The 144179-nt window shown below is 46.8% G+C and overlaps 2 protein-coding genes across 2 annotated transcripts; one reads left to right on the forward strand and one right to left on the reverse strand.

Annotated features, from left to right (window-relative positions):
• The first annotated feature begins 26186 nt into the window (after positions 1-26186).
• On the forward strand, positions 26187-88703 carry spire1a (spire-type actin nucleation factor 1a). Its single transcript, XM_064979064.1, has 18 exons — positions 26187-26203; positions 26592-26920; positions 37460-37491; positions 41374-41601; positions 46210-46335; positions 48571-48639; positions 49153-49317; positions 54313-54396; positions 54886-55015; positions 59231-59341; positions 60039-60184; positions 61335-61416; positions 68874-69018; positions 73499-73661; positions 78956-79026; positions 81090-81117; positions 83345-83499; positions 84949-88703. The coding sequence occupies exons 1-18, from the start codon at positions 26187-26189 to the stop codon at positions 85193-85195; spliced, it is 2328 nt and encodes a 775-aa protein (XP_064835136.1). The 3' UTR covers positions 85196-88703.
• Positions 88704-108498: 19795 nt separating this feature from the next.
• klhl38a (kelch-like family member 38a) lies at positions 108499-135201 on the reverse strand. Its single transcript, XM_064979065.1, has 8 exons — positions 134945-135201; positions 127274-127465; positions 115381-115585; positions 114932-115132; positions 114015-114521; positions 113560-113823; positions 109586-109691; positions 108499-109289 (listed from the first exon to the last, which is right to left on the reverse strand). The coding sequence occupies exons 1-8, from the start codon at positions 135199-135201 to the stop codon at positions 109000-109002; spliced, it is 2022 nt and encodes a 673-aa protein (XP_064835137.1). The 3' UTR covers positions 108499-108999.
• Between the last annotated feature and the right edge of the window lie 8978 nt (positions 135202-144179).

Genomic DNA, 144179 nt, shown 5'->3' on the forward strand with positions numbered 1-144179 from the left:
TCTCTCCCTGGCATGCCATCAGTTTACTATCTGTATCTGTCTCACTCTCTCCCTGACATGCCATCAGTTTACTATCTGTATCTGTCTCACTCTCTCCCTGGCATGCCATCAGTTTACTATCTGTATCGGTCTCACTCTCTCCCTGGCATGCCATCAGTTTACTATCTGTATCTGTCTCACTCTCTCCCTGGCATGCCATCAGTTTACTATCTGTATCTGTCTCACTCTCTCCCTGGCATGCCATCAGTTTACTATCTGTATCTGTCTCACTCTCTCCCTGACATGCCATCAGTTTACTATCTGTCTCACTCTCTCCCTGACATGCCATCAGTTTACCAGCTGTATCTGTCTCACTCTCTCCCTCCCTGACATGCCATCAGTTTACTATCTGTCTCACTCTCTCCCTGGCATGCCATCAGTTTACTATCTGTATCTGTCTCACTCTCTCCCTGACATGCCATCAGTTTACTATCTGTATCTGTCTCACTCTCTCCCTGACATGCCATCAGTTTACTATCTGTATCTGTCTCACTCTCTCCCTGACATGCCATCAGTTTACTATCTGTATCTGTCTCACTCTCTCCCTGACATGCCATCAGTTTACCAGCTGTATCTGTCTCACTCTCTCCCTCCCTGACATGCCATCAGTTTACTATCTGTCTCACTCTCTCCCTGGCATGCCATCAGTTTACTATCTGTATCTGTCTCACTCTCTCCCTGACATGCCATAAGTTTACCAGCTGTATCTGTCTCACTCTCTCCCTCCCTGACATGCCATCAGTTTACTATCTGTCTCACTCTCTCCCTGGCATGCCATCAGTTTACTATCTGTATCTGTCTCACTCTCTCCCTGACATGCCATCAGTTTAATATCTGTATCTGTCTCACTCTCTCCCTCCCTGACATGCCATCAGTTTACTATCTGTCTCACTCTCTCCCTGGCATGCCATCAGTTTACTATCTGTCTCACTCTCTCCCTGACATGCCATCAGTTTACTATCTGTATCTGTCTCACTCTCTCCCTGGCATGCCATCAGTTTACTATCTGTATCTGTCTCACTCTCTCCCTTACATGCCATCAGTTTACCAGCTGTATCTGTCTCACTCTCTCCCTCCCTGACATGCCATCAGTTTACTATCTGTCTCACTCTCTCCCTGGCATGCCATCAGTTTACTATCTGTCTCACTCTCTCCCTGGCATGCCATCAGTTTACTATCTGTCTCACTCTCTCCCTGGCATGCCATCAGTTTACTATCTGTATCTGTCTCACTCTCTCCCTGACATGCCATCAGTTTACCAGCTGTATCTGTCTCACTCTCTCCCTCCCTGACATGCCATCAGTTTACTATCTGTCTCACTCTCTCCCTGGCATGCCATCAGTTTACTATCTGTATCTGTCTCACTCTCTCCCTGACATGCCATCAGTTTACCAGCTGTATCTGTCTCACTCTCTCCCTCCCTGACATGCCATCAGTTTACTATCTGTCTCACTCTCTCCCTGGCATGCCATCAGTTTACTATCTGTATCTGTCTCACTCTCTCCCTGACATGCCATCAGTTTACTATCTGTATCTGTCTCACTCTCTCCCTCCCTGACATGCCATCAGTTTACTATCTGTCTCACTCTCTCCCTGGCATGCCATCAGTTTACTATCTGTATCTGTCTCACTCTCTCCCTTACATGCCATCAGTTTACCAGCTGTATCTGTCTCACTCTCTCCCTCCCTGACATGCCATCAGTTTACTATCTGTCTCACTCTCTCTCCCTGGCATGCCATCAGTTTACTATCTGTCTCACTCTCTCCCTGACATGCCATCAGTTTACTATCTGTATCTGTCTCACTCTCTCCCTGACATGCCATCAGTTTACCAGCTGTATCTGTCTCACTCTCTCCCTCCCTGACATGCCATCAGTTTACTATCTGTCTCACTCTCTCCCTGGCATGCCATCAGTTTACTATCTGTATCTGTCTCACTCTCTCCCTGACATGCCATCAGTTTACCAGCTGTATCTGTCTCACTCTCTCCCTCCCTGACATGCCATCAGTTTACTATCTGTCTCACTCTCTCCCTGGCATGCCATCAGTTTACTATCTGTATCTGTCTCACTCTCTCCCTGACATGCCATCAGTTTACCAGCTGTATCTGTCTCACTCTCTCCCTCCCTGACATGCCATCAGTTTACTATCTGTCTCACTCTCTCCCTGGCATGCCATCAGTTTACTATCTGTATCTGTCTCACTCTCTCCCTCCCTGACATGCCATCAGTTTACTATCTGTATCTGTCTCACTCTCTCCCTGACATGCCATCAGTTTACCAGCTGTATCTGTCTCACTCTCTCCCTGACATGCCATCAGTTTACTATCTGTATCTGTCTCACTCTCTCCCTGGCATGCCATCAGTTTACTATCTGTATCTGTCTCACTCTCTCCCTCCCTGACATGCCATCAGTTTACCAGCTGTATCTGTCTCACTCTCTCCCTGGCATGCCATCAGTTTACTATCTGTATCTGTCTCACTCTCTCCCTGACATGCCATCAGTTTACCAGCTGTATCTGTCTCACTCTCTCCCTCCCTGGCATGCCATCAGTTTACTATCTGTATCTGTCTCATTCTCTCCCTGGCATGCCATCAGTTTACTATCTGTATCTGTTTCACTCTCTCCCTGACATGCCATCAGTTACCAGCTGTATCTGTCTCACTCTCTCCCTGACATGCCATCAGTTTACCAGCTGTATCTGTCTCACTCTCTCCCTCCCTGACATGCCATCAGTTTACTATCTGTCTCACTCTCTCCCTGGCATGCCATCAGTTTACTATCTGTATCTGTCTCACTCTCTCCCTGACATGCCATCAGTTTACCAGCTGTATCTGTCTCACTCTCTCCCTCCCTGACATGCCATCAGTTTACTATCTGTCTCACTCTCTCCCTGGCATGCCATCAGTTTACTATCTGTATCTGTCTCACTCTCTCCCTGACATGCCATCAGTTTACCAGCTGTATCTGTCTCACTCTCTCCCTCCCTGACATGCCATCAGTTTACTATCTGTCTCACTCTCTCCCTGGCATGCCATCAGTTTACTATCTGTATCTGTCTCACTCTCTCCCTGACATGCCATCAGTTTACCAGCTGTATCTGTCTCACTCTCTCCCTCCCTGACATGCCATCAGTTTACCAGCTGTATCTGTCTCACTCTCTCCCTCCCTGACATGCCATCAGTTTACTATCTGTCTCATTCTCTCCCTGGCATGCCATCAGTTTACTATCTGTATCTGTTTCACTCTCTCCCTCCCTGACATGCCATCAGTTTACCAGCTGTATCTGTCTCACTCTCTCCCTCCCTGACATGCCATCAGTTTACTATCTGTCTCACTCTCTCCCTGGCATGCCATCAGTTTACTATCTGTATCTGTCTCACTCTCTCCCTGACATGCCATCAGTTTACCAGCTGTATCTGTCTCACTCTCTCCCTCCCTGACATGCCATCAGTTTACTATCTGTCTCACTCTCTCCCTGGCATGCCATCAGTTTACTATCTGTATCTGTCTCACTCTCTCCCTGACATGCCATCAGTTTACCAGCTGTATCTGTCTCACTCTCTCCCTCCCTGACATGCCATCAGTTTACTATCTGTCTCATTCTCTCCCTGACATGCCATCAGTTTACTATCTGTATCTGTCTCACTCTCTCCCTGACATGCCATCAGTTTACTATCTGTCTCACTCTCTCCCTGACATGCCATCAGTTTACTATCTGTATCTGTTTCACTCTCTCCCTCCCTGACATGCCATCAGTTTACCAGCTGTATCTGTCTCACTCTCTCCCTCCCTGACATGCCATCAGTTTACTATCTGTCTCACTCTCTCCCTGGCATGCCATCAGTTTACTATCTGTATCTGTCTCACTCTCTCCCTGACATGACATCAGTTTACCAGCTGTATCTGTCTCACTCTCTCCCTCCCTGACATGCCATCAGTTTACTATCTGTCTCACTCTCTCCCTGGCATGCCATCAGTTTACTATCTGTATCTGTCTCACTCTCTCCCTGACATGACATCAGTTTACCAGCTGTATCTGTCTCACTCTCTCCCTCCCTGACATGCCATCAGTTTACTATCTGTCTCACTCTCTCCCTGGCATGCCATCAGTTTACTATCTGTATCTGTCTCACTCTCTCCCTGACATGCCATAAGTTTACCAGCTGTATCTGTCTCACTCTCTCCCTGGCATGCCATCAGTTTACTATCTGTCTCACTCTCTCCCTGACATGCCATCAGTTTACCAGCTGTATCTGTCTCACTCTCTCCCTGACATGACATCAGTTTACCAGCTGTATCTGTCTCACTCTCTCCCTCCCTGGCATGCCATCAGTTTACTATCTGTCTCATTCTCTCCCTGACATGCCATCAGTTTACTATCTGTCTCACTCTCTCCCTGGCATGCCATCAGTTTACTATCTGTATCTGTCTCACTCTCTCCCTGACATGACATCAGTTTACCAGCTGTATCTGTCTCACTCTCTCCCTCCCTGACATGCCATCAGTTTACTATCTGTCTCACTCTCTCCCTGGCATGCCATCAGTTTACTATCTGTATCTGTCTCACTCTCTCCCTGACATGCCATAAGTTTAACAGCTGTATCTGTCTCACTCTCTCCCTCCCTGACATGCCATCAGTTTACTATCTGTCTCACTCTCTCCCTGACATGCCATCAGTTTACCAGCTGTATCTGTCTCACTCTCTCCCTCCCTGACATGCCATCAGTTTACTATCTGTCTCACTCTCTCCCTGGCATGCCATCAGTTTACTATCTGTATCTGTCTCACTCTCTCCCTGACATGCCATCAGTTTACTATCTGTCTCACTCTCTCCCTGACATGCCATCAGTTTACTATCTGTATCTGTCTCACTCTCTCTCTCTCTGACAGCAGTATACTAGTTATAGCTGTATCTGTCTCACTCTCTCTCTGACAGCAGTATACGAGTTATAGCTGTATCTGTCTCACTCTCTCTCTGACAGCAGTATACTAGTTGTAGCTGTATCTGTCTCACTTTCTCTCTCTCTCTCTGACAGCAGTATACTAGTTATAGCTGTATCTGTCTCACTCTCTCTCTGACAGCAGTATACTAGTTGTAGCTGTATCTGTCTCACTTTCTCTCTCTCTCTCTGACAGCAGTATACTAGTTATAACTGTGGGTGCTCTGCCTGAAGCCTGGCCTCTATTTCTATGTTTAGACAGACAGTGGGTGCTCTGCCTGAAGCCTGGCCTCTATTTCTATGTTTAGACAGACAGTGGGTGCTCTGCCTGAAGTCTGTCCTCTATTTCTATGTTTAGACAGACAGTGGGTGCTCTAACTGAAGCCTGGCCTCTATTTCTATGTTTAGACAGAAAGTGGGTGCTCTGCCTGAAGCCTGGCCTCTATTTCTATGTTTAGACAGACAGTGGGTGCTCTGCCTGAAGCCTGGCCTCTATTTCTATGTTTAGACAGACAGTGGGTGCTCTAACTGAAGCCTGGCCTCTATTTCTATGTTTAGACAGACAGTGGGTGCTCTGCCTGACGCCTGGCCTCTATTTATATGTTTAGACAGACAGTGGGTGCTCTGCCTGAAGCCTGGCCTCTATTTCTATGTTTAGACAGACAGTGGGTGCTCTGCCTGACGCCTGGCCTCTATTTCTATGTTTAGACAGACAGTGGGTGCTCTAACTGAGCTGTTTTGGACTGTTCAGTCATGTGATTTCAGTTCACAGTGATTTCTCAACCCACCACATGTTTCTGTAAGAAAATAACCCATGATTTATAATATGACATAAATCACATCAATGATACTTTGTATTAGTTTGGAATATGGGATTGAGTTATCCTACTTTTGTGGCAGTGTCACTTGAGGTAAGGCTGCTTCACTTCAACTGGGCTAGAAGAGAACAGAGTGTATACTGTCGTTGATGTGCTCTCGTGCCCTCTGGAGGCGTGGGATGGCTTTACCAAATATGGTTCAGTACATGCCACAGAAGTCATTGGTACAGGTCCGCTGGCCCCGTTACAGTAATACTTGAAAAGGGCATCATGCTTTTCCCCCTTCCTTGAAAGAGTCACATTCATATAAGTTCAGTTGTTGTCATCATAGACTGTATTTGGTTCATATTCTGATATATTCGAAAGAAGGGATATTCCTCTGCTGTGTGTACAATGACCCATGTCAGTTTCCCATGTCGTAGCGTCTCCCTTTCACAAGAGGTCAGTAATGAGAGCTGTGACTGACCAAAACAAAAGAGCTGTGTAAGTAGGCCGAGGACAATAGAGAGTGATAGGAATAATGTGTTTCAGTAAGGTTGGCTCCTTAGCGTTCATAGAGAGTGATAGGAATAATGTGTTTCAGTAAGGTTGGCTCCTTAGCGTTCATAGAGAGTGATAGGAATAACGTGTTTCAGTGAGGTTGGCTCCTTAGCGTTCATAGAGAGTGATAGGAATAACGTGTTTCAGTGAGGTTGGCTCCTTAGCGTTCATAGAGAGTGATAGGAATAACGTGTTTCAGTAAGGTTGGCTCCTTAGCGTTCATAGAGAGTGATAGGAATAACGTGTTTCAGTAAGGTTGGCTCCTTAGCGTTCATAGAGAGTGATAGGAATAACGTGTTTCAGTAAGGTTGGCTCCTTAGCGTTCATAGAGAGTGATAGGAATAACGTGTTTCAGTAAGGTCGGCTCCTTAGCGTTCATAGAGAGTGATAGGAATAACGTGTTTCAGTAAGGTTGGCTCCTTAGCGTTCATAGAGAGTGATAGGAATAACGTGTTTCAGTGAGGTTGACTCCTTAGCGTTCATAGAGAGTGATAGGATTAACATGTTTCAGTGAGGTCGGCTCCTTAGCGTTCATAGAGAGTGATAGGAATAATGTGTTTCAGTGAGGTTGACTCCTTAGCGTTCATAGAGAGTGATAGGAATAACGTGTTTCAGTGAGGTTGACTCCTTAGCGTTCATAGAGAGTGATAGGATTAACATGTTTCAGTGAGGTCGGCTCCTTAGCGTTCATAGAGAGTGATAGGAATAATGTGTTTCAGTGAGGTTGACTCCTTAGCGTTCATAGAGAGTGATAGGATTAACATGTTTCAGTGAGGTCGGCTCCTTAGCGTTCATAGAGAGTGATAGGAATAATGTGTTTCAGTGAGGTTGACTCCTTAGCGTTCATAGAGAGTGATAGGAATAATGTGTTTCAGTGAGGTTGGCTCCTTAGCGTTCATAGAGAGTGATAGGAATAACGTGTTTCAGTAAGGTCGGCTCCTTAGCGTTCATAGAGAGTGATAGGAATAATGTGTTTCAGTGAGGTTGACTCCTTAGCGTTCATAGAGAGTGATAGGAATAACGTGTTTCAGTAAGGTTGGCTCCTTAGCGTTCATAGCCATGGTTACCAACTGTAATGGAATCAGAATAGATGTGTTGGCAGCTGATGAAAAGTACTAGGGTTACGAGATTGGACTGCAGAAGAGTTACAAGGTGTTTTGAACGAGAACATGTCGGCCTGGTGTAGGATCAGATCGGGTCAAGTAGAGGAATAGTGGTGAGATTTGAATAGGTGTAGGGTTAGTTGGTATAGTGGGGAGGTTTTAATGGGTATAGGGTTAGTTGGTATAGTGGGGAGGTTTTAATGGGTATAGGGTTAGTTGGTATAGTGGGGAGGTTTTAATGGGTATAGGGTTAGTTGGTATAGTGGGGAGGTTTTAATGGGTGTAGGGTTAGTTGGTATAGCGGTGAGGTTTTAATGGGTGTAGGGTTAGTTGGTATAGCGGGAGGTTTTAATGGGTGTAGGGTTAGGTGGTATAGTGGGGAGGTTTTAATGGGTGTAGGGTTAGGTGGTATAGTGGGGAGGTTTTAATGGGTGTAGGGTTAGGTGGTATAGCGGTGAGGTTTTAATGGGTGTAGGGTTAGTTGGTATAGCGGGAGGTTTTAATGGGTGTAGGGTTAGGTGGTATAGTGGGGAGGTTTTAATGGGTGTAGGGTTAGGTGGTATAGTGGGGAGGTTTTAATGGGTGTAGGGTTAGGTGGTATAGCGGGGAGGTTTTAATGGGTGTAGGGTTAGGTGGTATAGCGGTGAGGTTTTAATGGGTGTAGGGTTAGGTGGTATAGCGGTGAGGTTTTAATGGGTGTAGGGTTAGGTGGTATAGCGGTGAGGTTTTAATGGGTGTAGGGTTAGGTGGTATAGTGGGGAGGTTTTAGTGGGTGTAGGGTTAGTTGGTTTAGTTGGGAGGTTTTAATGGGTGTAGGGTTAGTTGGTTTAGTTGGGAGGTTTTAATGGGTGTAGGGTTAGGTGGTATAGCGGTGAGGTTTTAATGGGTGTAGGGTTAGTTGGTTTAGTTGGGAGGTTTTAATGGGTGTAGGGTTAGGTGGTATAGCGGTGAGGTTTTAATGGGTGTTGGTATAGTTGGGAGGTTTTAATGGGTGTAGGGTTAGGTGGTATAGTGGGGAGGTTTTAATGGGTGTAGGGTTAGGTGGTATAGTGGGGAGGTTTTAATGGGTGTAGGGTTAGGTGGTATAGTGGGGAGGTTTTAATGGGTGTAGGGTTAGGTGGTATAGTGGGGAGGTTTTAATGGGTGTAGGGTTAGGTGGTATAGTGGGGAGGTTTTAATGGGTGTAGGGTTAGTTGGTATAGCGGTGAGGTTTTAATTGGTGTTGGTATAGTTGGGAGGTTTTAATGGGTGTAGGGTTAGGTGGTATAGTGGGGAGGTTTTAATGGGTGTAGGGTTAGGTGGTATAGTGGGGAGGTTTTAATGGGTGTAGGGTTAGGTGGTATAGTGGGGAGGTTTTAATGGGTGTAGGGTTAGGTGGTATAGTGGGGAGGTTTTAATGGGTGTAGGGTTAGGTGGTATAGTGGGGAGGTTTTAATGGGTGTAGGGTTAGGTGGTATAGTGGGGAGGTTTTAATGGGTGTAGGGTTAGGTGGTATAGTGGGGAGGTTTTAATGGGTGTAGGGTTAGGTGGTATAGCGGTGAGGTTTTAATGGGTGTAGGGTTAGGTGGTATAGCGGTGAGGTTTTAATGGGTGTAGGGTTAGGTGGTATAGCGGTGAGGTTTTAATGGGTGTAGGGTTAGGTGGTATAGTGGGGAGGTTTTAGTGGGTGTAGGGTTAGTTGGTTTAGTTGGGAGGTTTTAATGGGTGTAGGGTTAGGTAGTATAGCGGTGAGGTTTTAATGGGTGTAGGGTTAGGTGGTATAGTGGGGAGGTTTTAATGGGTGTAGGGTTAGTTGGTTTAGTTGGGAGGTTTTAATGGGTGTAGGGTTAGGTGGTATAGCGGTGAGGTTTTAATGGGTGTAGGGTTAGTTGGTTTAGTTGGGAGGTTTTAATGGGTGTAGGGTTAGGTGGTATAGCGGTGAGGTTTTAATGGGTGTTGGTATAGTTGGGAGGTTTTAATGGGTTTAGGGTTAGGTGGTGTAGTGGGGAGGTTTTAATGGGTGTAGGGTTAGGTGGTGTAGTGGGGAGGTTTTAATGGGTGTAGGGTTAGGTGGTATAGTGGGGAGGTTTTAATGGGTGTAGGGTTAGTTGGTATAGTGGGGAGGTTTTAATGGGTGTAGGGTTAGTTGGTATAGTGGGGAGGTTTTAATGGGTGTAGGGTTAGTTGGTATAGTGGGGAGGTTTTAATGGGTGTAGGGTTAGGTGGTATAGTGGGGAGGTTTTAATGGGTGTAGGGTTAGTTGGTATAGTGGGGAGGTTTTAATGGGTGTAGGGTTAGTTGGTATAGTGGGAGGTTTTAATGGGTGTAGGGTTAGTTGGTATAGTGGGAGGTTTTAATGGGTGTAGGGTTAGTTGGTGGCTCGAGACTGAGTTTCCACGGAGATGGAAGTCATGTCGGAGGACTGGACAAGGAAGAGGGCGGATGATGAGAAGAAGCGAGGCAGGAAGAGGGGCGCAAGTGTAAACCCAAACCCGAGACTGGTACTTTCTCCTTTTGGGTCAAGTACAGGAAAGAAAAATGCATGTTATGCTCCTGAAGAGCCCGAGCAGTCGACAGATAGGGAACTTGATCCTGACAATAGTGAGGAGGAAAAACCTGCATGGTGAGGTGAGCCAGACTCACCCCAATGATCAGGAAAATGCCTGAGATGACTCTGGCCCAATGAGAGTACGATTCTTGTAGAAAGTGGATCCATGTTCTTCTGGCTGATCCTCTCTGTGGTGTCAGACTGGTGAAGGAGTTGATCCTCTCTGTGGAATCACTGGGTGAAGGAGTTGTTGATCCTCTCTGTGGTATCACTGGGTGAAGGAGTTGATCCTCTCTGTGGTATCAGGCTGGTGAAGGAGATGATCCTCTCTGTGGTATCACTGAGTGAAGGAGTTGATCCTCTCTGTGGTATCACTGGGTGAAGGAGTTGTTGATCCTCTCTGTGGTATGACTAGGTGAAGAAGAAGTTGATCCTCTCTGTGGTATCAGGCTGGTGAAGAAGGAGTTGATCCTCTCTGTGGTATCAGGCTGGGTGAAGAAGGAGTTGATCCTCTCTGTGGTATCAGGCTGGGTGAAGAAGGAGTTGATCCTCTCTGTGGTATCAGGCTGGTGAAGAAGGAGTTGATCCTCTCTGTGGTATCACTGGGTGAAGAAGGAGTTGATCCTCTCTGTGGTATCACTGGGTGAAGAAGGAGTTGATCCTCTCTGTGGTATCACTGGGTGAAGAAGGAGTTGATCCTCTCTGTGGTATCACTGGGTGAAGAAGGAGTTGATCCTCTCTGTGGTATCACTGGGTGAAGAAGGAGTTGATCCTCTCTGTGGTATCAGGCTGGGTGAAGGAGTTGATCCTCTCTGTGGTATCACTGGGTGAAGAAGGAGTTGATCCTCTCTGTGGTATCACTGGGTGAAGAAGGAGTTGATCCTCTCTGTGGTATCACTGGGTGAAGAAGGAGTTGATCCTCTCTGTGGTATCAGGCTGGGTGAAGAAGGAGTTGATCCTCTCTGTGGTATCAGGCTGGGTGAAGAAGGAGTTGATCCTCTCTGTGGTATCAGGCTGGGTGAAGGAGTTGATCCTCTCTGTGGTATCACTGGGTGAAGAAGGAGTTGATCCTCTCTGTGGTATCAGGCTGGTGAAGAAGGAGTTGATCCTCTCTGTGGTATCACTGGGTGAAGGAGTTGATCCTCTCTGTGGTATCACTGGGTGAAGAAGGAGTTGATCCTCTCTGTGGTATCAGGCTGGGTGAAGAAGGAGTTGATCCTCTCTGTGGTATCAGGCTGGTGAAGAAGGAGTTGATCCTCTCTGTGGTATCACTGAGTGAAGGAGTTGATCCTCTCTGTGGTATCACTGAGTGAAGGAGTTGATCCTCTCTGTGGTATCAGGCTGGTGAAGAAGGAGTTGGGTTTTTGTAAATTTGGTCAAAGCATCCAGAGGTTGTCTTTTTTTTGTCTGCTGACCAGAGTGTGCTGTGCATTTCCAGATTTAAAATAAAGTAAAATGTTATTTGTCACATGTGTCGAATACAACAGATGTAGACCGTACAGTGAAATGCTTATAAGCCCTTAATGTTACATCTATGGGGGCGCTATTTCATTATTGTATAAAAAAACATGCCCGTTTTAAGCGCAATATTTTGTCACAAAAAGATGCTCGACTATGCATATAATTGACAGCTTTGGAAAGAGAACACTCTGACGTTTCCAAAACTGCAAAGATATTGTCTGTGAGTGCCCCAGAACTGATGCTACAGGCGAAACCAAGATGAAACTTCAAACAGGAAATTAGCAGGATTTTTGAGGCTCTGTTTTTCATTGTCTCCTTATATGGCTGTGAATGCGCAAGGAATTTGCCTGCCAGATCTATCGTTTCCCCAAGGTGTCTAGAGCATTGTGACGTATTTGTAGGCATATCATTGGAACATTGACCATAAGAGACTACATTTGCCAGGTGTCCGCCCGGTGTCCTCCGTCGAAATTGGTGCGTCATCTTCAACTGCACGTCTTTTTCCAAGTGATTCACAGGAGAAAGTAGACATCCACGAACAATATATCAATGAAGAGATATGTGAAAAACACCTTGAGGATTGATTCTAAACAGCATTTGCCGCGTTTCAGTCAATATTATGGAGTTAATTTGGAAAACAGTTCGCCGTTTTGATGACTGAATTTTTGTTTTTTTTTGGTACCCAAACGTGATGTACAAAACGGAGCGATTTCTCCTACACGAAGAATCTTTCAGGAAAAACTGAACATTTGCTATGTAACTGAGAGTCTCCTCATTGAAAACATCCGAAGTTCTTCAAAGGTAAATGATTTTATTTGAATCCTTTTCTGGTTTTTGTGCAAATGTTGCCCGCTAAATGCTACGCTAAATGCTACGCTAGCTATCAATACTCTTACACAAATGCTTGTTTTGCTATGGTTCAAAAGCATATTTTGAAAATCTGAGATGACAGTGTTGTTAAGAAAAGGCTAAGCTTGAGAGCTAGCACATTTCATTTCATTTAATTTGCGATTTTCAGAAATAGTTAACGTTACGTTATGCTAATGAGCTTGAGACTATAAATGGATACAGGTTTTTTTCATAGCCAAACGTAAACAAAACGGAGCGATTTGTCCTACACAAATAATATTTTTTGAAAAACTGAACATTTGCTATCTAACTGAGAGTCTCCTCATTGAAAACATCTGAAGTTCTTCAAAGGTAAATTATTTTATTTGAATGATTTTCTTGTTTTTGTGAAAATGTTGCTGGCTGAATTCTAGGCTTATAGCTATGCTAGCTATCAATACTCTTACACAAATGCTTGTTTAGCTATGGTTGAAAAGCATATTTTGAAAATCTGAGATGACTGTGTTGTTAACAAAAGTCTAAGCTTGAGAGCAAATATATTTATTTCATTTCATTTGCGATTTTCATGAATAGTTAACGTTGCTTTATGCTAATGAGCTTGAGGCTATAAATAGGATCCCGAACCCTGGATTGCTCGACGCAAGAAGTTAACCAACAATGCAGTTTTAAGAAAATAAAAAAATACATAGAAAATAAAGTGATAAGTGACCCCCTGTATAAAGTGATAAAATAGATAAGTAAAAGTAGAATATAAAAGTAACATAATTAAACAGTAGCAGCAGTAAAAAACAAGTGAGGCTATATACAGGTGGTACCGGTGCAGAGTCAATGTGCGGGGGTACAGGTTAGTTGAGGTAATTGAGGTAATATGTACATGTAGGTAGAGTTAAAGTGACTATGCATAGATAATAAACAGAGAGTAGTACCAGCGTAAAAGAGAGGGGGGGGTGTCAATGCAAATAGTCTGGGTAGCCATTTGATGAACTGTTCAGCAGTCCTATGGCTTGGGGGTACAAGCTGTTAAGGAGTCTGTTGGTCCAAGACTTGGCACTCCGGTACCGCTAGCTGTGTGGTAGCAGAGAGAACCGTGTATGACTTAGGTCTTTGACAATTTTTTGGGCCTTCCTCTGACAAGCCTAGGTCCTGGATGGCAGGAAGCTTGGCCCCAGTGATGTACTGGGCCGTACTCACTACTCTCTGTAGTGCCTTTTAAATTGTTTTTTTAACCTTTCATTTAACTAGGCAAGTCAGTTAAAGAAGAAATTCTTATTTTCAATGATGGCCTAGGAACCGTAACTGCCTTGTTCAGGGGCAGAATGACAGATCTGAACTTGCAACCTTTCGGTTACGAGCCCAATGCTCTAACCACTAGGCTACCCTGCCGCCTTACGGTCAGATACCAGGCGGCGATGCAACCAGTGCAGCTGTAGAACCTTTTGAGGATCTGGGGACCATTGCCAAATCTTTTCAGTCTCTTGAGGGGGAAAAGGTGTTGTCGTGCCCCCCCTTTGTTTTTATACTGTTGCTACTTCCTGTTTATTATCTATGCATAGTCACTTTACCCCTACCTACATGTTCAAATTACCTTGATTATCCTGTACCCCCTGTATATAGCCTCGTTACTAACCTGTACCCCTGCACACTGACTCGGTACCCCCTGTATATAGCCTCGTTACTAATTTGTACCCCTATATATAGTCTCATTACTAACCTGTACCCACTGTATACTGCCTCAATACTAACCTGTACCCCCAACACACTGACTCGGTACTCCCTGGATATAGCCTCAATTTTTGTGTGCAATTTATTTAGATTTGCCTTGCTAATGTAACAGTATTACTTTAAACCATCCCCTCTCCCATATCCGGTCGCGAACCAGGGACCCTCTGCACACATCAACAACAGTCACCCACAAAGCATTGTTACCCATCTCTCCACAAAAGCTGCGGGGGGAACCACTACTTCAAGGTATCAGAGCAAGTGACGTCACCGATTGAAACGCTATTTAGTGCGCACCACCGCTAACTAGCTAGCCGTTTCACATCCGTTACACTAACTTCAGTAGCAAGTAGCAGTAGCTACCAGCTCGAGTGTGCCATTTTTAGCCGCCAACACTACCGCAAAATTTGCTGACATTTTGTTGAAGACCCCTTTCATTCTCTGGGGTACACGGAAAATGTGCGAATTAAAAGCGAGGGTCGACCTCTGCCTGAGATCAGTTTCATGAAGAAGGATGAAAAGGGCATTTGTTAAAGGAATATAACAATTCCTATATGTGTTCATTAACCAATTCATTTTAAATCACTCTGTCTGATTCTATGAATTTGTAAGATCCTTATTTGCACAAAATGGACAGAGACCAGTCTACCAAGATTAGCCAATAGCATTTATTCTCGAGAGCGCTGCTCATAATAGCATGTACATTAGTTTATATACCTCACACTTCGACATAAATGTCTCTCCTCCTCTCAGATACAATGGCAATATAGTTCACAAGCCGTCCCACATTGTTTAACAGGTGGCAGACAATCTACTACTTGCCCAAGGTCTCTCGCCTCCCTGGGTGGGGACAGAATGTCCTGTAAGGAACACAGTATTCCAGCCGGTCTGACGACAGCTCCATTCGTTTCTAACAAGGAACAGAAAGTCCTTGTTCTAATTATTGACTAACACTACACATTTATATTCAGTATTATGATTATAATAAGATTCATACATCCATACAGTAACATAGTAGTATTCTGTTTAGTTACAGTTCTAAGTTAAATGTATACATAATTTAGTCATTATTCATAAAAATCCCATAACAACATTCAATACCAATTGGTATAAAAAGTATAGCTGGTTAACAGGGAGCCTTTCATCAAGTCGCCTTTATTGCTGGCCTTGCCTGCTTTTTGGAATTGGCGAAAGGGGGGTGGGGGGGGGGGTACAGTGACCTGAAGAACATGGATCGTTCAGCTAAACGGCAAAACACAAACAGGGAGCATATAAATGCCCACATCAGATTCAAGCTTCAGGGAAAAAGCCGCATCGATCATGACAAAGGTCTACGTATTCAAACAAAGTAAGAAGAAACGGAGATAAACCTTTTCTACTGTCTTTTCTGGGATGTCGAAATCAATTCAGAATGATTTGATAGCTTGCATCGCATCATCCATTAAAAGGTACATAAAACAGATGAGGTTGATGCGTAATTTAGTGAAGATGATAACACACACTATTACTCTGGACAGACACAAGTAAAACCATAATCCATAAACGTTGCTTCACCTAAACATTAGAGATCTGACCCCCTGTATGGGAAATGAGACCCTTCTTCAGTCTGATCAACTGTAGGCTACTACTTAGAGCAGCTGCATACAGCCTATGTGTGCTCTCCATTTGGTCCAGGGTAACTAATTAGTAACGTTATGTATTTATAGTTCATCTGTGTTTCAAATTTGGTTAATATTAAACAATTGGGCTGGCTAGGCTGCCTATACGTTTCCATTCCAACATTGGAATGAATCAATAAACATTATAGTGATGACAGATGTGTTTTTATAAGGCCTACAGTTGCATAGGCCTGCATGATGAAAACATGCGTAAAATTAGCACAGCCCTGTGAGTTCTATTGTCTAAAAATCCCCTCCTGATCTCGTCTAAATATAATTTGTATGAACACCCCCCCCGGAGCCAGGAGTTTCTTTCCGTTTTTTACAACCATGTGACCTGATTAGTAAAAACTGGTCCCATCATAACCCTTTTATAACCTTTTTACAACTGATGAATCACTGTCATACCATATAGGGTCCAGAGTTTTCCTGGTTATGTTAACATGATCTCTTCCAAACACTATGCAAGAAGCCCTCTCATTCCCATTCCACATAATATTGTACTATAAATATCTTTATTAAATGCTTTAGTTTAAAATAATTCGTATTTTACTTTTTTTTTAAACACACTTTGTCGTCTCTGTGCATTCTGCACCTATACTGTGGATCTCTAATCCTCCTAAAGTTTTCACGTCACCAGCCTCCACTGGACTACAGACGGTATCTTGATGCATGTAAGGATAAATCGACCAAAAACAGTGTGACCCCCCCAGCCAGCTGAAGTAATGGCATTCACTACGGCCCTGTCCTACACCACCTCAAGCTGAACCTCGGCAAGACGGAGCTGCTCTTCCTCCCGGGGAAGGACTGCCCGTTCCATGATCTCGCCATCACGGTTGACAACTCCATTGTTTCCTCCCAGAGCGCTAAGAACCTTGGCGTGATCCTGGACAACACCCTGTCGTTCTCAACTAACATCAAGGCGGTGGCCCGTTCCTGTAGGTTCATGCTCTACAACATCCGCAGAGTACGCCCCTGCCTCACACAGGAAGCGGCGCAGGTCCTAATCCAGGCACTTGTCATCTCCCGTCTGGATTACTGCAACTCGCTGTTGGCTGGGCTCCCTGCCTGTGCCATTAAACCCCTACAACTCATCCAGAACGCCGCAGCCCGTCTGGTGTTCAAGCTTCCCAAGTTCTCTCACGTCACCCCGCTCCTCCGCTCTCTCCACTGGCTTCCAGTTGAAGCTCGCATCCGCTACAAGACCATGGTGCTTGCCTACGGAGCTGTGAGGGGAACGGCACCGCAGTACCTCCAGGCTCTGATCAGGCCCTACACCCAAACAAGGGCACTGCGTTCATCCACCTCTGGCCTGCTCGCCTCCCTACCACTGAGGAAGTACAGTTCCCGCTCAGCCCAGTCAAAACTGTTCGCTGCTCTGGCCCCCCAATGGTGGAACAAACTCCCTCACGACGCCAGGACAGCGGAGTCAATCACCACCTTCCGGAGACACCTGAAACCCCACCTCTTCAAGGAATACCTAGGATAGGATAAAGCAATCCTTCTCACCCCCCCTTAAATGATTTAGATGCACTATTGTAAAGTGGCTGTTCCACTGATGTCAGAAGGTGAATTCACCAATTTGTAAGTCGCTCTGGATAAGAGCGTCTGCTAAATGACTTAAATGTAATGTAAATGTTCTACTGTGAGACCTGTACACAGCATCCAGGCGACGCTATCAACTGCCTTTTCTCTCATGAGTGTGACATGAGTCCATGTGGAGTGAGCATGGAGAGAGATCCCGTCCAAACCTCTCTCATGCGGTCTCATGTGTCCTGGGAAGAAAATGGACAAGACATAATGGACTGTAAAGGACAGTGGAGGCTCAGGTGACAGACATTATCAAGGGCCATCCACTTTGAACATGTGCTATTGGGAGGACGAACTGAAACACTATCTGAAGCAGAACATGAAGAAACGCCAGAAGAAGAAGGAGGGTGGCTGTCAACTGTGCCTGTAAATGGTTTATTCCACGTGTAACTCTGTGCTGTTGTTTGTGTCGCACTGCTTTGCTTTATATTGGCCAGCTCACAGTTGTAAATGAGAACTTGTTTTCGACAAGCTTACCTGGTTAAATAAAACATTTATTTAGTGTTGAGAAACTGTTTATTTGGGCTATCGTGTTGATTTTTGAAGTCTACACACTGAGAAGCTTATTGTAATGTAGATAAAAATGAATTGGGATGCCGATCTGTCATTAACATGCCACTCGCAACAGTGTAAGACGGGGACAAACAGTAATGAGAACAGTTAATACTGGTAATATAAGTAGTACATACTGTCTATATATGGTTCCCTGTTTGTAAATGTACATTCTAACTGTGTCTGTGTGTGCTAAGTTGAGGGTCTTGAATTTGAGTGATAGACCCAAAGTGGGGCACTGGAGACTGACATTATACATTTGGGTTGTATAACATTGATAGTAGGGTGCTAACGTGTCATGGGTAGATGGAAGGATATATGTGCAAATGTATTTGTAGCCGGAGGCTAAGTATATACGGGGCATATGTTTGCATAAGGGTGTTAGTTGCAGAGATAGTTCTGTCATTTCTATTGTCAACGTTCAGTGAGGGATCCCTGTAAACAGGAGGCCACCTCACCAGAAGGGAAGTTGGCTGTAGTAGTAGTAGCATCACATCTCCTGCAGAGGGGGCCAAACTATAGGTGACCACTGCTGTACATTCATACCCCAGGGTGACTACTGTAGTGGAGCATCTGAAAGAGCTCAGCGGTGATCTCGCAAACGAACACCAACCAGACAACGATTGGAATCCGTTTGGATGGGTTCAGTCATTGTTTGGTGTTAGGGGGGCTACACAATTTGATTGGTTGATTGGTTGATTACATGTCTGATAAAGATGATAATCCTGATCACAGAAAACACTGAATAATGGTGCAGCATGTCCATAGGCTCATGGCGTTCTGTAAACGGTGCTCCCAAGGTAGTGTTAAGGGCCTACCGTCATGGTGACCCGTGGCAATGTGGACAGTGTCAACGAAGTGATTGCCTTGTGTGTGGTGATAAAGAATGTACTGATGTTTAATATTCATATGTTCCTTTCCCCCTTCTGAGAATGAATTGCACTATGTGAAGTTTTGAAACTCAATGACAACCAAGGTCATTTACAATTGTAATGTACTAAGTGTAAGAAAGTATTTCATTTTTCCTCTTTCCAAACCATGTTAGTGCTTGTTTGATGAAAATGTTTGTAAGTCATTTTCCATTGAGTTGAGACTTGGTCTCAAAAGGGAGGAATTGTGGGAAAATGTTTTACTCCTTAGAGAATTGTCTCTTGTTATATCTTTTTTTTTCTAACCTGATACAAACTTTGTGTGACTTAGTGGGAAAAGGGCGTATAGCTAAGATCCGTTTGGGTGCGACCAAAGCATGTGATACATTGCATGTTTTTACTTTCTGCAAGAAGTCAGCTGTATAGAAATTTGCAGAAAGGAGAACATTACTGTGTGAGCTATGATAAATGCAGTTAGACGGTTGAGCCCTCGTGTTATCTTAATCTGCACAGACTAACCAATTGCCTTGTACACACTATGTTTCCGCCCCTGTTTCCACACATCTTCTCAACTGCCACGAAGACAAAAATGTTGTACTTTCTATAAAAGCGGAGAGCCAACTCTGTTCGTTGGGCTTTTAACACTGCACTATTGAGGGATTGTTGATTGCTCTGTTTTTGCAAATCTTATAATAAAATTGCTGTTTGAGGAATCTACAGTCTCTCTATTCATTTGGTTAGAATTTCCACCACACTTCCAAATTGGGCTACTTTGAAAATGATGTCTCAGGTGAAAATGTATTTGTCGAAAGTAGCAGGTTTTTGGGGTACTTCTGGATTGCATCACGGCCTCCATGGCATTTATCTTATAAATATGTATTTCACTGTGGGCTGCTGCTGCTGACTATCAGGCAGTGAGCAGGCTGTTACTGAGTGAGTGAATGGTGGGGAGGGCCAGAGGGGTGTGTGTACATTGCGAGCACTGGTTGAGAGAGTGCTGCAGCAGAGGCAACCGAGTCACGGAGACAGAGCAGCATGCCCACAGGTCATGACAACGTTTTACTCATTGTAGGTAGGCTATTGAAATGGGTCATTATGGAAACACCCTTTTTCCATAAAACATAGTAACGCCCTAGAACTGATATAATGGCGACAAAGCATTAGAAAAGGATCAGTTCTTGGGTCTCGAACGCTGCATGGCTGGAAATTTGAAATGGAAGTTATGGAACTCCCTCACATGCTTCTGTTATGAGATAAAGTCGACAATAAAAATGACATTAAATGTGGAGAATGATGGGCTACATTTTCATCTGTTGGCCTTCAATTAAGCTATTCATTTCTATAACATTGTAGGCTAATGTAGCCTACCATTTGATACAGTACAATAAATATGCTGAAATGATGATATCACTGGAGTCATTGCAAATCAATTTGTGCCAATTGAGCTGAAGCTGGCAAACTGATTCAACAAATAGACTAGAACTCAGTTTGTTGTTCTGTCCTGGTGTTAATATGCAATTGTGATCAAGGCCACAGCTCTATCGCAATGTATCAATCTGCACATTTAATGTCAGTTTCCCTGTGGGCTTTTCCCTGCAATGTGATGCAGTCCTTTCAGGGGCTGGAGGCTACCTGCATCTAGTTCAGCAAACCATGGCAAAGTTGAATTGCAATTATAAACCCAGATTTTTGTCAGTAGTCTAAGCCTTTTGAAATATGTCAATCTCGCAAATAGGCCATTTATAATGGTTTGTAGTCATTAAAAAGGACATAGATATTATTTCTTAAATCGCTTGATAACGTTATGGAAAAAGGCTTTTATTAATATGAGGCAACTCCTCTGTTGCTGCGAAAAAACATCTCATTTGGGGTAGTTTTCAGGCCTCGTGGGCGGGTTTTCAGAGGTCATTGTTCTAGAAATGTTTGATAGATCAGGCAACCCTGCCGCCTGCCAAATATCCGCCCTAACCTACATTAACTTTAACTGCTGGAAAATGGTGCCTGACAGGCGGGGACGAAGGACAATGTCTACATTTACAGAAACGTTTGGTGATCAACTAGGAATGCCTTGGGGCTCGACCGGCTGGTGACCACGGTTTGGCTCTATTCACTGACAGCCACAACTCAATCAGCTAGACTACCCAAATCGCAGGCTTCCCAAACACACTGATGATATGAAACAATCCACAGCAAAACATTTGTAAAGAAGCTAATGATCATTTGTGGTTAAGTCGTGCTCCCTGGTGAAATATTTGGTATTATTTTATTTAGACAGGAGTAATTATATAATTTGGCCGAAACATCAATTCAGCATCCAAACGGTGTACTGTGCACCCGCCAACTTTCCTTTCCAATGTTCAGGGAGCTGAAACCAGAGATCTGTATATAATGACGAGATGCTCATGTTTTTGCCCTAACAATGGGAGTCTTTGTCCTAAAGGCGGGAAGACAGGCGACAAGCTCAAAATCTGGAAATGATTCCTATAGAAACACATTGGGTTTATCCTGGACAGAATTTGGCGAGTGAGCCCTCTCGCCTCTCTTCCTCCCTGCTGAAACTATATCACCGAAGAAAGCATCAGAGCGTAACAGATCACCGACCACCACACGGGCTACTTCGGCACTGGATTCCCCCACATGCTCTTCAGACCAGCACCAAAACAGAAAAGTTGGAGGGAAAGAAAGTCCATGGATATTATTGGATTTGACTATTTCCTTTTGTGATGATGGGATTTGACGCAACTTTTTCCTTTTATTACCCCATTTTGCCCCGATGATGAACTCTCGCCACGTTCAGTTCTGTTCTGTCTTTGGCACGGTTTGGTAAAGGGTCGTGGTAGACCACCATCACTGGTTGAATATCAATGCCTGCTCTACCCCCATATGCATGGACACTGGCTGGCTCTCACGGAGACTGCTTGGTTGATGATAAGGACAAAATCTGTTGGAGGTTCCGGTCTGTGAAATGTCGGCGGACGCTCTGGACTGGGTACTGTGGCCGGACGCTCTGGACTGGGTACTGTTTCCGGACGCTCTGGACTGGGTACTGTGGCCGGACGCTCTGGACTGGGTACTGTCGCCGGACGCTCTGGACTGGGTACTGTGGCCGGACGCTCTGGACTGCGTACTGTCGCCGGACGCTCTGGACTGGGTACTGTCGCCGGACGCTCTGGACTGGGTACTGTGGCCGGACGCTCTGGACTGGGTACTGTTGCCGGATGCTCTGGACTGGGTACTGTGGCCGGACGCTCTGGACTGGGTACTGTGGCCGGACGCTCTGGACTGGGTACTGTGGCCGGACGCTCTGGACTGGTTACTGTGGCTGGACGCTCTGGACTGGGTGCTGTCGCCGGACGCTCTGGACTGGGTACTGTGGCCGGACGCTCTGGACTGGGTACTGTGGCCGGATGCTCTGGATTGGGTACTGTTTCCGGATGCTCTGGACTGGGTACTGTGGCCGGACGCTCTGGACTGGGTACTGTCACCGGACGCTCTGGACTGGGTACTGTTTCCGGACGCTCTGGACTGGGTACTGTCGCCGGACGCTCTGGACTGGGTACTGTGGCCGGGCGCTCTGGACTGGGTACTGTCGGCGGACGCTCTGAGGGGCTGGTGCGTGGTGCCGGCACTGGTGGTACCGGGCTGGGGGGACGCACCTCAGGGTGAGTGCGAGAAGGAGGCACAGGATACACTGGACCATGGAGACGCATTGGAGATCCAGAACATAGAGCTGGCTCAATACGTCCTGGCTGGATGCCCATTCTAGCCCGGCAAATGCGAGGAGCTGGAGTAGAGCGCACCGGGCTAGAATAGCGCACTGGAGACACCGTGCTCTCCACCTGACCAGTAACACACTCCCCACAGTAAGCACGAGGAGTTGGCTCAGGTCTCCTACCTGACTCAGCCAATCTCCTCGTGTGCCTCCCCCCCCAAAAATCTTGGGGCTAACTCTCGGGCTTCCGTGCTAGCCGTGTACCTTCATATCGTCACCGTTCCTCTATTCTCCCGTATTTTTCCTTGTGGTATAGCTGTTCCATTTTCGCTACCTCTATCTCCTCCTTAGGACGGCGATACTCCCCCGGCTGTTTCCAGGGTCCTGCTCCATCTCCTCCCAGGTCCATTTCCCCATTAAGCGCTGTTCCTCCTTTTCACGCTGCTTGGTCCTGGTTTGGTGGGTTATTCTGTCATGTTCGTCATAACGAGGAGACCAAGGCACAGCGTAATATGAATACATACTTCTTTTAATAAAGAAAGACAAACACTAAAAAAACGACCGTGACGCTATATAAACCGAGTGCTGACAGGCAAACACACATAGACAATAACCCACAAAACCAAAATGGAAAATGGCAACTTAAATAGGATCCCCAATCGGAGACAACGATAAACATCTGCCTCAGGCCACCATAGACCTACCTACATTACCTAGACATGCAAAAAAATCCATAGATATACAAAAAACCCTAGACAAGACAAAAAGTACACATACCACCCTCGTCATACCCTGACCTAACCAAAATAATAAAGAAAACAAAGATAACGAAGGTCCGGGCGTGACAATGTCAGCTCTGTCACATGTTGCAACAGGACACATCTCTCTCCACAACTGCATTGACTAGACTGGTGTCCCTCCACACATTATAGTATAATTATTAAACTATAGTGACAGAAAATCTGCTTCTATTTGGGGCGACGGTTTTTGTTTGTGACGTAGTTTCATGACCCATGACCCTGCACATGTACGTCTTCAGTCCTTGTGGTAAAAAGCAGAAGGCAGTTGAAGTCGGAAGTTTACATACACCTTAGCCAAATACATTTAAACTCAGTTTTTCACAATTCCTAAGGTTTAATCCTAGTAAAAATGGTCTTAGGTCAGTTAGGATCACCACTTTATTTTAAGAATGTGAAATGTCAGAATAATAGTAGAGAATTATTTATTTCAGCTTTTATTTCTTTCATCACATTACCAGTGGGTCAGAAGTTTACATACACTCAATTAGTATTTGGTACCATTGCCTTTGAATAGTTAAACTTGGGTCAAATGTTTCGGGTAGCCTTCCACAAGCTTCCCACAATAAGTTGGGTGAATTTTGGCCAATTCCTCCTGACAGAGCTGGTGTAACTGAGTCAGGTTTGTTGGCCTCCTTGCTCGCACACGCTTTTTCAGTTCTGCCCACAATTTTTCTATAGGATTGAGGTCGGGGCTTTGTGATGGCCACTCCAATACCTTGACTTTGTTGTCCTTAAGCCATTTTTCCACAACTTTGGAAGGATGCTTGAGGTCATTGTTCATTTGGAAGACCCATTTGTGACCAAGCTTTAACTTCCTGACTGATGTCTTGAGACGTTGCGTCAATATATCCACATCATTTTCCTTCCTCATGATGCCATGTATTTTGTGAAGTGCACCAGTCCCTCCTTCAACAAAGCCCCCCCACAACATGATGCTGCCACCGCCGTGCTTCACGGTTGGGATGGTGTTCTTCGGCTTGCGAGCTTCCCACTTTTTCCTCCAAACATACCGATGGTCATTATGACCAAACAGCGGTATGACGGCTGCGTGGTCCCATGGTGTTTATACTTGCGTACTATTGTTTGTACAGATGAACGTAGTACGTTCAGGCGGTTGGAAATTGCTCCCAAGGACGAACCAGACTTGAAGAGGTCTACAATTATTTTTCTGAGGACTTGGCTGATTTCTTTAGATTTTCCCATGATGTCAAGCAAAGAGACACTGAGTTTGAAGGTTGGCCTTGAAATACATCCACAGGTACACCTCCAATTGACTCAAATGATGTCAATTAGCCTATCAGAATCTTCTAAATCCATGACATCATTTTCTGGAATTTTCCAAGCTGTTTATTAAACGCACAGTCAACTTCGTGTATGTAAACTTCTGACCCACTGGAATTGTGATACAGTGAATTATAAGTGAAATAATCTGTCTGTAAACAAATGTTGGAAAATGCACAAAGTAGATGTCCTAACCGACTTAGTTTGTTAACAAGAAATTTGTGGTGGTTGAAAAACGCGTTTTAATGACTCCAACCTAAGTGTATGTAAACTTCAGGCTTCAACTGTAGCTGTGCTAGGGTGACCAGTGTAACCGATGTGAAATGGCTAGCTGAGTTAGCGGTGGTGCGCGCTTAAAGCATTTCAATTGGTGACATCACTCACTCTGAGACCTTGAAGTAGTGGTTTCCCTTGGCTTTTGTGGAGCGATGGGTAACGATGCTTCGTGGGTGTTGATGTGTGCAGAGGGTCCCTGGTTCGAGCCCGGGTCGGGCGAGGGGACGGAAGCTATACTGTTACATTGGTTGTCAGAGAGTTGGGACAGAATCATTGAATGCATGTCCAGTTTTGCGGCATCTGTTGACATGTGGTTTCTGATTTATTTGAAATTTACCAGGTTGCATTTTGCTGTTCCATATACTTAAAAAAAAAAATCCTCTGTCCCTTTACAGTTACCCCAGGCGGATGGTGGCTCCTGAGTGGCACAGCAGTCTAATGCACTGCATCTCAGAGTTAGAGGTGTCACTGCATACCCTGGTTCAATTCTGGGCTGTATCACAATCGGCTGTGACCTGGAGTTCAATAGAGGGTTGCACAATTGGCCCAGTGTCATCTGGGTTAGGGGAGACCGGGGTAGGTTGTCATTGTAAATAAGAATTTGTTCTTAACTGACTTGCCTAGTTAAATAAAAGATGCGTCTCACTTGCCTTCACTCATTGTGTGCTCTCTTGATTGTGTCTGCAAGTACAGTAGCTAGCAAGCTAGTCAACTTTAACCTGTTAGCTTGGCTGCCATTGTGAGATCAGAATGCTCGGATCAACAAGTGCGCTCTCTGAACAGAGCGAGAACGCACTGCATTTATGAACTGACAAGGCTCTGAATTTATGAACTGACAAGGCTCTGAATTTATGAACTGACAAGGCTCTGAATTTATGAACTGACAAGGCTCTGAATTTATGAACTGACAAGGCTCTGAATTTATGAACTGACAAGGCTCTGAATTTATAAACTGACAAGGCTCTGAATATATGAACTGACAAGGCTCTGAATTTATGAACTGACAAGGCTCTGAATTTATAAACTGACAAGGCTCTGAATTTATGAACTGACAAGGCTCTGAATTTATAAACTGACAAGGCTCTGAATTTATGAACTGACAAGGCTCTGAATTGATGAACTGACAAGGCTCTGAATTTATAAACTGACAAGGCTCTGAATTTATGAACTGACAAGGCTCTGAATTGATGAACTGACAAGGCTCTGAATTTATAAACTGACAAGGCTCTGAATTTATGAACTGACAAGGCTCTGAATTGATGAACTACCCAGATCATACTCTGGCACTCCAGACTGAATTTACAAAGGCGCCATATGATTGGCGGTAAAGATGGTTTATTATATTGACAAGATACCCGAGTGACCGCCCAAACAATGGAAATGCATGTCCTCAATGAGTGAAGAAAAGTGAGATCAGGTGGGACCATTCTAGCCAATGAGAGGGCAGATATGTTTGTGAACAACAGGTAAGTCGTTTTTCTCAAAGTTGCCGGAATGACACGTCTCCACTTATATCATTTGTAAAAAGCTAAACATTACGAAACGTATATTCAATAAAATAAGCCGAATGTAATTCGATACAGTATAATAGCACTCCATACAAAAAAAGGCTTATCTCACGCGGACAGATTTTGGGCAGAGTAAATCCTCTCGCTTCTCCTCTTCCTCTCTGCTGGCGGCCATAATAAATTGCTGTAGGTGGACTCAGTGGACGAGACAGTTGAGGAATACGGACATCACAACGTGGTTCGACGTTTATTGAGTTCTGTAGCAATACCTGTTTCGTACGCCTAAATACATATTTTTTCTGTCGAAGACTGCCATTATTTACGTGGCTATAATAATGGTGTGAAGGTGGATAAACGGCCGGGGACCAACGCTTCTCCAAGATTTCGGCGTTAATCAGTATCTGAGCGCCGGTGCCGTGAACATGGATATCGCCGATGGAGCGGAGGAGCTTTCCTTGGAGGAAATCTTATCGTTGTACAGCCAGCCGATCAATGAAGAGCAGGGATGGGCTGTTTGTTACCAATGTTGCAGAACTTTGGTTCAGAAACACCGGAGGATTCATTCCAAGACCTCCAGCGCTTCAGTTGGGGATTTGCCGAGAAGGATTGAAGGACCTGGCGATGTACGGATTCTGAGAGATGGAACAGTTCAATTGCACCACCAAGACAGCACAGGTAAACAACACAATGTCTGTCAAAATCGGACCTACTTTGAAGCCTATCTAGGCTCCCCTATGTGCATGGTTAACTGAAGTGAACATAACTAATGGGTTAGGAGACACATGTATAGACGCCATGCTTCTCAGAGATTGGATCGGATTTCCACATCTTTACTGTGGCAGAGGCCTAAACCAATTACCTTGTCAATTCACTAATATTACACATGGAGCTTGAATATACAGTATTTAGGCCTACATATTTGTATCGTTCAGCGAAACAGGCTTAGTAATGCCTGTTAATTATGAATGTAATTATTTGTTCATGATTAATCACTATCAATCATTTTTGATTGCAATATGCCTAGTAATCAAATCATATATGTTTGTAAACAAGGCCTTTGGCCAGGATTCATCACTCACAGACCTGATGCTCAACAGGCCAGAGGTCGGCTGCATCCCAATCTCTCCTTTCACCTGTAGAGTTGACTTGTTCACTTCCTTTCATTGATTTGAAAGGAAATGACTGGTATCTGGAAACTTCCTGTAGGCTAGCTGATGCCTACACCATGCATTTACATGTGTGGGGAGTAGTGAACGAGTGCACACTTCGGGAGGAAATCAAATCAAATTTTATTTGTCACATACACATGGTGAGCAGATGTTAATGCGAGTGTAGCGAAATGCTTGTGCTTCTAGTTCTGACAATGCAGTAATAACCAACAAGTAATCTAACTAACAATTCCAAAACTACTGTCTTGTACACAGTGTAAGGGGATAAAGAATATGTACATAAGGATATATGAATGAGTGATGGTACAGAGCAGCATAGGCAAGATACAGTAGATGGTATCGAGTACAGTATATACATATGAGATGAGTATTTAAACAAAGTGGCATAGTTAAAGTGGCTATTATGTATTACATAAAGTTGCAGTAGATGATATAGAGTACAGTATATACGTATACATATGAGATGAATAATGTAGGGTATGTAAACATTATATTAGGTAGCATTGTTTAAAGTGGCTAGTGATATATTTTACATTTCCCATCAATTCCCATTATTAAAGTGGCTGGAGTTGAGTCAGTGTGTTGGCAGCAGCCACTCAATGTTAGTGGTTGCTGTTTAACAGTCTGATGGCATTGAGATAGAAGCTGTTTTTCAGTCTCTCGGTCCCAGCTTTGATGCACCTGTACTGACCTCGCCTTATGGATGATAGCGGGGTGAACAGGCAGTGGCTCGGGTGGTTGTTGTCATTGATGATCTTTATGGCCTTCCTGTAACATTGGGTGGTGTAGGTGTCCTGGAGGGCAGGTAGTTTGCCCCCGGTGATGCGTTGTGCAGACCTCACTACCCTCTGGAGAGCCTTACGGTTGTGGGCGGAGCAGTTGCCGTACCAGGCGGTGATACAGCCCGCCAGGATGCTCTCAATTGTGCATCTAGAAGTTTGTGAGCGCTTGTGATGACAAGCTGAATTTCTTCAGCCTCCTGAGGTTGAAGAGGCGCTACTGCGCCTTCTTCACGATGCTGTCTGTGTGGGTGGACCAATTCAGTTTGTCTGTGATGTGTACGCCGAGGAACTTAAAACTTCCTACCCTCTCCACTACTGTTCCATCGATGTGGATAGGGGGGTGTTCCATCTGCTGTTTCCTGAAGTCCACAATCATCTCCTTAGTTTTGACATTGAGTGAGGTTAATTTCCTGACACCACACTCCGAGGGCCTTCACCTCCTCCCTGTAGGCCGTCTCGTCGTTGTTGGTAATGAAGCCTACCACTGTTGTGTCGTCCGCAAACTTGATGATTGAGTTGGTGGCGTGCGTGGCCACGCAGTCGTGGGTGAACAGGGAGTACAGGAGAGGGCTCAGAACGCACCCTTGTGGGGCCCCAGTGTTGAGGATCAGCGGGGAGGAGATGTTGTTGCCTACCCTCACCACCTGGGGGCGGCCCGTCAGTAAGTCCAGTACCCAGTTGCACAGGGCGGGGTCGAGACCCAGGGTCTCGAGCTTGATGACGAGCTTGGAGGGTACTATGGTGTTAAATGCCGAGCTGTAGTCGATGAACAGCATTCTCAAATAGGTATTCCTCTTGTCCAGATGGGTTAGGGCAGTGTGCAGTGTGGTTGAGATTGCATCGTCTGTGGACCTATTTGGGCGGTAAGCAAATTGGAGTGGGTCTAGGGTGTCAGGTAGGGTGGAGGTGATATGGTCCTTGACTAGTCTCTCAAAGCACTTCATGATGACGGAAGTGAGTGCTACGGGGCGGTAGTCGTTTAGCTCAGTTACCTTAGCTTTCTTGGGAACAGGAACAATGGTGGCCCTCTTGAAGCATGTGGGAACAGCAGACTGAGATAGGGATTGATTGAATATGTCCGTAAACACACCAGCCAGCTGGTCTGCGCATGCTCTGAGGGCGCGGCTGGGGATGCCGTCTGGGCCTGCAGCCTTGCGAGGGTTAACACGTTTAAATATTTTACTCACCTCGGCTGCAGTGAAGGAGAGTCCTCATTTGTTTTCGTTGCAGGCCGTGTCAGTGGCACTGTATTGTCCTCAAAGCAGGCAAAAAAGTTATTTAGTCTGCCTGGGAGCAAGACATCCTGGTCCGTGACTGGGCTGGTTTTCTTTTTGTAGTCCGTGATTGACTGTAGACCCTGCCACATACCTCTTGTGTCTGAGCCGTTGAATTGAGATTCTACTTTGTCTCTATACTGATGCTTAGCTTGTTTGATAGCGTTGCGGAGGGAATAGCTGCACTGTTTGTATTCGGTCATGTTTCCAGTCACCTTGCCCTGATTTAAAAGCAGTGGTTCGCGCTTTCAGTTTCACGCGAATGCTGCCATCAATCCACGGTTTCTGGTTTGGGAATGTTTTAATCGTTGCTATGGGAACGACATCTTCAACGCACGTTCTAATGAACTCGCACACCGAATCAGCGTATTCGTCAATGTTGTTGTCTGATGCAACACGAAACAGATCCCAGTCCACGTGATGGAAGCAGTCTTGGAGTGTGGAATCAGCTTGGTCGGACCAGCGTTGGACAGACCTCAGCGTGGGAGCTTCTTGTTTTAGTTTCTGTCTGTAGGCAGGGATCAACAAAATGGAGTCGTGGTCAGCTTTTCCGAAAGGGGGGCGGGGCAGGGCCTTATATGCGTCGCGGAAGTTAGAATAACAATGGTCCAAGGTTTTGCCAGCCCTGGTTGCGCAATCGATATGCTGATACAATTTAGGGAGTCTTGTTTTCAGATTAGCCTTGTTAAAATCCCCAGCTACAATGAATGTAGCCTCAGGATGTATGGATTCCAGTTTGCAAAGAGTCAAATAAAGTTCGTTCAGAGCCATCGATATGTCTGCTTGGGGGGGAATATATACGTCTGTGATAATAATCGAAGAGAATTCTCTTGGTAGATAATGCGGTCAACATTTGATTGTGAGGAATTCTAAATTGGGTGAACAGAAGGATTTGAGTTCCTGTATGTTTCTGTGAACACACCACGTCTCGTTAGCCATAAGGCATACGCCCCCGCCCCTCTTCTTACCAGAAAGGTGTTTGTTTCTGTCGGCGCGATGCGTGGAGAAACCCGCTGGCTGCACCGCCTCCGATAGCGTCTCTCCAGTGAGCCATGTTTCCGTGAAGCAAAGAACTTTAGTCTCTGATGTCCCTCTGGAATGCTATCCTTGCTCGGATCTCATCAACCTTGTTGTCAAGAGACTGGACATTGGTGAGAAGAATGCTAGGGAGTGGTGCACGATGTGCCCGTCTCCGGAGTCTGACCAGAAGACCGCCTCGTTTCCCTCTTTTACGGAGTCATTTTTTTTGGGTCGCCGGCTGGGATCCATTCTGTTGTCCTGGGTGGAACACAGGATCCGCTTCGCGAAAGCCATATTCTTGGTCGTACTGATGGTGAGTTGACGCTGCTCTTATATTCAGTAGTTCTTCTCGACTGTATGTAATGAAACCTAAGATGACCTGGGGTACCAATGTAAGAAATAACACGTAAAAAAACAGCATAGTTTCCTTGGAACGCGCAGCGACGCGGCCATCTCTGTCGGCGCCGAACCTGGGAGAGATTATTGGGACTCAACCGTGGAGCTAGAGCGGCTGCTTACCTGTGTAGTGTTGGTGAGCCTGTGGCAGAAAGCTGTAGTCTGTCTAGCATGTGGTTTAATGTCTGAGTAGGGAAGTGGAAGGAGTTGACACCACAGCTGCTGGCACTGGGTTTGATTTCCGTTTCACACTGTTGTGTTTCTTATATCCCTCTGCCACACACACCCAACCTCCACTCTCTCTCACTGTCGGAGGCCATTAGATGGTGATAAGTAATGGGCCCCTGGCTGGGATCGGTTGTGTTCTGGTTTGGTTTGTCAAAGCTGTGTAACGTCACATCCTGAGCACAGTCTCTGTGATAGACACATTAACATCAGAAAATGCAAAAATAACCCTCCTGTTTGACTGAATCAGAACTTGTGGTTGGGTCCTGCAGATTTATAAGGGGAGGTATTTTGGGAAGGAAGGTCTGCCTCTCCTGCCTCTGATTATGGCAGGATGGCAAACACGTGAGGTCTATTAGGCTGATGCCTAGTGTTGGCTCGCTCAGGAGCTGACCACCGGAGGGGAGTGTTGGCTCGCTCAGGAGCTGACCACCGGAGCGGTGTGTTATGCTTAGGTACTGGACCTTAGACCTATCTGACCAATGACATACTCACTGACTGTCACCGCAAAGGCCTGTCTTTCAGACAGAATGAGGCAGTGTTTGCATTCGGATTCAGGCCAGCGGGAACTGGACCAATCAGCCTTGCAGTTTCTTCCAGTACTATGGCAGTATGTAGTGATGTAATGAATGTGCTCTGTAGCTCAGTCTGGATAATAGCTCTCTACTACCAACCAAGCCGCTCCAGCTGGAGACGTTATTAATGGAGACTTTATTTCATTAAGAAATACATTGAGGATCTGATGAACACAAGGCAAGGTGTTGTCTTTGGCATCATTTAAAGTGAAGACTGTTATTTTATCAAATCAATTCTCTGTCATTATTATTACTTGATTAAACTAATAATGTAAATGTAATTAACTAGGAAGTAGTAAATATTCAGATTACAAAGTTATAATTTTCCTTATCTAACTTTCAGTTATTTTAATACCTGATCAATTAGTCTTCTAACTAATTAATTATTCTTTACCTCTCGTTAGTCTCATTCCAAATGTTGGTTATCTGCACGAACCCAGCCTTTTACTATGAATAATCCATACATGAATTGTCTCTCATTTATTTACTAACTAAATAATCACAAATGCATAGACAAACAGTAGATGTATGGTTACAAGGAAATGGTAGGGGAGGTTCCCTAGTGTGCTAAACCGATATGACAGTTTGGTGGACAAAGGGAAGTGGGTGTGGACAAAGGGAAGTGGGTGTGGACAAAGGGAAGTGGGTGTGGACAAAGGGAAGTGGGTGTGGACAAAGGGAAGTGGGTGTGGACAAAGGGAAGTGGGTGTGGACAAAGGGAAGTGGGTGTGGACAAAGGGAAGTGGGTGTGGACAAAGGGAAGTGGGTGTGGACAAATGGATCACTACACACAGTTGATTATATGAATTGAAATGCTAAACCTTTGCATATGAATGCTCACTCATTCGGGAATAATTGCAATCGATATGTATATTTACGCCCAGGTGTTGTGATCTCCTCTGTTGGAATCCGGTCTGCTGGCGAGTTCATCAGTGCCCCTCTCTGTTTCCCTGAAATGTTTTGTTGTTATACTGGATACTTCAGAGTACCATTCAGAAATATTCTCATAGAAAGATGTTTTGTCTGTATTCCCGTCTCAGGTTGACATTTCTAGCTGCGGACTAGTAATTAGTATCTAAGATTTGCTCTTATTCTGCAGGGATCGATAGTCTCAGTTGAACCATTTCCAGCCGTGTAGCCAATGCTCCACGTGGTATGGTTTTCTAGTCTTGGTACTCAACTATTCACAATCACAGCTCACGCTGTGGGTTTGCTCAGGCTCTGTACTGAACTGTGGTCTGAAGAGGATTTCCTCAGGAGGGGGTTTTATTCGTAACAGTAGAAAAGGGCTGTTGTGACGCCAGATCATGTCTGTGCTCACGGGGCAGACCAATTACTTAAACTATATTGAAAGAGAATTGTATTCCCTGTAAAGGTTTAACATCACCGTACATCATTTCACAAATAGTTTCATCTTTACTCATTCATTTGATAAAATAATTAGATGCAAACCCCATAATTGAGAAATGTACACATTCATACAGTGAAATGCTTACTTACAGGCTCAGTCCTCCTTTTCCTGTAGTCCACAATAATCTCCTTAGTCTTGGTTACATTGAGGGATAGGTTGTTATTCTGGCACCACCCGGCCAGGTCTCTGACCCTCGTCCCTATAGGCTGTCTTGTTGGTGATCAGACCTACCACTGTTGTGTCGTCAGCCAACTTAATGATGGTGTTGGCGTCGTGCCTGGCCATGCAGTCGTGGGTGAACAGGAGGGGACTGAGCACGCATCCCTGGGGCGCTCCAGCGTTGAGGATCAGCGTGGCAGATGTGTTGCTACATACCCTCACCACCTGGGGGCGGCCCGCCAGGGAGTCCAGGATCCAGTTGCAGAGGGAGGTGTTTAGTTCCAGGTTCCTTCGCTTAGTGATGAGCTTTGAGGGTACTATGGTGTTGAATGCTGAGCTGAAGTCAATTACTAGCATTCTCACATGGGTGTTCTTTTGTGAGAGAGGGGGAAGCCACTAGCTCTACCCAGAAAGGGCCACTTCATGACCGTAGTATTCATATCATCTATGTTAAAGCCACAGTGATATGGTCTCAGCAACACAACTGCGAGATGGCTGGATTGCACAGCAGGTGTAAGAAATGGGGTGTGGGAGGAGGCAGGTTATGCCGATTGGTCTGATCTCTTTTTAACACCAATGGCCGGGCCTGGAGGGACCTCCTCCTTCAAGATAATGTCATTCTGACTGCCCTTGTTCTGAACACCTCCAAAACAAAGGTCATGTGGTTTGGTAAGATCGCTCCTCTTTCACCCCAGCTGCCAAACAGGTGTGATTACTACCTCTGAGGGTTTAGAGCTTGAGGTAGTCACCTCATACAAGTACCACCTAAAACTTCTCAACTGGGAATACTGAACCACCAGCTGATTTCAGATGACCATCCATACTAGATTACGGCGACGTAGTGCTTATAGGACACATCACTGCACTCTATACTCATCTGTAAACAGGTCATTCCCGTCGAAGACCAACTGGTTGACACTTATTTATAAAACCCTCTTAGGCCTCACTCCTCCTTATCTGAGATCTACTGCAGCCCTCATCCTCCACATACAACACCTGTTCTGCAATCTGTCCCTCATACATACAGTCACCTAATCATCCCCAACAATTTGGTTCATTCACCTCCCATGTAACTACTCCCCAGGTTGTTGCTATAAATGAGAATGTCAGTCAACTTGCCTGGTAAAATAAACAATTTTAGCTGTTCTTGCCATAATAGGGACTTGGTCTTTTATCAAATAGGGCTATCTTCTGTATACCACCCCTACCTTGTCACAACACAACTGATTGGCTCCAATGCATTAAGAAGGAAAAAAATTCCGCAAATTCACTTTTAACAAGGCACACCCGTAAATTGAAATGCATTCCAGGTGACTACCTCATGAAGCTGGTTGAGAGAATGCCAAGAGTGTGCAAAACATGTTATTTATTTTTATATTTCTTTCTCTGTATGGACTCGGCTCTTGACCTTCACCTCTGCGTGTGTCCTCTGAAACACAACCCAACCAAGCCGCACTGCTTCTAGACACAATGCCCACTTAACCCGGAAGCCAGCTGCACCAATGCGTCGGAGAAAACGCTGTACACCTGGCGACCGTGTCGGCGTGCACGGCCCCTGGCCCGCCACAGGAGTTGCTCGTGTGCGGGAAAAGGAAATCCCTTCCGACCAAACCTGGATGACGCTGGGTCAATTGTGCGCTGCCCCATGCGTCTCCCGGTCGCGGCTGTCTGCGACAGAGCCTGGGCTCGAACCCAGAATATCTAGTAGCGATGCAGTGCCTTAGACCACTGCGCCACTTGGGAGGTCCCTTCTTATTTCTTAGTTTTGATGTCTTCACTATTATTCTACAATGTAGAAATAAAGAAAAACCCTTGAATGAGTAGGTGTGTCCAAACATTTGACTGGTACTGTATGTAGTGATGCTGCAGTGCTAGGGTCTACAGTTGAAGTCAAGTTGACATACACTTAGGTTGGAGTCATTAAAACTAGTTTTTCAACCACTCCACACATTTCTTGTTAACAAACTATAGTTTTGGCAAGTCGGTTAGGATATCTACTTTGCATGACACAAGTCATTTTTCTAACAATTGGTTAGACTGATTATTTCACTTATAATTCACTATCACAATTCCGGTGGGTCAGAAGTTTACATACACAAAGTTGACTTTGCCTTTTAAACAGCTTGGGAAATTCCAGAAAATGATGTCATGGATTTAGACGATTCTGATAGGCTAATTGACATAATTTGAGTCAATTGGAGGTCTACCTGTGGATGTATTTCAAGGCCTACCTTCAAACTCAGTGCCTTGACATCATGGGAAAATCAGCCAAGACATCAGAAAAATAATTGTTGATCTCCAAGTCTGGTTCATCCTTGGGAGCAATTTCCAAATGCCTGAAGGTACCACGTTCATCTGTACACACAATAGTACGCAAGTATAAACACCATGGGACCACGCAGCCATCATACCACTCAGGAAGGAGACTCGTTCTGTCTCCTAGAGATGAACGTACTCTGGTGCGAAAAGTACAAATCAATCCCAGAACAACAGCAAAAGACCTTGTGAAGATGCTGGAGGAAACAGGTACAGAAGTATCTATATCCACAGTAAAACCAGTCCTAAATCGACATAACCTGAAAGGTCGCCTAGCAAGGAAGAAGCCACTGCTCCAAAACCGCCATTAAAAAAGCCAGACAACTGTTTGCAACTGCACATGGGGACAAAGATCATACTTTTTGGAGAAATGTCTTCTGGTTTGATGAAACAAAAATATAATTGTTATGTTTGGAGGAAAAAGGGAGATGCTTGCAAGCTGAAGAACACCATCCCAACCATGAAGCATGGGGGTGGCAGCATCATGTTGTGAGGGTGCTTTGCTGCAGGAGGGACTGGTGCACTTCATAATAGATGGCATCATGAGGGAGGAAAATTATGTGGATATATTGAAGCAACAGCTCTATATGTATGTCGTGGTGGTGGTCTGTGTTGGAGGTCGATGGATTATGATTTTTCAACGCCGATACCGACCCCAAAAAAGCCGATACTGATTTGGCTTTTTTTATTTCATTATTTTTACCATTTTTTTTCTGTTTTAATTTAACATTTTTAAATATTTTTTTTAATGAGAAGTACAACAATACTGAATGAACAATGAACCCACTTATTTGAACTTAATATAATACATAGTAAAATCTATTTAGTTGCAACTAAATAATGAAACATGTTCAATTTGGATAAAATAAATGTTGGAGAAGAAAGTAAAACTGCAATATGTGCCATGTAAAATAGCTAACATTTAAGTCCCTTCCTCCGAACATGAGAACATACGAAAGCTGGTGATTCAATATTCCCAGTTAAGAAGTTTTAGGTTGTAGTTATTATAGGCATTATGACGTTTTGACTATTGGATGTTCTTATAGGCACTTTAATTATATTAAACGCCCAGAAATATGAGCTTTTGATCATTAATATGGTTAAATCCGGAAAATATAATTTTGAAAACAAAATGTTTATTCTTTCAGTGAATAAACGGAACCGTTCTGTATTTTTTTCGAACAGGTGGCAACCCAAAGTCTAATTATTGCTGTTACATTGCACAACCTTCAATATTATGTGAAATTCTGGCAAACTAATGAATGTCTTTGTTAGGAAGAAACACAGTTCGCAATGAGCCCGGCAGCCAAACTGTTGCAGATTCCCTGTCTGCTGCACCGAGCGCAAGAGAAGTGACACAATTTTCCTAGTTAATATTGCCTGCTAACATGCATTTATTTTAACATAATATGCAGGTTTAAAAAAATATACTTCTGTGTATTGATTTTATGAAAGGCATTGATGGTTAGGTGTAACAAATGTGCTTTTTTTTCCCGCAAATGAGTTTTTGGTAAATCATCAGCCGTTTGGCAAAGTTGAAGTAGGCTGTGATTCGGTGATAAATTAACAGGCACCTCATTGATTACATGCAACGCAGGAAAAGCTAGATTAACTAGTTATTATGTGAAGATTGTTTAAAAAAAAAAAGGTTTAATGCTAGCTAGCAACGTACCTTGGCTCATTACAGCCACACGGTCCTTTTGGAAAGGCACTCGTCTAACAGGTGGTCAGCCTGCCATGCAGTCTCCTCATGGATTGCAATGTAATTGGCGTCCAAAAAGGCAGATTACCGATTTGTTATGAGAACTTGAAATCGGACCTGATTAATCGGTTGGCCTCTAGTGTATATTTGACTAACTTTTTTTTTTTTCTATTTTTTTTTTCTAGATAAACCCAGACCTCCCAACACTTCCTTAGAGGTGAGTTACACCCTGCTTCCAGAACTGGGCCTTGTATTCTGCTTTTACAGTAAGACTGTGGTGTGTAACATTTAGCCAGGTGTGTTTCATGGAATGAGAAGCAACCCAATTAGAGCCCAGTGCCCACCATGAGAACCATTATAAGCCATTTGTACCAGCCGAGCATGACCCAGTGGTGTTTGTACCAGCCTAGCATGACCCAGTGGGGTTTGTACCAGCCTAGCGTGACATGAATGGTCCGTTGTGAAGCCCAGCAGTAAAGACCGCTTGGTGCTGAGCAGGGGTTTCTTTCTCATTCTTTATCACTTCCAGACGTTTGACTGACCCACTAAAATGGAAGGAAGACCGACGCTTTTCCCATCCTATGAAAACACTGAAAAAAGTTAACAGACTTAAACGTACATTGAATTTCACTGAAATAAAGAATAACCTTTGTCTTTATTGGTGTGATAATAGAAGCACAAGGCTGTGGAAATGCTCCCAGACTTTGATTTAACACATTATTTGGTTGTTGGTTACTACATGATTCAATACATGTTATTTCATAGTTTTAATGTCTTCACTATTCTACAATGTAGAAATAAAGGAACCTTTTGAATGACTAGGTGTGTCAACCTTTGACTGGTACTGTGTGTGATACGGGGAGGGACGGGACACTGTGTATGTGATCTCCATGGGTGAACTGCTCTGAGTGGTGTGATTGTTTACCCAGAGATCAGTTCTCTTGCTGTTCTGATCTGTATGGTCTTGGATCATTTGATCTCTGTGTGGGGCGGACAGCGTGTTTCACAGGATTGGCCTTGAAGGTTCTGTGCAGAACTGGCTACAGGAATGGCCCAGTTTTATGATATAACGGTTAGTTGTCAGTCAGCAGTCCCCGCGGCATGGGCCCGGCAGTCCCCTGCTGACATGAACTGTCATCATATTCCTCTTTTATGACATTTTAGAACTTGTTTTCAAATAATTCAGATTCTTGATGTTCACAATCGCTCTGTGCGATCGACTGCTCCACCTAAATAATAACCCGATAGTGTTGCCTCTCTCTCTGTGATTCAGCTGGTCAGTCTCTACTCTAAACACTTTTCCCTCTGGGTCTAATCTATCTCTCACTTTGTGTGGATCCTTGACCCACTTTCACAGTCACCTCCTCTAAGGGGAGGTTAGAACATGAAAACAGGAAATTGGTCAAACTATTCCTGAGCGACTAACCAACATTTCGTTTTTTTTTTTTTTTTAAACTAATTCACCGTTTGTTCAATTATTTGAATTCCATTACGTTTATTAGTTTCTGTAGAGTTAATTTAGAAATTTGAACTGTGTGATGTTGTAGTTTCCAACAGGCCAATATTCTAAGAAGTTCTGCGCATAAAATGTGGCAAATAACTACAATGACCATAATCCATTGCATGCCTGCTGAGACTTGTCTGTTCTGTGATGGAGAGGGATAGAAAGCAGTTGCTTACATGACCGAAGTGATTGATAGTTGGTATTCAGCAGTCATAAAAGTAGGACTTATTTACTTTTAAGGACTACTAAATTGTGATTTGTCAAACGGCGTAGGCAGAAGCTGTGTAGAGATGTGCGTGAGTAACGTGAATAAATTATGGATAATCAGTAATGTGCTGTCATTACCGCCAGGAGACTTATTCAATTCATTGTTGTTGCTAGGGGTGTCAACGTTAGATACGGTGGTGTTGCTAGGGGTGTCGACGTTAGATACGGTGGTGTTGCTAGGGGTGTCGACGTTAGATACGGTGGTGGTGCTAGGGGTGTCGACGTTAGATACGGCGGTGGTGCTAGGGGGGTCGACGTTAGATACGGCGGTGGTGCTAGGGGTGTCGACGTTAGATACGGCGGTGGTGCTAGGGGTGTCGACGTTAGATACGGCGGTGGTGCTAGGGGGTCGACGTTAGATACGGCGGTGGTGCTAGGGGGTCGACGTTAGATACGGCGGTGGTGCTAGGGGGGTCGACGTTAGATACGGCGGTGGTGCTAGGGGGTCGACGTTAGATGCGGTGGTGCTAGGGGGTCGACGTTAGATACGGCGGTGGTGCTAGGGGGTCGACGTTAGATACGGCGGTGGTGCTAGGGGGTCGACGTTAGATACGGCGGTGGTGCTAGGGGGGTCGACGTTAGATACGGCGGTGGTGTTGTGCTACTGTGGTGACTGTGTGAGGCATGGAAGAAAGTTAAGACATTGCAAGATGCAGTTTACCAAGACGTGCAGGGCGCTGTCTCTCTGTGTGGTAGACAGACGTGCAGGGCGCTGTCTCTCTGTGTGGTAGACAGACGTGCAGGGCGCTGTGTCTCTGTGTGGTAGACAGACGTGCAGGGCGCTGTGTCTCTGTGTGGTAGACAGACGTGCAGGGCGCTGTGTCTGTGTGTGGTAGACAGACGTGCAGGGTGCTGTCTCTGTGGTAGACAGACGTGCAGGGCGCTGTCTCTCTGTGTGGTATTTCAATATCTTTAAAACCATATGAGAATCATTAGCTTTTATAACCTTCAGTCTGTTTCCTTTTATCACATTTTGGACCAGAATGAAGCTCTTGCGCCGCTACCTATTGTTTCTGCGGTGAGGATTCAACATCTTCATCAAATGTTTTCAGAATTTATCTGCAGGTAACTGCTGAAAAACAGTAAGGGCCTACCAGTATGCAAATTAGGGAGCCCAATGTCTCTCACCAATGCAATTCAGTTCTAGACGATTTGTCCAGAAAGAGCCGTTTGTTCGTGGATAACCCATCACTAGGCTACACGGACGAGTCACTAGTGATCACTGGCAAGTCTCGACATGGGCTTGGAATCCAAGGAAAATACAAACAAGCTCTTTGGTTTACTTGCTGAGATACCATGGACATATGCATTCAGAGGATTAAAACCCCTTGATTTCATGTTGGTCTGGATTACAGCCTGAATTCACCATGGATTAAATAGATTCATTCTCTCAGACATCTACATATAATGCCCAAGTGAAAACAACATGTTTCTAGACATTTTTGCAATTTTATTGAAAATATAAATGCAGAACTGCTTCTCATTTCCATAAGTAGTCACACCTCAGGTAGGCAGCATCATGCTGGGGGGGGGGGGTTTTTGGAGGAAGTCTAGTGGTCAAAGTACTTCCTGAATGGGGGGGGGGGGGTTAGTAAATAAACACACACAGGACTCTGACATTGCTTGTCCCAATATTTATTTCTATATTAATTCCTTTATTTGATGTTTTTTAGATGTGTGTTAGGTGCTGCTCTTGGAGATGGGAACACAAGCACCTGCATTAACGTCTGCTAAATGTGTGTATGTGATCAATAAAATGTGATTTGATATCGTTAATTCTAGTGGGAGAAGGCTATACAGACTTATCTGACTAGTGAATGTAAACCTCTTTTTAAATGAAAAGAAGCCTAGTTCATTTATGAAGTGGGGAAAAAGTACTGTAGCTGTCTGACAATGAGTCTGTCATCAGATGTTTTAACCTGGCCTGTGCTGCCTGTCGATCACGCTCCACATGCCCACCCTGGTGCCCAGAGAGACGCGGATTAGGTTACATAATACTAAAACACTTCTGATTTATTTTAGTCCCCACATAGACAGATTTGTTATTTGGGTTCAGGAACTATTTTTGTCATGGTTTCTCTTGGGCCTGAGGTCATGGAACGTTACTTTGTGTGTCAGTTATTGAGGAGTTGGTTATCACCCTGATCTGATCTTGGATGGACAATCTGATACACTCAGTGTTTGTCTGGACTGGTCTTCATATTGTGTCTTTGGGGAATCCTAATGGTAGTAGGAGTTGGGAGCAGCGTCTGTAAGAGTTGGTTAGTGTCTACTGGCTCCGTATGTGGTGAATAACGGCCTGTTTTATTTTATTTTTTTGTCCTGTAGGTGATTGAATCTCTGGGAATCATGATCTACAAGGCGTTGGACTACAGTCTGAAGGAGAGCGAGGAGAGAGAGCTCAGTCCGCCTCTGGAGCAACTCATCGACATGATGACCAACATGGCAGAGAAAGACAGTGACCCCTGCCCTGATGAAGGTTACGAGGCCACCGAGGATGAGGAAGACCCAAACACTGTCTGTAATAATATTAAAAGATTCAGAGACGTCCTCACGGTACGTCCTGTCTGACTGTCCCGACGACATAGTTACCTGTAACATGTTATAATGGTACTGGTCTGACTGTCTCGACTACATAGTTACCTGTAACATGTTATAATGGTACTGGTCTGACTGTCTCGACTACATAGTTACCTGTAACATGTTAGAATGGTACTGGTCTGACTGTCTCGACGACATAGTTACCTGTAACATGTTATAACGGTACTGGTCTGACTGTCTCGACTACATAGTTACCTGTAACATGTTAGAATGGTACTGGTCTGACTGTCTCGACTACATAGTTACCTGTAACATGTTAGAATGGTACTGGTCTGACTGTCTCGACTACATAGTTACCTGTAACATGTTATAATGGTACTGGTCTGACTGTCTCGACTACATAGTTACCTGTAACATGTTAGAATGGTACTGGTCTGACTGTCTCGACTACATAGTTACCTGTAACATGTTATAATGGTACTGGTCTCATTGTCCCGACTACATAGTTACCTGTAACATGTTAGACTGGTACTGGTCTGACTGTCTCGACGACATAGTTACCTGTAACATGTTATAACGGTACTGGTCTAATTACTAGCCTGAGTGCCAGTCCTTTGTGCTGTCATGCCAAACTGTTTGTTTGGGTTTACAATGAGCAATTGAGTAGGCAAGATCTGGGACCAGGCTATAGGAGGAGACTACAGATCTGGGACCAGGCTATAGGAGACAACAGATCTGGGACCAGGCTATAGGAGACAACAGATCTGGGACCAGGCTATAGGAGGAGACCACAGATCTGGGACCAGGCTATAGGAGGAGACTTCAGATCTGGGACCAGGCTATAGGAGGAGATAACAGATCTGGGACCAGGCTATAGGAGGAGACTACAGATCTGGGACCAGGCTATAGGAGGAGACTACAGATCTGGGACCAGGCTATAGGAGGAGACAACAGATCTGGGACCAGGCTATAGGAGGAGACAACAGATCTGGGACCAGGCTATAGGAGGAGACAACAGATCTGGGACCAGGCTATAGGAGGAGACAACAGATCTGGGACCAGGCTATAGAAGGAGACAACAGATCTGGGACCAGGCTATAGGAGGAGACTACAGATCTGGGACCAGGCTATAGGAGGAGACTACAGATCTGGGACCAGGCTATAGGATACAACAGATCTGGGACCAGGCTATAGGAGGAGACTACAGATCTGGGACCAGGCTATAGGAGGAGGTAACAGATCTGGGACCAGGCTATAGGAGGAGACTACAGATCTGGGACCAGGTTATAGGATACAACAGATCTGGGACCAGGCTATAGGAGGAGACTACAGATCTGGGACCAGGCTATAGGAGGAGATAACAGATCTGGGACCAGGCTATAGGAGGAGACTTCAGATCTGGGACCAGGCTATAGGAGGAGACTACAGATCTGGGACCAGGCTATAGGATACAACAGATCTGGGACCAGGCTATAGGAGGAGACTACAGATCTGGGACCAGGCTATAGCAGGAGACTACAGATCTGGGACCAGGCTATAGCAGGAGACTACAGATCTGGGACCAGGCTATAGCAGGAGACTACAGATCTGGGACCAGGCTATAGCAGGAGACTACAGATCTGGGACCAGGCTATAGCAGGAGACTACAGATCTGGGACCAGGCTATAGCAGGAGACTACAGATCTGGGACCAGGCTATAGCAGGAGACTACAGATCTGGGACCAGGCTATAGCAGGAGACTACAGATCTGGGACCAGGCTGTAGCAGGAGACTACAGATCTGGGACCAGGCTGTAGCAGGAGACTAAAGATCTGGGACCAGGCTGTAGCAGGAGACTACAGATCTGGGACCAGGCTGTAGCAGGAGACTACAGATCTGGGACCAGGCTATAGCAGGAGACTACAGATCTGGGACCAGGCTATAGGAGGAGACTACAGATATGGGACCAGGCTATAGCAGGAGATTACAGATCTGGGACCAGGCTATAGGAGGAGACTACAGATCTGGGACCAGGCTATAGGAGGAGACTACAGATCTGGGACCAGGCTATAGGAGACAACAGATCTGGGACCAGGCTATAGCAGGAGATTACAGATCTGGGACCAGGCTATAGCAGGAGACTACAGATCTGGGACCAGGCTGTAGCAGGAGACTACAGATCTGGGACCAGGCTATAGCAGGAGACTACAGATCTGGGACCAGGCTGTAGCAGGAGACTACAGATCTGGGACCAGGCTATAGCAGGAGACTACAGATCTGGGACCAGGCTATAGGAGGAGACAACAGATCTGGGACCAGGCTATAGGAGGAGACTACAGATCTGGGACCAGGCTATAGGAGGAGACTACAGATCTGGGACCAGGCTATAGGAGGAGACTACAGATCTGGGACCAGGCTATAGCAGGAGACTACAGATCTGGGACCAGGCTATAGCAGGAGACTACAGATCTGGGACCAGGCTATAGCAGGAGACTACAGATCTGGGACCAGGCTATAGCAGGAGACTACAGATCTGGGACCAGGCTATAGGAGGAGACTACAGATCTGGGACCAGGCTATAGGAGGAGACTACAGATCTGGGACCAGGCTATAGGAGGAGACTACAGATATGGGACCAGGCTATAGGAGGAGACTACAGATCTGGGACCAGGCTATAGCAGGAGACTAGAGATCTGGGACCAGGCTATAGCAGGAGACTAGAGATCTGGGACCAGGCTATAGGAGGAGACTACAGATATGGGACCAGGCTATAGCAGGAGACTACAGATCTGGGACCAGGCTATAGCAGGAGACTACAGATCTGGGACCAGGCTATAGGAGGAGACTAGTAGGGCTGTGTCTCTTTCTCTCCAGCCTTCCCTCCTGCTCCTCTTGTGGGGCATCAGTATGTATAGGACTGTGGCGGCCTTCCCTCCTGCTCCTCTTGTGGGGCATCAGTATGTATAGGACTGTGGCGGCCTTCCCTCCTGCTCCTCTTGTGGGGTATCAGTATGTATAGGACTGTGGCGGCCTTCCCTCCTGCTCCTCTTGTGGGGCATCAGTATGTATAGGACTGTGGCGGCCTTCCCTCCTGCTCCTCTTGTGGGGCATCAGTATGTATAGGACTGTGGCGGCCTTCCCTCCTGCTCCTCTTGTGGGGTATCAGTATGTATAGGACTGTGGCGGCCTTCCCTCCTGCTCCTCTTGTGGGGCATCAGTATGTATAGGACTGTGGCGGCCTTCCCTCCTGCTCCTCTTGTGGGGCATCAGTATGTATAGGACTGTGGCGGTCATGACATTTCTTCAGCCGGTGATTGTGAAGCAAATAACTGCCTGTCTCACGGTAATTCACCAGTAGTTACCATGGACGATCTACGATTAAGACTATCCAACGGGACATTAAACTGTAATATCTCATGTTGTTGCGAGACGTGGCTGAATGATGACACTGGTCCATTTGACTGGGTTTTCCTTGCATCGGCAGGACAGAACAGCTACGTCTGGTAGGAGGGGTTGTGTAGAGTACCTCAAGCTGTAGACCACACTATCTACCAAGAGTTCTCATCTGTATTATTGCAGCTGTCTATTTACCACCACAGACCGATGCTTGCACTAAGACCGCACTCAACGAGCTGTAGCAGGCCATAAGCAAACAAGACCATGCTCATCCAGAAGCGATGCTCCTAGTGGCCGCGGATTATAATGCAGGCAAATTTAAATCCATTTTACCTCATTTCTACCAGCATGTTAAATGTGCAACCAGAGAAAATAACTCTAGACCACCTTTACTCCACACACAGAGACACGTACAAAGTTCTCCCTCGCCCTCCATTTGGTAAATAATAACCATAATTCTATCCTCCTGATTCCTGCTTACAAGCACAAACTAAAGCAGGAAGTACCAGTGACTCTCAATACAGAAGTGGTCAGATGACGCGGATTCAACACTACAGGACTGTTTTGTTGGCACAGACTGGAATATGTTCCTGGATTCATCCAATGGCATTGAGGAGTACGCCACTTTCGTCATCGCCTTCATCAATAAGTGCATCGATGAGTCATCCCCACAGTGACTGTACGTACATACAGTGCCTTGCGAAAGAATTCGGCCCCCTTGAACTTTGCGACCTTTTGCCACATTTCAGGCTTCAAACATAAAGATATAAAACTGTATTTTTTTGTGAAGAATCAACAACAAGTGGGACACAATCATGAAGTGGAACGAGCCCCCTGTAGAATAGCCTCGTTACTAACCTGTGCCCCCTGTATAATAGCCTCGTTATTGTTTTGTAAATTGCTTTTTTTTTTAAATAAAATTTTTAATCAACTCTTTTTCTTGAACTACATTGTTGGTTGAGAGCTTGGTAAGTAAACATTTCAGTCAGATTGTATTCAGCGCATGTGACATACAATTTGGGGTCTGAATACTTTACTAATGTATTGCATTTTTTATGTGTGTTCTAACTGATATTGTCCTGATAATGGATTACTTACTAGAGCCCGTTGCTAGGGAACATCATCCATCAACAACCTCTCTCTGTCACACTGTTCTGAGCTGTCATCTCAAGCTCCTTCCTCTAATGATCTGTGTATACATTAAATTATCAGTATGACTTTGTCTGCCGTCCCTCCTCCTTCTCCCAGCTGTGTACGTCCCACCTGCCCAGCCCCTCTGATGCCCCTAACCACTACCAGGCTGTGTGTCGGGCGCTCTACGCCGAGACCAGAGAGCTACGCAGCTTCCTGGAGAAGATCAGGAGTGCCAAAGAGGTGAGAACCGCCCCTGACACGTTTATTCACCCAATCCCTCACTCACTGTAGAGGTGAGAACCGCCCCTGACACGTTTATTCACCCAATCCCTCACTCACTGTAGAGGTGAGAACCGCCCCTGACACGTTTATTCACCCAATCCCTCACTCACTGAAGAGGTGAGAACCGCCCCTGACACGTTTATTCACCCAATCCCTCACTCACTGAAGAGGTGAGAACCGCCCCTGACACGTTTATTCACCCAATCCCTCACTCACTGAAGAGGTGAGAACCGCCCCTGACACGTTTATTCACCCAATCCCTCACTCACTGAAGAGGTGAGAACCGCCCCTGACACGTTTATTCACCCAATCCCTCACTCACTGAAGAGGTGAGAACCGCCCCTGACACGTTTATTCACCCAATCCCTCACTCACTGAAGAGGTGAGAACCGCCCCTGACACGTTTATTCACCCAATCCCTCACTCACTGAAGAGGTGAGAACCGCCCCTGACACGTTTATTCACCCAATCCCTCACTCACTGAAGAGGTGAGAACCGCCCCTGACACGTTTATTCACCCAATCCCTCACTCACTGAAGAGGTGAGAACCGCCCCTGACACGTTTATTCACCCAATCCCTCACTCACTGTAGAGGTGAGAACCGCCCCTGACACGTTTATTCACCCAATCCCTCACTCACTGAAGAGGTGAGAACCGCCCCTGACACGTTTATTCACCCAATCCCTCACTCACTGAAGAGGTGAGAACCGCCCCTGACACGTTTATTCACCCAATCCCTCACTCACTGTAGAGGTGAGAACCGCCCCTGACACGTTTATTCACCCAATCCCTCACTCACTGTAGAGGTGAGAACCGCCCCCTGACACGTTTATTCACCCAATCCCTCACTCACTGAAGAGGTGAGAACCGCCCCTGACACGTTTATTCACCCAATCCCTCACTCACTGAAGAGGTGAGAACCGCCCCTGACACGTTTATTCACCCAATCCCTCACTCACTGTAGAGGTGAGAACCGCCCCTGACACGTTTATTCACCCAATCCCTCACTCACTGTAGAGGTGAGAACCGCCCCTGACACGTTTATTCACCCAATCCCTCACTCACTGAAGAGGTGAGAACCGCCCCTGACACGTTTATTCACCCAATCCCTCACTCACTGAAGAGGTGAGAACCGCCCCTGACACGTTTATTCACCCAATCCCTCACTCACTGAAGAGGTGAGAACCGCCCCTGACACGTTTATTCACCCAATCCCTCACTCACTGAAGAGGTGAGAACCGCCCCTGACACGTTTATTCACCCAATCCCTCACTCACTGTAGAGGTGAGAACCGCCCCTGACACGTTTATTCACCCAATCCCTCACTCACTGAAGAGGTGAGAACCGCCCCTGACACGTTTATTCACCCAATCCCTCACTCACTGAAGAGGTGAGAACCGCCCCTGACACGTTTATTCACCCAATCCCTCACTCACTGTAGAGGTGAGAACCGCCCCTGACACGTTTATTCACCCAATCCCTCACTCACTGAAGAGGTGAGAACCGCCCCTGACACGTTTATTCACCCAATCCCTCACTCACTGAAGAGGTGAGAACCGCCCCTGACACGTTTATTCACCCAATCCCTCACTCACTGAAGAGGTGAGAACCGCCCCTGACACGTTTATTCACCCAATCCCTCACTCACTGAAGAGGTGAGAACCGCCCCTGACACGTTTATTCACCCAATCCCTCACTCACTGAAGAGGTGAGGTACCTGACTCTGCAGCAGCTGATCAGTTTGACATAATCTGTGTTGGAGAGGCCTGGAGTCTGATCAACAGCTCTAACAGTGGAAGTGTTTAAATGATCAATTAGCTGGAATGATCCCATATTCTGCAGACCATCAGTCTCTGATGTATCTAAATAGTCTACAGTGGCTTCCTCTCCTTCCCTACACCATGTGTCACCTGGCTGCTGTGTGTCACCTGGCTGCTGTGTGTCACCTGGCTGCTGTGTGTCACTGTGTGCCACCTGGCTGCTGTGTGTCACCTGGCTGCTGTGTGTCACTGTGTGTCACCTGGCTGCTGTGTGTCACTGTGTGTCACCTGGCTGCTGTGTGTCACTGTGTATCACCTGGCTGCTCTGACTGCAGTCGGATTAACTACTTTATCCTCCTTTACCTTACTTCTCTCGCTCTCCCCTCTCGCTCTTCTCTCTCGCTCCCTTTCTGTCTCCCCCTGTACCTTGTAGAACCTGCGGCGGATGGAGCGAGACACTGGAGAGGAACCAATCAGAGACGAGCTACAGAACGCTGACTGGGTAAGTGTAGTGTCCCCGCATCACTTTTTCAGGGGAAACGGAAGTTAGCTTGACTACTGTATCCCTGACAACCGGACTGTATCCCTGACAACCGGACTGTATCCCTGACAACCGGACTGTATCCCTGACAACCGGACTGTATCCCTGACAACCGGACTGTATCCCTGACAACCGGACTGTATCCCTGACAACCGGACTGTATCCCTGACAACCGGACTGTACTGTATCCCTGAGAACCAGAAGAATCCGCTGCGGACGATGTGGTAAGAAAGACCATAATTCTCTTATCGCTCAACACAGGAACAGTTGTGATACTTGACACCTAGATACTGTACAGCTCTAAATGTTGATACTATTGTCTGTGGTTGGGGTCAATTTCAATTCAGGAAGTACACTGAAAGTTGCATTCCAATTCTGGAAAATTAGGAAAATGTAGAATTGAAATTTGGTTTACTTTCTGAATTGAATTAGAAATGAAATGAACCCCAACCCTGCTATCATCCTGTCCCTCAGGCTAGGTTCTGGATGCAGGTGATGGGTGACCTGCGTAACGGGGTCAAGCTGAAGAAGGTCCAGGAGAGACAGTACAGCCCTCTACCTGTAGAGTTCCAGCTCACACCTTATGAGATGCTGATGGATGACATCCGCTTCAAACGATACAAACTACGGAACGTCATGGTGAGGGACTTAAACATGAAGAACATCACCTTAGAAAAACATGGTCCGTCATTCCTCTAAGTCATCGATACAAACTACGGAACGTCATGGTGAGGGACTTAAACATGAAGAATATCACCTTAGAAAAACATGGTCCATCATTCCTCTAAGGTGATATTCTTCATGTTTAAGTCCCTCAACATGATGTTCCGTAGTTTGTATCGATGACTTAGAGGAATGATGGACCATGTTTTTCTAAGTCATCGATACAAACTACGGAACGTCATGGTGAGGGACTTAAACATGAAGAACATCATCTTGGACCATGTTTTTCTCTCATTCCTCTAAGTCATCGTGAAGGGAGGGTCTCATCTGTTAGCCCGGTTCCACATCGCTGAGCTCATATTCATGAAACGTTGCAGAGTCCTGCTCTCTGATTTAGCTTTGCCTTTCAGGTCATAATGAATAAGATTGGCTGAACTGGAGGAGCTCATGCTATTTTCATGTAACTGTTAGTCTACACCTGTTGTTTACGAAGCGTGTGACATCTGATTGGATCCTGGATCAGCGTTTCTACTCTTCAGATGCTTTCTGGGTCCTGCTGTTTTTCATACATTCGGAAAGTATTCTGACCCCTTTCCCTTTTCCAAATGTTGTCACGTGTCAGCCTTGTTCTAAAAATGGATTTAAATAATTGTTTTTCAATCTACACACGATACGTTACCACTTGTTCAAGTCCAACACTGTCCGTCTCACACACACACACACACACACACAGTGTGAGAACAGTAATAATACCAGAGCTGCGGTTCAGATCTTGAGGGGTGCTGATGCTTTTGTCTGCTCCTATAGGAGGGAACAGCTTCAATATGGTCCTGTCATCATCATCATCATCATCATCATCCCTGTTTCTCCCTAAAAAAAAAAAAGTTAATCAAATCGACACACACTACCCCATAATGAAAAAGAGAGAACAGGTATTTAGAAATGTTTGCAAATGTATTAAAAATAAATATTTACGTAAGCATTCACACCCTTTGCTAAGGTCCCACAGTGGACAGTGCATGTCAGAGCAAAAACCAAGCCATAAGGTCGAAGAGCTCCGAGACAGGATTGTGTCAAGGCACAGATCTGGAGAAGGGTAACACAAATTATGCAGCGTTGAAAGTCCCCCAGAACACAGTGGTCTCTATCATTCTTAAATGGAAGAAGTTCAGAACCACTAAGACTCTTCCTGGAGGTTGGCCACCTGGCCAAACTGAGCAATCAGTTGTTCAGGGAGGTGACCAAGAACACCAAATCAGGCCTTTATGGTAGTGGCCAGACTCAAGCCACTCTTTAGTAAAAGGCACATGACAGCCCGCTTGGCGTTTGCTAAAAGGCAGCTAATGGACTCTCAGATCATGAGAAACAAGACTCTTTGGCCTGAATGCCAAGCGGCACGTCTGGAGGAAACCTGGCACCATCCCTACGCTGAGGCAGGGGCTGAGGCAGGGGCTGAGGCAGGGGCTGAGGCAGGGGCTGAGGCAGGGGCTGAGGCAGGGGCTGAGGCAGGGGCTGAGGCAGGGGCTGAGGCAGGGGCTGAGGCAGGGGCTGAGGCAGGGGCTGAGGCAGGGGCTGAGGCAGGGGCTGAGGCAGGGGCTGAGGCAGGGGCTGAGGCAGGGGCTGAGGCAGGGGCACTAGTTAGGATCAAGGGAAAGATGAACAGAGCAAAGTATATAAAGGTTAACCTGCTCCAGAGTGCTCAGGACCTGAGACTAGGGTTACAGTTCAGATTGAATCGTACTATACCAGCTCGGATGCTCGTCGGATGTGGCAGGGCTTGCAAACTATTACAGACCACAAAGAGAAGCACAGCCATAAGCTTCCCAGTGACACGAGCCAGCCAGACAAGCTAAATCACTTCTATGCTCGTTTCGAGGCAAGTCACACTGAAGCATGCATGAGAGCACCAGCTGGTGCGGATGACTGTGTGATCACTCTCCGTAGCCGATGTGAGTAAGACCTTTAAACAGGTCAGCATTCACAGGGCCAGATGGATTACCAGGATGTATACTGCGAGCATGCGCTGACCAACTGGCATGTCTTCACTGACATTTTTTAACCTGTCCCTGAATGAGTCTTTAATACCAACATGTTTCAAGCAGACCACCATAATCCCTGTGCCCAAGAACACTAAGGTAACCTGCCTAAATGAATACCGACCTGTAGCACTCACATCTATAGCCATGAAGTACTTTGAAAGGCTGGTCAAGGCTCACATCAACACCATTATCCCACAAACCCTAGACCCACTCCGATTTGCAACCAACAGATTCACATATGTGTTTTAGATTTTAGGAAAATGTAAATGTCATTTTTATTTAACTAGGCAAGTTGGTTAAGAACAAATTCTTATTTACAATAACGGCCAAACCCGGACAACGCTGGGTCAATTGTACACCGCCCTATGGGAGTCCCAATCACAGCCGGATGTGATACATCCTGGAATTGAACCAGGGACTGTAGTGACGTACCTTGCAATGAGATGCAGTGCCTTAGAACCCAGCGCCACTAGGGAGCCCAAATTATGCAATCTTTATTGCACTCCACACTGCCATTGAATACAGCTCAGCATTCAATACCATAGTGCCCTCAACTCATCACTAAGCTAAGGACCCGTGGACTAAACACCTCCCTCTGCAACTGGATCCTGGACTTCCCGACGGGCCGCCCCCAGGTGGTGAGGGTAGGTAACAACACATCCGCCACGCTTATCCTCATCACAGGGGCCCCTCAGGGGTGTGTGCTCAGCCCCCTCCTGTACTTCCTGTTCACCCACGATTGCACGGCCAGGCACAACTCCGACACCATCATTAAGTTTGCTGATGACACAACAGTGGTAGGCCTGATCTCTGACAACAACGAGACAGCCTATAAGGAGGAGGTCAGACCCGGCCGGGTGTTTCTAGAATAACAACCTCTTCCTCAACGTGATCAAGACGAGATGATTGTGGACTTGAGGAAAAAGAGGACCGAGCACGCCCCCATTCTTATCGACGGGGCTGCAGTGGAGCAGGTTGAGAGCTTCAAGTTCCTTGATGTCCACATCACCAACAAACTAACATGGTCCAAACACACCAAGACAGTCGTGAAGAGGGCACGACAAAACTTATTCCCCCTCAGGAGCCTGAAAAGATTTGGCATGAGTGCTCAGTTCCTCAAAAGGTTCTACAGCTGCACCGAGAACATCCAGACTGGTTGCATCACTGCCTGGTATGGCAACTGCTCTGCCTCCGACCGCAAGGCACTACAGAGGGTAGTGTGTACTGCCCAGTACATCACTGGGGCCAAGCTTCCTGCCATCCAGGACCTCTGTACAAGGTGGTCATTGGAAAGCCCTACAAATAGTCATAGCCACCCTAGTCATAGACTTCTCTCTACCATATGGCAAGCTCTACCAGAGCGCATATTCTAGGTCCAAAAGAGGCTTAACAGCTTTCCCCCCCCATTTTTATTTTATTTCATTGGTTGTCTCATAGGGTGGGGCACAACTTTCCAAATGCTCTGTATGTGTAGTGTTACATTAGCCTCTCTCCCTCAGTGACATGGGTAGAGATCTTAGAAACTAACAGTATAAAAGATAGGCTTCCCTGCACTCAACACATTCCAACTATATACCTTCCTCCAAAACCTTTAACTAGTGGTCTAGACCCTCCACTATATACCTTCCTCCAAAACCTTTAACTAGTGGTCTAGACCCTCCACTATATACCTTCCTTCTATAACCCTTAACTAGTGGTCTAGACCCTCCACTATATACCTTCCTCCTATAACCCTTAACTAGTGGTCTAGACCCTCCACTATATACCTTCCTCCTATAACCCTTAACTAGTGGTCGAGACCCTCCGCTATATACCTTCCTCCTATAACCCTTAACTAGTGGTCTAGACCCTCCGCTATATACCTTCCTCCTATAACCCTTAACTAGTGGTCTAGACCCTCCGCTATATACCTTCCTCCTATAACCCTTAACTAGTGGTCTAGACCCTCCGCTATATACCTTCCTCCTATAACCCTTAACTAGTGGTCGAGACCCTCCGCTATATACCTTCCTCCTATAACCCTTAACTAGTGGTCTAGACCCTCCGCTATATACCTTCCTCCAAAACCTTTAACTAGTGGTCTAGACCCTCCGCTATATACCTTCCTCCAAAACCTTTAACTAGTGGTCGAGACCCTCCGCTATATACCTTCCTCCTATAACCTTTAACTAGTGGTCTAGACCCTCCGCTATATGCCTTCCTCCTCTAACCCTTAACTAGTGGTCTAGACCCTCCGCTATATACCTTCCTCCTATAACCCTTAACTAGTGGTCTAGACCCTCCGCTATATACCTTCCTCCTCTAACCCTTAACTAGTGGTCGAGATCCTCCGCTATATACCTTCCTCCTATAACCCTTAACTAGTGGTCTAGACCCTCCGCTATATGCCTTCCTCCTATAACCCTTAACTAGTGGTCGAGACCCTCCGCTATATACCTTCCTCCTATAACCCTTAACTAGTGGTCGAGACCCTCCGCTATATACCTTCCTCCTATAACCCTTAACCTCTGGTGTAGGCCCTCTAAACCTCTGCACTCCATCAGTGACATGAATACATATATTTTCATATTCTCAGAACCCAACAGTATTAAACGACTCAACTTTAGTGTTTGGTCTCACATTCCTAGGACGCAATGATGACATTTTGGATGCGTTTGATGTTTCGATTTGTTTGTTTACTTTCTGCCCAATAGAAATGTATTGTCACTTCTCTTGTAAATAACAATAGAATATGTTTCTTAACACTTGTCCGGTCATGTGGATTCTCTCTACCATGATTACGGATGGTCTTGAATGAGGGAGAGAGTTCATCTACAAATATGAAAATCCCAAGACATGCTAACCTCTCTCCATTACAATAACAGCTGACGTTAGAATTTTGTGTGTGTGTGTGTGTGTACTCACTACCTCTCCTGCTCTGATGTTACTCCAGGTGAATGGAGACATCCCTCCCAGGTTAAAGAGCGCTCATGAGGTCATCCTGGACTTCATCCGCTCCCGACCACCTCTCAACCCTGTGAGTACTGCACTAGTCTCTGACCACCTCTCAACCCTGTGAGTACTGACCTAGTCTCTGACCACCTCTCAACCCTGTAAGTACTGACATAGTCTCTGACCACCTCTCAACCCTGTGAGTACTGTTCAATTATGTATATTATAAACTATATGAAATGTGAAAGCATGCATATCTATGGTGCAGACCTATTTCACATTGTTAACATGGTGGCGATTTTAAATAGTCTAGTGCGACAGACATGATGATGATGATGAGGCGGATGAATTGGGAAGATGGTGTGTCTGGCAGCCTCCTATTGCTATGACTGAGAGCACAGTTGTACACTCTAGACTGTAATTATTACCCTTGTGACGCCTTCTTGCTCCTAAGGGGATGAATCCAGTTTTGTTGAATTGAAAGGAAGGGCAGCTGCTTCAGTATGTTGCTTCAGTGCATGTTTTTATTGTGGATAGTTGAGCCTCCTACACAGAATTCATTATCTGCTTGTAGGTTACTGGAAGGAAGTTGAAGCCTCACCCTGCGTGGCCGCAGACCCTACATGAGCGTCTCTTAGAGGGCATCAAACGGGAGAGGAAGCTACGGCCTGTTTCACCTGACGTGACCCGACGCAATCGCCTGGGTGAGCAGGACACGCGCTCAGACGCGGCCCGGCTCGGCCGGTGTTACACAGAAGTTGACCCTCACTCCATTTCATTCCCACATATGACACATTATTATATATGTGTCACAGATTATAATTTGTGTACCTGGTCGGTTCCTTGATAATTTGTGAGATTGAGGGCATCTAGTGTAGGATGGCCAGGGTGTTAAGCATATCCCAGTTTAGGTCACCTAGCAGTACGAACACTGAAGATGGGGGGGGGGGGGGGGGGAGCAATCAATTCACATATGGTTTCCAGGGCACATGTGGGGGCTGACGGGGGTCTGTAACAGGCGGCAACAGTGAGACTTATTTCTGGAAAGGTGGATATTTAAAAGTAGAAGCTCGAATTGTTTGTGCACAGACCTGGATAGCATGACAGAACTCTGCAGGCTATCTCTGCAGTGGATTGCAACTCCGCCCCTTTGGCAGTTCTATCTTGTCGTAAAATGTTATAGTTAGGGATGGACATTTCAGGGTTTTTGGTGGCCTTCCTAAGACAGGATTCAAACACGACTAGGACATCTGTGTTGGCGGAGTGTTTTATTCACTGCTTTAACACAAACTTAGGGAGGAGGCTTCTGATGTTAACATGCATGAAACCAAGGCTGTTACGGTTACAGAAGTCAACAAATGAGAGCGCCTGGGGAAGAGGTGTAGTACTGGGGGCTACAGGGTTAACCTCCACATCACCAGAGGAGGAGAAGAGTATGGCTAAAGGCTGAAAGAACTGGTCGTTTCGTGCGTTCGGAGCAGAGTAAAAGGAGCAGATTTCTGGGCGCGGAGGAATAGATTCAAGGCTTAATGTACAGACAAGGATATGGTAGAATGAGAGTACAGTGGAGGTAAGCCTAGGCATTGAGTGACGAGAGGTTTTGTCTCTAGGGGCACCAGTTAAGCCAGGTGACTTCACGGCATGTGTGGAGGGTGGAACAGAAGGGCGAGCTAAGGCATATTGAGCAGGGCTGACACAGTGAAATGACACATCACTAACCAAAACCGCAATAGACAAGGCATAATGACATTAGGGAGAGGCATGTGCAGCCGAGTGATCATGGGGTCTAGTGAGCAGCAAGGTGAGCTAGAGGCATGGCGATTCAGACACCGAGCAGGCTCCCAGGCTAGCAGTGAGTTAGTGGAGCTAACATGATGCAGCCCAGGCTCCCAGGCTAGCAGTGAGTTAGTGGAGCTAACATGATGCAGTCCAGCCTCCCAGGCTAGCAGTGAGTTAGTGGAGCTAACATGATGCAGCCCAGGCTCCCAGTGCAGGCTAGCAGTGAGTTAGTGGAGCTAACATGATGCAGCCCAGGCTCCCAGTACAGGCTAGCAGTGAGTTAGTGGAGCTAACATGATGCAGCCCAGACTCCCAGTGCAGGCTAGCAGTGAGTTAGTGGAGCTAACATGATGCAGCCCAGACTCCCAGTACAGGCTAGCAGTGAGTTAGTGGAGCTAACATGATGCAGCCCAGACTCCCAGTACAGGCTAGCAGTGAGTTAGTGGAGCTAACATGATGCAGCCCAGACTCCCAGTACAGGCTAGCAGTGAGTTAGTGGAGCTAACATGATGCAGCCCAGACTCCCAGTACAGGCTAGCAGTGAGTTAGTGGAGCTAACATGATGCAGCCCAGACTCCCAGTACAGGCTAGCAGTGAGTTAGTGGAGCTAACATGATGCAGCCCAGACTCCCAGTACAGGCTAGCAGTGAGTTAGTGGAGCTAACATGATGCAGCCCAGACTCCCAGTACAGGCTAGCAGTGAGTTAGTGGAGCTAACATGATGCAGCCCAGACTCCCAGTACAGGCTAGCAGTGAGTTAGTGGAGCTAACATGATGCAGCCCAGACTCCCAGTACAGGCTAGCAGTGAGTTAGTGGAGCTAACATGATGCAGCCCAGACTCCCAGTACAGGCTAGCAGTGAGTTAGTGGAGCTAACATGATGCAGCCCAGACTCCCAGTACAGGCTAGCAGTGAGTTAGTGGAGCTAACATGATGCAGCCCAGACTCCCAGTACAGGCTAGCAGTGAGTTAGTGGAGCTAACGTGATGCAGCCCAGACTCCCAGTACAGGCTAGCAGTGAGTTAGTGGAGCTAACGTGATGCAGCCCAGACTCCCAGTACAGGCTAGCAGTGAGTTAGTGGAGCTAACGTGATGCAGCCCAGACTCCCAGTACAGGCTAGCAGTGAGTTAGTGGAGCTAACGTGATGCAGCCCAGACTCCCAGTACAGGCTAGCAGTGAGTTAGTGGAGCTAACGTGATGCAGCCCAGACTCCCAGGCTAGCAGTGAGTTAGTGGAGCTAACGTGATGCAGCCCAGACTCCCAGGCTAGCAGTGAGTTAGTGGAGCTAACATGATGCAGCCCAATTCAGTAAGTCAAATCACCTTTTCCCTTGTGTCCATTAAATTACTCTGACAATATCACCACCCATCTGATGAATGTCACGTTCAGACCCAAACACAGACAGACATGCTTTAAAGTGTGGGGTGATGGTTGGGTGGGGTAATGGTTGTTTTTTAAAATATTTTTATTTATTTTACCTTTATTTAACTTGGCAAGTCAGTTAAGAACACATTCTTATTTTCAATGACGGCCTAGGAACAGTGGGTTAACTGCCTGTTCAGGTGGCAGAACGACAGATTTGTACCTTGTCAGCTCGGGGATTTGAACTTGCAACTTTCCGGTTACTAGTCCAACGCTCTAACCACTAGGCTACCCTGCCACCCCGGGTAGGGTAATGGTGGGGTAATTGTTGGTTGGGTGGGGTGGGGTAGGTTTAGGGGTATGGTGGGGTAGGGTTATATTATGATTAGGTATGGTTAGTGCAGTGCTGACTAAAGGGCTTCCTAGAGGGGACGGATTACCCTGAAACACTAAAGGCTGCCTGGCTGGCCTGTCCGTCACCATGATTCACTATGGTATACAGGGCCTTGGGAAAGTATTCAGACCCCTTGACTTTTTCCACATTTTGTTACGTTACAACCTTTTTCTAAAATGGATTAAATTGTTTTTTTCACTCATCAATCTATACACAATACCCCATAATGACATCACAATACCCCATAATGACAAAGCAAAAACTGAAATTACATTTTCACAAGTATTCAGACCCTTTTAATCAGTACTTTGTTGAAGCACCTTTGACAGCGATTTCAGCCTGGAGTCTTAAGTATGATGCTACAAGCTTGGCACATCTGTGTTTTTCTTCTCTGCAGATCCTCTCAAGTTCTGTCATGTTGGATAGGGAGTGTCGCTGCAAAGCTATTTTCTGGTTTCTCCAGAGATATTCAATTGGGTTCAAGTCCAGGCTCTGGCTGGGCCTCTCAAGCGCTCTGGAGCAGGTTTTCATCAAGAATCTTTCAATACTTTGCTCCATCTTTCCCTCGATCCTGACTAGTCTCCCAGTCCCTGCCGCTGAAAAACATCCACACAGCATGACGCTGCCACCACCATGCTTCACCGTAGGGATGGTGCCAGGTTTCATCCAGTCGTGACTCTTGGCATTCAGGCCAAAGAGTTCAATCTTGGTTTCATCAGACCAGAGAATCTTGTCTCATGGTCTTAGTGTCCTTTAGGTGCCTTTTGGCAAACTCCAAGCAGGCTGTCATGTGTCTTTTACTGAAGAGTGATTTTCATCTGGCCACTCTACCATAAAGGCCTGATTGGTTGAGTGCTGCAGAGATGGTTGTCCTTCCAGAAGATTCTCCCATCTCCACAAAGGAACTCTGTAGGAACTCTGTAGGTCTCTGGCTGGCACAGAACTCTCGAGCTCTGTTAGTGACCATCGGGTTCTTGGTCACCTCCCTGGCCAAAGCCCTTCTCCCAGATTGTTCAGTTTGGCCGGACGGCCAGCTCAAGGAAGAGTGTTGGTGGTTCCAAACTTCTTCCATTTAAGAATGGTGGAGGCCACTGTGTTCTTGTTGAACCTTCAATGTTGCAGACATTTTTTGGTGCACAGATCTGTGCCTCGACACAATCCTGTCTGCTCTATAGACAATGGCTTGGTTTTTGCTCTGACATGCACTGTCAAAGAATGGCAACTGGATGCACCTGAGCTCAATTTCGACTCTCATAGCTAAGGGTCTGAATACTTATGTAAATAAGGTGTTTTAAAAAAAATACATTTGCAAACATTTCTGAACATGTTTTCGCTTTGTCATTATGGGGTAGTGTGTGTCGATTTAACTTTTTTTTTTTTTAGGGAGAAACAGGGATGATGATGATGATGATGACAGGACCATATTGAAGCTGTTCCCTCCTATAGGAGCAGACAAAAGCATCAGCACCCCTCAAGATCTGAACCGCAGCTCTGGTATTATTACTGTTCTCACACCTTTCGTGTGTGATGTACATAGTGTTGGACTTGAATGAGAGGAAATGTATTTCAGAATATTACCAAATTGTATCTGTAAAGTCAACTGCCTATTTGCTTCACTCTTGCGCCTTTACTAACAGTATCATCAATATTTCGTTGAGTTTTCCTTCTCACAGTAATAATTGATGTTGCCTCTAGAGGTAAACCAGTTTAACCCAATGAGTCCCATCGTAATGCTGGTGCCTTTTTTAAACATTGTGTTTCTGTACTTACAGCGTTTATACAATTCCACTAAGCTATATGGAATGTTTTTAAGAAGGTCATACCAAAGATAATCTTGATTTAGAATTGTAGGACCCCTTGAAGTATAAAAAATATATCCAGTATACATAATGATTTGATTAATGTGGTATTATTGTTGGCCTTGCTGCTATCAGCCCGTACAAACGCCGTGAACAACAGAGCCCTCCCCCCCCAAACAAAAACAAGGTTTGTTCTGAAGTGTCTGTCAAATATCTGAGACATATTTATTTTTATACATGTATTTAACCCCTTATTTTAGGCATCGAACAGTCTCCAGTACGAGTCAAAAGTTTGGACAGGCCTACTCAAAGTTTTTTCTTTTTTTCTCTATTTTCCTGTCTCCCTGTGACTAATGTTCTCCTTTGCCTCTGTCCTCTGACTCCTCCCACAGACTTGTCCAGTCCAGATGCCCCCAGGAAGCACGCCGCCAGCATCCTGTCCTGTCCACCAGCTCCCGGGGTGGGAGGGGCTCTGAGTCAGAGGAAGAGGCTCCTGAAGGCGCCCACGCTGTCTGAACTGGAAAGCTCAGAGTCCGATGTGCGTGTGTGTGTGTGTGTGGATAGAAAGTGATTGTTTGTGTTATCCATACACCACTTACAATAAAGCCTTTTTTTCTACAACGAGGAGTACAAGAAAGCTCTTGACTTGTACACACAAGTGTTTCTAGTCCTTTATCCAGAGTGTCTAGTCCGCGTCGTCCAGGGTGTCTAGTCCGCGTCGTCCAGGGTGTCTAGTCCGCGTCGTCCAGGGTGTCTAGTCCGCGTCGTCCAGGGTGTCTAGTCCGCGTCGTCCAGGGTGTCTAGTCCGCGTCGTCCAGGGTGTCTAGTCCGCGTCGTCCAGGGTGTCTAGTCCGCGTCGTCCAGGGTGTCTAGTCCGCGTCGTCCAGGGTGTCTAGTCCGCGTCGTCCAGGGTGTCTAGTCCGCGTCGTCCAGGGTGTCTAGCCCGCGTCGTCCAGGGTGTCTAGCCCGCGTCGTCCAGGGTGTCTAGCCCGCGTCGTCCAGGGTGTCTAGCCCGCGTCGTCCAGGGTGTCTAGCCCGCGTCGTCCAGGGTGTCTAGCCCGCGTCGTCCAGGGTGTCTAGCCCGCGTCGTCCAGGGTGTCTAGCCCGCGTCGTCCAGGGTGTCTAGCCCGCGTCGTCCAGGGTGTCTAGCCCGCGTCGTCCAGGGTGTCTAGCCCGCGTCGTCCAGGGTGTCTAGCCCGCGTCGTCCAGGGTGTCTAGCCCGCGTCGTCCAGGGTGTCTAGCCCGCGTCGTCCAGGGTGTCTAGCCCGCGTCGTCCAGGGTGTCTAGCCCGCGTCGTCCAGGGTGTCTAGCCCGCGTCGTCCAGGGTGTCTAGCCCGCGTCGTCCAGGGTGTCTAGCCCGCGTCGTCCAGGGTGCCTCGCCCGCGTCGTCCAGGGTGCCTCGCCCGCGTCGTCCAGGGTGCCTCGCCCGCGCCGTCCAGGGTGCCTCGCCCGCGCCGTCCAGGGTGCCTCGCCCGCGCCGTCCAGGGTGCCTAGCCCGCGCCGTCCAGGGTGCCTAGCCCGCGCCGTCCAGGGTGCCTAGCCCGCGCCGTCCAGGGCGCCTCGCCCGCGCCGTCCAGGGCGCCTCGCCCGCGTCGTCCAGGGGCAGAAATGATCTTGTTTGCTGAGGAGCAGGTTCTTGTGTAATGGTAGTCTGTCTCCATCAGTCATGTGTATCTCCTCATTAACAGGATGAGCCCAGCCACAGCTCCTCCAGTCGGTCAGCATCCGTGTTGGACGCCTCGTCTCCGGGATCTGTCCTGGGGAAGAACGGTGAGATACTTTCGCTCTGTTTATTTTTATATATCTCTCTTTGTATTTATGAATTCATAGTGAACATTTTATAAACTGTTCCATATTCCACGGAAACATACACATTATTGAATGGTAAAGTACAGAACACCATGTATTCTAGATCTGTCCACTCTAACACCATGTACACTAGATCTGTCCACTCTCACACCATGTATACTAGATCTGTCCACTCTCACACCATGTACACTAGATCTGTCCACTCTAACACCATGTATACTAGATCTGTCCACTCTCACACCATGTACACTAGATCTGTCCACTCTAACACCATGTATACTAGATCTGTCCACTCTCACACCATGTATACTAGATCTGTCCACTCTCACACCATGTATACTAGATCTGTCCACTCTCACACCATGTATACTAGATCTGTCCACTCTCACACCATGTACACTAGATCTGTCCACTCTCACACCATGTATACTAGATCTGTCCACTCTCACACCATGTATACTAGATCTGTCCACTCTAACACCATGTATACTAGATCTGTCCACTCTAACACCATGTACACTAGATCTGTCCACTCTAACACCATGTATACTAGATCTGTCCACTCTCACACCATGTACACTAGATCTGTCCACTCTCACACCATGTATACTAGATCTGTCCACTCTCACACCATGTACACTAGATCTGTCCACTCTCACACCATGTACTCTAGATCTGTCCACTCTAACACCATGTATACTAGATCTGTCCACTCTCACACCATGTATACTAGATCTGTCCACTCTCACACCATGTATACTAGATCTGTCCACTCTCACACCATGTACACTAGATCTGTCCACTCTCACACCATGTATACTAGATCTGTCCACTCTCACACCATGTATACTAGATCTGTCCACTCTCACACCATGTATACTAGATCTGTCCACTCTCACACCATGTACACTAGATCTGTCCACTCTCACACCATGTACACTAGATCTGTCCACTCTCACACCATGTACACTAGATCTGTCCACTCTCACACCATGTACACTAGATCTGTCCACTCTCACACCATGTACACTAGATCTGTCCACTCTCACACCATGTATACTAGATCTGTCCACTCTCACACCATGTATACTAGATCTGTCCACTCTCACACCATGTATACTAGATCTGTCCACTCTCACACCATGTACACTAGATCTGTCCACTCTCACACCATGTACACTAGATCTGTCCACTAGATCTGTCCACTCTCACACCATGTACACTAGATCTGTCCACTCTCACACCACGTATACTAGATCTGTCCACTCTCACACCATGTATACTAGATCTGTCCACTCTCACACCATGTACACTAGATCTGTCCACTAGATCTGTCCACTCTCACACCATGTACACTAGATCTGGCCACTCTAACACCATGTATACTAGATCTGGCCACTCTAACACCATGTACACTAGATCTGGCCACTCTAACACCATGTATACTAGATCTGGCCACTCTCACACCATGTATACTAGCTAGTACACTAGATCTGTCCACTCTTTGAAGGCTCCTGAGGTGTAGTTCTGCCCCTGAACAGGCAGTTAACCCACTGTTCCCAGGCCGGCATTGAAAATAAGAATTTGTTCTTAACTGACTTGCCAAGTTAAATAAAGGTAAAATAAAAATAGAACACTACTACTGCATCCCAAATGGCACCCTATTCACTAGTGCACTACTGTTTTATCAAGCTATTTTTATTTGAAAGATTATACAGACACCCCTCATGCGCCAACAGAGCTCGACCCAAATACCAGACTTTAATTAAACATTATAGATATAGATATAGATATAGATATAGATATAGATATATATATACATACATACATACATACAGTTGAAGTCGGAACAACCTTAGCCAAATACATTTAAACTCCATTTTTCACAATTCCTGACATTTATTCCTAGTAAAAATTCCCTGTATTAGGTCAGTTAGGATCACCACTTTATTTTAAGAATGTGAAATGTCAGAATAATAGTAGAGAGAATGAATTATTTCAGATTTGATTTCTTTCATCACATTCCCAGTGGGTCAGAAGTTTACATACACTCAATTAGTATTTGTTAGCATTGCCTTCAAATGATTTAACTTGGGTCAAATGTTTTGGGTAGCCCTCCACAAGCTTCCCACAATAATTTGGGTGAATTTTGGCCCATTCCCCCTGACAGAGCTGGTGTAACTGAGTCAGGTTTGTAGGCCTCCTTGCTCGCACACACTTTTTCAGTTCTGCCCACAGATGTTCTATAGGATTGAGGTCAGGGCTTTGTGATGACCACTCCAATACCTTGACTTTGTTGTCCTTAAGCCCTTTAGCCACAACTTTGGAAGTATGCTTGGGGTCATTGTCCATTTGGAAGACCCATTTGCGATCAAGCTTTAACTTCCTGTCTGATGTCTTGATGTTGCTTCAATATTGACAGCAAGGCCAATGTATTCAAACTTTTGTAGCCTATGATGTTGAGTGTTTATCATTGAAGCTTGGAAAAGAGCCCCTTAAACCCAGACTTGGACCACACCACACACTCCACTGAATATCAGGTTAGTTATTGCTTTGCAACATTAATCAATCAATCAAATGTATTGATGAAGCCCTTTTTACATCACTTGACGTCAAAGTTATATACAGAAACCAGCATTCTGTGGTGGTTAATTTCTTTATCAAAGGTAAGGAGAGACAAACTTATCACACAAGTCACAGTTATACTTAAACAATATCTTTATTCACTTATTAATAAGGGAGCAGGTTAATACAACACGTGTGTGTGTGTGAATCGATTGAGTGCTCTACAATAACGATGGCTGGTCAACAAATCACGCTCAGATGATTCGTTGAGAGACCAAAGTACTTTTATAGCCAAGATGCACCCCCTCCAGTCTACTTGACGAACAACCGATGAGGGTCACAAGGTGAAGATTTGTATGGAAGATACTTCTACTTGACAGCAGACACAGTATCTGCTGTAAAAACCGTTCTCTTTGTGTAGAGACCAGGGTGTGGCCCTGGGGTCGTCTCTCTCTGGTACCTTATAGAACAGAAAAATTAACTTATGCTCTGGAATGCGGTCTCTTTAGGTTTTATCACCCAAAAGACATCACAGATCTCCTGTCAGTGTTAAATCTCCCAGAGGCCCATCTTCAGTAGAACACACACAGATGAGCATTCTAACAACCCCTTATTCTGTTGCATTTAACAACCATTTGATGCTATAACAGCATTATAACACAATCTTATTATTTCCACCATTGGTGCAACTCTGGAAAAAAGCCATGAAGATTCTATTCATCTTGTCTCTGCATCCAGTATGAAGGTAAGTAGTTTTGTGAGCCAATGCTAACTTGCGTTAGAGTCATGACTGGGGGCATGCTAGCTGATACCATAGACTTTGTCATTGTGCTAACGCTAGTTAGCATCATCCTTTAAACTGCATGCAGAGACATTTAAAATGGTGTCCACGAGTTCATCGGAGTCTAAAGTAGATAAAAGGCTTCATTGCCAGACTCCTGAAGTATCCTTTTAAACATGTTGTTTTCAAAGCTGTTGCTGCTTCTTCAGACAGACAAGCAGTTCTGATGAGAATGGATCTGTTGTCGTCTGGGGGTGTGTTACCGTGTGGTTGTCGTCTGGTGGTGTGTTACCGTGTGGTTGTCGTCTGGGGGTGTGTTACTGTGTGTTTGTCGTCTGGTGGTGTGTTACTGTGTGGTTGTCGTCTGGTGGTGTGTTACTGTGTGGTTGTCGTCTGGGGTGTGTTACTGTGTGGTTGTCCTCTGGGGTGTGTTACCGTGTGGTTGTCGTCTGGGGGTGTGTTACCGTGTGGTTGTCGTCTGGGGGTGTGTTACCGTGTGGTTGTCGTCTGGTGGTGTGTTACTGTGTGGTTGTCCTCTGGGGTGTGTTACCGTGTGGTTGTCGTCTGGGGGGTGTGTTATCGTGTGGTTGTCGTCTGGGGGTGTGTTACTGTGTGTTTGTCCTCTGGGGTGTGTTACTGTGTGGTTGTCGTCTGGGGGTGTGTTACTGTGTGTTTGTCCTCTGGGGGTGTGTTACCGTGTGGTTGTCGTCTGGGGGTGTGTTACTGTGTGTTTGTCCTCTGGGGTGTGTTACCGTGTGGTTGTCGTCTGGTGGTGTGTTACTGTGTGTTTGTCCTCTGGGGTGTGTTACCGTGTGGTTGTCGTCTGGGGGGTGTGTTATCGTGTGGTTGTCGTCTGGGGGTGTGTTACTGTGTGTTTGTCCTCTGGGGTGTGTTACTGTGTGGTTGTCGTCTGGGGGTGTGTTACTGTGTGTTTGTCCTCTGGGGGTGTGTTACCGTGTGGTTGTCGTCTGGGGGTGTGTTACTGTGTGTTTGTCCTCTGGGGTGTGTTACTGTGTGGTTGTCGTCTGGTGGTGTGTTACTGTGTGGTTGTCCTCTGGGGTGTGTTACCGTGTGGTTGTCGTCTGGGGGGTGTGTTACCGTGTGGTTGTCGTCTGGGGGGTGTGTTACCGTGTGGTTGTCGTCTGGGGGGTGTGTTTGTCCTCTGGGGTGTGTTACTGTGTGGTTGTCGTCTGGGGGTGTGTTACTGTGTGGTTGTCCTCTGGGGGTGTGTTACCGTGTGGTTGTCGTCTGGGGGTGTGTTACTGTGTGTTTGTCCTCTGGGGTGTGTTACTGTGTGGTTGTCGTCTGGGGGTGTGTTACTGTGTGGTTGTCGTCTGGGGGGTGTGTTACTGTGTGGTTGTCGTCTGGGGGGTGTGTTACCGTGTGGTTGTCGTCTGGGGGGTGTGTTACAGTGTGGTTGTCGTCTGGGGGGTGTGTTACCGTGTGGTTGTCCTCTGGGGGGTGTGTTACCGTGTGGTTGTCGTCTGGGGGTGTGTTACCGTGTGGTTGTCCTCTGGGGGTGTGTTACCGTGTGGTTGTCCTCTGGGGGTGTGTTACCGTGTGGTTGTCCTCTGGGGGTGTGTTACCGTGTGGTTGTCGTCTGGGGGTGTGTTACTGTGTGTTTGTCGTCTGGTGGTGTGTTACTGTGTGGTTGTCCTCTGGGGTGTGTTACTGTGTGTTTGTCCTCTGGGGTGTGTTACCGTGTGGTTGTCGTCTGGTGGTGTGTTACTGTGTGGTTGTCCTCTGGGGTGTGTTACTGTGTGTTTGTCCTCTGGTGGTGTGTTACCGTGTGGTTGTCGTCTGGTGGTGTGTTACCGTGTGGTTGTCGTCTGGTGGTGTGTTACTGTGTGGTTGTCCTCTGGGGTGTGTTACCGTGTGGTTGTCGTCTGGTGGTGTGTTACTGTGTGGTTGTCCTCTGGTGGTGTGTTACCGTGTGGTTGTCGTCTGGGGGTGTGTTACCGTGTGGTTGTCGTCTGGTGGTGTGTTACCGTGTGGTTGTCGTCTGGTGGTGTGTTACTGTGTGGTTGTCCTCTGGGGTGTGTTACCGTGTGGTTGTCGTCTGGTGGTGTGTTACTGTGTGGTTGTCCTCTGGGGTGTGTTACCGTGTGGTTGTCGTCTGGGGGTGTGTTACTGTGTGTTTGTCGTCTGGTGGTGTGTTACTGTGTGGTTGTCCTCTGGGGTGTGTTACTGTGTGTTTGTCCTCTGGGGTGTGTTACCGTGTGGTTGTCGTCTGGGGGTGTGTTACTGTGTGGTTGTCCTCTGGGGTGTGTTACTGTGTGTTTGTCCTCTGGTGGTGTGTTACTGTGTGTTTGTCCTCTGGGGGTGTGTTACCGTGTGGTTGTCGTCTGGGGGTGTGTTACTGTGTGTTTGTCCTCTGGGGTGTGTTACCGTGTGGTTGTCGTCTGGTGGTGTGTTACTGTGTGGTTGTCCTCTGGGGTGTGTTACCGTGTGGTTGTCGTCTGGGGGGTGTGTTACCGTGTGGTTGTCGTCTGGGGGTGTGTTACCGTGTGGTTGTCGTCTGGGGGGTGTGTTACTGTGTGTTTGTCCTCTGGGGTGTGTTACTGTGTGGTTGTCGTCTGGGGGTGTGTTACTGTGTGGTTGTCCTCTGGGGGTGTGTTACCGTGTGGTTGTCGTCTGGGGGTGTGTTACTGTGTGTTTGTCCTCTGGGGTGTGTTACTGTGTGGTTGTCGTCTGGGGGGTATGTTACAGTGTGGTTGTCGTCTGGGGGGTGTGTTACCGTGTGGTTGTCCTCTGGTGGTGTGTTACTGTGTGTTTGTCCTCTGGGGTGTGTTACTGTGTGGTTGTCGTCTGGGGGGTGTGTTACTGTGTGGTTGTCGTCTGGGGGGTGTGTTACCGTGTGGTTGTCGTCTGGGGGTGTGTTACCGTGTGGTTGTCCTCTGGGGGTGTGTTACTGTGTGGTTGTCGTCTGGGGGTGTGTTACCGTGTGGTTGTCCTCTGGTGGTGTGTTACCGTGTGGTTGTCGTCTGGGGGTGTGTTACCGTGTGGTTGTCGTCTGGGGGTGTGTTACCGTGTGGTTGTCGTCTGGGGGTGTGTTACCGTGTGGTTGTCGTCTGGGGGGTGTGTTACCGTGTGGTTGTCGTCTGGGGGTGTGTTACCGTGTGGTTGTCGTCTGGGGGGTGTGTTACCGTGTGGTTGTCGTCTGGGGGGTGTGTTACCGTGTGGTTGTCGTCTGGTGTGTTACCGTGTGGTTGTCGTCTGGGGGGTGTGTTACCGTGTGGTTGTCGTCTGGGGGGTGTGTTACTGCGTGTTGAAGCTGTGGTTATTAATGCGTGTTGAAGCTGTGTGGTTATTAATGCAAGGAAGTGGATGATGCTACACTTCGTGGCTGGTAAATTCCCTACTAGTGGACATGATGAAGGTGGAGTTAACATGAGGCAACAGAAACCCCAGGAGGGGAGAAATTAAATAGTAGCTGTTGTCAACTGCAAAATGTACCATCTCCACGTGCAGAAGGGTTCTTGTACCAAATCCAAGAGTTTGGGGCATGTTCAAAACATGTGCAATAAAGTAGCAGGAGTGATGCTGTACTACTTTAGTCCTAGATGGGCCCTGGTCAAATGTAGGGCACTACTTTAGTTCTAGATGGGCCCTGGTCAAATGTAGGGCACTACTTTAGTTCTAGATGGGCCCTGGTCAAATGTAGGGCACTACTTTAGTTGTAGATGGGCCCTGGTCAAATGTAGGGCACTACTTTAGTTGTAGATGGGCCCTGGTCAAATGTAGGGCACTACTTTAGTTGTAGATGGGCCCTGGTCAAATGTAGGGCACTACTTTAGTTGTAGATGGGCCCTGGTCAAATGTAGGGCACTACTTTAGTTGTAGATGGGCCCTGGTCAAATGTAGGGCACTACTTTAGTTCTAGATGGGCCCTGGTCAAATGTAGGGCACTACTTTAGTCCTAGATGGGCCCTGGTCAAATGTAGGGCACTACTTTAGTCCTATATGGGCCCTGGTCAAATGTAGGGCACTACACTATATCAAACTGCCTTTCTCAACTCTCGCTCTCCTTCCCCCTGAACTCTAATCTCACTGTTCTCTCTCTCCCCTCCAGCACCCCCTAGGTTCCTGCCCATCACCATGACTCCCCAGCCTGACAGTCGCCCCTCCCCTCAGAGTAGACACTCCATTGAGAAGGAGCCCCCCACCAGCATACGACCCCTCTCAGCCCCCACCAGACAGAGCTCCAAGTCTCTGGTATGTTCACTACTGTGTGCTGCATGGTATTATAGTGTACACTACTTCACTACTGTGTGCTGCATGGTATTATAGTGTACACTACTTCACTACTGTGTGCTGCATGGTATTATAGTGTACACTACTTCACTACTGTGTGCTGCATGGTATTATAGTGTACACTACTTCACTACTGTGTGCTGCATGGTATTATAGTGTACACTACTGTGTGCTGCATGGTATTATAGTGTACACTACTGTGTGCTGCATGGTATTATAGTGTACACTACTGTGTGCTGCATGGTATTATAGTGTACACTACTGTGTGCTGCATGGTATTATAGTGTACACTACTGTGTGCTGCATGGTATTATAGTGTACACTACTGTGTGCTGCATGGTATTATAGTGTACACTACTGTGTGCTGCATGGTATTATAGTGTACACTACTGTGTGCTGCATGGTATTATAGTGTACACTACTGTGTGCTGCATGGTATTATAGTGTACACTACTGTGTGCTGCATGGTATTATAGTGTACACTACTGTGTGCTGCATGGTATTATAGTGTACACTACTGTGTGCTGCATGGTATTATAGTGTACACTACTGTGTGCTGCATGGTATTATAGTGTACACTACTGTGTGCTGCATGGTATTATAGTGTACACTACTGTGTGCTGCATGGTATTATAGTGTACACTACTTCACTACTGTGAAGAGGCGACTCCTGGATGCTGCAAAGAAAAATCCATATCTCAGACTGGCCAATAAAAATAAATATTAAAATGGGAAAAAGAACAGACAGTGGACAGAGGAACTCTGCCTAGAAGACCAGCATCCTGGAGTCTCCTCTTTACTGTTAACGCTGAGACTGGACAGAGGAACTCTGCCTAGAAGACCAGCATCCTGGAGTCACCTCTTTACTGTTAACGCTGAGACTGTACAGAGGAACTCTGCCTAGAAGACCAGCATCCTGGAGTCACCTCTTTACTGTTAACGCTGAGGCTGGACAGAGGAACTCTGCCTAGAAGACCAGCATCCTGGAGTCTCCTCTTTACTGTTAACGCTGAGGCTGGACAGAGGAACTCTGCCTAGAAGACCAGCATCCTGGAGTCTCCTCTTTACTGTTAACGCTGAGACTGGACAGAGGAACTCTGCCTAGAAGACCAGCATCCTGGAGTCACCTCTTTACTGTTAACGCTGAGGCTGGACAGAGGAACTCTGCCTAGAAGACCAGCATCCTGGAGTCTCCTCTTTACTGTTAACGCTGAGGCTGGACAGAGGAACTCTGCCTAGAAGACCAGCATCCTGGAGTCACCTCTTTACTGTTAACACTGAGGCTGGACAGAGGAACTCTGCCTAGAAGACCAGCATCCTGGAGTCACCTCTTTACTGTTAACACTGAGGCTGGACAGAGGAACTCTGCCTAGAAGACCAGCATCCTGGAGTCACCTCTTTACTGTTAACACTGAGGCTGGACAGAGGAACTCTGCCTAGAAGACCAGCATCCTGGAGTCACCTCTTTACTGTTAACACTGAGGCTGGACAGAGGAACTCTGAGGACTTTGTCATCAGAGGCAGATGTAATGATAGAATGGTATTCTGGAGGAGGAGTCAGTAGTGGTCCTGTCAGTAATACTGAGGAGGAGGAGGAGGAGTCAGTAGTGGTCCTGTCAGTAATACTGAGGAGGAGGAGGAGGAGTCAGTAGTGGTCCTGTCAGTAATACTGAGGAGGAGTCAGTAGTGGTCCTGTCAGTAATACTGAGGAGGAGTCAGTAGTGGTCCTGTCAGTAATACTGAGGAGGAGTCAGTAGTGGTCCTGTCAGTAATACTGAGGAGGAGTCAGTAGTGGTCCTGTCAGTAATACTGAGGAGGAGTCAGTAGTGGTCCTGTCAGTAATACTGAGGAGGAGTCAGTAGTGGTCCTGTCAGTAATACTGAGGAGGAGGAGGAGTCAGTAGTGGTCCTGTCAGTAATACTGAGGAGGAGGAGGAGGAGTCAGTAGTGGTCCTGTCAGTTATACTGAGGAGGAGGAGGAGGAGTCAGTAGTGGTCCTGTCAGTTATACTGAGGAGGAGGAGGAGGAGTCAGTAGTGGTCCTGTCAGTTATACTGAGGAGGAGGAGGAGGAGTCAGTAGTGGTCCTGTCAGTTATACTGAGGAGGAGTCAGTAGTGGTCCTGTCAGTAATACTGAGGAGGAGTCAGTAGTGGTCCTGTCAGTAATACTGAGGAGGAGTCAGTAGTGGTCCTGTCAGTAATACTGAGGAGGAGTCAGTAGTGGTCCTGTCAGTAATACTGAGGAGGAGTCAGTAGTGGTCCTGTCAGTAATACTGAGGAGGAGGAGGAGTCAGTAGTGGTCCTGTCAGTAATACTGAGGAGGAGGAGGAGTCAGTAGTGGTCCTGTCAGTAATACTGAGGAGGAGGAGGAGGAGTCAGTAGTGGTCCTGTCAGTTATACTGAGGAGGAGGAGGAGGAGTCAGTAGTGGTCCTGTCAGTAATACTGAGGAGGAGGAGGAGGAGTCAGTAGTGGTCCTGTCAGTTATACTGAGGAGGAGGAGGAGGAGTCAGTAGTGGTCCTGTCAGTAATACTGAGGAGGAGGAGGAGGAGTCAGTAGTGGTCCTGTCAGTTATACTGAGGAGGAGGAGGAGGAGTCAGTAGTGGTCCTGTCAGTTATACTGAGGAGGAGGAGGAGTCAGTAGTGGTCCTGTCAGTAATACTGAGGAGGAGGAGGAGGAGTCAGTAGTGGTCCTGTCAGTTATACTGAGGAGGAGGAGGAGGAGTCAGTAGTGGTCCTGTCAGTTATACTGAGGAGGAGGAGGAGGAGTCAGTAGTGGTCCTGTCAGTTATACTGAGGAGGAGGAGGAGGAGTCAGTAGTGGTCCTGTCAGTTATACTGAGGAGGAGTCAGTAGTGGTCCTGTCAGTAATACTGAGGAGGAGTCAGTAGTGGTCCTGTCAGTAATACTGAGGAGGAGTCAGTAGTGGTCCTGTCAGTAATACTGAGGAGGAGTCAGTAGTGGTCCTGTCAGTAATACTGAGGAGGAGTCAGTAGTGGTCCTGTCAGTAATACTGAGGAGGAGTCAGTAGTGGTCCTGTCAGTAATACTGAGGAGGAGGAGGAGGAGTCAGTAGTGGTCCTGTCAGTAATACTGAGGAGGAGGAGGAGTCAGTAGTGGTCCTGTCAGTAATACTGAGGAGGAGGAGGAGTCAGTAGTGGTCCTGTCAGTAATACTGAGGAGGAGGAGGAGTCAGTAGTGGTCCTGTCAGTAATACTGAGGAGGAGGAGGAGGAGTCAGTAGTGGTCCTGTCAGTAATACTGAGGAGGAGGAGGAGGAGTCAGTAGTGGTCCTGTCAGTAATACTGAGGAGGAGGAGTCAGTAGTGGTCCTGTCAGTTATACTGAGGAGGAGGAGTCAGTAGTGGTCCTGTCAGTAATACTGAGGAGGAGGAGGAGTCAGTAGTGGTCCTGTCAGTTATACTGAGGAGGAGGAGTCAGTAGTGGTCCTGTCAGTAATACTGAGGAGGAGGAGGAGTCAGTAGTGGTCCTGTCAGTAATACTGAGGAGGAGGAGTCAGTAGGGGTCCTGTCAGTAATACTGAGGAGGAGGAGTCAGTAGTGGTCCTGTCAGTTATACTGAGGAGGAGGAGTCAGTAGTGGTCCTGTCAGTAATACTGAGGAGGAGGAGTCAGTAGTGGTCCTGTCAGTTATACTGAGGAGGAGGAGTCAGTAGTGGTCCTGTCAGTTATACTGAGGAGGAGGAGGAGTCAGTAGTGGTCCTGTCAGTAATACTGAGGAGGAGGAGGAGTCAGTAGTGGTCCTGTCAGTAATACTGAGGAGGAGGAGGAGTCAGTAGTGGTCCTGTCAGTAATACTGAGGAGGAGGAGGAGTCAGTAGTGGTCCTGTCAGTAATACTGAGGAGGAGGAGGAGTCAGTAGTGGTCCTGTCAGTAATACTGAGGAGGAGGAGGAGTCAGTAGTGGTCCTGTCAGTAATACTGAGGAGGAGGAGTCAGTAGTGGTCCTGTCAGTAATACTGAGGAGGAGGAGGAGTCAGTGGTCCTGTCAGTAATACTGAGGAGGAGGAGTCAGTAGTGGTCCTGTCAGTTATACTGGGCTGTTCTATCTCCTGTTTGGTGGAAAACCCCGCCCCCAGCAGTGGTGCTAAGGTGGTATGTCATGGATGTGTTATTCCACTCTAACTATGGATGCGTTCCAGGTCGTCACCACATTGATGTATAACAATATTCAGATATTATTGGACCCCAGACTGCAAAAATTATGACCTGGAACGCACCCAATGACGTCATCGATGATCACCTAATACAACTTTTAGTCTTAAAACAAACACTTTTTGGGAACACATTTTACACTTTGTACACCAACTGACTACATGACTCACTGGGTGTTAAGATGTCCTCAGAACTGCTGTGTTGTTCACTTCTGTTTGTCATCAGCCTGGGCATGCTCTGTGTGCTCCCTGGGAGTAATATCCTGGTGGGGGTTTAACACAACGTGGGGGGGTGTTCTTTCAGGAGGACGTCTGCTACCCTGTAGAGTGTCTGGCTCTAACAGTAGAAGAGGTGATGCACATCAGACATGTTCTGGTCAAAGCTGAGCTGGAGAAGTTCCAACAGTACAAAGACGTCTACAACGAACTGAGGAAAGGAAAGGTGAGGGCTGGGTCTGTCTAGACACTGTACCGGCAGGGCTGGGTCTGTCTAGACACTGTACCAGCAGGGCTGGGTCTGTCTAGACACTGTACCGGCGGGGCTGGGTCTGTCTAGACACTGTACCGGCAGGGCTGGGTCTGTCTAGACACTGTACCGGCGGGGCTGGGTCTGTCTAGACACTGTACCGGCAGGGCTGGGTCTGTCTAGACACTGTACCGGCAGGGCTGGGTCTGTCTCGACACTGTACCGGCAGGGCTGGGTCTGTCTAGACACTGTACCGGCAGGGCTGGGTCTGTCTCGACACTGTACCGGCAGGGCTGGGTCTGTCTAGACACTGTACCAGCAGGGCTGGGTCTGTCTCGACACTGTACTGGCAGGGCTGGGTCTGTCTAGACACTGTACCGGCAGGGCTGGGTCTGTCTAGACACTGTACCGGCAGGGCTGGGTCTGTCTAGACACTGTACCGGCAGGGCTGGGTCTGTCTAGACACTGTACCGGCAGGGCTGGGTCTGTCTAGACACTGTACCGGCAGGGCTGGGTCTGTCTAGACACTGTACCGGCAGGGCTGGGTCTGTCTAGACACTGTACCGGCAGGGCTGGGTCTGTCTAGACACTGTACCGGCAGGGCTGGGTCTGTCTAGACACTGTACCGGCAGGGCTGGGTCTGTCTAGACACTGTACCGGCAGGGCTGGGTCTGTCTAGACACTGTACCGGCGGGGCTGGGTCTGTCTAGACACTGTACCGGCGGGGCTGGGTCTGTCTAGACACTGTACCGGCGGGGCTGGGTCTGTCTAGACACTGTACCGGCGGGGCTGGGTCTGTCTAGACACTGTACCGGCGGGGCTGGGTCTGTCTAGACACTGTACCGGCGGGGCTGGGTCTGTCTAGACACTGTACCGGCGGGGCTGGGTCTGTCTAGACACTGTACCGGCGGGGCTGGGTCTGTCTAGACACTGTACCGGCGGGGCTGGGTCTGTCTAGACACTGTACCGGCGGGGCTGGGTCTGTCTAGACACTGTACCGGCGGGGCTGGGTCTGTCTAGACACTGTACCGGCGGGGCTGGGTCTGTCTAGACACTGTACCGGCGGGGCTGGGTCTGTCTAGACACTGTACCGGCGGGGGCTGGGTCTGTCTAGACACTGTACCGGCGGGGCTGGGTCTGTCTAGACACTGTACCGGCGGGGCTGGGTCTGTCTAGACACTGTACCGGGGCGGGGCTGGGTCTGTCTAGACACTGTACCGGCGGGGCTGGGTCTGTCTAGACACTGTACCGGCGGGGCTGGGTCTGTCTAGACACTGTACCGGCGGGGCTGGGTCTGTCTAGACACTGTACCGGCGGGGCTGGGTCTGTCTAGACACTGTACCGGCGGGGCTGGGTCTGTCTAGACACTGTACCGGCGGGGCTGGGTCTGTCTAGACACTGTACCGGCGGGGCTGGGTCTGTCTAGACACTGTACCGGCGGGGCTGGGTCTGTCTAGACACTGTACCGGCGGGGCTGGGTCTGTCTAGACACTGTACCGGCGGGGCTGGGTCTGTCTAGACACTGTACCGGCGGGGCTGGGTCTGTCTAGACACTGTACCGGCGGGGCTGGGTCTGTCTAGACACTGTACCGGCGGGGCTGGGTCTGTCTAGACACTGTACCGGCGGGGCTGGGTCTGTCTAGACACTGTACCGGCGGGGCTGGGTCTGTCTAGACACTGTACCGGCGGGGCTGGGTCTGTCTAGACACTGTACCGGCGGGGCTGGGTCTGTCTAGACACTGTACCGGCTGGGTCTGTCTGGGTCTGTCTAGACACTGTACCGGCGGGGCTGGGTCTGTCTAGACACTGTACCGGCGGGGCTGGGTCTGTCTAGACACTGTACCGGCGGGGCTGGGTCTGTCTAGACACTGTACCGGCGGGGCTGGGTCTGTCTAGACACTGTACCGGCGGGGCTGGGTCTGTCTAGACACTGTACCGGCGGGGCTGGGTCTGTCTAGACACTGTACCGGCGGGGCTGGGTCTGTCTAGACACTGTACCGGCGGGGCTGGGTCTGTCTAGACACTGTACCGGCGGGGCTGGGTCTGTCTAGACACTGTACCGGCGGGGCTGGGTCTGTCTAGACACTGACACACTGTACCGGCGGGGCTGGGTCTGTCTAGACACTGTACCGGCGGGGCTGGGTCTGTCTAGACACTGTACCGGCGGGGCTGGGTCTGTCTAGACACTGTACCGGCGGGGCTGGGTCTGTCGAGACACTGTACCGGCGGGGCTGGGTCTGTCGAGACACTGTACCGGCGGGGCTGGGTCTGTCGAGACACTGTACCGGCGGGGCTGGGTCTGTCGAGACACTGTACCGGCGGGGCTGGGTCTGTCGAGACACTGTACCGGGGGCTGGGGCTGGGTCTGTCGAGACACTGTACCGGCGGGGCTGGGTCTGTCGAGACACTGTACCGGCGGGGCTGGGTCTGTCGAGACACTGTACCGGCGGGGCTGGGTCTGTCGAGACACTGTACCGGCAGATTTTGAAAAACTGACATGCCAATCTGAACATCATTGTGTCCTCCTGGGCCTGCCTATAGAAGGGGCCGATATGATTCCTTATTCGACAAAGGTTTTGTAGAACTGTCATGCATTCTGTCCTCCTGGGCCTGCAGGTATTTTTACCACTGACGTAATGCTAACGTATTCTGACTGGATTCCCTTGTGCCAGGCTTGTAGCGCTTAATAATGTCATTGACTTGATCTCTCAAATAACCGTTCTCCTCCTCCTCCTCTCCTGTCAGACTACACCGTTCTCCTCCTCTTCCTCCTGGAGCTGTTTCTCCTGTCAGACTAAACCATTCTCCTCCTCCTCTCCTGTAGCTGTGTTTCTCCTGTCGGACTAAACCGTTCTCCTCCTCCTCCTCCTGTAGCTGTGTTTCTCCTGTCGGACTAAACCATTCTCCTCCTCCTCCTCCTGGAGCTGTGTTTCTCCTGTCGGACTAAACCGTTCTCCTCCTCCTCCTCTCCTGTCAGACTACACCGTTCTCCTCCTCCTCCTCCTGGAGCTGTGTTTCTCCTGTCGGACTAAACCGTTCTCCTCCTCCTCCTCCTGTAGCTGTGTTTCTCCTGTCGGACTAAACCATTCTCCTCCTCCTCCTCCTGGAGCTGTGTTTCTCCTGTCAGACTAAACCATTCTCCTCCTCCTCTCCTGTAGCTGTGTTTCTCCTGTCGGACTAAACCGTTCTCCTCCTCCTGTAGCTGTGTTTCTCCTGTCAGACTAAACCGTTCTCCTCCTCCTCCTGTCAGACTAAACCATTCTCCTCCTCCTCTCCTGGAGCTGTGTTTCTCCTGTCAGACTAAACCGTTCTCCTCCTCCTCCTGTCAGACTAAACCATTCTCCTCCTCCTCTCCTGGAGCTGTGTTTCTCCTGTCAGACTAAACCGTTCTCCTCCTCCTCCTGTCAGACTAAACCATTCTCCTCCTCCTCCTGTCAGACTAAACCGTTCTCCTCCTCCTCCTGTAGCTGTGTTTCTCCTGTCAGACTAAACCGTTCTCCTCCTCCTGTAGCTGTGTTTCTCCTGTCAGACTAAACCGTTCTCCTCCTCCTCCTCCTCCTCCTGTTGCTGTGTTTCTCCTGTCAGACTAAACCGTTCTCCTCCTCCTCCTGTCAGACTAAACCATTCTCCTCCTCCTCCTCCTCCTCTCCTGTAGCTGTGTTTCTCCTGTCAGACTAAACCGTTCTCCTCCTCCTCCTGTCAGACTAAACCATTCTCCTCCTCCTCCTGTCAGACTAAACCATTCTCCTCCTCCTCTCCTGTAGCTGTGTTTCTCCTGTCAGACTAAACCGTTCTCCTCCTCCTGTCGGACTAAACCGTTCTCCTCCTCCTCTCCTGTTGCTGTGTTTCTCCTGTCAGACTAAACCGTTCTCCTCCTCCTGTCGGACTAAACCGTTCTCCTCCTCCTCTCCTGGAGCTGTGTTTCTCCTGTCAGACTAAACCGTTCTCCTCCTCCTCCTCCTGTTGCTGTGTTTCTCCTGTCAGACTAAACCGTTCTCCTCCTCCTCTCCTGTTGCTGTGTTTCTCCTGTCAGACTAAACCGTTCTCCTCCTCCTCTCCTGGAGCTGTGTTTCTCCTGTCAGACTAAACCGTTCTCCTCCTCCTCCTGTCAGACTAAACCGTTCTCCTCCTCCTCCTGTCAGACTAAACCGTTCTCCTCCTCCTCTCCTGGAGCTGTGTTTCTCCTGTCAGACTAAACCATTCTCCTCCTCCTCCTGTCAGACTAAACCGTTCTCCTCCTCCTCCTCTCCTGTAGCTGTGTTTCTCCTGTCAGACTAAACCGTTCTCCTCCTCCTCCTGTCGGACTAAACCATTCTCCTCCTCCTCCTCCTGTAGCTGTGTTTCTCCTGTCAGACTAAACCGTTCTCCTCCTCCTCCTGTCGGACTAAACCGTTCTCCTCCTCCTCCTCCTGTAGCTGTGTTTCTCCTGTCAGACTAAACCGTTCTCCTCCTCCTCCTGTCAGACTAAACCGTTCTCCTCCTCCTCCTGTCAGACTAAACCATTCTCCTCCTCCTCCTGTCAGACTAAACCGTTCTCCTCCTCCTCCTCTCCTGGAGCTGTGTTTCTCCTGTCAGACTAAACCGTTCTCCTCCTCCTCCTGTCAGACTAAACCATTCTCCTCCTCTCCTGTAGCTGTGTTTCTCCTGTCAGACTAAACCGTTCTCCTCCTCCTCCTCCTCTCCTGTAGCTGTGTTTCTCCTGTCAGACTAAACCGTTCTCCTCCTCCTCCTGTCGGACTAAACCGTTCTCCTCCTCCCCCTCTCCTGTAGCTGTGTTTCTCCTGTCAGACTAAACCGTTCTCCTCCTCCTCCTGTCGGACTAAACCGTTCTCCTCCTCCTCCTGTCAGACTAAACCATTCTCCTCCTCCTCCTGTCAGACTAAACCGTTCTCCTCCTCTCCTGTAGCTGTGTTTCTCCTGTCAGACTAAACCGTTCTCCTCCTCCTCCTGTCAGACTAAACCATTCTCCTCCTCATCCTGTCAGACTAAACCGTTCTCCTCCTCCTCCTGTCAGACTAAACCGTTCTCCTCCTCCTGTAGCTGTGTTTCCCCTGTCAGACTAAACCGTTCTCCTCCTCCTCCTCCTGTTGCTGTGTTTCTCCTGTCAGACTAAACCGTTCTCCTCCTCCTCCTCCTGGAGCTGTGTTTCTCCTGTCAGACTAAACCATTCTCCTCCTCCTCCTGTCAGACTAAACCGTTCTCCTCCTCCTCCTCCTGGAGCTGTGTTTCTCCTGTCAGACTAAACCGTTCTCCTCCTCCTCCTCCTGTAGCTGTGTTTCTCCTGTCGGACTAAAAGGTTCTCCTTCTTCAACCGGTCCTACACCTGCCAATTCTGCAAAAGGTACATTTATGGTACAGTATTTATAGTACAGTAGTAGACATTTATAGTTATTTTGCAGTCAGGGGTTGGAACCCAAATCATTTTCCAATCGTTCCGTTCTGAACAGAATGTAATTGTTTTTGGTTCCGACCTGCAAAATAAAATTCTGAACCAATTTGTTGTTACTTTCTCTTCTGTTTTAAGCCTCTGAAATCATACATTTTTTTTTATTCATTAGCTTGACATTAAATTACTTCACCAATCAGTGCAGATAGAGCAGCTTGCTATGGACATTGGGCAAGCTATAGTTGTTTTGGCCTATGCATATTTATATGTACATATTCTTATTCATTCCTTTACGTGTGTGTGTGTGTGTGTGTGTGTGTAAAGTAGTTGTTGTGAAATTGTTAGATTACTTGTTATATATTACTACATTGTCGGAACTAGAAGCACATGCATTTCGCTACACTCGCATTAACATCTGCTAAACATGTGTATGTGACCAATAACATTTGATTTTGTAGCTGATGCATGGATACTGTATAGTTAGGTTAGTTAGTTAGTAGGCTATAGTTGTTTACATGTGAAATGGACAGACAAGTGTAGGGTGTGAGATGCAACTGAAATCTTGTTGGTGTGAGAGAGCGAAAGAGGGAGGAGGAGGCTTGACTTGAAATGCTGGGAATCTTGCTGTTATGACATGCATTATCTGAATTATGCCCACAAAATTAAACCTACGGAGGAGCGGCTTCTATTTTTAATTATTTATTTCACCTTTTATTTAACCAGTCGGCCAGTTGAGAGCAAGTTCTCATTTACAACTGTGAACTGGCCAAGATAAAGCAAAGCAGTGCAACACAGAGTTAAAGTTCCTCTATGGAGAACCTTTTGAATGGCTGAACTTCTGAGAGTTGGCTTAAAGTTAGACCAGAGCAAGTTAACAAGCTTGTGTATGCAGAGCGGCACCAGAATTTAAAAAACATGTATTTTTGTAGTTAATGAATCCAATGTGAAACGTGATAACTATAGTATCCACAACTAGCATTGAAACGTTAATGCATTCTTCTCTAATTAAAAATCTCTCCCGAATTTCTTAATCACGCAGGTAACGTCAGTGCAGTAGCCTATGCTTCGGAGGATCAGGTTGCCTTCACACACTGGCAAAAATGTTCAGCTGACAGGCAGACACTGGAATACATTTCTAAGTTGCAGAGTAAGGGCTTTACTTAGGCGCCTTGTGTTTTTTGTGGGATGCCAGGGGGGGGAAAAAATGTCCTGAAGGTAAATTAACGTTATTAACTGGTTCCCGTGCGTTTAAAACAACTGTTCTGTTCCGGAGCAGTATAGATCACTTACGTTCCTGGTTCTCCTTCTGTTCCTCGACTGTAAAAGAACAACATTTTTGGTTCTGTTCCCCGAACCGGTTCCAACCCCTGATGTGTTTTATATTTTACTAAAGTAAATTTCACCCCAAAACAATCTTATCATAGTGGCAGTATTTCTGTATTTTTAAAGTTGATTGCTGACATGACAAACAGTTTGGTACTATATCAACAATGGATTAAAGATACAAATACCAAAAGTAGAGTTTGTGTGGAATTTTTGTTCAAAGACATGCTCCAGAATTTTGGTGACTACGAAGTATTTTTCAAACCTCCCGCTTTGGGTTGGATGTATCAGCGTATAGTTCATACATGCAGAATTACTGTCTAACCTCACGAAATCTCTAGTTTGAAGTGACTGTTTTTCTGGGAGCTGTGCTGCACCATATTTCCTACATTTTCCCCCACATAGGCCAGCCCTCTTAGGAATTTGAATTCTAGCCAAAAGAGCTTCAGTCCTTCACCATTTTGAGTGACAGCTAGCAAGATGCCCACGCACACACAGCAGAGAGAGAGAGAGGGAGAACAATGACGTATCTGTCCGTGTGTGTGTGATGTACTACTCAATTGTCGTTGACCACTTTTGGCACTTAAACACCTCAGGACAACTGGCTAAAGAGTATACAAAAGTACTGGAGAATCTCTTAACAATCAGAATGAATGAGACTTGTTGTGTGACTGAATATTTCTCTCTCTCTCCAGGCCTGTGTGCTCTCAGTGCTGTAAAAAGGTGAGCCAAAGTCCTCCTCGTCCACCCATTGACCACACATGCCCTTTAATTGTTGACAGATTAGATGTTCAGGTCCTCTATATATCTGACCCTCCTGACTCTGTCCCGTTGTTTCCTGGAGAGACCTCCCCCTGACTCTGTCCCGTTGTTTCCAGGAGAGACCTCCCTCTGACTCTGTCCCGTTGTTTCCAGGAGAGACCTCCCTCTGACTCTGTCCCGTTGTTTCCTGGAGAGACTTCCCTCTGACTCTGTCCCGTTGTTTCCAGGAGAGACTTCCCTCTGACTCTGTCCCGTTGTTTCCAGGAGAGACTTCCCTCTGACTCTGTCCCGTTGTTTCCAGGAGAGACTTCCCTCTGACTCTGTCCCGTTGTTTCCAGGAGAGACTTCCCTCTGACTCTGTCCCGTTGTTTCCTGGAGAGACTTCCCTCTGACTCTGTCCCGTTGTTTCCTGGAGAGACTTCCCTCTGACTCTGTCCCGTTGTTTCCAGGAGAGACCTCCCTCTGACTCTGTCCCGTTGTTTCCAGGAGAGACTTCCCTCTGACTCTGTCCCGTTGTTTCCAGGAGAGACTTCCCTCTGACTCTGTCCCGTTGTTTCCAGGAGAGACTTCCCTCTGACTCTGTCCCGTTGTTTCCAGGAGAGACCTCCCTCTGACTCTGTCCTGTTGTTTCCAGGAGAGACCTCCCCCTGACTCTGTCCCGTTGTTTCCAGGAGAGACTTCCCTCTGACTCTGTCCTGTTGTTTCCAGGAGAGACCTCCCCCTGACTCTGTCCCGTTGTTTCCAGGAGAGACCTCCCCCTGACTCTGTCCCGTTGTTTCCAGGAGAGACCTCCCTCTGACTCTGTCCCGTTGTTTCCTGGAGAGACTTCCCTCTGACTCTGTCCCGTTGTTTCCAGGAGAGACTTCCCTCTGACTCTGTCCCGTTGTTTCCAGGAGAGACTTCCCTCTGACTCTGTCCCGTTGTTTCCAGGAGAGACTTCCCTCTGACTCTGTCCCGTTGTTTCCAGGAGAGACCTCCCTCTGACTCTGTCCCGTTGTTTCCAGGAGAGACTTCCCTCTGACTCTGTCCCGTTGTTTCCAGGAGAGACTTCCCTCTGACTCTGTCCCCTTGTTTCCAGGAGAGACTTCCCTCTGACTCTGTCCCCTTGTTTCCTGGAGAGACCTCCCTCTGACTCTGTCCCGTTGTTTCCAGGAGAGACTTCCCTCTGACTCTGTCCCGTTGTTTCCAGGAGAGACTTCCCTCTGACTCTGTCCCGTTGTTTCCAGGAGAGACCTCCCTCTGACTCTGTCCCGTTGTTTCCAGGAGAGACTTCCCTCTGACTCTGTCCCGTTGTTTCCAGGAGAGACCTCCCTCTGACTCTGTCCCGTTGTTTCCAGGAGAGACTTCCCTCTGACTCTGTCCCGTTGTTTCCAGGAGAGACCTCCCTCTGACTCTGTCCCGTTGTTTCCAGGAGAGACTTCCCTCTGACTCTGTCCCGTTGTTTCCAGGAGAGACTTCCCTCTGACTCTGTCCCGTTGTTTCCAGGAGAGACTTCCCTCTGACTCTGTCCCGTTGTTTCCTGGAGAGACTTCGCTCTGACTCTGTCCCGTTGTTTCCAGGAGAGACTTCCCTCTGACTCTGTCCCGTTGTTTCCAGGAGAGACTTCCCTCTGACTCTGTCCCGTTGTTTCCAGGAGAGACTTCCCTCTGACTCTGTCCCGTTGTTTCCAGGAGAGACCTCCCTCTGACTCTGTCCCGTTGTTTCCTGGAGAGACCTCCCTCTGACTCTGTCCCGTTGTTTCCTGGAGAGACTTCCCTCTGACTCTGTCCCGTTGTTTCCAGGAGAGACCTCCCTCTGACTCTGTCCCGTTGTTTCCTGGAGAGACTTCCCTCTGACTCTGTCCCGTTGTTTCCAGGAGAGACTTCCCTCTGACTCTGTCCCGTTGTTTCCAGGAGAGACTTCCCTCTGACTCTGTCCCCTTGTTTCCAGGAGAGACTTCCCTCTGACTCTGTCCCGTTGTTTCCAGGAGAGACCTCCCTCTGACTCTGTCCCGTTGTTTCCTGGAGAGACTTCCCTCTGACTCTGTCCCGTTGTTTCCAGGAGAGACTTCCCTCTGACTCTGTCCCGTTGTTTCCAGGAGAGACTTCCCTCTGACTCTGTCCCGTTGTTTCCAGGAGAGACCTCCCCCTGACTCTGTCCCGTTGTTTCCTGGAGAGACTTCCCTCTGACTCTGTCCCGTTGTTTCCAGGAGAGACTTCCCTCTAAGCCGTATGCCAACCTGTCCATCTCCTCTCTGGGATCTACTACCACCATCCTACCGAGGGAGGAGGCTGGAGGGACATCAGCCTTGGACACCCCAGAGAAGCCCTCGTCCAGCCAGCGCCTGCGCCAGACTGTCTCCAGGTACACAATAACATCATTATTGGTCTTTGGGCTTAGGGATGTGACGAATAACATTTAAACTGCTCTTCCTTTTATTTAAGTTATTATTTAAAAAAAATCACAAGTCAGATGTGGTCCTGAGCATGACCACTAGGGGGCAGTGCACTTCAATCCACCTCAGTCCTGACTACCTTCCAGACAGAGCAGCGTCCCACCCGCTCAGCAACGTTGGTATTAATGCTGGTTCTCTGCTGTGTCCCCCCTCTCCATGTTCTCAGTGGTCAGTACATGGGACTTCATGTCCCACTTCTCATCAATGTTCTCCTTGTTGTTGTTTGAGAGCTTGTGCTTTGTACTTGCAATCATTGTACAATTTGTCCACCAGGCTGTCAGTTTTTCAACATGGTATTTAGTAGTATGGTTCTAGATATGCCATATGGTTGTTGAAGCAGACATATTCTACCCCCTAGTTACATTACATCATTCCAGTGACAGACTGGGGGTTGATTGACTCCAATGTTGTCCCTGAGAGAACATGGCATCCAAATGGACGGTTGAATTGACTGATTTCAGTTAAAACCTTGTTGGTCAGAAGGCTACAGGGTTAGGTGGTTGGCTAGGTACCTGGTCTTGTTACTCAGAAGGCTACAGGGCTAGGAGGCTGGTCTTGTTACTCAGAAGGCTACAGGGTTAGGTGGCTGGCGAGGTACCTGGTCTTGTTACTCAGAAGGCTACAGGGCTAGGTACCTGGTCTTGTTACTCAGAAGGCTACAGGGTTAGGTACCTGGTCTTGTTACTCAGAAGGCTACAGGGTTAGGTGGCTGGCGAGGTACCTGGTCTTGTTACTCAGAAGGCTACAGGGTTAGGTGGTTGCTGAGGTACCTGGTCTTGTTACTCAGAAGGCTACAGGGCTAGGTACCTGGTCTTGTTACTCAGAAGGCTACAGGGTTAGGTGGTTGCTGAGGTACCTGGTCTTGTTACTCAGAAAGGCTACAGGGTTAGGTACCTGGTCTTGTTACTCAGAAGGCTACAGGGTTAGGTGGCTGGCGAGGTAGCTGGTCTTGTTACTCAGAAGGCTACAGGGCTAGGTACCTGGTCTTGTTACTCAGAAGGTTACAGGGTTAGGTGGCTGGCGAGGTACCTGGACTTGTTACTCAGAAGGCTACAGGGATAGGTGGTTGGCTAGGTACCTGGTCTTGTTACTCAGAAGGCTACAGGGTTAGGTGGCTGGCGAGGTACCTGGTCTTGTTACTCAGAAGGTTACAGGGCTAGGTGGTTGGTGAGATACCTGGTCTTGTTACTCAGAAGGCTACAGGGTTAGGTGGATGGTGAGGTACCTGGTCTTCCTAAATAAAGGAAGTAGTAAAAGGGACCCTCTTGAAGTCTGTCAGGTCGTCATTGTAAATGTGAATTAGTTCTCAACTGACCCACCTGGTTAAATAAAGATTAATAAAGATTCTCCTCTCCCAGGTTATCCAAACGCAAAATTGAGCGGTCTAGTGACGAGCTGGATCTTCCCAAGGAGCTGACAGAGGATTGGTGTACCATGGAGGTCTGCATCGACTGTAAGATGTTCATCTCTGAGATCATCTCCAGCAGCAAGCGCTCTCTGGCCACCAAGCGAGCCCATCTGAAGAGGAAAACCCAGTCCTTGTACATATCTTCAGCTAACAAAGACTACTGCAGACCCTCTGTGAGGAACGTCAACGAGGTTTAACTTTAGGGTCAGACCTCTCTGTTCACTCCTTGGAGGCATCTCAAATCCAAATTGTATTTGTCACGTGCTTCTAAAACAGCAGTGAAATGCTTCTATTTCATGAAAAACTTCTCCATATAGGGCAGCACTTTGACCAGAGCTCAAAGGGACCAGGCTGCTTGTTGGCCATCTAGCTGTGTGATGTATTTATCATGACTCTGCGCACCCTGGCTGACACTCTATGGACTCTGGTCTAAAGTAGTGCACTGAATAGGGTAGGTACCCTTTTGAGACAGTCATACTCTCTCAGCTCTTTGCTGCTCATCACTGTGTTATAATGATATAGGTGACCGTTATAGAAGATGTTCAGTGTGTTAGTATACACTACCTACCTGGATGGATGATTCTAGACATTTGTTGAATAGACAGCATGGGTTCTCTTCCCCTAACCCCTAGTGTCAGGAACGTTTGGGTTGGTGTACAGCTGTGGGCGGACAACTAGCTAGCCGTTGACAGAAACCAATTCACAGTATAGTAGTCCATGAACAAAGTGTCTACCACAGTATAGATGCGCTATTAGAATATTTAACCATTTCCTATTCTCTCACGTTCTGTGATTAACCCTAATATACTGAACAAACGCAACATGCAACACTTTCAAAGAGTTTACTGAGTTACAGTTCAGGAAATCAGTCAATTGAAATAAATTCATTAGGCCCTCATCGATGGATTTTACATGACTGGGCAGGTTGCAGCCATGGGTGGGCCTTGGAGGGCATAGGACCACCCACTGGGGAGCCAGACCCACCCACTGGGGAGCCAGACCCACCCACTGGGGAGCCAGACCCACCCACTGGGGAGCCAGACCCACCCACCCACTGGGGAGCCAGACCCACCCATTAGGAAACCAGGCCCAGCCAATCAGAATGAGTATATACTCACAAAAGACAGATACTCCTCAGCACCCCCCAGATGATCCAGCAGATGAAGAAGCTGGATGTTGAGGTCCTGGGTTGGTGTGGTTACTTGTGGTCTGCGGTTGTGAGGCTGGTTGGATGTACTGCCCAAATTGTCTAAAGCGACGTTGGAGGCGGTTTATGGTAGAGAAATAAACATTAAATTATCTGGCAACAGCTCTGCTGGACATTCCTACAGTCAGCATGCCAATTGCACGCTCCCTCAAAACACAAGACATCTGTGGCTTTGTGTTGTGACAAAACTGCACATTTTAAGTGGCATTTTATTATCCCCAGCACAAGGTGCACCTGTGTAATGATCATGTTTGTTTATCTTCTTGATATGCTAAACCTGTCAGGTGGATGGATTATCTTGGCAAAGGAGAAATGCTCACTAACATGGATGTAAACGAATTTGTGCACATGGAACATTTCTGGGATCTTTTATTTCAGCTCATGAAACATGTGACCAACACTTTACATGTTGCATTTTATATTTTGGTTAAGTGAAATAGGGGGACCATTCAAATAGCTGCTGAGATACGGAGGTGGTCGGTCGGTGAGACCTCTCGTCCCCGTCCAGAGATAATATATATATTTAACAGTAGTGTGGTCGGTCGGTGAGACCTCTAGTCCCCATCCAGAGATGATATATATATATTTAACAGTAGTGTGGTCGGTCGGTGAGACCTCTCGTCCCCGTCCAGAGATAATATCTATATTTAACAGTAGTGTGGTCGGTCGGTCGGTGAGACCTCTAGTCCCCGTCCAGAGATAATATATATATTTAACAGTAGTGTGGTCGGTGAGACCTCTAGTCCCCGTCCAGAAATAATATCTATATTTAACAGTAGTGTGGTCGGTCGGTCGGTGAGACCTCTAGTCCCCGTCCAGAGATAATATATATATTTAACAGCTGTGCGGTCGGTCAGTGAGTTTCCATAGGCATAACCACTCTAGGCATTTTATTTCTAAGGGAGTCTCTCCCCAGCCAATAAAATCAAACCAAATGTTATGCCTATGGTTGTCTCTGCCCCTCCCCAGCCAATAAAATCAAACCAAATGTTATGCCTATGGTTGTCTCTGCCCCTCCCCAGCCAATAAAATCAAACCAAATGTTATGCTACTCCAAATTCTTTGCCAGGTTTTTTTGTCTTCTAAAATTGGATTGGCTGGAAAACAGGGTAAGGTCAGAGGTCAAATGATTTGGTGTGTTTTAGCCACTTGTTTACTCTGATGTATTTGGATAATTTCTGTGCCTGGTGCCATGTCATTCTATGGACCTGTAGCATATTGGCAAGAACTTGATGAGGAATTGATATGGGGATTCTAGAAGCAGTTTTTTTTCTTTTTTTTTTGGTTCCTAGCTGACCAATATGATCTCAGAATGGTGGGATGTGATTGTGTACATGCTGTATCTAACACCATCCATTATATTCTAGTATATATAACAATGTTTTTCCAGGGATATTATCTTAAAGATTTTTATTTATTTTGTATGTAATATTGACTATCTCCTGTCCGGATCAGAATAGATCACATAGATGGACCTCCTAGACCAGTCAGGTCTGGATCAGACCAGATCGTCCTTCTCGACCAGTCAGGTCTGGATCAGACCAGATAGACGAACCTCCTAGACCAGTCAGGTCTGGATCAGACCAGATAGACGAACCTCCTAGACCAGTCAGGTCTGGATCAGACCAGATAGACGAACCTCCTAGACCAGTTAGGTCTGGATCAGACCAGATCGTCCTTCTCGACCAGTCAGGTCTGGATCAGACCAGATAGACGAAACTCCTAGACCAGTTAGGTCTGGATCAGACCAGATAGATGGACCTCCTAGACCAGTTAGGTCTGGATCAGACCAGATCGTCCTTCTCGACCAGTCAGGTCTGGATCAGACCAGATAGACGAACCTCCTAGACCAGTTAGGTCTGGATCAGACCAGATCGTCCTTCTCGACCAGTCAGGTCTGGATCAGACCAGATCGTCCTTCTCGACCAGTCAGGTCTGAATAGCACTTTTACTGTACCAATGTATTGTTGTTTTGAAGTTCCTTCTTTACTCATTTAATTTAAATTCTTAAATATTTAGTTCCACGTCGTGAAGTTAGTGTGGTGTAATGGTATCCTAGAGTTAACCGTGTGTGTTAGAGCTTGGGGTTTGGAAGCAGGTGTCAGCAAAGCACATCTTTCTGAATGTACAGGGTATAATTGTTTTAAAATATCTTATTTCAAGTGCAATCTAAATCTATATACAAAGAATTTTAATACCCCCTTAAAATAATTATTTATTCACGCACAATATCCATACACGGTCTGCCTAGAGACAACACATGGATGCATTATCATTCATACACAAATCCTACAGACACACACCCAATCTGCAATTTTCTAATTGATTTATTTTCTGACCCCTTGTACCAAATGTGGTAGAAAGATCAGAATTATAACAAGTTTGACATGGCTAACGTCCAATATCAACCTCTCATTAAATGTATACGGATACAGTGAGGAAGGAATGGTGTGTATGCTATAATTTGTTTATTTTTTAATGACAATAAAATTCTCTCTTTTGAATTCTGTGTTGTAGTATTTCTGCTCTGCACACAACAGGGTTGAAATTAAGTATTCCTTTAATAGATTACAGTATTGTGTATGACAGGTGTCAGCTCAACAGTAAAAAAAAAAAAACAACAACAATATATCCTAACTTGAGATGTACACAACTGATAGGTAGTTTCTATCAGCCATGGATATCACCAGTCGGATCAACACTCCAAACAGCCCACCAGACCGCTCGGAGGCGTCCGCGTGGTCCTAAAGCACACCGGTGCACCGTTTTGTATCGCATTCCAATGGTAAAACTGGGTCATTCAGAGAACCGGATCGAACATCTCTGGAGAGACCTGAAAATAGCTGTGCAGCGACGCTCCCTATCCAACCTGACAGACTTTGAGAGGATCTGCTGAGAAGATCGAGAGAAACTCCCCAAATACAGGTGTGCCAAGCTTATAGCGTCATACCCAAGAAGACTCGAGGCTGTAATCGCTGCCAAAGATACTTCAACAAAGTATGTAAATCTGATATTTCTGGAGGGTTTCTTTATACATTTGCAAAAATCTCAACTGTTTTTTCATTGTAATTATGGGCTATTGTGTGTAGATTGAAGAGAAGAAACAATTGAATTAAATTTTGGAATAAGGCTGTAATGTAACTATGTGGAAAAGTGAAGGGGCCTGAGTAATTTACGAATGCGCGGAACATATTTCCATTAAAACAAAGAGGACCTGTCCATCATCAAGGACCGAGACTCCCCACTGTAAAAGCACACTGCTGTTACAAGCGGCACCTCAGCGCAAAGTTGTAGCGGGCTGCTCCGCTGATTGAAGGAGACGAGGTCCAGCTTTCGGAGTATCTCCTGCTTTTCTGCCCCATCATTGTGAGTCAGCAACGGGCTCAGGTTGTTGAAAATATGCGTGTTTATATCCACCAAACCGACTACGCTTTCAGCGCTGCCGGTTAAATTGGAGCGCAACAATCTGCTGAATAGCAGACATATGCTGTATTATTGACTGTTGTTGAACTGACGTCTGACAATTTAATGACTTATAGTGTTTCATGTGTTTCCATTTTCCACCGGATAAAATTAATCTTGATATAAAATTAATATTGACAAAATGTAAAATACTTAAGATACTGTATTACGTTAGATCCTATACCTGACTCAAATCAAACACTTAACATATTATGATCATGTTGATTTCCACAAAACGCGTATACATTGTTTTAGAATGATATCTTGTGAGGTAAGGCAGAAAATAAGCCTATTTGGCAGGCTCTGGGAAACACCTTTGCTATTAAAGATGCATCGTAAGATTGTTCTAACAATGACTTCATGCTATACAAAGGCTCAGGAAAACTAGGCCCAATGCCAAGTTTACCAAAAGGATCTTAAGGCTTGGATCCTATTCTAATGGTGAACCAAGATGATTCAGGTAAAACGGGTAACTTTACGCTGAATCGGGGAGATTTGTAAACATGCTGACAGCAGGTGACAAACCTCGGGTACCTCCTGCGCCTCCTACCTGTTTACTCCGTTGTATTTAGTTCATAAGTGTTAGTGTCAACACCTGCTATCAACTACCCAGCAAGCAAGTTTTCAAAGGAGCCGGCTTCACCTGAAATAGCTAACAAACGTTTCCAGTGCTGTAGAAGCTGTGTTTATTTCTCCCTTGTCCGCAGTGATGTAAAGTACATAAGTAGTACTTAAGTATTTTTACTTAAGTAGTTTTGGGGCGTATCTGTACTTTACTATGTATATTATCGACAACTTTATACTTTTACTTCACTACCTTCCTAAAGAAAATTCTGTACTGTTTAATCTGTACATTACCCAACACACAAGTACTCATTACATTTTGAATGCTTTGCAGGACAGGAAAATGGTCTAATTCACCCAATTATCAAATTAAGTTAACATAAGGATTAAACAAAGACTATATATATATATACATATATAGTTGAGCAATACATTTACTTTTAATACTTGAGTATATTTAAAACCAAATATTTGTTTACCTTCACTAAAGATTTTACTGGGTGACTTTTACTTGAGTAATTTTCTATTAAGGTATCTCTACTTTTACTCAAGTATGATTTTAAACCGCTGCTTGTCCAGGATAATACTGATAATCCGGAGTGCCAACACTTTGGCCAATGCAGCAACTGTTTGCTTGCGGAGGAATACAGGAATGAGGTGACTATATTCTATGTGAATTTATGGTGGAAAAAATTGAACTTTCTTGTTCTCAACTCCTGTGGCTGGGCTACACTAGGGCCTGATGGATGTATCCCCCCTGCCTTGTCATCTGTCCCTATCTGAATGGCCTGTGCTACCTGGAACTAGCCTGCCAAGGAAGTTGTCTCCATCTGCTTCTCCTCCTCCATCTTGTAGCGAAGGAGAACAGCAAGAATAATGTTCCAATCAGCGCTGGTTCCATGTCACAAGTCGTGGAAACGGCGGTCGGCATAAGCTGACTGGACTTTCTGCGAGAGGTCCGCAGCAGATTGACATGAGGAGTAGCTTCGCTGCACTGGAGCCTGGTCTACTTGTGCCTTCATAGCTAGGGCGGCTTGTGTCTGCGACGGCTGTGCTGACTCCAACGACGCTGACTCCAACGACGCTGACTCCAACGACGCTGACTCCAACGACGCTGACTCCAGCTACGCTGACTCCAGCTACGCTGACTCCAACTACGCTGATTCCATCAGCTGCTTCATCATCGAGTTCGGCTCCTTTCCCCCTCTCTGGATCTGACGGGGCTCTCCCCGCTGTGGTGAGAAATGTCTTGGTCCTCTGGAGCAAAAAACTTTGCCATCCAGGAGCACGAGTACAGAACATCAATAAGCTGCTCCCAAACAGGAAATTGAGTCTGCGGGATACAATGAGATTATGAAGCGCAGCTCAGAACAGCTGAAGATAGATTTTAAAGAACTAATTGGGTCTCTGCTTGACACCAACAAACAACCCTTTTCCATCTGACCCTGTACCCTCCCTACATTGTGGCATTGAACGGTTCAGCAGGCTTTTATCCCTCCATAACTGGCTACGAGACTATTGCAGTTCTGTGGGTGTAACATTTATTGACAATTTTCATACTGTCTGGAAACAAAGCCCGTTTTGGGTTCCTGGATCCTTTCACAGCATAATAAGGCTGCATTGAGACAATGACTTATCAATGACCCAAGCCCAGCTCAGTTAATCCCTACCATTGTGTTGCTGAGTCATCATAATGCTTCAGCAAATTTACATTATACCAGTGGCGTTGGTAGACACAATGTAAGTAACCTCTTATGTCCCTCTAACTGCCCTGAATGCCTCTACTGATCCTACAGCTATTGTATACAGTAACCATGTGCCTATGAACCAGATTTATACTGATAGCACTGAGGCGGTGTGCCCTAGTAGGAAGTCCACTGTGTGCAGCTCACCCTGCACTAACATCAATAACATGAGAATATCTAATATCTAATATCCTTGTATGAGCTGAAAGTTTAGAGGGACGGCCAGGTCTTGGTAGATTTGCAGTGGTCTGATACTCCTTCCGTTTCAATATTATCGCTTGCACAGTGCTCCTTGGGATGTTTAAAGCTTGGGAAATCTTTTTGTATCCAAATCCGGCTTTAAACTTCTTCACAACAGTATCTCGGACCTGCCTGGTGTGTTCCTTGTTCTTCATGATGCTCTCTGCGCATTTAACGGACCTCTGAGACTATCACAGTGCAGGTGCATTTATACGGAGACTTGATTACACACAGGTGGATTGTATTTATCATCATTAGTCATTTAGGTCAACATTGGATCATTCAGAGATCCTCACTGAACTTCTGGAGAGAGTTTGCTGCACTGAAAGTAAAGGGGCTGAATCATTTTGAACGCCCAATTTTTCAGTTTTTGATTTGTTAAAAAAGTTTGAAATATCCAATAAATGTCGTTCCACTTCATGATTGTGTCCCACTTGTTGTTGATTCTTCACAAAAAAATACAGTTTTATATCTTTATATTTGAAGCCTGAAATGTGGCAAAAGGTTGCAAATTCCAAGGGGGCCGAATACTTTCGCAAGGCACTGTAGTCCTAAATATAAAAATGCATTGCATTTGGGAAAAATCAACTCAATCTTGTAATAAATAATGTGGAAATTGAGCAAGTTCAGGGGACTAAACTGCTTGGAGTAACCCTGGGCTGTAAACTGTCATGGTCAAAACATACTGATACAACTGTAGCTAAGATGGGGAGAAGTCTGTCCATAATAAAGAACTGCTCTACTTTCTAAACAGCACTGTCATCAAGGAAGGTCCTACAGGCCCTAGTTTCTACTTTATAAAACAACACTATCAACAAGGCAGGTCCTACAGGCCCTAGTTTCTACTTTATAAAACAACACTATCAACAAGGCAGGTCCTACAGGCCCTAGTTTCTACTTTATAAAACAACACTATCAACAAGGCAGGTCCTACAGGCCCTAGTTTCTACTTTATAAAACAACACTATCAACAAGGCAGGTCCTACAGGCCCTAGTTTCTACTTTATAAAACAACACTATCAACAAGGCAAGTCCGACAGGCCCTAGTTTCTACTTTCTAAACAACACTATCAACCAGGCAGGTCCTACAGGCCCTAGTTTCTACTTTCTAAACAACACTATCAACAAGGCAGGTCCTACAGGCCCTAGTTTCTACTTTATAAAACAACACTATCAACAAGGCAGGTCCTACAGGCCCTAGTTTCTACTTTATAAAACAACACTATCAACAAGGCAGGTCCTACAGGCCCTAGTTTCTACTTTCTAAACAACACTATCAACAAGGCAGGTCCTACAGGCCCTAGTTTTGTTGCATCTGGACTACTGTTCAGCCATATGGTCAGATGCTACAGAGGGACCTTGGAAAATTACAATTGGCTCAGAACAGGGCAACACGGTTGGCCCTCTAATGTACACAGAGACCTAACATGAATAATATGCATGTAAATCTCTCATGGCGCAAAGTGGAGGAGAGATTGACTTCATCACTACTTGTTTTTGTAAGAAGTGTTGACATGCTGAATGCACAACATATCAATTTTTAAACTACTAGCACACAGCTCGGACACCCATACATTGCCCACAAGACATGCCACCAGAGATCTCCAGAACAGACTATGGGAGGTACACAGTACTACATAGAGCAATGACTACATGGAACTCTATTCCACAGTACTACATAGAGCAATGACTACATGGAACTCTATTCCACAGTACCACATAGAGCAATGACTACATGGAACTCTATTCCACAGTACCACATAGAGCCATGACTACATGGAACTCTATTCCACAGTACTACATAGAGCCATGACTACATGGAACTCTATTCCACAGTACTACATAGAGCAATGACTACATGGAACTCTATTCCACAGTACTACATAGAGCCATGACTACATGGAACTCTATTCCACATCAGATAACTGATGCAGCAGTAGAATCAGTTTTAAAAACAGATAAAAAATACACCATAAGGAACAGCGGGGTAAAGTGACACACACACACACACACAGGTACAGACACATACACATGATAAGACACGCACTCTACACACGTGCACATGGATGTTATATTGTAGATATGTGGTAGTAGAGTAGTGGCCAGAGGGAACACAATGTGTCATGTAATGTTTGAAATTGTACAGTGGCAAGAAAAAATATGCGAACCCTTTGGAAATGCCTGGATTTCTGCATACATTGATCTTCATCTAGGTCACAATAGACAAACACAGTCTGCTTAAACTAATAAAACACCGACAATTATTTGTTTTCATCTCTTTATTGAACACACTGTATAAACATTCACAGTGCAGGGTGGAAGAAGTATGTGAACCCATTGAATAACAGGTTGTCCCTCCTTTGGAGCAATAACCTCAACCAAATGTTTTCTGGAGTTGCAGATCAGACCTGCACAGGAGGAATTTTGGCAATTCTCTTTGCAAAACTGTTTCAGTTCAGCAATATTCTTGGGATGTCTGGTGTGAACTGCTCTCTTGAGATCATACCACAGCATTTCAATGGGGTTGAGGTCAGGACACTGCATCTCAATGGGGTTGAGGTCAGGACACTGCATCTCAATGGGGTTGAGGTCAGGACACTGCATCTCAATGGGGTTGAGGTCAGGACACTGCATCTCAATGGGGTTGAGGTCAGGACACTGCATCTCAATGGGGTTGAGGTCAGGACACTGCATCTCAATGGGGTTGAGGTCAGGACACTGCATCTCAATGGGGTTGAGGTCAGGACACTGCATCTCAATGGGGTTGAGGTCAGGACACTGCATCTCAGTCGGGTTGAGGTCAGGACACTGCATCTCAGTCGGGTTGAGGTCAGGACACTGCATCTCAATGGGGTTGAGGTCAGGACACTGCATCTCAATGGGGTTGAGGTCAGGACTAGGTGACTGTATGTATGAGGGACAGATTGCAGAACAGGTGTTGTATGTGGAGGATGCACTGTGATCTTGGGTCGTTGTCCTGTTTTGGGTCGTTGTCCTGTTGCATCATCTAACTTCTGTTGAGCTTCAATTGGTGGACAGATAGCCTTCCATTCTCCTGTAAAATGTCTTGATAAACTTGGAAATACATTTTTCCGTAGATGATAGCAAGCTGTCCAGGCCCTGAGGCAGCAAAGCAGCCCCAAACCATGATGCTCCCTCCACCATACTTTACAGTTGGGATGAGGTTTTGATGTTGGTGTGCTGTGCTGTGCTTTCTTTTCTCCACACATAGTGTTGTGTGTTTTCTTCCAAACAACTCAACTGTAGTTTCATCTGTCCGCAGAGAATTGTGTCAGTAGCGCTGTGGAACATCCAGCTGCACTTTTGCAAACTTCAGACGTGCAGCAATGTTGTTGTTTTTGTGGACAGCAATGGCTTCTTCCATGGTGTCCTCCCATGAACACCATTCTTGTACGTATCGTAGACTCGTCAACAGAGATGTTAGCATGTTTGAGATTTCTGTAAGTCTTTAGCTACCACTCTCCATTTATAGACAATTTGTCTTACCGTGGACTGAACATCAAGGCTTGTAGAGATACTTTTGTTACCCTTTCCAGCTTTATGCAAATGTGTTGACTACTACTGCTACTCCTCCTCCCACTACTACTACCCCTCCTCCTATTACTCCTCCTGCCAAAACTACGACTAAAAGGTTGAATAATGAAACAAAATTATGTAATCCAAACAGTTGGAATGGTCAGTGGGTCCTTAAAGAACAATTGTCAGATCAGTTGTTGTTTTGGGATCTCATTAAGGATGGTATAACAACAGAACTGTATCTCTGAATGTGTATATCTCCCAGCTGTCAGGTTCGCATCCAACCGTTGTGGAATTTATAGGATTAAATATGAAACTATTTGTGAGAAGACGAAATGTGATCTTGGCTCTCTAAATGAGAATGTTTTTTCATGTAAAGTTTATCCCGTCCACATGAGCACAGACACAAGGCCAAACGTAATGGATGCCCTTTTTCCCCCAAGTGTTTAAAAAGACTGAAGAACTCTCTAGAGACCAGTTATATGAAGAGCTCTCTAGAGACCAGTTATATGCAGCGCCAACTGAATACGTTACAAATGGTTAAGAAAATTACAAGAGCCCAGTGGACGGTGTTGAACCAGACTCTTAGACCAGAAAACTGTGGCATGTGGCTGCACGTTGAAATGGTTAGCAACTTTGAAACTCTCTGTCGAAGAAGACTACACAGGAACATCCAGTCTGCAGCTGTTTTTAAGTATTTTGGTTTCGACAGAGAACCACGGGGTGGAACTTTGAAAGATCCATTCAAACGAACAGAACGACTGTTCCAGTCATACCTAACAGACACTCCTAGACCAACCTACAACAACTACAAAGGACACAGTGATCTCTGGTGGACAACCAGAGACAGTCGAATTACTCTCCGTAGATGGATAGAGTGTTTTCAACAGAGAGACAGCAAAGACATACACACGTACAATGCAATGTAGATATTTACATCTCTTTTGTTCGAGGCATGGTTCAGATCAGGCAATGCTTCTTGTGGAAGCAAACTCAAGTTTTTAGTGATTTTTAGCTCAAACCAACATCTCCAATCTCGTCTCATTGATTGGACTCCAGGTTAGCGGTCTCCTGACTCCAATTAGCTTTTGGAGAAGTCATTAGCCTAGGGGTTCACATACTTTTTCCAGCCTACACTGTGCACGTTTAAATTATGTATTTAAAATAGACAAGAAAAATGCAATAATTAGTGTTATTAGTTCAAGGACACTGTCTATTGTTGTGACTTAGATGAAGATCAGATCAAATTTGACCAGTTTATGCTGAAATCCAGGTAATTCCAAAGGGTTCACAATTTTTATTGACACTGTATATAACTGCCTTAATGTTGCTGGACCCCTGGAAGGGTAGCTGCTGCCTTGGCAGGAATAATGGGGATCCATAATGAACCCCAGGAAGAGTAGCTGTTGCCTTGGCAGGAATAATGGGGATCCATAATAAACCCCAGGAAGAGTAGCTGTTGCCTTGGCAGGAATAATGGGGATCCATAATGAACCCCAGGAAGAGTAGCTGCTGCCTTGGCAGGAATAATGGGGATCCATAATGAACCCCAGGAAGAGTAGCTGTTGCCTTGGCAGGAATAATGGGGATCCAAAATAAACCCCGGGAAGAGTAGCTGCTGGGCTAGGTGGTTGGCGAGGTACCTGGTCTTGTTACTCAGAAGGCTACAGGGATAGGTACCTGGTCTTGTTACTCAGAAGGCTACAGGGATAGGTGGTTGGCTAGGTACCTGGTCTTGTTACTCAGAAGGCTACAGGGATAGGTGGTTGGCTAGGTACCTGGTCTTGTTACTCAGAAGGCTACAGGGATAGGTGGTTGGCTAGGTACCTGGTCTTGTTACTCAGAAGGCTACAGGGATAGGTGGTTGGCTAGGTACCTGGTCTTGTTACTCAGAAGGCTGCAGGGCTAGGTACCTGGTCTTGTTACTCAGAAGGCTACAGGGCTAGGTGGTTGGTGAGGTACCTGGTCTTGTTACTCAGAAGGCTACAGGGATAGGTGGTTGGCTAGGTACCTGGTCTTGTTACTCAGAAGGCTACAGGGCTAGGTACCTGGTCTTGTTACTCAGAAGGCTACAGGGCTCGGTGGTTGGCGAGGTACCTGGTCTTGTTACTCAGAAGGCTACAGGGCTAGGTGGTTGGCTAGGTACCTGGTCTTGTTACTCAGAAGGCTACAGGGCTAGGTGGTTGGCGAGGTACCTGGTCTTGTTACTTAGAAGGCTACAGGGCTAGGTGGTTGGTGAGGTACCTGGTCTTGTTACTCAGAAGGCTACAGGGCTAGGTGGTTGGCGAGGTACCTGGTCTTGTTACTCAGAAGGCTACAGGGCTAGGTGGTTGGCGAGGTACCTGGTCTTGTTACTCAGAAGGCTACAGGGCTAGGTGGTTGAGGTACCTGGTCTTGTTACTCAGAAGGCTACATGGCTAGGTGGTTGGCGAGGTACCTGGTCTTGTTACTCAGAAGGCTACAGGGCTAGGTGGTTGGCTAGGTACCTGGTCTTGTTACTCAGAAGGCTACAGGGCTAGGTGGTTGGCGAGGTACCTGGTCTTGTTACTTAGAAGGCTACAGGGCTAGGTGGTTGGTGAGGTACCTGGTCTTGTTACTCAGAAGGCTACAGGGCTAGGTGGTTGGCGAGGTACCTGGTCTTGTTACTCAGAAGGCTACAGGGCTAGGTGGTTGGCGAGGTACCTGGTCTTGTTACTCAGAAGGCTACAGGGTTAGGTGGTTGGTGAGGTACCTGGTCTTCCTAAATAAAGGAAGTAGTAAAAAGGAGCCCTGTAGCCTTCTGAGTAACAAGACCAGGTATCCTATGAGTGTCCTCTGATGAAGATCATCAAAGGTTAGTGATTCATTTTATCTCTATTTCTGCTTTTTGTGACTCCTCTCTTTGGCTGGAAAAATGGCTGTGTTTTTCTGTGAGTTGGTGGTGACCTAACATAATCGTTTGTGGTGCATTCACTGTAAAGCCTATTTGAAATTAGACACTGTGGTGGGATAAACAACAAGATTACCTTTAAAATGGTATAAAATACATGTATATTTGAGGAATTTTAATTGTGAGATTTCTGTTGTTTTGAATTTGGCGCCCTGCACTTTCACTGGATGTTGTCATATCGATCGATCGATTTTTTTTACTAGGCAAGTCAGTTAAGAACAAATTCTTATTTTCAATGACGGCCTAGGAACAGTGGGTTAACTGCCTGTTCAGGGGCAGAACGACAGATTTGTACCTTGTCAGCTCGGGGATTTGAACTTGCAACCTTTCGGTTACTAGCCCAATGCCTAACCACCAGGCTACCCTGCCTCCCCTGTTAATGGGATTGCAGCCATAAGAAGTTTTAAGCACATTTTTTTTTCTCCTGAAATTATTTAGACTTGCTCTAACAAAGGGGTTGAATACTTATTGACTGAAGACATTTCAGCTTTTCATTTACATTTTTGTTTTTGTTGTTGAATTTTTCAAAAAACAATTAACTTTGACATAATGTGGTATTGTGGGAAAAGTCAAGGGGTATGAATACCTTCTGAAGTTCTCTAATGTTACATTATCTAGTGTTGTAGGGGATTCTGGACAGAGCTTCTATGTTGAAGTATGTAGCCTCGTGAACATGACACCTGTGTCTGGGTGCCTGCCTGCATGGCTCTGTAATAGTCTCAGGTTGCAGCTGGCAGCGGTTGTCATGGAGAATCATTTCAAAATATAACACTTACAAGAACTTGTGAATTCAATATAGGCTTTTAATACAAACATATCAGAAGCCTAGATGGTCCGTGGAACACACCCTTTCCCAGAGCACTGGCTCTGTCTTTATACACACACAGTATATGAGTCCATTCCATATGTTAATGGGGTTACTTCCCTCAGGTCATCGGTCACCATTATCTTTCAGTCCAGGCTTCCTCCATGTTCATGCCTAATAACGCCTGTATCCGCTCTTGATTAGATTACAATGGTGGCAGGACCCTATCATGTCCTAAAATTTAATGTATATCTATCTTACCCTAAGCACTTATGGCCTTAATCTAAGCACTTATGGCCTTTACCCTAAGCACTTCTTGGTCCTTTACCCTAAGCACTTATGTCCTTTACCCTAAGCACTTATGGCCTTTACCCTAAGCACTTATGTCCTTTACCCTAAGCACTTATGGCCTTTACCCTAAGCACTTATGGCCTTTACCCTAAGCACTTATGGTCTTTACCCTAAGCACTTATGGCCTTTACCCTAAGCACTTATGGCCTTAATCTAAGCACTTCTGTCCTTTACCCTAAGCACTTAGGTCCTTTACCCTAAGCACTTAGGTCCTTTACCCTAAGCACTTATGTCCTTTACCCTAAGCACTTATGGCCTTTACCCTAAGCACTTATGTCCTTTACCCTAAGCTCTTATGTCCTTTACCCTAAGCACTTATGCCCTTTACCCTAAGCACTTATGTCCTTTACCCTAAGCTCTTATGTCCTTTACCCTCTCTATCTAATCTTTATAATGATGTCCTGCTCCTTCCATAATAGATCATGTATTTAAGGGTCACCTCCTCCTCTTTGCCCTAAGCCTTTATGCACAGTAAAGCACGTATGGCTTCGGCCATTACACTTATGTCTGTTTAATCTTTGGTTCCCTGTCCGCTTACTGTTTGTGGTCTAATGTATTCCTATCTTTGCTCAATAGTGTCATATCTGTCTCTATATGTAACAAAAACTACAACACGGTCACTTGATCTCTGCAGAAGTTGAGGAGTCAGACCACGTACCCTGGTCCCTGCAGAAGTTGAGGAGTCAGACCACGTACCCTGGTCCCTGCAGAAGTTGAGGAGTCAGACCACGTACCCTGGTCCCTGCAGAAGTTGAGGAGTCAGACCACGTACCCTGGTCCCTGCTGAAGTTGAGGAGTCAGACCACGTACCCTGGTCCCTGCAGAAGTTGAGGAGTCAGACCACGTACCCTGGTCCCTGCAGAAGTTGAGGAGTCAGACCACGTACCCTGGTCCCTGCTGAAGTTGAGGAGTCAGACCACGTACCCTGGTCCCTGCAGAAGTTGAGGAGTCAGACCACGTACCCTGGTCCCTGCAGAAGTTGAGGAGTCAGACCACGTACCCTGGTCCCTGCAGAAGTTGAGGAGTCAGACCACGTACCCTGGTCCCTGCTGAAGTTGAGGAGTCAGACCACGTACCCTGGTCCCTGCTGAAGTTGAGGAGTCAGACCACGTACCCTGGTCCCTGCAGAAGTTGAGGAGTCAGACCACGTACCCTGGTCCCTGCAGAAGTTGAGGAGTCAGACCACGTACCCTGGTCCCTGCAGAAGTTGAGGAGTCAGACCACGTACCCTGGTCCCTGCAGAAGTTGAGGAGTCAGACCACGTACCCTGGTCCCTGCAGAAGTTGAGGAGTCAGACCACGTACCCTGGTCCCTGCAGAAGTTGAGGAGTCAGACCACGTACCCTGGTCCCTGCAGAAGTTGAGGAGTCAGACCACGTACCCTGGTCCCTGCAGAAGTTGAGGAGTCAGACCACGTACCCTGGTCCCTGCAGAAGTTGAGGAGTCAGACCACGTACCCTGGTCCCTGCAGAAGTTGAGGAGTCAGACCACGTACTAACATACTAGAGAGAAGCACCAGTTAACACTGACTGCAGTCAAAGTACTAAAGAGGAAATGTATCGTTACCTAAAGTCTCCACTGTAGTGTATAGTATAAACCCAGTCTCAAACATCAGATCATATTTTGGTAAAATCACTTTAATATTATTCATAAAGAAATAAGACATAGTTTTGTTATAAAACACAAGTCACAAATTAATAAATATGGACAATGTCATCATTTACACAAGTAATTCAGGATATAAAATAAATTAGAAAGAAATACATTATTTTAAAAAGTGAGTTTTTTTTTCTCTTTGGTGCAAGCAATAGATGGCGTTATACTCTATGCCTTTATATTCATAGTGCTGCATTCATTGAGATTTGAAACGCATAGAAACCCACAGAGAAGCATGCCACAGGCTCATCTAGTCACATGACGTCTCCTGGTTCCCATGGTAACCACGGTCAAGGCTACAGGCTACTGTCTGTACAATAGGGTCAAGAGCAAAAGGTGGCATTGGTAAATTAGCACTGTAGTGCTAATCAGTGTCTTTGGCAATAGTTATCCTTCTTGGAAGATCTGACTTAGTAGCTGTCCGCAGCAAACAAGATATGATGGACTGTACACAGATGGAGATGGAGGGTTGAGAAAACGCTGTTGTAGAGTAGAGCAGTCTCACTGGCAGTAGGATAGGCCTAGATATATAAATATATGGGATATGCCTACACACTGATGGTTCCTTCCTGGTTCATAAAGCCATTGGCAGTGGAGCCTACTGTTGAATCACCAGCAGACCGGAACACTGCATGGTCAATGTCTAAACCTGACACAGAGCACAGCACTGGCCTCAGCATCTCTGACTGATGCTTCTGGTAGGCAGGCTAATTGACATGCCCTCTAGGTCATGGGATGGCTGAGGGACAGATATGTGGTGGACCGATCGTTCCCCAATCACCACTACCAGAAGAACAACGCAGTCCAGTGATGTTGCTGATTTGTGATGTAATATTGGTAGGGGAAAAGACAGATGAATTAGGCTCACTGCCTGAATACTGCATGTCTGTCAAGTCTTCTGTCATGTCTTATAGTCCACATTATAGTCCACATTATAGTCCACATTATAGTCCACATTATAATCCACATTATATAATCCACATTATAATCCACATTATAATCCACATTATAATCCACATTTCCTGGTGCTGCTGCAGGATTCATTTATTTCCTGTAGCAAACTGGCTCAAATGAAGCTCCTCCCTCTGTAAATGTTGTGGACCATATTCTGCCAGGGGAGTTAACAGAACCCATGTGGTTCAACTCGCCTTCACTTTAATGACTCATTAAAGCGAACAACGACAGATGCTTGGGAGGGAGGAATGATTGTCTATGAATTGACTATTTACAGGTATTATGATCTGTTTACATGCTGCCCACAAGTCCTTAGACTGGCAGTCGTAGTGTGGTGGATGTCGCTGTGCTTAGTTTAGAAGCAGCGTCACACCAGGTCAGGGAGTTAAGGGAGATCTTACATTCATTGTCCATTCAGGGGTATATGAAGATATGGTTTGGTAGGATATGGTTTGGTAGGATATAGTATGGTAGGCTATGTTATGGGGGGCTATGTTGTGGTAGGGTATGGTAGGGACTGTATGGTATAGTATGGTAGATAATATGGTATTATAGGGTATAGGAAGATATGGTTTGGTAGGATATGGTTTGGTAGGATATAGTATGGTAGGGTATGGTAGGGAACTGTATGGTAGGATATGGTAGGGTATAGTATGGTAGGCTATGGCAGGGTATGGTAGAGAACTGTATGGCAGGATATGGTAGGGTATAGTATGGTAGGCTATGGCAGGGTATGGTAGAGAACTGTATGGTAGGATATGGTAGGGTATAGTATGGTAGGCTATGGTAGGGAACTGTATGGTAGGCTATGGTATAATATGGTAGGCTATGGTATAGTATGGTAGGCTATGGTATGGTAGGGTTTAGTATTGGTAGGGTATGTTATGTTATGGTAGGGAACTGTATGGTTGGGCATAGTATGGTAGGATATGGTATAGTATGGTAGGATGTGGTATTGTAGGATGTGGTATTGTAGGATGTGATATGGTAGGATGTGGTATTGTAGGATATGGTATTGTATGGTATTATAGGGTATAATGATATGGTATAGTAGGGTAGGATATGGTATTGTATGGTAGGATATGGTATTGTATGGTATTATAGGGTATAATGATGTATGGTAGGATATGGTATAGTAGAGTAGGATATGGTATTGTATGGTAGGGTATTGTATGGTAGGATATGGTATAGTATGGTAGGATATGGTATAGTATGGTAGGATATGGCATGGTAGGATATGGTATAGTATGGTAGGATATGGTATTGTAGGGCATGGCAGGGTATAGGAAGATATGGTTTGTTAGGCTATGTTATGGTATACTATTGTATGGTAGGGTACTGTATAGTATGGAAGGATGTGGTATGGTAGGATGTGGTATGGTAGGATGTGGTATTGTATGGTATTATAGGGTATAATGATGTATGGTAGGATATGGTATAGTAGGGTAGGATATGGTATAGTAGAGTATAATGTTGTATGGTAGGATATGGTATAGTAGAGTAGGATATGGTATTGTATGGTAGGATATGGTATTGTATGGTAGGATATGGTATTGTATGGTAGGATATTGTAATGTAGGGTATGTTAGAGTATGGTAGAATATTGTATTGTAGGGTATGGTAGGATATAGTATTGTAGGGTATACAATTGTATGGTAGGGTATGGTAGAATATGGTAGGGTATGGTAGGATATAGTATTGTAAGGTATAAAATTGTATGGTAGGGTATGGTAGAATATGGTAGGATATAGTCTTGTAGGGTATGTTAGAGTATGGTAGAATATGGTATTGTATTGTAGGGTATGGTAGGATATAGTATTGTAGGGTATAGAATTGTATGGTAGGGTATGGTGTGTCATGGTAGGATAGTGTAAGATATGTTATGATATAGCAATCCAACTGCAATGGATCCCTCGGCTGCTATGCCAAATTATTAACAGGGTAGAGCTGGAAAGATAAATTATTAACAGGGTAGAGCTGGAAAGATAAATTATTAACAGGGTAGAGCTGGAAATATAAATTATTAACAGGGTAGAGCTGGAAAGATAAATTATTAACAGGGTAGAGCTGGAAAGATAAATTATTAACAGGGTAGAGCTGGAAAGATAAATTATTAACAGGGTAGAGCTGGAAAGATAAATTATTAACAGGGTAGAGCTGGAAAGATAAACCGGAAGAAATGTAGACACCGTCCATACCGGTAACAAACAGACATTTTACTGATATCCTTCATTACGATAAGTAGCCCATACTAGAGAAATGTGATGTTGAAATGAAATAACTGTGTTAATATGGGTGAATGTTCACGGGACAATTGATGGCCACAACCATCAAACGAGCAGTAGTAGTTTAAAGGATAATAGGAAACTGTGGTGCACATTAATGTTAGAAACTGTGGTGCACATTAATGACAGAAACTGTGGTGCACATTGTTAGAAACTGTGGTGCACATTGTTGGAAACTGTGGTGCACATTGTTGGAAACTGTGGTGCACATTGTTGGAAACTGTGGTGCACATTGTTGGAAACTGTGGTGCACATTGTTGGAAACTGTGGTGCACATTGTTGGAAACTGTGGTGCACATTGTTGGAAACTGTGGTGCACATTGTTGGAAACTGTGGTGCACATTGTTGGAAACTGTGGTGCACATTGTTAGAAACTGTGGTGCACATTAATGCTAGAAACTGTGGTGCACATTGTTAGAAACGGTGGTGCACATTGTTAGAAACTGTGGTGCACATTAATGACAGAAACTGTGGTGCACATTGTTAGAAACTGTGGTGCACATTAATGCTAGAAACTGTGGTGCACATTGTTAGAAACGGTGGTGCACATTGTTAGAAACGGTGGTGCACATTGTTAGAAACTGTGGTGCACATTGTTAGAAACTGTGGTGCACATTAATGACAGAAACTGTGGTGCACATTAATGACAGAAACTGTGGTGCACATTAATGACAGAAACTGTGGTGCACATTGTTAGAAACTGTGGTGCACATTAATGACAGAAACTGTGGTGCACATTGTTAGAAACTGTGGTGCACATTGTTAGAAACTGTGGTGCACATTAATGACAGAAACTGTGGTGCACATTAATGACAGAAACTGTGGTGCACATTAATGACAGAAACTGTGGTGCACATTGTTAGAAACTGTGGTGCACATTGATGGAAACTGTGGTGCACATTGTTGGAAACTGTGGTGCACATTGTTGGAAACTGTGGTGCACATTGTTGGAAACTGTGGTGCACATTAATGCTAGAAACTGTGGTGCACGTTGTTGGAAACGGTGGTGCACATTGTTAGAAACTGTGGTGCACATTGTTAGAAACTGTGGTGCACATTGTTAGAAACTGTGGTGCACATTGTTGGAAACTGTGGTGCACATTGTTGGAAACTGTGGTGCACATTGTTAGAAACTGTGGTGCACATTGTTGGAAACTGTGGTGCACATTGTTGGAAACTGTGGTGCACATTGTTGGAAACTGTGGTGCACATTGTTGGAAACTGTGGTGCACATTGTTAGAAACTGTGGTGCACATTGTTAGAAACTGTGGTGCACATTGTTGGAAACTGTGGTGCACATTGCTAGAAACTGTGGTGCACATTAATGCTAGAAACTGTGGTGCACATTAATGCTAGAAACTGTGGTGCACATTAATGCTAGAAACTGTGGTGCACATTAATGCTAGAAACTGTGGTGCACATTAATGCTAGAAACTGTGGTGCACATTAATGTTAGAAACTGTGGTGCACATTGTTAGAAACTGTGGTGCACATTAATGCTAGAAACTGTGGTGCACATTGTTAGAAACTGTGGTGCACATTGTTAGAAACTGTGGTGCACATTGTTAGAAACTGTCGTGCACATTGTTAGAAACTGTGGTGCACATTGTTAGAAACTGTGGTGCACATTGTTAGAAACTGTGGTGCACATTAATGCTAGAAACTGTGGTGCACATTGTTAGAAACTGTGGTGCACATTGTTAGAAACTGTGGTGCACATTGTTAGAAACTGTGGTGCACATTGTTAGAAACTGTGGTGCACATTAATGCTAGAAACTGTGGTGCACATTGTTAGAAACTGTGGTGCACATTGTTAGAAACTGGTGCACATTGTTAGAAACTGGTGCACATTGTTAGAAACTGTGGTGCACATTGTTAGAAACTGTGGTGCACATTAATGTTAGAAACTGTGGTGCACATTAATGTTAGAAACTGTGGTGCACATTGTTAGAAACTGTGGTGCACATTGCTAGAAACTGTGGTGCACATTGCTAGAAACTGTGGTGCACATTAATGCTAGAAACTGTGGTGCACATTAATGTTAGAAACTGTGGTGCACATTGTTAGAAACTGTGGTGCACATTAATGCTAGAAACTGTGGTGCACATTAATGCTAGAAACTGTGGTGCACATTGTTAGAAACTGTGGTGCACATTGTTAGAAACTGTGGTGCACATTGTTAGAAACTGTGGTGCACATTGTTAGAAACTGTGGTGCATATTGTTAGAAACTGTGGTGCACATTGCTAGAAACTGTGGTGCACATTAATGCTAGAAACTGTGGTGCACATTAATACTAGAAACTGTGGTGCACATTAATACTAGAAACTGTGGTGCACATTAATACTAGAAACTGTGGTGCACATTGTTAGAAACTGTGGTGCACATTAATGTTAGAAACTTTGGTGCACATTGTTGGAAACTGTGGTGCACATTAATACTAGAAACTGTGGTGCACATTGTTAGAAACTGTGGTGCACATTGTTAGAAACTGTGGTGCACATTGTTAGAAACTGTGGTGCACATTGTTGGAAACTGTGGTGCACATTGTTAGAAACTGTGGTGCACATTGTTGGAAACTGTGGTGCACATTAATGTTAGAAACTGTGGTGCACATTGTTGGAAACTGTGGTGCACATTGTTGGAAACTGTGGTGCACATTGTTGGAAACTGTGGTGCACATTAATGTTAGAAACTGTGGTGCACATTGTTAGAAACTGTGGTGCACATTGTTGGAAACTGTGGTGCACATTGTTGGAAACTGTGGTGCACATTGTTGGAAACTGTGGTGCACATTGTTAGAAACTGTGGTGCACATTGTTGGAAACTGTGGTGCACATTGTTGGAAACTGTGGTGCACATTGTTAGAAACTGTGGTGCACATTGTTGGAAACTGTGGTGCACATTGTTAGAAACTGTGGTGCACATTGTTAGAAACTGTGGTGCACATTGTTAGAAACTGTGGTGCACATTGTTAGAAACTGTGGTGCACATTAATGCTAGAAACTGTGGTGCACATTGTTAGAAACTGTGGTGCACATTAATACTAGAAACTGTGGTGCACATTAATGCTAGAAACTGTGGTGCACATTGTTAGAAACTGTGGTGCACATTGTTAGAAACTGTGGTGCACATTGTTAGAAACTGTGGTGCACATTAATACTAGAAACTGTGGTGCACATTGTTAGAAACTGTGGTGCACATTGTTAGAAACTGTGGTGCACATTGTTAGAAACTGTGGTGCACATTAATGTTAGAGACGGACCCTTATTCTTTATCGTTATTATATCAATTCAGGCAATTTATGGCCATATCATCCAGCTCTGTTACAGGGCTTCAATCAGTGTTATGTGGACTTAGTTTGGGTAGGGGAGCGTTGGTCTGAAATGGCACCCTATTCTCCTGTCTTGACCAGAGCCTACCCTATTCCCTATGTAGTAAACTAGTTCTGACCAGAGCCTACCCTATTCCCTATGTAGTAAACTAGTTCTGACCAGTAGTCGTGAAATGTATAGGGAATAGGGTGCCATTTCAGATTTACCCTTGGAGGAGTGTGGAGACTGTCCTCCTCCCTCCCTCCCTTCCCTCCCTCCTGTGTGGCTCAGTCGGTAGAGCATGGCGCTTGCAACGCCAAGCGTCGTGGGTTCGATTCCCGCTGGGGCCACCCATATGTAAAAGTAGTGGCCCCAGCCGACTTGTAAGTCGCTTTGGACAAAAGCGTCTGCTAAATGGGATATATTACTATTATATTACTCCCTGGGGCCAATGTGACACCTCTGCCTGCCAGCTAGGATCTCAGGTTTTGATTTAGAACGCCACAGATGCTGGCATCAAGACCATGTCTGAGGCGTGTGTTGACGTCCTGCGACTGTGTGAGAGAAGAGACCAACGTCTGTCTCTTCAGATGGTTTCCGATCCCAGCTGTGGTGTCCAATTATAACTGCTGTGAAGGAGTAACATGACAGGTAGCTAGCTAGATTAGGTTAGGAGCCGGCTAGGCTAGGAGTCCATGACAGGTAGCTAGCTAGATTAGGTTAGGAGCCGGCTCGGCTAGGAGTCCAAGGAGTTTTGGGGATGTTGTGGGTCACTCATCAGAGAGATCATATACAGTTTGTGGACCAGCTCAAATGTGACAATGGACTGGAGGAGTGGATGACATTGCATCTGTAATGGGGGACAGAGAGGCAGCTGTAGAAGTCAGTCCCACTGTTCACCCTACTGTTGGACTCCAGACGACCAGATGATGTTGATAAGATGTTGTGGGTCACTCAGGGGGGGTTGGGTCTGTTGGAGACACAGACTAGAGGCAGGGAGCCGTGGTCAAACAGTTTGTATGGCAGCGTCCCCTTGGAGGTCCACACGTCCGTCTTGGGGTCGTAACACTCGAAGCAGTCCGAGTCCTCGATGGTGTCGTGTCCGTTCAGGAAGCGCCCCCCCGTCACGTACAGCTTGTTGTTGATGACCGTGGCGCTGTGGTGCATTCGCCTCTCCTTCAGGTTCTCACACTTTACAAACTTGTTGGCTCTGGTGTCGTAGGCGATCATCCGTCTAGTGTACCCTACAAATGAAACATTTCAAATACACATGACTATTAAGGGAGCCGGTGTCCCAAATTGCAGCCTATTCCCTATGTAGTGCACTCCTTTTGACCAGAGCCCAGAGGGAATAGGGTGCCATTGGGGACAAAGCCTACCCACAGATTGTTCAGAATCACAACATCAAAGTAAATAAAGTTGAAAGGAGATGAAAAAGAGACACATGCTATCAACTCGTGTGGACTGTAACAGCTGTGGGTATTCTACATGATAGACCCGGTAAACCAGATAAACATGTTGAAAGCGGCAGCCTGTTCACCTCCAATGATGTAGATCTTATCTTCGATGACAGCAGCAGGTGCACAGACGTTCTTCACTGTCCTGGTTTCCAATCTGGACCACAGGTTCCTGGAGATGTGGTACACCTGAGACAGAGATACCAGAGAGAGTTTCAGTCAGTCCGTCAGCCAGTCAGTCAGTCAGTCAGCCAGTCAGTCAGCCAGTCAGCCAGTCAGCCAGTCAGTCAGTCAGTCAGTCAGTCAGTCAGCCAGTCAGTCTGCCAGTCAGCCAGTCAGTCAGTATGTCAGCCAGCCAGTCAGTCAGTCAGTCAGCCAGTCAGTCAGTCAGTCAGCCAGTCAGTCAGTATGTCAGCCAGCCAGCCAGTCAGTCAGCCAGTCAGTCAGTCAGCCAGCCAGTCAGTCAGCCAGTCAGTCAGTCAGTCAGCCAGTCAGTCAGCCAGTCAGGTTCCTGGAGATGTGGTACACCTGAGACAGAGATACCAGAGAGAGTTTCAGTCAGTCAGTCAGCCAGTCAGTCAGTCAGTCAGTCAGCCAGTCAGTCAGCCAGTCAGGTTCCTGGAGATGTGGTACACCTGAGAGACAGAGATACCAGAGAGAGTTTCAGTCAGCCAGCCAGTCAGCCAGCCAGTCAGCCAGCCAGTCAGTCAGTCAGCCAGCCAGCCAGTCAGTCAGCCAGCCAGCCAGTCAGGTTCCTGGAGATGTGGTACACCTGAGAGACAGAGATACCAGAGAGAGTTTCAGCCAGCCAGTCAGTCAGTCAGTCAGCCAGTCAGTCAGTCAATGACAAGGGCCGCCAGAACATGTGTGGTGAGGCAAAGTGCTGTTTTTTTAGACCAATTTGCCTCACGATTTGTCTCGAGTGCACCTACTGCGCTGTCGGTCACATGGCTCAAATCACCGTGGGAACAGAACTTCCATGACCCTGGCCAAAGCCACGTTTAATAGGCTACTAGCCTACGTCATATTTAATCACTTTTAAAACCATGACAACAGAGAGACTGTCAACAAATACAGCAGAGCTGGTGTTTTTATGTCATGTTTAAGTTTATATTCAACACTATTACAAAACGCACTTCTCCGTACATCCGTTCGGGGCTGCGGCTGCAATGAGTAGCCAAGTATCGACAGCCCTACGTTTGATTGTTATTGGCAGCTCGTCGTGTCCATTTCAATATGAATGAATATTTATCTTTCTCTGGTCATAGGAACAACATGCAGGAGGCAGATACAGTGTGACTCTAGTTTCCCCATCAGGTGGAAGACGGTGTCCCCTCTCTCTGGTCAGTCTCACCGGAGGAAAGGACGGAGAGAGCAGGGGCCGTGAGAGGCGGATGGGAAACATCGTTTTGAACGGTCATCCAACTTGGAATTCCAAGTTGGAAACTCGGGCATCTTTCTAGAGCTCCGATTTTTCGACCTGAAGATCAATGACGTCGTGATTTGACCTCGATGCAGGTACCATCAGTCCAGTTAAGTAAAATATATAATTATTTCAATTCATGCTCCACAAACCAACTGATCTATTTTGCTATCAAAGCTCGAGTTTTGAAATATAATATGGTCTGATTAACAACATTGGCAGGCCAATCATATAGCCAATATGTTGTGATAATGTACTAGGCTTACTGCCCAAACCTCATTCCTACAAAACTGTTTGTGTGGGTTAATATAAAATCTGAGCAGTAGATCTCGGTTTGCTTTTTGACTGGGAAAGTGATCTTGACTCAGAAAAGGTTGGTGACCACTGATATAGACATAAAACATTAGCTCTATTGCATGGCAAATATAACAAATGTCTGTCTGGTCAAATGTTGGCTCCTAACAACAGCAGCTTCATTGTCAGCAGCCTGGACTGAGAGGTAGATGTAACATGGTAAATGTAAATCTCAGACACTCCAATTAGTATGGTATTTTTTAATTTGTAGATGTCCATCATCCAATTCGTACAACATGTTATGAATTTGAAAATCGTATTATATGTAGCAAATCCAATTTGTCGTGGCCAACGTTAGCTAGGTGGCTAACATTATTTAGGGGTTAAGGTTAGCGGAAGGGTTAGCTAACATGCAAAGTAGCTAAAAAGTAGTAAGTAGTTTCAAAGTTGTTAATTAGCTAATGTACTCCTTGATGAGATTTGAACACGCAACCTTTGGGTTATATGCCCACCCATTCACCCCGACCATCCACCTTTGGGTTAGAGTTATATGCCCACCCATTCACCCCGACCATCCACCTTTGGGTTAGTTATATGCCCACCCATTCACCCCGACCATCAACCTTTGGGTTAGAGTTATATGCCCACCCATTCACCCCGACCATCAACCTTTGGGTTAGTTATATGCCCACCCATTCACCCCGACCATCAACCTTTGGGTTAGAGTTATATGCCCACCCATTCACCCCGACCATCAACCTTTGGGTTAGAGTTATATGCCCACCCATTCACCCCGACCATCCACCTTTGGGTTAGAGTTATATGCCCACCCATTCACCCCGACCATCCACCTTTGGGTTAGTTATATGCCCACCCATTCACCCCGACCATCCACCTTTGGGTTAGAGTTATATGCCCACCCATTCACCCCGACCATCCACCTTTGGGTTAGAGTTATATGCCCACCCATTCACCCCGACCATCAACCTTTGGGTTAGAGTTATATGCCCACCCATTCACCCCGACCATCCACCTTTGGGTTAGTTATATGCCCACCCATTCACCCCGACCATCCACCTTTGGGTTAGAGTTATATGCCCACCCATTCACCCCGACCATCCACCTTTGGGTTAGAGTTATATGCCCACCCATTCACCCCGACCATCCACCTTTGGGTTAGAGTTATATGCCCACCCATTCACCCCGACCATTCACCCTTATTTTGCCTTATTATGTAAAGTTCTGTCTTGTGTAACCATACCAAACGTAACATATCATATTAATTTTAGTATCCCGGATTTACTTTACTATGTTACGTTGGGTTCATGAGACCAGGCTTTAGTGTAGCTTACTATGCGCCCTGCCCCTCTGGCCAGTGTAAACGAAGTGGTAAAGTTGTATATTTATAGCCCATTTGCTTGTGAGAAAAATGTGAACGGGATCAAATTTGATTAATATTCAAACTTGGGCTGACGAGACTACCTACACTTTACAATCCAAAATGTATTAATTCATTCCAGTTAATAATTAACACAATAGCTGACAGTCTGTTAGGTAATGTGTAATTAGGCCTACAGTTGCATAGGGCAGGACTACACGATGAAAAGCTGCATAAAACAAGCCCTGTGAGATTTATTGTCCAATCACGTTGCTTTCTCTGTGTATAGGAAACGCCCCTAGTTCTTCTTTAAAACACAACTCATATGAACAAGAACAGGGTAGCTGCAGTTTGATAGGGTTTTCATCCTCCCCAGGGCCAGGAGTTTTTCAAAACCATGTGACCTGATTAGAAAAATGATTAAACCTTTTTTACAAGCGGATAAGTCGCGTCATACCGTATACGGTCAAGAGTTTTACCTGGTTAGGTTACCAAATCAGGAAAAACTACGGGCCCCATCATTTTTTATTTTCTTCGCCTCACCACTCTCTCCACCTCTGGTCAATGATATCAAAGATTAAGATCCATCAACCATCTGTCAGGCTGTTAGCATAATACACGCTAAAGGAATTGTCTCCTCCCTTCTTTGTTTAAACTGTTTCTGTTCTGGATGGATTGGTTGGTTGATTGGTGGGTGGGTTGATTGATTGATTGATTGGTTGGTGGGTTGATTGGTGGGTTGATTGATTTTTGGGTTGGTTGGTTGAATGATGGGTCGATTGATTGGGGGGTTGGTTGATTAATTGGTGGGTTGATTGGTGGGTTGATTGATTGATTGGTGGGTTGGTTGATTGATTGATTGGTGGGTTGGTTGATTGATTGATGGGTTGGTTGAATGATTGATTGATTGATGGGTTGGTTGGTTGGTTGATTGATTGGTGGGTTGGTTGATTGAGGGTTACCTGTATCTCCCTTACAGGGTTCTGCATGGCGTCCTCCCCTCCAAACACATAGACCCTCTGGTCGTTGGCGGCGACGGCGGGATGCAGCACGGCGCTGGGGAGAGGAGCCATGGCCTCCCATTGGTTAAACATACTGTTGTACCTCTCCACGGAGTTGGAGATCTGTTTGTCAACTCCGATCCCCCCCAGGACAAAGATGAAGTGGAGATAGGAGACACTCTGATGGGCGTAGCGCGGCTCCAACATGGGCTCAGCCGTCCTCCACTGGTCACAGAGACATGTGGGTTTCAATAAGGCAGCATTACATGGTATCAATAGCAGCTAAGGTTGAAATGTACCATTTTCATAAATACACAATACAAAATAATTATTGATCAGCACAATAAAATCTCATTTAAAAATACCTATTTTCTGGACAAACCGTCAGTGCTGTGGGTGTGCTAGCCCCTTCATACCTGGTTGGTCTTGAGGGAGAGGGTGTAGACGGTGGCAGACACAGAGCTGTCTCCTGAGGCCATGCTGAGGCTGAGCCCCCCCACCACGTACAGGATGCTGTGGATACAGACGTAGGAGGCCTTGTAGAGTCGCAGGGGCAGCTTGGCCAGCCACTGCCAGCGCTGAGTCCTCTCGTCATAGAGCAGGGCTTCCCGGGATGTCTGCTCGTTATTCTTGCGCCCGCCAACCACAACGAGCGTCTCTCGGCAGGTGTAGCGGCGTGGTGTGGTCCAGAGGGGCTTCAGCTCACGACCGCACTTGGCACTGACCGAGAGCATGAGGCGGCGGACGGACTCAATGATCTCAGTGCAGAGCGTGGAGGACTGCACTAGCGGGTCGTTGGCGATGAACTGGAACAGGTAGGTGGGGTGGATGTAGCGCAGGCGCACCTTCTTGAAGAGGTCGTGGATGGCGCCGCGCCGGGAGAACGGGTCGTGGTGGATCCACGCCAGGAGGGTCTCAAACACCTGCAAAATTGGACTTTTAGTTCTACTCCCATGTCAGAAACAATCTTATTTTGATCTAATCCTATTTTTTCACATCTCATCTCTCCTCATCTCTCCTCATCTCTCCTCATCTCTCCTCATCTCTCCTCATCTCTCCTCTTCTCTCCTCATCTCTCCTCATCTCTCCTCATCTCTCCTCATCTCTCCTCATCTCTCCTCATCTCTCCTCTTCTCTCCTCTTCTCTCCTCATCTCTCCTCATCTCTCCTCATCTCTCCTCTTCTCTCCTCTTCTCTCCTCTTCTCTCCTCATCTCTCCTCATCTCTCCTCATCTCTCCTCATCTCTCCTCATCTCTCCTCATCTCTCCTCTTCTCTCCTCTTCTCTCCTCATCTCTCCTCATCTCTCCTCATCTCTCCTCATCTCATATCACCTGCTCCTCCTCTGCACACAGTCGGTCGTCCTCCAGGTAACACATAAGCTCCGGTAAGGAGAGCTCACAGAAGTCTTCGGAGGCAGCTACGTCTGAGAAGCTCCTCACGGCCATCTCCTTAGCCTTCTCCTTCAGACTGTCACAGTGGAGGATCTCAGACAACCTGATCATACTGAGACAGTTGTCTGGGCTCAGCTGCTCCTGAAATATATTATCATTTAACAAAGACCATGTGTGTGCACATTATTATTATTATTATGTATTTAATTGAACCTTTTATTTAAGCAGGAAAGACCCATTGAGACAAAAGTCTATTTTGCAAAGGGAGAACCTGATTCACAAACACAATCAGAAGTTAGTGGCACAATCACACCAATCAATGCTGCAGTTTCAAAAGCAATCGAACAGTCCCAGAGTTAGCAACACAGCTGATTTCCATCTGTAGTCACCTGAAGGAAGGTGGAGCAGGCCTCAAACAGCCGTCCATAGTGCAGCATAGAGGCAGCCTGCATTAGAGGCAGCACTATGTCCATGCTGATGGTGATGGCTCCTGTATACACATAGTCCACTATGCCACTGAGCACGTCAGGGGAGATACCCTTCAGATCCACACGACCCTGTCTGCTCTCCACAAAGTTACTGCAGAACATGGCCCTGAGGATCAGACATGACAAGTTACCGTAGAACATGGCCCCGAGGAACAGACATGACAAGTTACTGTAGAACATGGCCCTGAGGAACAGACATGACAAGTTACTGTAGAACATGGCCCTGAGGAACAGACATGACAAGTTACTGTAGAACATGGCCCCGAGGATCAGACATGACAAGTTACTGTAGAACATGGCGCTGAGGAACAGACATGACAAGTTACTGTAGAACATGGCCCTGAGGAACAGACATGACAAGTTACTGTAGAACATGGCCCCGAGGAACAGACATGACAAGTTACTGTAGAACATGGCCCCGAGGAACAGACATGACAAGTTACTGTAGAACATGGCCCTGAGGAACAGACATGACAAGTTACTGTAGAACATGGCCCTGAGGAACAGACATGACAAGTTACTGTAGAACATGGCCCCGAGGATCAGACATGACAAGTTACTGTAGAACATGGCCCTGAGGAACAGACATGACAAGTTACTGTAGAACATGGCCCCGAGGATCAGACATGACAAGTTACTGTAGAACATGGCCCCGAGGAACAGACATGACAAGTTACTGTAGAACATGGCCCTGAGGAACAGACATGACAAGTTACTGTAGAACATGGCCCTGAGGAACAGACATGACAAGTTACTGTAGAACATGGCCCTGAGGAACAGACATGACAAGTTACTGTAGAACATGGCCCTGAGGAACAGACATGACAAGTTACTGTAGAACATGGCCCCGAGGAACAGACATGACAAGTTACTGTAGAACATGGCCCTGAGGAACAGACATGACAATAATAACAATAATAATGTATCATCTGTACATACTTTTCATTTTTTAGACGTTTTAAAAAAATAATAAAATCCGAAACAAAAGACAACACGCAGAGGCATACAAACATCAACTACACAAGCATTTCACCCACAATAACATCTACTAAATATGTGTCGGTGAACAATAAAATGTTGATTTAGATTTGAACATCACTCCTGTCTAGACCCACCTATTCTCACTACTGTCCTGTCTAGACACACCTGTTCTCACTACTGTCCTGTCTAGACACACCTGTTCTCACTACTGTCCTGTTTAGACCCACCTATTCTCACTAGTGTCCTGTCTAGACACACCTGTTCTCACTACTGTCCTGTCTAGACCCACCTGTTCTCACTACTGTCCTGTCTCACTACTGTCCTGAGTGTAGGGACGGCAGGTACCCCAGTGGTTAGAGTGTAGGGGCGGCAGGTAGCCTAGTGGTTAGAGTGGAGGGGCGGCAGGTAGCCTAGTGGTTAGAGTGGAGGGGCGGCAGGTAGCCTAGTGGTTAGAGTGTAGAGGGGGCAGGTAGCCTAGTGGTTAGAGTGTAGGGGTGGCAGGTAGCCTAGTGGTTAGAGTGTAGGGGCGGCAGGTAGCCTAGTGGTTAGAGTGTAGGGACGGCAGGTACCCCAGTGGTTAGAGTGTAGGGGCGGCAGGTAGCCTAGTGGTTAGAGTGTAGGGGCGGCAGGTAGCCTAGTGGTTAGAGTGTAGGGGCGGCAGGTAGCCTAGTGGTTAGAGTGTAGGGGCGGCAGGTAGCCTAGTGGTTAGAGCTTTGGACGGCAGGTACCCCAGTGGTTAGAGTGTAGGGACGGCAGGTAGCCTAGTGGTTAGAGTGTAGAGGCGGCAGGTAGCCTAGTGGTTAGAGTGTAGAGGCGGCAGGTAGCCTAGTGGTTAGAGTGTAGAGGCGGCAGGTAGCTTAGTGGTTAGAGTGTAGAGGCGGCAGGTAGCCTAGTGGTTAGAGTGTAGAGGCGGCAGGTAGCCTAGTGGTTAGAGTGTAGAGGCGGCAGGTAGCCTAGTGGTTAGAGTGTAGAGGCGGCAGGTAGCCTAGTGGTTAGAGTGTGGGGACGGCAGGTAGCCTAGTGGTTAGAGTGTGGGGACGGCAGGTAGCCTAGTGGTTAGAGTGTAGGGGCGGCAGGTACCCCAGTGGTTAGAGTGTAGGGGCGGCAGGTACCCCAGTGGTTAGAGTGCAAGGGGCGGCAGGTACCCCAGTGGTTAGAGTGCAAGGGGCGGCAGGTACCCCAGTGGTTAGAGTGCAAGGGACGGCAGGTACCCCAGTGGTTAGAGTGTAGGGGCGGCAGGTAGCCTAGTGGTTAGAGTGTAGGGGCGGCAGGTAGCCTAGTGGTTAGAGCTTTGGACGGCAGGTACCCCAGTGGTTAGAGTGTAGGGACGGCAGGTAGCCCAGTGGTTAGAGTGTAGAGGCGGCAGGTAGCCTAGTGGTTAGAGTGTAGGGACGACAGGTATCCTAGTGGTTAGAGTGTAGGGACGACAGGTACCCTAGTGGTTAGAGTGTAGGGGCGGCAGGTACCCCAGTGGTTAGAGTGTAAGGGGCGGCAGGTACCCCAGTGGTTAGAGTGTAAGGGGCGGCAGGTAGCCTAGTGGTTAGAGTGTAGGGACGGCAGGTACCCCAGGGGTTAGAATGTAGGGACGGCAGGTACCCCAGGGGTTAGAATGTAGGGACGGCAGGTACCCCAGGGGTTAGAATGTAGGGACGGCAGGTACCCCAGGGGTTAGAATGTAGGGACGGCAGGTACCCCAGGGTTAGAATGTAGGGACGGCAGGTACCCCAGGGGTTAGAATGTAGGGACGGCAGGTACCCCAGGGGTTAGAATGTGGGGACGGCAGGTACCCCAGGGGTTAGAATGTAGGGACGGCAGGTACCCCAGGGGTTAGAATGTAGGGACGGCAGGTACCCCAGGGGTTAGAATGTAGGGTCGGCAGGTACCCCAGGGGTTAGAATGTAGGGTCGGCAGTTACCCCAGGGGTTAGAATGTAGGGACGGCAGGTACCCCAGGGGTTAGAATGTAGGGACGGCAGGTACCCCAGGGGTTAGAATGTAGGGACGGCAGGTACCCCAGGGGTTAGAATGTAGGGACGGCAGGTACCCCAGGTGTTAGAATGTAGGGACGGCAGGTACCCTAGTGGTTAGAGCATTGGGCCAGTAACTGAAGGGTTGCTGGATCGAATCCCCCGAGCTGACAAGGTGAAAATCTGTCATCATTGTAAGTAAGAATTTCTTCTTAACTGACTTGCCTAGTTAAATTTAAAAAAAGTTTAAATCAAGATTAATCAGGAATCTACACCTCTTCTATTACAAGCATTTCGTTAAACACTCGCAAAAACATCTGCATGTGACCAATTTGATTTAATTTGATTTGAACAGTAGGTAGAAGCATAGCCTCTCCAACCCAACTCTTCTTTAAATATTCAACGTCTACGTTTTTAATGTAACAAAAAAAAAACACATTGGTTGACCATCTCTGATGGAGCCCATCACAAACCATGGAGGTAGTTAGACTTCTGGATTTAGTTTTATTTGTATAAGATCAAAGTTAACCTTGTCTGTCCCGTTTTATCACTGAAGAACCTGATCAAACCTTTTAAGAGATGAGGGCAGCGGACATCCCATTGAATGGAAGGATCATAGTATACATGCATAGTTATTGTCTACATCACATGTATAGAGCATGTGGACTGAGCAGACGGTTGTTTCAGGGCTTTTAAGCTCCAACTCGTCTCCTAATGTACCAAAAGCCTGAGGATTATGTATATCCATACACATGACAATCAGGACTCTGCTTACTGTACTTTAAAGACCGTATTCCTTTGACATTTTCCACATTTGTTGTACTACAGCCTGAATTTCAAATGGGTTAAATTGTCACTGGCCTACACACAATACCCCATAATGTTAAAGTGGAATTATGTTTAAAGAAATGTTTACAAATGAATAAAAAATGAAAAGCTGAAATGTCGTCAGTCAATAAGTCTTCAACCCCTTCGTTATGGCTAAATCAGTTCAGGAGTACAATTTTGCTTAACAAGTCACATAATAAGATGGAATCACTCCAGTAATAGTATTTAACATGATTTTTGAATGACGAGCTCATCTCTGTACCCCACACACATAATTATCTGGTTGGTTCCTCAATAGAGAATTACATTTCAACCACAAAGACCAGGGAGGTTTTCCAATGCCTCACAGAGAAGGGCACCTATTGGTAGATGGGTACAAATTAAAAACAGACCTTGAATATCCCTTTGAGCATGGCGAAGTTATTAATTACACTTTGGATGGTGTATCAATACACCCAGTCACTACAACGATACAGGCATCCTTCCTTAACTCAGTTGCCGGAGAGTAAGGAAACTGCTCAGGGATTTCACCATGAGGCCAATGGTGACTTTAAAACAGTTTCTGAGTTTAATGGCTGTGATAAGAGAAAACTGAGGATGGATCAACAACATTATAGTTACTCCACAATAGTAACCTAAATGACAGAGTGAAAAGAAGGAAGCCTGTACAGAATACAAATATTCCAAAACATGAATACTGTTTGCAAATAAGGCACTAAAGTAAATCTGCAAAAAAATGTAGCTAAGAAATGAACTTTTCATCGACCTGGCCAAGGCTTTCGACTCTGTCAATCACCACATCCTCGTCGGCAGACTCGACAGCCTTGGTTTCTCAAATGATTGCCTCGCCTGGTTCACCAACTACTTCTCTGATAGAGTTCAGTGTTCAGTTCAGTTATTGCCTTAACTCCCTTATCTTACCTCATTTGCACTCATTGTATATAGACGTTTTGTTTTCTTTTGTTCTACTGTATTATTGACTGTATGTTTTGTTTATTCCATGTGTAACTCTGTGTTGTTTTTGTCACACTGCTTTGCTTTATCTTGGCCAGGTCGCAGTTGCACATGAGAACTTGTTCTCAACTAGCTGGTTAAATAAAGGTGAAATAAAGGTAAGTATTGTGGTTGTACCTTGTGATTTAATAATACATTCGGACCCTTTCCCTTGTCCATATTTAGTTACGTTACAGACGTATTCTAAAACGGATGAAAGTCTTGATTTTTTATCTCATCATCATTTTACACACATAATGACATCACAATACCCCATAATGACATCACAATACCCCATAATGACATCACAATACACCATAATGACATCACAATACCCCATAATGACATCACAATACCCCATAACGACAAAGCGAAAACATGTTTTTAGACAAAAAAACAGAAATACCTTATTTACATAAGTATTCAGACCCTTTGCTATGAGACTGGAAATTGAGCTCAGGTGCATCCTGTGTCCATTGATCATGCTTGAGATGTTTCTACAACTTGATTGGAGTCCACCTGTGATACATAAGTTCAATTGATTGGACATGTTTTGGTAAGGCACACACCTGTCTATATAAGGTCCCACAGTTGACGGAACATGTCAGCAAAAACCAAGCCATGAGGTCGAAGGAATTGTCAGTAGAGATCCGAGACAGAATAGTGTTGAGGCACAGATCTGTTGAAGGGTACCAAAAAATGTCTGCAGCATTGAAGGTCCCCAAGAACACAGTGGCCTCCACCATTCTTAAATGGAAGAAGTTTGGAACCACCAAGACTCTTCCTGGAGCTGGCCGCCTGGCCAAACTGGGTAATCGGGGGAGAATGGCCTTGGTCAGGGAGGTGACCAAGAACCTGATGGTCACTTTGACAGAGCTACAGAGTTCCTTTGTGGAGATGGGAGAACCTTCCAGAAGGACAACCATCTTTGCAGCAGTCCACCAAACAGGCCTTTATGGTAGAGTGGCCATAGACATTCCTCAGCAAAAGGCACACGACAGCCCGCTTGGAGTTTGCCAAAAGGCACCTAAAGACTCTCACAAACCTGGCACCATCCGTCCGGCGAAGCATGGTGATGGCAGCATCATGCTGTGGGGATGTTTTTCAGTGGCAGGGACTGGGAGACTAATCAGGATCGAGGCAAAGATGAACAGAGCAAAGGACAGAGTGATTCTTGATGACAACCTGCTCCAGAACGCTCGGGACCTCAGACTGGGGCGAAGGTTCACCTTCCAAAAGGACAACAACCCTCAGCACACAACGCAGGAGTGGCTTTGGAACATGTCTCTGAATGTCTTTGAGTGGCCCAGCCAGAGCCTGGACTTGAACCCCATCAAACATCTATTGAGAAACCTGAAAATAGCTGTGCAGTGACGCTCTTATTCTTTTTTAACCTTTATTTAACTAGGCAAGTCAGTTAAGAACAAATTATTTACAATGACAGCCTAGGAACAGTGGGTTTAACTATCTTGTTCAGGGGGAACAGTGGGTTTAACTACCTTGTTCAGGGGGAACAGTGGGTTTAACTACCTTGTTCAGGGGGAACAGTGGGTTAACTACCTTGTTCAGGGGGAACAGTGGGTTAACTACCTTGTTCAGGGGAACAGTGGGTTAACTACCTTGTTCAGGGGGAACAGTGGGTTAACTACCTTGTTCAGGGGGAACAGTGGGTTAACTACCTTGTTCAGGGGGAACAGTGGGTTAACTACCTTGTTCAGGGGGAACAGTGGGTTAACTACCTTGTTCAGGGGGAACAGTGGGTTAACTACCTTGTTCAGGGGAACAGTGGGTTAACTACCTTGTTCAGGGGAACAGTGGGTTAACTACCTTGTTCAGGGGAACAGTGGGTTAACTACCTTGTTCAGGGGAATAAGGGGAGTAACCGGAAGGTTGCAAGTTCAAATCCCCGAGCTGACAAGGTACACATCTGTCGTTCTGCCCTTGAACAGGCAGTTAACCCACTGTTCCTAGGCCGTCATTGAAAATAAGAATTTGTTCTTAACTGACTTGCCAAGTTAAATAAAGGTAAAATCAATAAAATCTACCTTGTTAAGGGGAACACTATGTACAGTGGGGCAAAAAAGTGTTTAGTCAGACACCAATTGTGCAAGTTCTCCCACTTAAGAAGATGAGAGAGGCCTGTAATTTTACAGGTACACTTCAACTATGACAGACAAAATGAGAAAAAAAATCCAGAAAATCACATTGTATGATTTTTTATGAATTTCTTTGCAAATTTTTTGTCTTTTTCTTGTGCATTCCGAATGTTGATTTAGGTCTGATAGTTTGAAACCATGCAAAGATATATTCTGTTTCCCGCCAAATCCTCTGGCATCGTTCCAGATCTACTGGTTTTATACCCACACCAAGTTCCTCTGATATCAGCTGGAAAGGTCTCCTTTTTTCTTGTCTTCCGATAAGGACAGTATCCTCATCTTGTTTTGTCTCAATTCTGTTTTCTTGCTGGTCCAATTCAACTTCTAAAGTTTGCATCTTTGTTTCCTTAAGGCTCATGTTACTGAGGGAAGGAAGTTGTTGGCCAAGATCTCGCTATACATGGCCCCATCCATCCTCCCCTCAATATGGTGCAGTCGTCCTGTCCCCTTTGCAGAAAAGCATCCCCAAAGAATGATGTTTCCACCTCCATGCTTCACGGTTGGGATGGTGTTCTTGGGGTTGTACTCATCCTTCTTCTTCCTCCAAACATGGCTAGTGGAGTTTAGACCAAAAATATATATTTTTGTCTCATCAGACCACATGACCTTCTCCCATTCCTCCTCTGGATCATCCAGATGATCATTGGAAAACTTCAGACGGCCTGGACATGCGCTGGCTTGAGCAGAGGGACCTTGCGTGAGCTGCAGGATTTTAATACATGACGGCGTAGTGTGTTACTAATGGTTTTCTTTGAGACTGTGGTCCTAGCTCTCTTCAGGTCATCGACCAGGTCCTGCCGTGTAGTTCCGGGCTGATCCCTCACCTTCCTCATGATCATTGATGCCCCACGAGGTGAGATCTTGCATGGAGCCCCAGTCCGAGGGTGATTGACCCCCATCTTGAACTTCTACATATAACCACAGTCTGGATTCTACATATAACTGGTTTCTACAGTGCCTTGCAAAAGTATTCACCCCCTTGGCATTTCTCCTATTTTGTTGCATTACAAACTGTCATTTAAATAGATTTTTATTTGTATTTCATTTAATGGACATGCACAAAAAAGTCCAAATTGATGGTCATTTGTATTCACCCCTTTACTATGAAGCTCCTAAATAATATCTGGAGAACCAATTGCCTTCAGATGTCACATAATTAGTTAAATAAAGTCCACCTGTGTGCAATCTAAGTGTCACATGATCTGTCACATGATCTCAGTATATACACACCTGTTCTTAAAGGCCCCAGAGTCTGCAGCACCACTAAGCAAGAAGAACCACCAAGCAAGCGGCACCATGAAGACCAAGGAGCTGTCCAAACAGGTCAGGGACAAAGTTGTGGAGAAGTACTGATCAGGGTTGGGTCATAGAAAAATATCAGAAACTTTGAACATCCCAGGGAGCACCATTAAAAAATTGAAAGAATACGGCACAACAACATACCTGCCAAGTGAGGGCCGCCCACCAAAACTCACAAACCAGGCAAAGAGGGCATTAATCAGAGAGGCAACAAAGAGACCAAAGATAACCCTGAATGAGCTGCAAAGCACCACAGCAGAGATTGGAGTATCTGTCCATAGGACCACTTTAATCCGTACACTCCACAGAGCTGGGCTTTACAGAAGAGTGGCCAGAAAAAAAGTAATTGCTCAAAGAAAAAAATAAGCAAACACGTTTGGTGTTTGCCAAAAGGCATGTGGGAGACGTTACTCTGGTCAGATGAGACTAAAATTGAGCTTTTTAGCCATCAAGGAAAATTATGTCTGGCACAAACCCAACACCTCTCATCACCCCGAGAACCCTATCCCCACATTGAAGCATGGTGGCAGCATCATGCGGTGGGGATGTTTTCCATCGGCAGGGACTGGGAAACTGGTCAGAATTGAAGGAATGATGGATGGTGCTAAATAAAGGGAATTTCTTGAGGGAAACCTGTTTCAGTCTTCAAGAGACTTGATACTGGGACGGAGGTTCACCTTCCAGCAGGTCAATGACCCTAAGCATACTTGTCACGTTCTGACCTAAGTTCCTTTGTAATGTCTTTGTTTTAGTATGGTCAGGGTGTGAGTTGGGTGGGCAGTCTATGTTATTTTTTCTATGATTTGGTATTTCTGTGTTTGGCCTGGTATCAGAGGCAGTTGTCAATCATTGTCCCTGATTGAGAACCATACTTAGGCAGCCTGTTTTCACCCTTGAGTGGTGCGTGATTGTTTCCTGTTTTGTTGTTTGTGTCACTGTTCAGGACTGTTTTGGTTTCCGTTTCCATTCACTTTGTTATTTTTGTGTTGAGTCGTGTTCCGTTATTATTAAAGTAGCATGGACACTTACAACACTGCGTATTGGTCCGATCCTTGCAACTCCTCCTCAGAAGAGGAAAGCCGTTACAATACTGCTCAAGCAACTGCTCCAGCTCCAAGTGGTTTAAGAGGAAACATTTAAATGTCTTGGAATGGCCGAGTTAAAGCCCAGACCTCAATCCAATTGAGAATCTGTGGTATGACTTAAAGATTGCTGTACACCAGCGGAACCCATCCAACTTGAAGGAGCTGGAGCAGTTTTGCCTTGAAGAATGGTCAAAAATCCCAGTGGCGAGATGTGCCAAGCTTATAAAGACATACCCCAAGAGACTTGCAGCTGTAATTGCTGCAAAAGGTGGCTCTACAAAGTATTGACTGTGGGGGGATGAATAGTTATGAACGCTCACCTTTTTATTTGATCTTTTATTATTTCTTGTATGTTTCACAATAAAAACACATTTTGCATCTTCAAAGTGGTAGGCATGTTGTGTAAATCAAATTATTTCCACCCCCCCCCCCAAAAAAAATAAATGTTAATTCCAGGTTGTAAGACAACAAAATAGGAAAAATGCCAAGGGGGGTGAATACTTTCGCAAGCCACAGTACATATAACCACAGTCTGGTTTCTACAAACAGAGCAACTCACACCTCATGAGTCCTATCGGTACACGCATGCACCTCATGTACATTGTACTGTACATTGTACTGTACCCTCCTACAGTATACCCACTTTTCAAAACACCTGCTCTGCTTCCAGCCTGGTGTATTAACGAAAATGTGGTAGTCTCTGTATAATGTTGTCTTGTTCTAGGTGAGGTTGTGTTGTGTTAGGTTCTGTAGTCGTGTTGTGCTAGGTGAGGTTCTGTAGTCGTTATGTGCGGTTCTGTAGTTGTGTTATGTTAGGTGAGGTTCTGTAGTCATGTTGTGTTTGGTGAGGGTCTGTAGTCATGTTGTTTGGTGAGGGTCTGTAGTCGTCTTGTGTTTGGTCAGGGTTTGTAGTCGTCTTGTGTTAGGTGAGATTCTGTAGTCGTCTTGTGTTAGGTAAGGTTCTGTAGTCGTGTTGTGCTAGATGAGGTTCTGTAGTTGTGTTTGGTGAGGTTCTGTAGTCGTTATGTGTTAGGTGAGGTTCTGTAGTCGTGTTGTGCTAGATGAGGTTCTGTAGTTGTGTTAGGTGAGGTTCTGTAGTCATGTTGTGCTTGGTGAGGTTCTGTAGTTGTGTTATGCTAGGTGAGGTTCTGTTGTTGTATTAGGTGAGGTTCTATAGTCGTGTTGTGCTAGATGAGGTTCTGTAGTTGTTGTGTTTGGTGAGGTTCTGTAGTCATGTTAGGTGAGGTTCTGTATTGTGTTGTGCTAGGTGAGGTTCTGTAGTTGTGTTAGGTGAGGTTGTGTTGTGCTAGGTGAGGTTCTGTAGTTGTTTTAGGTGAGGTTCTGTAGTCGTTGTGCTAGGTGAGGTTCTGTAGTCGGGTTGTGCTAGGTGAGGTTCTGTAGTCGTGCTAGGTGAGGTTCTGTAGTCGGGTTGTGCTAGGTGAGGTTCTTGATAGAGGAATTCTAAATTCCTATATGTTTTGTAGCCAAAACCAAATTCACACTCTATCTATTTCATAATAAGTTGTAAGTTTATAATTTTTGCATGAAATAGATCGAGACCAGTCTTAAAAGTCAGGTTACAGCGTTTAATTCAAGAGAGTACTGGTATATACACATTTTTCCACAGGTTATGAACTGAAAATGACGTCAGTGTTTTCTAAATGATCTATCTCTTCATGACACCGGTAGAGAGGCCCTATAGTTCTCGAGCCTTCCCTCCTTGCCTGTAGCAAAGGTCAATTCATCAGTGTAGATAGCATTCTAGACAGTCTAGAGAAAGTCCGTCCCTGCCATCTGGAGATAGTTCATTCATTTGTACAAAGGCACTGTTCTGAACTCCTGACTATATTATATACAATTGGGAATGGGAGCAAGAGAGAAAATTCATATATGTACAGTACATAATAGCATTTGGACTAGTCAGTCCTGATTTGAAATGTATACATAATTAGTCATCATTGATAAAAATTCCCTTAACAGTTCTGTAGTCGGGTTGTGCTAGGTAAGGTTCTGTAGTCGTGCTAGGTGAGGTTCTGTAGTTGTATCAGGTGAGGTTCTGTAGTCGTGCTAGGTGAGGTTCTGTAGTCGTTGTGCTAGGTGAGGTTCTGTAGTCGTTGTGCTAGGTGAGGTTCTGTAGTCGGGTTGTGCTAGGTAAGGTTCTGTAGTCGGGTTGAGCTAGGTAAGGTTCTGTAGTTGTATTAGGTGAGGTTCTGTAGTCGTTGTGCTTGGTAAGGTTCTGTAGTCGTGCTAGGTGAGGTTCTGTAGTTGTATTAGGTGAGGTTCTGTAGTCGTTATGTGTTTGGTGAGGTTCTGTATTTGTGTTGTGCCTAGGTGAGGTTCTGTATTTGTGTTGTGCCTAGGTGAGGTTCTGTAGTCATGTTAGGCGAGGTTCTGTATTTGTGTTGTGCTAGGTAAGGTTGTGTATTTGGTTTGTCTTCTGTTCTCTGTATAATGAATCAATGAGTTTGTACTGTATTGTATCTGACCTGAAGTATCGGCTGGAGGACACCAGTACGTTCCTATGGCAGGGGATCTCTGTGTTGTCTGAACAGAGCAGCACGTCCGTTAGGATCCTCTCCTGTCTCAGCCTGTTCAGCTGGGAAAGCAGGAGGGAAGACAGCTCTGGGTCTCTAAACGGGAACCCCTGGAGGGTCTTCAGGGACTCACAGAGAGCCATTCTGTTGGGGGGGGGAATAAGGGGAGAGGGGGGGAGTGGGAGTGGAGAGGGGGAAATGGGGAGGGGGAGGAAATGGGGAGGGGGGGAGGGGGAAATGGGGAGGGGGAGTGGGAGGGGGAGAGGAAATGGAGAGGGGGAGTGGGAGGGGGGAGTGGGAGGGGAGAGGGGGAAATGGGGAGGGGGGGAGTGGGAGGGGGAGAGGAAATGGAGAGGGGGGGAGAGGGGAGGGGGAGAGAGAAGTGTGGCGAGAGAGAGAATAACTATATTGACTGGTTGTATGAGCATTTTACCAGAGTTGGAGTAAATTTTTGTTCAATATAAGTCAGATCACACAATGAATAAATGTAAATAATGAATAGAAACATTAGGAGTTCATTCTGTACAGTGTCTTCAGAAAGTCTTCAGACCCCTGGATCCAATCCACAGTTTGTTGTGTTACAGACTGAATTCAAAATAGATTCAATTGATGTTTTTCTCACTCATCTACGTTCAAACATAAACACCCCATAATGATAAAGTGAATACGTTTTGAGAAAATGTTGGCAAATTGATTGAAAATGAAATACAGAAATATCGTATTTACATAGGTATTCACACCCCCGAGTCAATACTTTGTAGAATCACCTTTGACAGCGATTACAGCTGGGAGTCTTTCAGGGTGAGTCTCTAAGAGTGATTACAGCTGTGAGTCTTTCAGGGTAAGTCTCTAAGAGATTTGAACACCTGGATTGTACTATATTGGTACAATATTCAAGCTCTATCAAGTTGGTTGTTGACCATTGCTCGACATTCATTTCCAAGTTTTGCCACAGATTTTCAAGCAGATTTAATTGTAACCACTCAGGAACATTCACTGTCTTCTTGGTAAGCAACTCCAGTGTTTGTTTGGTGTTTTAGGTTGTTGTCCTGCTGAAAGGTGCATTTGTCTCCCAGTGTCTGGTGGAAAGCAGACTGAACCAGGTGTTCCTCTAGGACTTTGCCTGTGCTTATCTCTATTCCGTTTATTTTTTATCCTAAACAACTCCCTCGTCCTTGTCGATGACAAGAATATCCATAACATGAAGCAGCCACCATGCTTGAAAATATGAAGAGTGGTAATCGGTGATGTGTTGGATTTTCCCCAAACACAATGCTTTATATTCAGAACATAAAGTACATATTTTTGCTAAATATTTTGCAGTATGACTTTAGTGCCTTGTTGCAAACAAGATGCATGTTTTGGAATATTTTTTATTCTGCACAGGTTTCCTTCACTCTGTCATTTAGGTTAGTATTGTGTAGTAACTACAATGTTGTTGATCCATCCTCAGTTTTCTCCTGTCACAGCTATTAAACTCAGTAACCTTTTTTAAAGTCACCATTGGCCTCATGGTGAAATCCCTGAGCGGTTTCCTTCCTCTCTGGCAACTGAGTTAGAAAGGATGCCTGTATCTTTGTAGTGACTGGGTGTATTGATACACCATCCAAAGTGTAATGAATAACTTCACCATGCTCAAAGGGATATTCAATGTCTGGGAAAAATTCAATTAAAAACAGACTAAATACGTTTTGATGCAAGGCATTGGAAAACCTCCCTGGTCATTTTAGTTGAATCTGTGTTTGAAATACACTTCTAGACTGAGGGATCTTACAGACCCTGCCTGAAAGTTTTCAGACCCCTTGACTTTTTACACATTTTGTTACGTTACAGCCATAATGACAATGTCGAAAACAGATTTTTAGAAATGTTAGCAAATTTGCAAAAGATGCAAAAAACCTTATTTAAATAAGTATTCAGACCTTTTGCTATGAGACTCAAAATTGAGCTCAGCTGCATCCTGTTTCCATTGATCATCTTTGATGTTTCTACAACCTGTTTGGGGTCCACCAGTAGTAAATTCAATTGATTGGACATGATTTGGAAAGGCACACACAGTTGACAGTGCATGTCAGAGAAAAAAACAAGCCATGAGGTTGAAGGAAATGTCCGTAGAGCTCCGAGACAGGGTTGTGTGGAGGCACAGATCTGGTGAAGGGAACCAAAACACTTACGCAGCATTGAAGGTCCCCAAGAACACACTGGCCTCCATCATTCTTAAATGGAAGAAGTTTGGAACCACCTAGACTCTTCCTAGAGCTGGCCACTCTGCCAAACTGAGCAATCGGGGGAGAATGGCCTTGGTCAGGGAGGTGACCAAGAACCCAATGGTCACTCTGACAGACGTCCGGAGTTCCTCTGTGGAGATGGGAGAACCTTCCAGAAGGACAACCATCTCTACAGCACTCCACCAATCAGGCCTTTATGGTAATGCGGCCAGACGGAAGCCACTCCCCACTAAAAAATCAAATCAAATCAAATTTTATTTGTCACATACACATGGTTAGCAGATGTTAATGCGAGTGTAGCAAAATGCTTGTGCTTCTAGTTCCGACAATGCAGTAATAACCAACAAGTAATCTAACTAACAATTCCAAAACTAATTTCTTATACACAGTGTAAGGGGATAAAGAATATGTACATAAAGATATGAATGAGTGATGGTGCAGAGCAGCATAGGCAAGATACAGTAGATGGTATCGAGTACAGTATATACATATGAGATGAGTATGTAAACAAAGTGGCATAGTTAATGTGGCTAGTGATACATGTATTACATAAGGATGCAGTAGATGATATAGAGTACAGTATATACGTATACATATGAGATGAATAATGTAGGGTATGTAAACATTATACTAGGTAGCATTTAAAGTGGCTAGTGATATATTTTACATCCTTTCCCATCAATTCCCATTATTTAAGTGGTTGGAGTTGAGTCAGTGTGTTGGCAGCAGCCACTCAATGTTAGTGGTTGCTGTTTAACAGTCTGATGGCCTTGAGATAGAAGCTGTTTTTCAGTCTCTCGGCCCCAGCTTTGATGCACCTGTACTGACCTCGCCTTCTGGATGGTAGCGGAGTGAACAGGCAGTAGCTCGGGTGGGTGTTGTCCTTGATGATCTTTATGGCCTTCCTGTAACATCGGGTGGTGTAGGTGTCCTGGAGGGCAGGTAGTTTGCCCCCGGTGATGCGTTGTGCAGACCTCACTACCCTCTGGAGAGCCTTACGGTTGTGGGCGGAGCAGTTGCCGTACCAGGCGGTGATACAGCCCACCAGGTTGCTCTCGATTGTGCATCTGTAGAAGTTTGTGAGTGCTTTTGGTGACAAGCCGAATTTCTTCAGCCTCCTGAGATTGAAGAGGCGCTGCTGCGCCTTCTTCACGATGCTGTCTGTGTGAGAGGACCAATTCAGTTTGTCTGTGATGTGTATGCCGAGGAACTTAAAACTTACTACCCTCTCCACTACTGTTCCATCGATGTGGATAGGGGGGTGTTCCCTCTGCTGTTTCCTGAAGTCCACAATCATCTCCTTAGTTTTGTTGACGTTGAGTGTGAGGTTATTGTCCTGACACCACACTCCGAGGGCCCTCATCTCCTCCCTGTAGGCCGTCTCGTCGTTGTTGGTAATCAAGCCTACCACTGTTGTGTCGTCCGCAAACTTGATGATTGAGTTGGAGACGTGCGTTGCCGCGCAGTCGTGGGTGAACAGGGAGTACAGGAGAGGGCTCAGAACGCACCCTTGTGGGGCCCCAGTGTTGAGGATCAGCGGGGTGGAGATGTTGTTGCCTGCCCTCACCACCTGGGGGCGGCCCGTCAGGAAGTCCAGTACCCAGTTGCACAGGGCGGGGTCGAGACCCAGGGTCTCGAGCTTGATGACGAGCTTGGAGGGTACTATGGTGTTAAATGCCGAGCTGTAGTCGATGAACAGCATTCTCACATAGGTATTCCTCTTGTCCAGATGGGTTAGGGCAGTGTGCAGTGTGGTTGAGATTGCGTCGTCTGTGGACCTATTTGGGCGGTAAGCAAATTGGAGTGATTCTAGGGTGTCAGGTAGGGTGGAGGTAATATTGTCCTGGACTAGTCTCTCAAAGCACTTCATGATGACGGAAGTGAGTGCTACGGGGCGGTCGTCGTTTAGCTCAGTTACCTTAGCTTTCTTGGGAACAGGAACAATGGTGGCCCTCTTGAAGCATGTGGGAACAGCAGACTGGTATAGGGATTGATTGAATATGTCCGTAAACACACCAAAGGCACATGACAGCTCGTTTAGAGTTTGCCAAAAGGTACCTAAAGACTCTTAGACCATGAGAAACAAGTCTCTAGTCTGATGAAACCAAGATTGAACTCTTTCGCCTCAATGCCAAGCGTCACGTCAGGAGGAACCCTGGCACCATCCTTATGGTGAAGCATGGTGGTGGCAACATCATGATGATGGTATGCTTTCATCCGCAGGTACTGGGAGACAAGCCAGGATCGAGGGAAAGATGAACGGAGCAAAATACAGAGAGATCGTTGATGAATATCTGCTCCAGAGCGCTCAGGACCTCAGACTGGGCGAAGGTTCACCTTCCAACAGGAGAAGAAGCCTGAGCACACAGCCAAGACAATGTAGGAGTGGCTTTAGGACAAGTCTCTGAATGTCCACTGACCAGGGTACCTCTAACCAGGGTCCTAACTCACTACTTCTGACCAGGGTCCTAACTGACTACTTCTGACCAGGGTCCTAACTCACTACTTCTGACCAGGGTCCTAACTCACTACTTCTGACCAGGGTCCTAACTCACTACTTCTGACCAGGGTCCTAACTCACTACTTCTGACCAGGGTCCTAACTCACTACTTCTGACCAGGGTCCTAACTCACTACTTCTGACCAGGGTCCTAACTCACTACTTTTGACCAGGGTCCTAACTCACTACTTTTGACCAGGGTCCTAACTGACTACTTCTGACCAGGGTCCTAACTCACTACTTCTGACCAGGGTCCTAACTCACTACTTCTAACCAGGGTCCTAAGGCTCTGGTCAGACATCTGACCAGTTTCCTCTTAGTGTTCCATTGGCTCAACAGAGCATTCATAAAAAACATTCCCATAATTAAACCAACAACCACCACACAATGTTGCTGCTGACTCCCTGCTCGGACACACACTGAGTCCCGGGCTGAGACCAGGAAGGAAGGCAGCTTTCTCCATGTTGCTGCTGACTCCCTGCTAGGACACACACTGAGTCCCGGGCTGAGACCAGGAAGGAAGGCAGCTTTCTCCATGTTGCTGCTGACTCCCTGCTCAGACACACACTGAGTCCCGGGCTGAGACCAGGGAGGCAGCTTTCTCCATGTTGCTGCTGACTCCCTGCTAGGACACACACTGAGTCCCGGGCTGAGACCAGGAAGGCAGGCAGCTTTCTCCATGTTGCTGCTGACTCCCTGCTAGGAGACACACTGAGTCCCGGGCTGAGACCAGGAAGGAAGGCAGCTTTCTCCATGTTGCTGCTGACTCCCTGCTCAGACACACACTGAGTCCCGGGCTGAGACCAGGGAGGCAGGCAGCTTTCTCCATGTTGCTGCTGAATCCCTGCTAGGAGACACACTGAGTCCCGGGCTGAGACCAGGGAGGCAGGCAGCTTTCTCCATGTTGCTGCTGACTCCCTGCTAGGACACACACTGAGTCCCGGGCTGAGACCAGGAAGGCAGCTTTCTCCATGTTGCTGCTGACTCCCTGCTAGGACACACACTGAGTCCCGGGCTGAGACCAGGGAGGCAGGCAGCTTTCTCCATGTTGCTGCTGACTCCCTGCTAGGAGACACACTGAGTCCCGGGCTGAGACCAGGAAGGCAGCTTTCTCCATGTTGCTGCTGAATCCCTGCTAGGAGACACACTGAGTCCCGGGCTGAGACCAGGGAGGCAGGCAGCTTTCTCCATGTTGCTGCTGACTCCCTGCTGGGACACACACTGAGTCCCGGGCTGAGACCAGGGAGGCAGGCAGCTTTCTCCATGTTGCTGCTGACTCCCTGCTAGGAGACACACTGAGTCCCGGGCTGAGACCAGGGAGGCAGGCAGCTTTCTCCATGTTGCTGCTGACTCCCTGCTCGGACACACACTGAGTCCCGGGCTGAGACCAGGAAGGAAGGCAGCTTTCTCCATGTTGCTGCTGACTCCCTGCTAGGACACACACTGAGTCCCGGGCTGAGACCAGGGAGGCAGGCAGCTTTCTCCATGTTGCTGCTGACTCCCTGCTAGGAGACACACTGAGTCCCGGGCTGAGACCAGGGAGGCAGGCAGCTTTCTCCATGTTGCTGCTGACTCCCTGCTCAGACACACACTGAGTCCCGGGCTGAGACCAGGGAGGCAGGCAGCTTTCTCCATGTTGCTGCTGACTCCCTGCTAGGAGACACACTGAGTCCCGGGCTGAGACCAGGAAGGAAGGCAGCTTTCTCCATGTTGCTGCTGACTCCCTGCTCAGACACACACTGAGTCCCGGGCTGAGACCAGGAAGGAAGGCAGCTTTCTCCATGTTGCTGCTGACTCCCTGCTAGGACACACACTGAGTCCCGGGCTGAGACCAGGGAGGCAGGCAGCTTTCTCCATGTTGCTGCTGACTCCCTGCTAGGACACACACTGAGTCCCGGGCTGAGACCAGGAAGGAAGGCAGCTTTCTCCATGTTGCTGCTGACTCCCTGCTAGGACACACACTGAGTCCCGGGCTGAGACCGGGAAGGCAGGCAGCTTTCTCCATGTTGCTGCTGACTCCCTCCTCGGACACACACTGAGTCCCGGGCTGAGACCGGGAAGGCAGCTTTCTCCATGTTGCTGCTGACTCCCTGCTAGGAGACACACTGAGTCCCGGGCTGAGACCAGGGAGGCAGCTTTCTCCATGTTGCTGCTGACTCCCTGCTAGGACACACACTGAGTCCCGGGCTGAGACCAGGGAGGCAGCTTTCTCCATGTTGCTGCTGACTCCCTGCTAGGACACACACTGAGTCCCGGGCTGAGACCAGGGAGGCAGCTTTCTCCATGTTGCTGCGGACTCCCTGCTCAGACACACACTGAGTCCCGGGCTGAGACCAGGAAGGCAGCTTTCTCCATGTTGCTGCTGAATCCCTGCTAGGAGACACACTGAGTCCCGGGCTGAGACCAGGGAGGCAGGCAGCTTTCTCCATGTTGCTGCTGACTCCCTGCTCGGACACACACTGAGTCCCGGGCTGAGACCAGGAAGGAAGGCAGCTTTCTCCATGTTGCTGCGGACTCCCTGCTAGGACACACACTGAGTCCCGGGCTGAGACCAGGGAGGCAGGCAGCTTTCTCCATGTTGCTGCTGACTCCCTGCTAGGAGACACACTGAGTCCCGGGCTGAGACCAGGGAGGCAGGCAGCTTTCTCCATGTTGCTGCTGACTCCCTGCTAGGACACACACTGAGTCCCGGGCTGAGACCAGGAAGGAAGGCAGCTTTCTCCATGTTGCTGCTGACTCCCTCCTCGGACACACACTGAGTCCCGGGCTGAGACCGGGAAGGCAGCTTTCTCCATGTTGCTGCTGACTCCCTGCTCAGACACACACTGAGTCCCGGGCTGAGACCAGGGAGGCAGCTTTCTCCATGTTGCTGCTGACTCCCTGCTAGGACACACACTGAGTCCCGGGCTGAGACCAGGGAGGCAGGCAGCTTTCTCCATGTTGCTGCTGACTCCCTGCTAGGAGACACACTGAGTCCCGGGCTGAGACCAGGAAGGCAGCTTTCTCCATGTTGCTGCTGACTCCCTGCTCGGACACACACTGAGTCCCGGGCTGAGACCAGGGAGGCAGGCAGCTTTCTCCATGTTGCTGCTGACTCCCTGCTAGGACACACACTGAGTCCCGGGCTGAGACCAGGAAGGCAGCTTTCTCCATGTTGCTGCTGACTCCCTGCTAGGACACACACTGAGTCCCCGGGCTGAGACCAGGAAGGCAGCTTTCTCCATGTTGCTGCTGACTCCCTGCTAGGACACACACTGAGTCCCGGGCTGAGACCAGGAAGGCAGGCAGCTTTCTCCATGTTGCTGCTGACTCCCTGCTAGGACACACACTGAGTCCCGGGCTGAGACCAGGGAGGCAGGCAGCTTTCTCCATGTTGCTGCTGACTCCCTGCTAGGACACACACTGAGTCCCGGGCTGAGACCAGGAAGGAAGGCAGCTTTCTCCATGTTGCTGCTGACTCCCTGCTAGGAGACACACTGAGTCCCGGGCTGAGACCAGGCAGGCAGCTTTCTCCATGTTGCTGCTGAATCCCTGCTAGGAGACACACTGAGTCCCGGGCTGAGACCAGGGAGGCAGGCAGCTGTCTCCATGTTGCTGCTGACTCCCTGCTAGGAGACACACTGAGTCCCGGGCTGAGACCAGGGAGGCAGGCAGCTTTCTCCATGTTGCTGCTGACTCCCTGCTAGGACACACACTGAGTCCCGGGCTGAGACCAGGCAGGCAGCTTTCTCCATGTTGCTGCTGACTCCCTCCTCGGACACACACTGAGTCCTGGGCTGAGACCAGGGAGGCAGCTTTCTCCATGTTGCTGCTGACTCCCTCCTCGGACACACACTGAGTCCCGGGCTGAGACCGGGAAGGCAGCTTTCTCCATGTTGCTGCTGACTCCCTGCTAGGACACACACTGAGTCCCGGGCTGAGACCAGGGAGGCAGCTTTCTCCATGTTGCTGCTGACTCCCTCCTCGGACACACACTGAGTCCCGGGCTGAGACCAGGAAGGCAGGCAGCTTTCTCCATGTTGCTGCTGAATCCCTGCTAGGAGACACACTGAGTCCCGGGCTGAGACCGGGAAGGCAGGCAGCTTTCTCCATGTTGCTGCTGACTCCCTGCTAGGACACACACTGAGTCCCGGGCTGAGACCAGGAAGGAAGGCAGCTTTCTCCATGTTGCTGCTGACTCCCTGCTAGGACACACACTGAGTCCCGGGCTGAGACCAGGAAGGCAGCTTTCTCCATGTTGCTGCTGACTGCCTGCTAGGACACACACTGAGTCCCGGGCTGAGACCAGGAAGGCAGCTTTCTCCATGTTGCTGCTGACTCCCTGCTAGGACACACACTGAGTCCCGGGCTGAGACCAGGAAGGCAGCTTTCTCCATGTTGCTGCTGACTCCCTGCTCAGACACACACTGAGTCCCGGGCTGAGACCAGGAAGGAAGGCAGCTTTCTCCATGTTGCTGCTGACTCCCTGCTAGGACACACACTGAGTCCCGGGCTGAGACCAGGGAGGAAGGCAGCTTTCTCCATGTTGCTGCTGACTCCCTGCTAGGACACACACTGAGTCCCCGGGCTGAGACCAGGAAGGCAGCTTTCTCCATGTTGCTGCTGACTCCCTGCTAGGACACACACTGAGTCCCGGGCTGAGACCAGGGAGGCAGGCAGCTTTCTCCATGTTGCTGCTGACTCCCTGCTAGGAGACACACTGAGTCCCGGGCTGAGACCAGGAAGGCAGCTTTCTCCATGTTGCTGCTGACTCCCTGCTAGGACACACACTGAGTCCCGGGCTGAGACCGGGAAGGCAGGCAGCTTTCTCCATGTTGCTGCTGACTCCCTGCTAGGACACACACTGAGTCCCGGGCTGAGACCAGGAAGGAAGGCAGCTTTCTCCATGTTGCTGCTGACTCCCTGCTAGGACACACACTGAGTCCCGGGCTGAGACCGGGAAGGCAGGCAGCTTTCTCCATGTTGCTGCTGACTCCCTGCTAGGACACACACTGAGTCCCGGGCTGAGACCGGGAAGGCAGGCAGCTTTCTCCATGTTGCTGCTGACTCCCTGCTAGGACACACACTGAGTCCCGGGCTGAGACCGGGAAGGAAGGCAGCTTTCTCCATGTTGCTGCTGACTCCCTGCTAGGACACACACTGAGTCCCGGGCTGAGACCAGGAAGGCAGGCAGCTTTCTCCATGTTGCTGCTGACTCCCTGCTAGGAGACACACTGAGTCCCGGGCTGAGACCAGGGAGGCAGCTTTCTCCATGTTGCTGCTGACTCCCTGCTAGGACACACACTGAGTCCCGGGCTGAGACCGGGAAGGCAGGCAGCTTTCTCCATGTTGCTGCTGACTCCCTGCTAGGAGACACACTGAGTCCCGGGCTGAGACCAGGAAGGCAGCTTTCTCCATGTTGCTGCTGACTCCCTGCTAGGACACACACTGAGTCCCGGGCTGAGACCGGGAAGGCAGGCAGCTTTCTCCATGTTGCTGCTGACTCCCTGCTCGGACACACACTGAGTCCCGGGCTGAGACCGGGAAGGCAGGCAGCTTTCTCCATGTTGCTGCTGACTCCCTGTTAGGACACACACTGAGTCCCGGGCTGAGACCAGGGAGGCAGCTTTCTCCATGTTGCTGCTGACTCCCTGCTCGGACACACACTGAGTCCTGGGCTGAGACCGGGAAGGCAGGCAGCTTTCTATTTCCATTCTGCCTCCTATATCATCCAAATGGATCCATGTCGCAAACATCTCCACGTCACTGGCTAACTTCATCAGAGCTGTTACATGAACCAGTTGTTTTTCTCTCTCTCTCCACCACCCCTCTCTCTCTCTCCCCCACCCCTCTCGCTCTCTCCCCCACCCCTCTCTCTCTAACTCCCCCACCCCTCTCTCTCTAACTCCCCCACCCCTCTCGCTCTCTCCCCCACCCCTCTCTCTGTAACTCCCCCACCCCTCTCTCTGTAACTCCCCCACCCCTCTCTCTGTAACTCCCCCACCCCTCTCTCTGTAACTCCCCCACCCCCTCTCTGTAACTCCCCCACCCCTCTCTCTGTAACTCCCCAACCCCTCTCTCTCTCTCCCCCATCCCCCTCTCTCTCTCACCCATCCCTCTCTCTCTCCCCCCCCCCCCCTCTCTCTCTCTCCCCCACCCCCCCTCTCTCTCTCTCCCCCACCCCCCCTCTCTCTCTCTCCCCCACCCCCCCCCTCTCTCTCCCACCTCTCTTCTTTCTCTCACCCCCACTCCTCTTTCTCACCCCCACTCCTCTTTCTGTCCCCCACCCCCTCTCTCTCTCTCCCCCCATCCCCCTCTCTCTCTCCCCCATCCCCCTCTCTCTCTCTCTCTCCCCCCATCCCTCTCTCTCTCCCCATCCCTCTCTCTCACCCATCTCTCTCTCTCTCCCCCCCCCCCCTCTCTCTCTCTCTCCCCCACCCCCCTCTCTCTCTCCCCACCCCTCTCTCTCCCTCCACCCCTCTCTCTCTCTCCACCCCTCTCTCTCTCTCTCTCTCCCCACCCCTCTCCCTCCACCCCTCTCTCTCTCCACCCCTCTCTCTCTCTCTCTCTCTCTCTCCCCACCCCTCTCTCTCTCTCTCTGCCCACCCCTCTCTCTCTCCCACCCCTCTCTCTCTCCACCCCTCTCTCTCTCCACCCCTCTCTCTCTCTCCCTCTCTCTCTCCCTCTCTCTCTCCCCCACTACCTCCCTCAGGGGTTTGCCCTTGACGATCGTCTGGCTGTGGTGTGTAGACGAGAGCATTTCAGCTAATCACCAGAGACAGCTATTCGTGTGATTTAGTCCGGGATCACTGGGCCACCCTGTCTGGTATATTTGGAAACTTTAATCATTATTATGTATTATTAAATAGCTGCCTCACGAGGAGTGGCGTCTGTCACAACATGGTATTCCCCAGACTTTGTGAAGCCTGAATTGGATGGTAACATAAACACCTTTTCATGCTCACAAATGTTAATATTGGAAGTTGAGTGGGTTGTTCTGTAGCTACATAAATAGTATTTACTATGGAAAGTTGGATGCCATAGTTGTTTTTTATTTTATTTTTTCATCTATAGATGAACGGTAGGAGAATCAACAGAAATATCCTATAGATCTATAGATGAACGATAGGAGAATCAACAGAAATACCCTATAGAGCTATAGATGAACGGTAGGAGAATCAACAGAAATACCCTATAGATCTATAGATGAACGATAGGAGAATCAACAGAAATACCCTATAGAGCTATAGATGAACGATAGGAGAATCAACAGAAATATCCTATAGATCTATAGATGAACGATAGGAGAATCAACAGAAATACCCTATAGATCTAAATTAGACACAGGGTTGACTCTGACCCCCAATACCTTAGACACAGGGTTGACCCTGACTCCCATGATGCATGGCATGACCAGGCTATATTTCTCCCAACAAATCTGTTAAATCTGCCTCATCAAATGTCCCGACACAAACAGACTTATAACTACAGCCAGCTGTATATATATACTGTTCAAACGTTTGGGGTCACTTAGAAATGTCCTTGTTTTTGAAAATAGTACCCGCAAAACACCCGTCTCAACGTCAACAGTGAAGAGGCGACACCGGGATTGTCACACCCTGACCATAGAGAGACACTGTTTCTCTATGGTATAGTAGATCAGGGCGTGAATAGGGGGTGATCTAGTATTTCTATGTCTATGTTGTGTTCTAGTTTCTTTTACTATGTTGGTGTTTTGTATGATTCCCAATTAGAGGCAGCTGGTAATCGTCGTCTCTAATTGGGGATCATATTTAAGTCGTTATTTTCACACCTGTGTCTGTGGGATCTTGTTTATATTTAGTTGCCTGTGAGCACTTCATTAACTTCACGTTTCGTTCGTTCTTTATTGTTTTTGTGCGTTTCACTAAATAAATATGTGGAAACCCTATCACGCTGCACCTTGGTCCAATGATTCTTAAAAGGAACGTGACAGGGATGCTGGTCTTCTAGGCAGAGTTCCTCTGTCCAGCCTCAGCGTTAACAGTAAAGAGGTGACTCCAGGATGCTGGTCTTCTAGGCAGAGTTCCTCTGTCCAGCCTCAGCGTTAACAGTAAAGAGGTGACTCCAGGATGCTGGTCTTCTAGGCAGAGTTCCTCTGTCCAGTCTCAGCGTTAACAGTAAAGAGGTGACTCCAGGATGCTGGTCTTCTAGGCAGAGTTCCTCTGTCCAGCCTCAGCGTTAACAGTAAAGAGGTGACTCCAGGATGCTGGTCTTCTAGGCAGAGTTCCTCTGTCCAGTCTCAGTGTTAACAGTAAAGAGGTGACTCCAGGATGCTGGTCTTCTAGGCAGAGTTCCTCTGCCCAGTCTCAGCGTTAACAGTAAAGAGGTGTTTCCAGGATGCTGGTCTTCTAGGCAGAGTTCCTCTGTCCAGTCTCAGCGTTAACAGTAAAGAGGTGACTCCAGGATGCTGGTCTTCTAGGCAGAGTTCCTCTGTCCAGCCTCAGCGTTAACAGTAAAGAGGTGACTCCAGGATGCTGGTCTTCTAGGCAGAGTTCCTCTGTCCAGTCTCAGCGTTAACAGTAAAGAGGTGATTCCAGGATGCTGGTCTTCATCCTGGAATCTCTTTATTGTTGACGTTGAGACTGGTGTTTTGCGGGTACTATTTAATGAAGCTGCCAGTTGAAGACTTGTGAGCCGTCTGTTTCTCAAACTAGACACTCTAATGTACTTGTCCTCTGGCTCAGTTGTGCACCAGGGCCTCCCACTCCTCTTTCTATTCTGGTTGGAGCCATTTCGCGCTGTTCTGTGAAGGGAGTAGTACACAGCGCTGTACGACATCTTCAGTTTCTTGGCAATTCCTCACATGGAATAGCCTTCCTTTCTCAGAACAAGAAGAAACTGACGAGTTGCAGACGAAAGTTCTTTGTTTCTGGCCATTTTGAGCCTGTAATCAAACCCACAAATGCTGATGCTCCAGATACTCAACTAGTCTGAAGAAGAACAGCTTTATTGCTTCTTTAATCAGAACAACAGTTTTCAGCTGTGCTAACATAATTGCAAAAGGGCTTTATAATGTCTACACTGTGTTTCTGATAAATGGTATATTTCATTGGTCATTTCATTGATGTTACTTTAATGGACAATAAATGTGCTTTTCTTTCAACAACAAGGACATTTCTAAGTGACCCCAAACTTTGAACGGTACTGTAACTATAGTCAGATCAGATCTATAACTATAGTCAGATTTATAACTATAGTCAGATCAGATCTATAACTACAGTCAGATTTATAACTACAGTCAGATCAGATCTATAGGCAGATCAGATCTATAACTACAGTCAGATCTATAACTACAGTCAGATTTATAACTACAGTCAGATCAGATCTATAACTACAGTCAGATCTATAACTATAGTCAGATCAGATCTATAACTACAGTCAGATTTATAACTACAATCAGATCTATAACTACAGTCAGATCAGATCTATAACTACAGTCAGATTTATAACTACAGTCAGATCTATAACTACAGTCAGATCTATAACTACAGTCAGATTTATAACTACAGTCAGATCAGATCTATAACTACAGTCAGATCAGATCTATAACTACAGTCAGATCTATAACTATAGTCAGATCAGATCTATAACTACAGTCAGATCTATAACTACAATCAGATCTATAACTACAGTCAGATCAGATCTATAACTACAGTCAGATCTATAACTACAGTCAGATCTATAACTACAGTCAGATCTATAACTACAGTCAGATCAGATCTATAACTACAGTCAGATCAGATCTATAACTACAGTTAGATCAGATCTATAACTACAGTCAGATCAGATCTATAACTACAGTCAGATCAGATCTATAACTACAGTTAGATCAGATCTATAACTACAGTCAGATCAGATCTATAACTACAGTCAGATCAGATCTATAACTACAGTCAGATCAGATCTATCACTACAGTCAGATTTATAACTACAGTCAGATCAGATCTATCACTACAGTCAGATTTATAACTATAGTCAGATCAGATCAATAGGCAGATCAGATCTATAACTACAGTCAGATCTATAACTACAGTCAGATTTATAACTACAGTCAGATCAGATCTATAACTACAGTCAGATCTATAACTATAGTCAGATCAAATCTATAACTACAGTCAGATTTATAACTACAATCAGATCTATAACTACAGTCAGATCAGATCTATAACTACAGTCAGATTTATAACTACAGTCAGATCTATAACTACAGTCAGATCTATAACTACAGTCAGATTTATAACTACAGTCAGATCAGATCTATAACTACAGTCAGATCAGATCTATAACTACAGTCAGATCTATAACTATAGTCAGATCAGATCTATAACTACAGTCAGATTTATAACTACAATCAGATCTATCACTACAGTCAGATCTATAACTACAGTCAGATTTATAACTACAGTCAGATCAGATCTATAACTACAGTCAGATCAGATCTATAACTACAGTTAGATCAGATCTATAACTACAGTCAGATCAGATCTATAACTATAGTCAGATCAGATCTATAACTACAGTCAGATCAGATCTATAACTACAGTCAGATTTATAACTACAGTCAGATCAGATCTATAACTACAGTCAGATTTATAACTACAGTCAGATCTATAACTACAGTCAGATCTATAACCAGACATCAATAACTTTTGCCACATGATGAGTTCCTTGAAGATGATGTATCTATAGTTATCCCACTAGCCTCATGGTGCAGGGGGACTCCATCTTACCTCTCCTCAGTCTGGATCTTCGATCCACAGCCTCCAGGCAGAGAGTCTGTATCTTGGGGAATCAGAAAAAGCTCAGTCACAAAAAAGCTTAAACAATATCCTCCTCACAGTCACAAATGTAACTTCAGCAAACGCGTTAAAGTTTCAGAGTGCGCATGGAGAAGAGGTTCTGTGAGGTTTCGGATCTGTGCCTGCCTACGTTAGTTGGCTTGCCATGAGGCCACTGTGTACATTCCTGCTGCTAATAATATCTCAGCGGGCTGCGGCCCTCCCCGTCCTCTCATGTGACAGACAGTCCGCCGTGCGTTCCTAGCGGTGTGTTTACTATGGCAGCAAAATGGCTCCTCTCTCAACCCAGAGACTAGAGACCTGGGGGGTTGGTGGGGGGGCTCCTCTCCCAGCCCAGACACTAGAGACCTGGGGGGTTGGTGGTGGGTGGGGGGCTCCTCTCCCAGCCCAGAGACTAGAGACCTGGGTGTTGGTGGAGGGGTCGCTCTCTCAGCCCAGTCTACTAGAGACCTGGGGAGTTTGGTGGTGGGGGGTTGGTGATGGGGCTCCTCTCTCAGCCCAGAGACCAGAGACTTGGGGGGTTTGGTGGATGGGCTCCTCTCTCAGACCAGAGACTAGAGACCTGGGGGGGTTGCAGGTGGGGCTGCTCTCTCAGCCCAGAGACTAGAGACCTGGGGGGTTGGTGGTGGGGGGTTGATGGTGGGCCTGCTCTCTCAGCCCAGAGACTAGAGACCTGGGGGGGTTGGTGGTGGGGGGTTGATGGTGGGCCTGCTCTCTCAGCCCAGAGACTAGAGACCTGGGGGGTTGGTGGTGGGGGGTTGATGGTGGGCCTGCTCTCTCAGCCCAGAGACTAGAGACCTGGGGGGTTTGGTGGTGGGGGGTTGCTGGTGGGGCTCCTCTCTCAGCCCAGAAACTAGAGACCTGGGGGGTTGATGGTGGGGCTGCTCTCTCAGCCCAGAGACTAGAGACCTGGGGGTTGGTGGAGGGGTCGCTCTCTCAGCCCAGAGACTAGAGACCTGGGGGGTTGATGGTGGGCCTGCTCTCTCAGCCCAGAGACTAGAGACCTGGGGGTTTGGTGGTGGGGGGTTGATGGTGGGGCTACTCTCTCAGCCCAGAGACCAGAGACCTGGGGGGTTTGATGGTGAGGACTTGGTAATGGGGCTCCTCTCTCAGCCCAGAGACCTGGGGGGTTTGGTGGTGGGGTTTTGCTGGTGGGGCTCCTCTCTCAGCCCAGAGACTAGAGACCGGGGGGTTGATGGTGGGGCTCCTCTCTCAGCCCAGAGACTAGAGACCTTGGGGGTCTGGTGGTGGGGCTCCTCTCTCAGCCCAGAGAATAGAGACCTGGGGGGGTTGATGGTGGGGTTGCTCTCA

Source organism: Oncorhynchus masou, chromosome 12 (genome assembly GCF_036934945.1).
Source record: "Oncorhynchus masou masou isolate Uvic2021 chromosome 12, UVic_Omas_1.1, whole genome shotgun sequence".
NCBI lineage: Eukaryota > Metazoa > Chordata > Actinopteri > Salmoniformes > Salmonidae > Oncorhynchus > Oncorhynchus masou.

Coding starts and splice junctions, on each gene's coding strand:
- spire1a (XM_064979064.1), top strand. Junction 37,492..41,373: donor CTCCCAACACTTCCTTAGAG/GTGAGTTACACC, acceptor TTTGTCCTGTAG/GTGATTGAATCTCTGGGAAT. Junction 60,185..61,334: donor TGGAAAGCTCAGAGTCCGAT/GTGCGTGTGTGT, acceptor CCTCATTAACAG/GATGAGCCCAGCCACAGCTC.
- klhl38a (XM_064979065.1), bottom strand. CDS start 135,201: ATGGAGAAAGCTGCCTTCCTGGTCTCAGCCCGGGACTCAGTGTGTGTC. Junction 127,466..134,944: donor TGGTCTCAGCCCGGGACTCA/GTGTGTGTCCTA, acceptor CCCCCCCAACAG/AATGGCTCTCTGTGAGTCCC. Junction 113,824..114,014: donor TCTCCCTCAAGACCAACCAG/GTATGAAGGGGC, acceptor CTCTGTGACCAG/TGGAGGACGGCTGAGCCCAT.